Source organism: Haliotis rufescens, unplaced genomic scaffold, assembly GCF_023055435.1.
Source record: "Haliotis rufescens isolate VD_foot unplaced genomic scaffold, xgHalRufe1.0.p SCAF_10, whole genome shotgun sequence".
Taxonomy (NCBI): domain Eukaryota; kingdom Metazoa; phylum Mollusca; class Gastropoda; order Lepetellida; family Haliotidae; genus Haliotis; species Haliotis rufescens.
In genome coordinates this window covers 20,461,766-20,571,057 of record NW_025963780.1, presented here as the reverse complement: position 1 = coordinate 20,571,057, position 109,292 = coordinate 20,461,766, and the positions used below count along the sequence as shown (strand labels likewise).

General features: G+C 39.2%; 1 protein-coding gene and 1 long non-coding RNA gene across 3 annotated transcripts; both read right to left on the bottom strand.

Annotated features, from left to right (window-relative positions):
• Positions 1–20,799: 20,799 nt before the first annotated feature.
• On the bottom strand, positions 20,800–29,415 carry LOC124143116. Of its 2 annotated transcripts, none has more exons than XR_007219075.1 (2): positions 22,455–29,415; positions 20,800–22,409 (listed from the first exon to the last, which is right to left on the bottom strand). It is a non-coding gene; the product is annotated as an uncharacterized LOC124143116 (long non-coding RNA). The 2 variants fall into 2 exon arrangements; XR_006862249.2 differs by having other exon boundaries at positions 22,514–29,415.
• Positions 29,416–32,070: 2,655 nt separating this feature from the next.
• Positions 32,071–102,210, bottom strand: LOC124143112 (serine/threonine-protein kinase 17B-like). The gene is made up of 7 exons (XM_048387967.1): positions 101,715–102,210; positions 57,556–57,768; positions 42,811–42,949; positions 37,279–37,405; positions 36,271–36,319; positions 35,502–35,681; positions 32,071–33,158 (listed from the first exon to the last, which is right to left on the bottom strand). The coding sequence occupies exons 1-7, from the start codon at positions 101,816–101,818 to the stop codon at positions 32,591–32,593; spliced, it is 1,380 nt and encodes a 459-aa protein (XP_048243924.1). The 5' UTR covers positions 101,819–102,210; the 3' UTR covers positions 32,071–32,590.
• Positions 102,211–109,292: the final 7,082 nt, after the last annotated feature.

The following is a 109,292-nucleotide window of genomic DNA, read 5'->3' as shown; positions in this document are numbered from 1 at the left end:
GAAAATTTACTGTCATTGAGCTTATATCAATTGTCTATTAATGCAGAGAAACAATTCATGATTTGTATTGTTTATCATAAACAGCTTTAGTCTGGAATTCTTTTTCCACCACACACCTGATTTCTAGGGATGCAGATCTGTTAACAAAGTAACAAGAAATGTCTAGGTAAACACTGAAGGGAGGGGATGATTGTTGCTTGCTTGAACTGTGTAATATGTTAACAATATTATATACAGAACGTCTTTAAGAGGCATATCCTTTGCATGGCCAAGATGTATTGAAACATAATGATTTTTCGAGTTTCTAAACTCTTCTATGTTTTTGGTGGGGACGACCAATCCAAGATTAAACAAATAATAAAACATTAGTTCTCAGAACGGTAGACTCTTTTCCCCCTCGGAGTACTGGACATTTATGACCATTTAGTCACGTGTCTGGGTTAATATCTTCAAAAACTATATATGTAAAAAAGGCAGAACTGTCATTGTATGAGGGAAAGCTGTATTGTATAGATTACAGCCTTACAGTGTGTTGTCCGAAATGTACAGTGCTGGATGTTTATGATGGGGTGATAGGGAGGTCATAACAAAAAATATGAACTGGTGAAAAATAGTGTGAAAATTTGTAATGTTTAATTCCGTATTGGTTGCCCTCTTGAGAAAAAAGACATACATGTACTACCGTTTTGGAAACCAAGTTTTCATTTGTGGTTAAATATGACAGAGACCATATGCCGGTATGTGGTCTCGAAATATGATCTGGTTATGCTCCAAAACATGCTGCCATTGTTAAGGATATTAGATCATGAAGATTGCTGTGAAATGTTATAGGAAGTCGAAACACATGAAAATTTGGACATTTGAAAATACTCCTTAGGTATCAAGAGTATATATATACCTGGCTCCAGATATGTTGTAATAATTTCTTTACTCTATTTATTTAATCACTTCACATTTGGGAATTTCTTTGGGCATTCAGTATATTTATGGGTCCATTTGTAAGGTATTTTCAAACCAGTGACCTTTTTCTAAGATTATAAACCTATTCATTGGGATCTCTATTAAGTAAGAGAGTTCTTACTATAGGCATTAAAACCTATTGTGAGGTTTTACTTTGAAAGTAAAACCTATTAAGAGGTTTTACTTTCAAAGTAAAGCCTATTGTGAGGTTTCACTTTCAAAGTAAAACCTATTATGAGGTTTTAATTTCGTTCGGGAGGTTTTACTTTGAATGTACAATAGATAATTATGCAAAGTGTTGTTAAGCTATTGTTTTTTATTGAAATATTCCATGTGCATTTGTACGCGAGCAACTCAATCCTATTGGTGTAACGGTTTATGTTGCATATTTTACGCAAATACGCAGATTATCTGGAGCCCTGTATATAGCATTGCATGTTTGATGATACTTGGTACGTTGTATTAAGATTTTGAAAACCATTGCTACATAAGGAAGTCAACCTTCTTGCAAACACACTATCAATATCACTATATGTATTAGCAATCTTACAATGGTAACCAAGGTAACCAGAGCATGAAATATTATTTCAGTCTGTATAGGTTGTGAATTTTTCTTTATGACAAGTTCAATTGTTTACAATGAAGCTCAATATGGCCATGTTAGGAAGGATATGGTGGATAAGCAAATTGAACTGGAGCTCTGAGAGTTGGTTGCTGCATCTCCTAAACCGTTACTGCTCACTCCCCTTGAATATGTCATACATACATTGTCAATAAATGTGTACATAATACTGTATATATATATCACAGGGGTGAATGTCATGTTCATGTCACAGTTCAGATGTAAATAATATGGTTACTTGTCTTGCGTGAAGAATGGACGACTAAGTGACGACGTTTAACAAATTTACAATGGATATTATGTGTTTGATCATCTTTACATTAAATATTTCTCAATTAGGTCTGGTAGTTGTTTGTTGCAACTGCATACAGTGTACACATTGTCGATGTTGTCAGCACCTGTTAATGACGTGATTACTTTGTTGAACGCAATGCTGAAAGATTTGCAAGTTTTTATCTTGTACACACAATTACGCTATAAACCATTTGTTCAACAAGATTCTTGTTCATTACAATGAATAGCATTGGGATCGTGTTACCATGGTTACTAGTATGTTTACATTATTCTTTACTGTTGTTATTTAACGAATATTATTGAAATAGTTGTAGACAGTTTGTGAGTTCAAGCATGGTCGTGAACGCATCTTTGAAACCAGTACTATTTTATCCACTAACTCTAGTCCAGTTGTGTATATGTTTACATGTGTTGTGTTATCACATTCGGTTTCCATATGTCGCATTACTCCCTCTGTAATCATCTTATGCTGCCATGCCTGTAAGATCTGCCAGTTATTCAGCATTTTGTATATACCTGCATAATACGAGGCACAATTAACCACAAGTATTGTTCGTACTCTCTGGTGTAGTGCGCCAGATCCTAGAGCTGTGGATGTTTAATATTGTAATTACAAATGACTGTACAGCTCCCGGAGGGATTTCTCCCTATTGTACAAATGATTCTGATTACGCCTGTTGCTATGGTGATGATTGAGATGTATATTTTTGTATACTTATGCAAGCTGTATGAGAGACGTGTGTCCTTTGTCTTCTGTGCCTACCGCCAGCTTTCATTACCAGAGAACTACACTGCGCAAGGAGCATGCTGTTGTACGTAGAATTGGTTCAAGGGATGTGGTATGATAAGGGCCTTTTATTATGTTAATGCCCTCTAGAATTGCATAATCTCAGAAATAAGCAAAGCTTTTAGAAATCGTTAGGAATTATGTTGTTCATATGAGTGAGTGAGTATGGTTTTACGCCGCTTTTAGCAATATTTTAGCAATATCACGGCGGGGAACACCAGAAATGGGCCTCACACATTGTACCAATTTGGGGAGCGAACGCTTTAACCTCTAGGCTACCCGACCGCCCCTTTTGTTCATATGAAAAGACTTTGTTAATTTTAATGCTTGTATATTAAAACAACACAAAACATATACATAAGGCTAATTGTTGTCAGTCTCCAAGATGCTAGAGAATAAATTAAAATAGGAATCCAACTCAAGTTAATGATTTGGCATGTCTTGGTTGTCTCGGGTTAAATTAAGCATTGTTCTGGGCTTCATTTGAATTTGAATTTTTATTTTGTGGATATATATTTTTAGATGAAATATCTTAATTTCTTGGACTTATTGTTATTGTAAGTTAAATGTATCTAGAGGGCTGATTCAGAGGTTTTCAGTTACTGTGTTCTGATGTCTAAACATGTGGAAGTCTCTGATCCCAGGAAATGTATGTAAGTACAGTACAAACATATGGTAAAAAATATATCCTTGGTCCCAGATTTGCTCATAGTTAAATTTTCTCTTCATTTTTGTAAAAAAAAAATTCGCAAAGTAAAAGGTATATTGAGATTTGTGTATTCAGATGTTAAGTTTATATGAAACATGAAACACTGTTGTGAAGTTTTGTCAGTGGAAAGCATTGTTGTGCATTGATGACTGATGTCTCGGTTCTTCTTGCAAGACTTATTACACCAGTATCATTCATATGAGGGCATAATGAATACCAACTAATTCAAATTTTTTATGTGAATTTCAAAATGTTTTCGGGGGCACGGGTGGCCCAGTCGTCTAAGCCGCCGCGATTCGCTGTGCAGAGTTGCGTCCCTTGGGCACGCCAGAAACCTATGATTGTGGGTTCGAATCCCGGTTCGCCCCGATTATGTTTCTAGGTTTGTCAGCACCATACCCGTGCTCGTGGGTTTCACCGAAGTGGTAAACGTCTGAGACCTGCATCACTTCGGGCTTTCCTCCCACAGTAAGCTGACACGCCGTGATATAACTGGAATACTGTTAAAAGCGGCGTTAAACCCAACTCACTCACTCACTCAAAATGTTTTCTTTTCGTAGATTATGCAGATCTAGTTGGCAAAAAGGCCCTTTTCATTCCTTGTCCTTTGTCAGATCCAAACCCATTTAGTTCATGATATCAGCTTGAAATATTTTCCTGTAACTTCAATGACAGTTTGGATCTCTCAGATTGAAGTAGAATAATAGAATAACTGAATAACCACAAGCCTGATTGCCCGCGTAGTCTTTTTCCTGCAGATCTTAACCCAAAGTTTTAAAAGCCTTGTTCATTTCATAGATTTGTCCAAAATAAATTAATTAATTGTCATCAAACTTAAAAAAATATGTCAGACGGGAGGCATTACAAAAAATTTTAAACATTGTGTAACAAAGAATGGTACGAATATTCCGTATTATTTTCCTCTGTAATCCTAAATGATTTGAGGCCAGTCTTTGGTATTGAAACAAGATAACATTTTAATTTCTATAGTACAGCCATATACAGATACTGGGCCCAAATTGACCCTTATAATACCTCGTCCTTAGATGTGTTTACGTGCTCGCATGCTCCTTGCCATCTCTTGCCTTGTCACTTGCTACTGCTGCTGGTACTTCCATCGCGATGGACGCAGGGCAGCGTGTCATAGTCCGATCAGTGTTTTCCATAACTAAGCAATCCCATCTTAGTGGGTGTAGATATTGCTAAACGTCACCGTGTATCTAAACAAATGAAAGCGTGGATTCCGAAGTCAATAACAAGAATGGTACAACAGTTTACACCAGTCATTATGTTTCCTGTTCATGTTGCCTTCATTGTTTCCCACTTGTTTGTTAGTGACTTCAATTAAATGTCGGATTCCTTGAAGGAGTAAATGAAGTCTTTGATATTGGTAGAAATGCTAAATCAAATTTTGTTTGTTAGTGATAGAAATCTGTAGCTTATACAATCTATATATCACATATATGACTTGCTGAGTTGAACTGCTAATGGATGATGTGGCAGTGATTGGTTCTACTGTCGTGTAGAATGTACAAGAGCTTCAACACACACTTGGTAATGGCAGCATTGGGATTTGGAAGATGTGTTTTCAAGGTCCCAGTTTTGTTTTAACGTACTGGACATGTGTTACAAAGTAAGGTCAGATTTTGAGATGCTTTAGTGTTAAGAATTTGAGAAGTGACAAAATAGTAATCATAATTAATTATGATTTGTATTGATATGTTTTTTAAGGGTCTACTCTTACAGTGTATGGCTAGGATACATTTGTTTCATGGATGTAGTGTTAAGCACATAAAAATAAAAGAAAGCAGTACAAAGTTCAACATCTGATATAAAAATTGTAATCCCTTAAGTGTGCTGGGTTAAGTGGTCTGCAAGTTTTCGATCAAACGAATAAAAAAATTAATTACTGTATTTGACATAATAAGCGCCCAGAGCGCTCTCAAAATAGGGGGCTCTTATTAGAATATGATTTTGGTGAAAAGCAACAGAGTTGAAAGATCGTAAATTTCGTGGTTTATGCTGACAGCCTTAAATGTTTATATACATCAGATATATTTTTCCTGAATTTAATTTTCCATAATTAAGGATGCATATAACACACGTATTATACACAAATAAATAAGTCTTGTGTACATTGATCAATCGGAAGGGGTACTAATTGGGATTGTTCACTACCCAATATATGAGCAAATATCGCCGTGGGCACTTATTACGTCAAATACAGTAACAGCTTTTTGCTGTAGTTGTCCTATTTTGACTCTGTTTGGTATGATCATCTTAGGTAAGAAAACAAATTGACTATAACAGCAGACACCTTGACATTCTCAAAAGCTCTGCCACACCATTAGCTATATAAATCATTATGAAATAGGATTCACTTTATGTATGCTGTTAGGAGTCGGTAATACATCCGAGGCAGGGCCTGGAGAATGTCAGCTTTTTCACAATTAAGATTTTCGGGGGATGAGGACTTCAAGGTGGGTTTACGTCTCAAAAGTCAATCCCACACTAAACTTTTAAACTGTCTCTTGAGAGGATAAGTAGTTGGAGGAATCCTAATGTGATGTGACAAGTCCAGGGTTCCCATCCACAAAGTGTTTTTAGCTTTACAAAAGTCCAAGGTCTACGTTATAGTTTAGAGTTATCACAGTCGACGTTGAACTATAGTGTTACAACAGTTGCAGGTCTACTTTAGACTATACAGTTGTGACAGTTACAGGACTACATTAAGCTATATTTACAGTCATGGGTCTAAAGTAAACTATCGTTTTGACAGTCATGGGTCTACATTAAACCATACAGTTACGCCACTCATGGGTCTGCGTGAAACTATAGTTACGACAGACGTAGGTCTACATTAAACTATACAGTTACGCCACTCATAGGTCTGCGTGAAACTATAGTTACGACAGACGTAGGTCTACATTAAACTATATAGTTACTCCAGTCATGGGTCTACATGAAACTATAGTTACGACAGACGTAGGTCTACAATAAACTAAACAGTTACGCCAGTCATGGGTCTGCGTGAAACCATAGTTATGACAGACGTACGTCTACATTAAACTATACAGTTACGCCACTCATGGGTCTGCGTGAAACTATAGTTACGACAGTCATAGGTCTACATTAAACTATACAGTTACGCCAGTCATGGGTCTACATGAAACTATAGTTACGACAAACGTAAGTCTACATTAAACTATACAGTTACGCCAGTCATGGGTCTACATGAAACTATAGTTACGACAGACGTAGGTCCTCATTAAACTATACTGTTACGCCAGTCATTGGTGTGCGTGAAACTTTAGTTACGACAGACGTACGTCTACATTAAACTATATAGTTACGCCAGTCATGGGTCTACATGAAACTATAGTTACGACAGACGTAAGTCTACATTTAACTATACAGTTACGCCAGTCATTGGTGTGCGTGAAACTTTAGTTACGACAGACGTACGTCTACATTAAACTATACAGTTACGCCAGTCGTAGTGCTGTTAATGCTTCGTAGATCGAAGTCCAGGAGTATTACTAATTTTCCTGACTGCTTTATTGAGTCTTCCATTAAGCAGTGCTTTATAGACCAAATGTATTTTATATACAAACCACAGTTGTGTGTTATATTATGAAGATAATCAAAGTTGAACATTATCAAGATATGTGTAAAAATGCAAATGGTTGTTGTTCACATTAATCACAGATATGCTGTTTGCTCACTGTCACATTTCTCTTGTGTTTCTTTTTTGTGTTGCAAGATCATAACTTCATTTTCGCCAATGAACAATAAGGGCACAGACAAAAAAAAGATTGTGAGAAATGTAGCCACTATGCTACACACATTGATGGAATAGCTGGAATATTGCTGAGTGCGGCGTTAAACAACAAACAAACAAACACAGTGATGGACGGAATGCATTTAACATGGTCACTCAAGGTATGGAAAACTCAATATCTTTAGAAATGAAACATGGCATTTTACAGGAGCTCACAATTCTTTTAAGAACCTTTTTGCGAACAACTTTCTTCCTTGATTGTTTTGGGTTGTGGTTAACTTCACTGTGACTTAAGATTAATTGACTGTCCAAATTTGATTCCTGTTCATTTCATTCAAAACCCACTTGTAGGCTACTTCAGTTGCCATGATTTACAGAGAAACCTTGTTAGTCTAGACCCTGTTAACCCAGAAACATCTCCTAAGTCCCGTTCCACAAAGCGATCTTAGCGCTAAGAGTATCGTTACTCCCATACTTTAACATGCTCTTACCACAATCACAGCGCTATAGGTTGCTTTGTGTAACAGGGCCCTAGATGTATACTGCTGGAACACATGTATAAAGAGATGTCACTTTTAATCCAGAAAAATGTTTTAAACTTGATGATTTCATTGGGACTGCTACTGTCCAGATTGAAATGATTTCACTGAATATTAATCAAGCAATCATTGATTAGCCCAATTACACAGAAACTATGTCTCCCAATTGGCACTATACACAGTGTTCCAACTTCCGCATGAAAGTCCCTAATGTTCAATATTTATGGATCTGTTCATTCAAATACCATAGCACCCATCAAGGACCAAGGATTAGAGATTGGCAGTCTGTGGCAAAGACTTATCAGTCCACTAGCCCAAACTTGGCTCTTCGTATCATTTTCAGTACATTTTAATCTTCTCATATTGAGTTTTAATAGCTGATCTTACTAGACCTAATAGAGTTATGTTTGACTCAGGCTTCAGAATAGTGGCTAAAGTCGCAGACTGGATTGGCAGTCTGGGGCATGGTCCCCCTTCAATCTGATTTATCAATATTCATTCTCAAATCACAAGTGCAGCAGTTGCCTATACGGCATTTTTCATATTTACTGACGACCATAGATATATGTCAACAACCTTTATCATCTTGATACAGGGATCTTTTACACAGGCAAATGTTAATGGCAGTGTGTTCAAGTCATTTTTATACAGGGTGAAAATGTTTTTGTTCTCTTAACTGACATTACCCAGTTTGCTATCCCATCCATTAGTTTAATTGTATTGTACTCACCAAAATCAAGAAACACATACACAAATATACATGACCGGTTCTTGCCCAAAACCCACTTTTCACTTGAAGGTATTTTAGTTTGCACTGCACCCTCGATTATCTGGTGTATTATGTGTCCATTCAGACCAATTCTCTACCATAGGTTTGTTTTGATTCCGATTTATATTGCAGTGCGGTAAAAATTGCTGTCTCATCGAATTACCGATTATTGGTTTCAATAACAATGCATAGGGCTGATAACTCTTGCTTCACAGGATCAGTGAGTGTAGATTTATTTAGAATTGTGATTTTGATTTCAATCTCATGTGTGAGATCCCGAGACATTCCGTTGGAAGGTAGCAATACGAAATGGATTCGGGGTTAGGAGAGGTCTCCAGTAACCTATGCTGGTCGTAAGAGGCGATCAAATACTGACATTAAGACCCACTCCACAATGTGATCTTGGCACTAAGATGATTGTAACTTTAACAGGCTTACGATGGTCGTAGCGCTAAGATTGCTTTGTGGAATGGGGCCATGGTTGATTGCATGTCATTGCACCTCAACAGTGTGGGGGGCGGTCAGGTAGCCTGGTGGTTAAAGCGTTCGCTCGTCCGGGTTCGATTCCCGACATGGGTACAATGTGTGAAGCCCATTTCTGGTGTCCCCCGCCGTGATATTGCTGGAATATTGCTAAAAGCAGCATAAAACCATACTCACTCGGTCAACAGTGTGGATTGTTGTCCACGATGTCATTTGTAGGTTGTTGTTTTGTAGCTGGAATATTGCGGAGTGAGGTGTTAAATAACAAACAGCGAATGGGTCCGGGGTATTTATGATGATAGAACGGAGATATGATACACTGGACAATCGAGGACAACTGATCTGAAGCAAATGGCGTGTCTACCCAGAAGCTAAAGGCTAAATGAGCTTTAGTTTCAAAAATATATTGTTATAGGTATTCTACCAGCAGTGTGCATATAGATGTAGTTTATAATCACAGTCTAGTAATGCAATAAGAAGTCACAAGGACTCTAAATTGTTTTACCTGTACTGAGAATATGTCTCCAATACTCATTTTATTGTGTGCCAGATTATATCCTAGGTCAAATGTTAACTCAGTTCCCATTGTCAAGCTCAAGTTAATTAGTCATTCCATTGTTTTACATACTTTATTTTTTCTTTTTCTTATTCAAGTTTTCCCCAAGTGGCAGTTATGATCAAATATGGAAGTTGCAAATTTGATGATTTGAAAACTTGTTGTCGATGATTTAAAATGATGACTTTTCAGTATTCATGTTAACATTATTTCTTTGTTAAGCTGATTGTTTTTATATCAGGTGACAAGATTAACAGATTGTGGGGATGTTTTATCGCCATTCTCTTCAAGTTCAGGGGATGGTTTTGTTCACAATTGTGTTTTCAGTCCCTGATGGACTTGAGGACATGCATCTCAAAACTGACCCACAGTACCTGATTTCAGTGGTATTATCGGTATGCCACAACAATCATTGACATCCCTTGCATTGTCAAGTCAAAACGCATCTAGACACTAATCTGCTTTTCTTCAATGTCTTCAACACGAGACATGAAGATGAGTGTTACCTCCCCTGATTGAGTACTTGAGTCCTTGTAGGCGTTGAGTCTATCTATACCTGACCTGTTCGAGTACCCATCAAAGCCCTATTGTGTTGGTATTTAAGCTATGAAATATCCTTCTCCTAGACAAGTCTCTGTACTCTTCTAGCCACATGCTTGCCGTAAGAGGCGACTTAGCTTGTCGCGACAAACAGGATCGGGTCGTCAGACTCGCTGACTTGGTTGATGCATGTCATCGTATCTTAATTTGAGTGGATTGATGCTCATGATGTCAATCACTGGATTGTCTGGTCCAGACTCGATTATTGACAGACCGCCTCATACAGCTGGGCTATTGCTGAGTGCGGCGTTAAACAACAAACAAACAAACATTCAAGTATTTCTGTCTCATTGTGTTGTTCTCAGGTCAATTGTTTTCATGCATTGCTATAGAGACTTCAAATGCTATTGTACACCTATGTGCAAGGGACAGAACTATTTTGGTCATTTATTCAATGTACACCATTAGACAAATATACATTTTATGTGAAATATATTTATGCTAAATAATATTCAATTTCTGCTGAATGTTATTGTGAGACAAGACAACAATAGTTTCACATATATCTTTCATTTAGGCATTGGGGACATGTCAGCAATTGGCTGTGCTGAGTTGCATCCCTTAGTTGTTCCAGGATCTGGTGATTGGGGGTTTAAATCATGCCACAATATAACTTAATACTGATGTGGCATTAAGGCCAGTTCACCCGTGTGAGTACTTGAAGACAGTTTATTTAGATTATTTTCCACCAAAATGCAAAAATTAGGTGAACCATATTTGTAATATGTTAACTAAGAGTGGAGACACTGACTCAATGCATGGGATTTTTTCCTTCATGTTATTTTATTTTGTGATGAATGTAACTAACAGCCTGCATGTGTACAGCTAGGAGTATGTGCAATAGATCAGCACCGCACATCAACTTGAAGTGAAGAAAATAGTCCTTTACAATGAATTCTTGTATGTTTGTGTCATTTGATGTATAAATGATGAAGTTGACCAGAATATGTTAAGGAAGTCAATACTTTATTTGACAAACAGATAATCAGGACTGACAACACAATACCTACATGTTTATACATATGCTGGATCTATAGATTGCGAGAATTAATCCGTCAACAATCAACAATCAGTTTGCTGCCATGTCAAATCTATTTTTGTCTGTTAAAAAATTTGGGTTACTGTAAGTAAGATTAATATTGAGATTGTTCTGATTAAAATCCAGAGTTTTTTCTCATAACAAGAGTTATTCCTCTATGGTAACTACTCAGTTTTCTGCCTACTTTGAAAAAAAGATGGTGACAACCTCTTATGGGAAACATGTATATTTCATTGCCTAACCAACATAAAGCTTGAGATTGTTGTGTATGTTTATAAACAAAATTGCCACATGTTCATCAGCAGGCAATCCTTATATAAAGAGGGTATTGCTCGTACGCAGTGGGAGATAATCCTTGGTTCCATCTTGTCATATCAGTGAATTGAGAACCAGGGGTTATTTCTGTGTCATTTTTAAGTATTTTGTGTGAGGAAGTGAAATGATTTACTTTAGTTATTGTTCAGCTCTGAATATCCACATGGATATTCCGAATAAAAACCAGAACTGGTTTCTTATGTAAGTGTTATGTTTTTAGGTTTCTCAGCACCATAATCGTGCTTGTGGGTTTCACTAAAGTGATAACCGTCAAGGACTTTCATCACTTACCTCCCACATCAAGCTGACACGCCATGATATAACTGAAATATTGTTCAAAGAGGCATCAAACCCAACTCAGAAAGTTTCTTGTAAGTCAATGGAAAAGTTCACTGAGCATTATTATTATTATTCACACACACAGAGCACACACACACACATACACACGCACACACATACACACGCACACGCACACAGCATCATAATGATATGTTATCAAGTCAGAGGCCAAGAAGAAGCAATGCTGTCAATGTTACCGTCACTTGTACACCTAATATTACATATTCCTGTGAGACTAACAGTGCCTAGTACATCTAGCATTCAGTTGCTCGATTCTTTTATAGTGATATATATATATATGTCATATATATATATATATATATAGACTGCGCATGTATCTGTTGAGAACTAGCTAGGTATTAATCATTACTGTTATGATCAATGTGTTACTGATAATCATTTTTTTTACCATTTCCACTGTCTGATTATCCATGAACTGTATGTATAAATTTGTGATTTTGTATGGTTTTACATGATTCTGTTAATGTGTCGTATGTATTATTTGAAAATAGTTGTCCAACCACATGTTTATTTATTTATTTTGTAAATATTCCCCATTTTGCTACCCGTCTAGTGAGCGAGTGAGAGAAGCTATTTCACCTCGCCTGCGACTCTTATTGCCAGAAAATGCAAATAATAAATATGCAAAACTTGACAGTTGTCTGTTTTATTCATGTAGTGCCTTGACCCTAAGGGATTCCGGATAAGAAAAGGTCCCCAGGAAATATGATGGTCGCAAGAGAACAACTTAATAGATTTGGTGGTCAGACTTACTTGGTATTGACTAAGTTGATTGCATGTCATCATACATGGATGGCTTGGATCATTGCTCACAATAGTGATCACTATTGTGTGGTTGAAACATGGATAATTGGGGTAAGTAGGTCTTCAGCAACCCATGCTTGCCATAAAAGGTGACGATGCTTGTCTTAAGAGGCGACTATGGAGATCGGGTGGTCAGATTCGCTGGCTTGGTTGATGGATGTCATCATATCAATTGCGCAGATCGATGCTCATGATCTCAATCTACTGGATTGTCTGGTTAAGACTTGGTTATAGACCCCCGTTATACAGCTGGAATATTGCTGAGTGCGTCGTTTAACAACATACAAACAAATAAACAACAAACTTCACACATTATACCCATATAAAGAATCGAACCAGGCCTTCGGAGTCTTGGCTAACCTAACTCTTTAAGTTAGCCCTGTTGTAGATTGTATACATAAACAATGTCAGGTCAGATTTGAAGGGTTGTATATTTCGTCAGCATCGTAACCGTGACGTCATGGTCTAGAGTTGAACCAATCGGATCTCACTTAGCACCTTAATTCCAGAGGCAGAAGTGGCGTGGTTTCAAGAAATGGCATAGATCTAATGCATGTCAAGTTAATTCAACAAGTGGTGAGAATACATTTAAAACCGAGAAGCACATGGGCGTAGACATTATTGATGATGTTTCTCTACTATTTACGCGCTACAGTGAACGTCCATTTGAACCGTTCGCGTTGTGACGTGCAGATTGAAAGCCATCAATGAGGACACATTATATTCGGCGTGATTTTGTTGGAACATTGTAAATGTCGACGAGGTAAGTGCAGGCACACTTGTTTGTGTCCATATGATGAGTACCCTATTCACTACCATTACTTTCCGTTACTTAGTAGCCCCAACTGACCGTGTTTACCTCAGTTACCACTTCCTGTATCCAGAGTTGCCTCCCTTTGACAGTAATCGCTTATTGTCACTAACAACTAGCACTACAAACAGCCATAAAACCAATCCTTCAGTAAGTCCCAACAACCATTTTACAAGATTGCCCACAACCAGTTCTACAAGTCCCTCAAGTCTTACAACTAGCCCTGCTATTAATCACACAACCAGTCCTACAACCAAATGCGTATGTGCATATGTTGAACCAGAATATATTCAATAATAATAATAATAATAGTAGTAGTAGTCGTAGTCAATTTACTTGGTGGAGGTGTTATTTCACCATTTTCACTTGTGGAAGGTCAGACCTATTCGTACTTAGGGATGCAGGTTAGAAACAAAATCCAGAACGCCCATATCAAAGACAAACGTCTGGCAGAATACAAATGTGGACAGAAGAAAATTGGAGTCAAGAGCTAAACGTTCGTAATAAAGTCAAAGCCACACCTCGTTTTGTTGTATCCGTCCTTTCGTATTCTTTTGGTGTTGTTTTGATGACACCAAAAATTCAAGGTATTGACACCCTCACGAAGAATCATGTCAGACAATAGGTCCCACCACCCTTGCTCTTCCCTCAATCGCTTATATTTACTAATTATAATGTGAGGTCGTGATTTGATTAACGTGAAAGCTCTCATATGATCTCACTTTGTTGTGAACTTTGCACGCATTTTGGCTGATGGTCTTCTTGTGAAGCATATCAAGACTCCACAGTTTTCTTAAATGAACTGAGGATGTAGGATCATCTCAGTGTCAACGAGAAGGCTTTCTGTTTGCTGCTCAAAATGTAGATAATGCAGTGAATATAATGAAACTGTCCAACACATAGCCAGTGTATGACAAGCTTTGATACAAACACGGTATCTTAAGCGACATGATGGCGTGGCTTGATCATTTTATTACCATCTTCGCCATGCTTGTGGTTTTGACTCAGACGTCCATCCATGGTACGACCCAAATTATGTAGAACGGGTCATGGAAATGATAAATATAAAATTCATTGGAATAGGTCGGTATGCAGCCTCTGACCTATCCAGTCCATTAAACCTGACCTTGTCCTTTAAGATAAAGCCAATCCTAAAATTTTAACATTTTGACCCGTTATCATTGTGGGCCCTTATTGTGTATTTAAACAGTAATGGCCACGTATTGTCTTCAGATAACACCCGTTTTTGTGCAGGTGAATCGATCAAAATCATGTGCACAGCACTATAGTGGCAAAAGTGTTTTTTCACGTGCAACTGGTCACGTGGCCATAGTACCGCACGTGTTTTCAGCCATACTTGTAAGCAGTCATTAACAAAAAAAAGAAAAACACAAGAAAACAAAAGTCTTTAGGGCCATTTGTTATGCCACGCCTTTCAAATGTGCAACGTGAACGTGTCATCGGCATGTTGCAGACGGGAACGTCCGTAGCTGAAGTCGCAAGGACGATGGGTTGTAGTCGACGGACTGTTAATGATTTACAGACGCGTCTGATCGCCCTCGGCCAGGTCGACCACGTGTGACGTCACATGCAGAGGATCGTCAGATTGCCTTACGTCACCTCCGTAACCGATTTTTGACGGCTACATCAACCAGAAATGAACTGTTTAGGGGTAGACTGAGTGCGCAAACTGTTCGAAACCGTCTGAGAACTGCTCACCTTCAAGCACGACGCCCATACTGCGGGCCGATTTTGACTCAATTACACAGACGTCAACGTCAATTGTGGGCACAGCGACACTTACGATGGACTCAGAGGAATTGGAATCAAGTCGTCTTCAGTGATGAATCCCGATTTAATCTTCGATTTGCTGATGGTAGGGCGAGGGTGTGGAGGCGCCGTCATGAACGTTACGCCCAGTGTTGTGAACAGGAAGTTGACAGATTTCGAGGCGGAAGAGTCATGGCGTTGGGTGCTTTCTGTGGCAATGCACGTTCCAGGCTTTTTTCATCCGTGGCAACCTCAAGGCTGCTGCTTACCGCGACCAGGTACTGGCACCAGAACGTCTGCCTTTTATGGCAGCACATGGACCTGGTTTGATCTTCCAACACGACAATGACAGACCCCACACAGCAATTTTGACAAGGAATTTCCTTCAGAATGCGGGAGTCAACGTCATGGACTGGCCGTCAAGGTCTCCCGACCTCAATCCCATCGAACACGTCTGGGATGCTCTTGGCAGAAGTCTGCGCACTCTCCAGAACCAACCCCAGAATTTGCAAGATCTTGGCACCATTTTGCAGCAACAATGGCGTCGTCTTCCCAATCATGTGTTCACAAGCATCACAAGGTCCATGCGGAGGCGTTGTGTGGCAGTTGTCAACGCACATGGTGGCCATACACGCTACTGAACTTGTGTGCCATCAGATCCTCGTGCTTGGGACTTATGATTTAAACTGTTGATGTTATTACCGAATACCGTAGGTGCTTGGAGCAAATTATGGTTACCACCGTTAATTAAAATCCTTCTTTGGACATTAATGATTAAAAATTAACTTCTCTGATACATTTGTCCGTTGTATATCATATATGGGATTACTTTTAAAAATGTGAAGTTTTTAATTTGACTCAGTATATAATTGTCCCCTTTGATGTGATTGACAAAATTCACGAAGAACATGGCAAATACGTGGACCCCGTTTTCAAATGTCATGCTTGCATCCGAAGTACCAATCCAGTGATTGACACCGTGAGCATCGATCCACGCAATTGGGATTGATGACATTCATTAACCAAGTCAGCGAGCCTGACCACCTGATCCCGTTAGTCGCCTTTTACGACAAGCATAGTCATCTTTTACGGCAAGCATGGGACCTGGATCTTCACGGTCCCGAATCTATAGGATCTAGGATACGAATCTACCATGAACACAACGTTTCACGGAGTATACGTGCATATTTAGGCTACTGAGTGTAATGATTTTATATTATCCATATATATATTTATTCAAAACATGCATATGACTTGACTTTGAATTGATTTGTGATTCTGCTGTGTTCATTCCCTGGAATACAGATAAATATAGATAACACTCATGCAACTGTTGTTAGAATCACCGGTCGGACACGCCTTGATATGACTGAAATACTGTTCAAAACGGCGTTTAACTAAACTCACTCACTCTTATATAAGGGGGCACGGGTGGCCAAGTCGTCCAAGGCGCCGCGATTCGCTGTGCAGAATTGCATCCCTTGGGCATGCCAGAAATCTATGATTGTGTGTTCGAATCCCAGTTCGCCCCGATTATGTTTCTAGGTTTGTCAGCACCATGCCCGTGCTCGTGGGTTTCACCGAAGTGGTAAACGTCCGAGACCTGAATCACTTCGGGCTTTCCTCCCACACTAAGCTGACACGCCGCGATATACTAGTAACTGGAATACTGTTAAAAGCGGCGTTAAACCCAACTCACTCACTCACTCACTCCTATATAATACACTGTAGGGTAAGCGTGATATACCCTTACCGGTTTGTGCCGTCTGAATTGTCCATAGACGCGAGACACATGCTTCCACACTCCGGTTTGTTGGTACACACTGGTGGTCTTGTTAGTACAGTGTCGGAAGTGCTTCTTACACAGCGTGTCTGTACGTACTGTCATTCTGGACCTCAGTCCCGGGGATAGTGGGAAGCACCCCACAGACGTGGAAGGCTGGAAACAAAGTCACATTGCACATTCCACATCTATAGCCTATGCTGTACTCGCAAACAGCTCTCGTTGTAGCTCTCCGCCATGGTTACATTCAATACAGATAGTGAATGAGTGAGTATGGTTTTACGACGCTTTTAACAATATTCCAGAAATATCACGGCGGTGGGACACCAGAAATGGGCTTCACACATTGCACCCATGTCAGGAATCGAACCCGGGGCGTGACGAGCGAAGGCTTGAACCAGTAGGCTGAACACAGAACATGAAAGACAAGATGTATTTGTATGTGCGAACAATCATGTGCGTAAGTGCGTATGTGACGTTAACCCGTAGGTTGTAAGGCAATCAGAAATGTTTTAACTGTTTTTTTACACTTTACCTAGTGAGTCATCCGATTTAGTTTATCAGAAGCATGTGCTTACCGTGAGATACATTTTGAAGACCTGTCATATCCAACTAAAAACGACCTCCATGGTTGTGTAATCATTTATGTTTGACAGACAGAAATTATCCACAAGTATCAGCCAGTATAGATCGGGCATCAATAGAAATGTTTCTAATTGTGTCGACCAACATTTCAAGTCTGAGATCATCAACCCATTCTTTGCATGACAGAAAGGATGTTAGAGTAAATATACCATCAGTTTTGTAGTTGTTCCCACTGACAAGGCCTCAAACAACATATGCAATTATATACTGAACCGCAAAAGAAACGTCCCCATGGATAGAAATATGAGAAACCTTATTTGTCCAAACACTGTAAACATACTTTGAGACGTATTAAAAAGACGTATTAGCAAAACTGATCATCAAGGTTGAAATTAAAGAGACTAATGTTCTCAAAGGGAAACACAACACTGGTCTCTGAGAAATTGGCATCACAAGTCAGTATCTCGTGTGCCCGCCATGTGCATTGATGACTGCCGTGCAACGTCGATACATGGAATGGATGAGGCGGTTGATGAACGCCATAGGCACTCGAGCCCACACTCTGAGGAACGGCCTTGATCGGACGTCATTCAGCCGTCTTTGAATCTCGTCCCAGGTGCTCAACGGGATTTAAATCGGGACTGAGGGCAGGCCACTGAATGGTTCTGATGCCATTCTGCTGGAGGAAGTCTCTTGTCGCTCTCGTAGTGTGGGCACGGGCGTTATTATTCTGAAATTTGTGGTTGCGGCGATGTGACAAATGAGGTATGGCGTGTGGCCTCAAGACTTGATCAATGTACCGAGCTGCCGTGACACCATTGCCTCTCCCTGGACCGAAATTCTGGAAGACCACAGGGCCGACCCTCTGTGCAAGACCAATTCCACCCCACACCATGATGCTCGGACCACCCCACGAGTCTGTCTCAACACAAGCATCCGAATAACGTTCCCCACGGCGACGTCAGACTCTCTCTCTCTGCCATCTGCTGTTGAGATACAGTAACGGCTCTCGTCTGAGAAGAGGACTCTTCTCCACTGCTGGTGGCGCCAATGCTGGTGCTGTGTTGCCCACTGAAGACGGTCCCAGCGATGACATGGTGTCAGAATGCCTCCTCGGTGTGACGGTGGAGGTGTCTTCTCGTCAATCGTCGACGCACGGTGTCTGCACTAATGTGTTGTGGCTGTGTCACCGTGGTCTGTCTAGCAGTTTCCGCAGCAGTAACCTTGGTCTTCCACTACGTGGTCGGTTATCTGTTGTGTTGGTGTTCTGGTACCGTTGCTGGAGCCTGTATATGGTCCTACATTGGTTACTTGCCGGGCGGGGGCGGTCGGGTAGCCTAGTGACGTTAAAGCGTTCGCTCGTCACGCCGAAGACCCGGGTTCGATTCCAGACATGGGTACAATGTGTGAAGCCCATTTCTGGTGTCCCCCGCCGTGATATTGCTGGAATATTGCTAAAAGCGGCGTAGAACCATACTCACTTGCCAGGCGGTTTGTCCATCTTGTAATCGTCCAAGGGCTTGGTGTCGCTGATTTCTTGTCAATCTTGGCATATGGTAGCAATTCAATAACGAATGAATGCTACCTCATCTGGGTGGATTTATATAGGACCAAAGATGGGGGAACGCATGTGCATTTCAGTTTGCAGTGAACTCACATGCATCGGGTAACCATGGCTGTTGCCGTGATGCGTTTGGGCGATCGGTTTTATTGTCATCTGCTTTGTTTTTTTATTATCAAATTTCATTTTTACGGACAAGGTAATGTTAAATTTTAGAAACCCAGATATTTTTAAATAACAACTTTTCATGCAATGTTACTTGGGGTGACGTTTCTTTTGCGGTTCAGTCTATGTAAGCATCACTACATTATTAGTTTGATCAAAGAACTTGGTACAAGTGGCATATCAATAATGCCACTTATAATACTAGTATGTTAACTGAGACGAAGAAATCTGCCAAAACCATGCATCAGTGCTATCAACTTTTGACGTGATTCTATCCCTCCTTTGTATTGGTTTTCAAAGCTCCAAAGAGAAATATATTGCTGGTTGCAGCAAATGTATCACCAAATCCCTGTCTCAAAGTTTAACCACAATCATTAATACTATCAAGGAAGTACTTTTGTAATATTCGCAGAAAGCATTTGAAACAGGTGGAATTTATATCATGTGGAATCGCAATATAAGTTCAAGTATGTCAAATCATTTGATTTTTTAATTTTGTACACCACTGTCGCACCTGTCAAATAAAGGAAAAACAAATTTCCTTGATTTGTCACAAAACGTGATAAAATCTTCAAAGGTTCGGGGTTTGTTTTGCAGGGTAACTAGTACATTCTTTTAATGTCTTTTGGTATGGTGCGACCGGGGATCGAACCCCCCGACATTCTGCCCTCAGTGCGGACACTCTCCCACTAGACCAAGGTGGGGGTCAACAATCAAGGAAGGACTTCCTTCTTTATGTTCACACAAAGTATCTGAGAAAAGTGGAATTAATATCATTTGGATTCTCAAAAATTAAAGGGATTTGCTTGAATTTTTACGAACTCAGAAAAGAACCAAGTTCAATTATTTCGAAACATTTGATTTTTCTACTTGTACACCCCACCTCACCCACACGACAAATTAAGGGAAAACTTCATTCCTTGGCCCATTGGGGCATTTGTTACTGAATGTAGTGACCGTATTACATCTCTATCGTCAGAGATTCAGGACGAATTGTCCAAATGAAAGCGAATGTCATATGAAGATTACTGAGAAAACAATATGTGAAATGCCAGACTTCCTGATTGATAACATCTATGTGAAATTTAAAATGTGAAAGTCATTTGAGTAAGCATGAGGCATCACGATAGGCATCAATTGTAAGTTTGATTTAGTTCAAAATATTAATTAAAAGGACTTGACTAAATCATGCTTCATGTGCTCGGGTGAAATTACATATTTTACTGTCAAGCGAGAAAAGGGTACCAACTTCCGGTTTGACATGGACAGCGCTGACCTTGTGTGATTGGAATTATGAGCATCGATCCATGCCGACAGCCACCGTAACAAACAATTGCCAACGTAACAAACAATTAACCAAGTCACCGAGCTGGACGACCTGATCCATTTGGTTTCCTCTTACGACCAGCATTGGTTGTTGGGGACCAACTCCAGCCTGGAATCTCGATGAGTGAAATCCCAAAGTGAGGGTTTTGGTAACCACTTTGGGAACAAGAATAAACACAATTCAAGTTTCTAGTGCTTTATTATATAGTTGTGACACATGTTATCTTCAAGCTCTACAGTCAACATGGGATATATATACAGAACAGAGGAGGCTGACACGAGGACATATTGCACAACGCCACCAACTGGCCACTCTCCACAGACAATACTGCTGGGGCACCTCCCATACAGCTCACTCAGGCCACACTGGTGGAAACACAGTCAATACTGCTGGGTAACCTCTCATACAGCTCACTCAGGCCACACTGGTGGAAACACAGTCAATACTGCTGGGGCACCTCTCATACAGCTCACTCGATGCACTGGTGGATACCCCAGGACCTCCCACACAGCTCACACTAGTGGAAACACAGACAATACTGCTGGGGCACCTCCCATACAACTCACTGAGGTCACACTGGTGGAAACACAGACAATACTGCTGGGGCACCTCCCATACAGCTCACTCAGGTCACACTGGTGGAAACACAGACAATACTGCTGGGGCACCTCCCATACAGCTCACTCAGGCCACACTGGTGGAAACACAGACAATACTGCTGGGGCACCTCCCACACAGCTCACTCAGGCCACACTGGTGGAAACACAGACAATACTGCTGGGGCACCTCCCACACAGCTCACTCGGGCCACACTGGTGGAAACACAGACAATACTGCTGGGGCACCTCCCACACAGCTCACTCGGGCCGCACTGGTGGAAACACAGACAATACTGCTGGGGCGCCTCCCATATAGCTCACTCAGGCCGCACTGGTGGAAACACAGACAATACTGCTGGGTCACCTCCCATACAGCTCACTCAGGTCACACTGGTGGAAACACAGCCAATACTGCTGGGGCACCTCCCACACAGCTCACTCGGGCCACACTGGTGGAAACACAGACAATACTGCTGGGGCACCTCCCACACAGCTCACTTAGGCCACACTGGTGGAAACACAGACAATACTGCTGGGGCACCTCCCATACAGCTCACTCAGGCCACACTGGTGGAAACACAGACAATACTGCTGGGGCACCTCCCATACAGCTCACTCAGGCCACACTGGTGGAAACATAGACAATACTGCTGGGGCACCTCCCACACAGCTCACTCGGGCCACACTGGTGGAAACACAGACAATACTGCTGGGGCACCTCCCACACAGCTCACTCAGGCCACACTGGTGGAAACACAGACAATACTGCTGGGGCACCTCCCATACAGCTCACTCAGGTCACACTGGTGGAAACACAGACAATACTGCTGGGGCACCTCCCACACAGCTCACTCAGGTCACACTGGTGGAAACACAGACAATACTGCTGGGGCACCTCCCACACAGCTCACTCAGGTCACACTGGTGGAAACACAGACAATACTGCTGGGGCACCTCCCACACAGCTCACTCAGGTCACACTGGTGGAAACACAGACAATACTGCTGGGTCACCTCCCACACAGCTCACTCAGGTCACACTGGTGGAAACACAGACAATACTGCTGGGGCACCTCCCACACAGCTCACTCGGGCCACACTGGTGGAAACACAGACAATACTGCTGGGGCACCTCCCACACAGCTCACTTAGGCCACACTGGTGGAAACACAGACAATACTGCTGGGGCACCTCCCACACAGCTCACTCGGGCCGCACTGGTGGATACCCCAGGACCTCCCACACAGCTCACTCGGGCCACACTGGTGGAAACACAGACAATACTGCTGGGGCACCTCCCATACAGCTTGCAATGGTGGATTGCGGCATGACACCATATTGGAAGCAACATCATCAAAAAACCTGTCGAATGGCATAATTTACAAACAACAGTGAAGTGCTTACAGTTGGACATTAAAACCTTGGAGTGAGTGAGTGACTGACTGACTGAAATGGGTCTCAATGCCACTATTAACAGTATTCCAGTTATATCCTGGCTTAATGTGGAAGGAAGTAAAGCAGGTCTCAGACGTACAACACTGGATGACTGTATGGTAGGTCTTAACATATTCTCAAAATACCCTCGTGTATTTTCCTAAACCTTTACCATGTTCAGTAAGTAAGGTTATTCCAATTTATAAAATTGAAACTTCATTACAACCAAGACATGGAGGATGTAGAAAAACATTTTAAAAAGTCTCCAAGAAAATGTTTTCAGTCACAATCAGTATACTTGGGCAGGTGACTCTTAGATTTGAACACTTGAAGAAAATGTTACTGTGATATTCACAAAATTCTATACACAAAATACATCAAACATAACATTGAAATTTCAAGTCTCTCTTAGAGTCTGAAAAGCTTGAATTTCTAAGACAATCAGTTCTAGGCTATGCTGGCATATAAAACTGCCATTTTCAATTCAACGATTCAGCTGATTTGTCTTGAAACAGAAATTTGAGCTTTTCGTTTGAGAATACTGTTGTCTAATACTTTCAACAAAGTCAGCCATTTCTTGCCAGACAGTCTGTAGACCAACAAAGAGTCTGGGAAATGGGCCAGTTCCAGAAAGCAATGTTAGTGCTAAGATAGTGGTAATTAAAGTCCACGTTAAAAATGAGAGTTAAGATTGTCATAGCTCTGAGACCGCTTCTTGGAACTGAACCCATGTCTTTTAAGCACGATCTGATGGTAGCAAATACAGAACTAATAGATTTATTTTTCTAGAAGCATAAATTTTTGGTTTACCAAAACCTTCACACACTTTAAAGAAGCATCAATTTGTCAATAAAAAGAAATTCACACATTCATGACCAGTTTTGGACATCGAGCATCGATGAAAGAAAGAAAAAGGCATCTTTTTAACATCTGGAGCAGATGTAACAATGAGCAAGTCCATAATACACGCAGAAATTTCCCACCAAATTTCTTTGTACCTATATCTCTTGTAAGAGTTGAAATGACAAAAAGTTAGTTATCTCAGTCAAATGAACATGTATGGTCACATGCCTGACTCTTTAAAAAGATTTCCATCATTTCATAAATGTGGCAGTTCAAGTGGGCAAACATGGGCCATCATTATCTCCAGGCCTCTTGAAGGAAAATAAAAATGACAATTGTTTTAATCCATGTTAAATATGACAAAATTGTGTGTGAAGGATATTGCTCAACAAAATGTCAAATTTTATGGCTTCATTAGATTACTGAGGACATCCCATCAGTTCTGTTTTTGCCAGAAACATCATGACACGGAAAGAGTTTACGCCTTGAGATGTGTCCATAATTATCTACATACAACAGAGACAAGAGAAACTAGCTCAATAACTGGAAACAAAAGCCTTGGAGTTACTTGCACTTTGTGATCAGCTGGGTTTTTTAAATATCACCAGCTAATTTTGTTCCTATACGTGACAGACAAACTGTTATGTTATCTAGACTTACAGTAACTGGAATAACAAGGGTTTTGCCTTAGTACAGCCTTGGAGCAAGGTTGTGATATTGACTGAGTTAGGGAGTCAGGTTAAACAATGTTTGTTCCGTATTCCAGTTATATCATGGTGTGTCAGCTTAATGTGGGAATAGAGCCTGAAGTGATGCAGGCCTCACATGGTTATCACTTTGGTGAAACTCCTGATCCCGGTGTCATGCTGACGAACTAGGGATCAAAAGCAGGGTAAATCTGGGATTCGAACCCGTATCGTAGGTTTAGGTCTCTGGCATGCCTAAAGGAACACACCCATTCCTGTTACTGTGGTGCTAAGTCATCATAGTAAGGTTGTCAGGTATGAAATAAACCAAGACAATATGTCCTACTGTACTTAGTTTTGGAATGGTAAATATCTTAAAATGTGCGACCTGAAATGAATTTAGCATGCAATTGTTTCTTAGAACCCTTAGGATTGGGTAACAACAAATTCTCTTATGTGGTGTTAGAGTATCATTTTATATCAAGACATGACAATAATACGCACTTATCCTGGCACACCAGATTGTAATGACTTGACACCAGTGGTACCATGACAGCCAGAACCTTTCAGACTGACTTCAACTGGGTAGACAAACTTTAACATTTAATGAAGTTAAAGTTTCAACATAAGTTCCAATTTTACAGAAATTATTGCAAATTTGTCTTCAAGCAAATTACTGCCATCTTACAAATTATCAAAGGCAGGTAACGAGACAGGTAACGAGGCAGGTAACACACACTTACTTTGATTGTGCTAATGCTGGTTGAGCTAGATTCCCTTTACAAAGCATAAGGTTTTCAGTCATAAACACAATTCTATAGCCACGGAACAAAAGGAAGCTGACAAATGCTTGCTGTATGAATACAATGGTAATGCTGGAGACATAATACTCTAAAAATAAAACATACAATCTGGGTTGGATTCATTCAGAATTATTTTATCCGCTAATCAAGCTCTATGGACAAAATAATCTCAATGTATGTCATGGAGTTATTTCCTCCTCCTGAAGATTTGATTCTTGTAATGCTTGAATCACGTAAGATTCGCAAAAAAATTATTGTTAAAAGATTTTGAATCATAATGCTTTAAAATACGAATGAGTATTTAGTCATTGAATGCAGAAGAATTACTGAAAGAAACCCAGATTTTTGAAACTGACAACTCAGCACCTATAACATATCAAGATGAACACTCACACTTTGCAGCTTATATAGTCCAGAATCACATATAATTTCTAGCTAATAATATGATAAATAAATGTTTCAGAATTTACAGATTGGAAACATCTTTCCTTAAATTAAAAAAACACATTACATGCTGTAATTTGTGTCCTATATGAAACACTATTTCATTAAAAGTCAAAATGTAAAATCCTACACTGTACAAAGTAAACTAATGAAGTCAACTGTGCACAATATCGTCATGACAACACATACACATGGGAATAAAGGAGAAATATTTTGCAGGATACAACTGTTTCAGCTGTAACCAAGGTGACAGTGCTTGGGTCTCTTGGATAGAGAATAAAAACCAGTTTTACCTATCTTTTATTTACCATGTAAAAAGCTGGTTAAAGGAATACCTGGAATAATAGCCTACGATTTTGCAGCAACAATATTTTGTCTGTCAATGATAACACATGCAAGGAGCAACACACTGGTGAATGGATTTTACAACATACACATATGCAACAACATATTTGATATGTTCAATATTGGTTCCCTGTAACGAGGCAACCATTTGCCATTGAATACCTGTCATCTTGGTGATAAAAAGTGCTTAAACTGCTCAAAACACCTCACCAAATATGGTCAAGGCGAAGGCACTTGACTGAATAAATTAGGGAGAGAATGAACTTGGGTTGAGATCATAACGCTGAAAAAAAGGGCCAGTAAAATGGTCTAGTATCAGAGCCATGGTTTACAGGAACAAACTGTAGTGACCTTGACCTTAAGTTGACCCACATGTACAACACAATTTAGAGGTCACGCTTTGCTTACATCCTCAACACAACACTGTATCACAAGGAACATTATCATCGCCTTGTTCAAGTGGACTACTGAACGTTTGACCTATGACCTCAACTGCATGATCAAATTCCTGGCCTAAAAGATAACAAAAACTTTCTTTACTTTCTTAGACTATTCAGTGAGGTTATTATCATAACTTCCCCTGTTCATCTCTCCCAGATAAAATTGTGCAATGTTTGTGGAAAGGATGGAACCAGTTGTAATAGAAACAGCATCAACAATTCAAATATATTATTTTCATGCAACAACTAAACAATGTAGAAATATTAACCTGATTAACAACAATCTAATGTTAACATGACCTTGGGCTGTCTCACGTGTTGGAGTTTTCTGATAATTGGATTAGTTCACAAAATACAAAAATTATATATTTAAAAGCTACTTCTCAAAAGAACGGTTATACATCTGAAAAATTTCTTAATTTTTTCATTACTGAAATTATTTGACTTGGCGTGAAGAAAAAGAAAATTATCAAAAGAATAATTTCTCAACAACTTGTTCAATTTTAAGCCATTAAAAAAAGATATAGACAATAAATTATTATTTGTTATTGCAAGAAAAATAATCAAACAAATACTGTTGAACAAATTAAGTAAATTAATTTGATCATGAAACCTTTTCCAAGCACATGAGACACTCAACAAGATTTAAATCTAACGACTTCATCCGTGAAAAAATAATAAGGCATTAACAGTTGTAGATAATTTATACAGTAAACATATTGCTTGAATAACACATTACTGAAAATGGAACTTAGTTTTTTGTTTTGCATAAAGATTAGAAGCAACTTTAACCCGCAAAAAGGGCGTTATTTACAAGCAACTTGCATGATAAAGGGTCCATCACTAAAAAAAACTTTCGCTTGACTGCATAATGATTCAATCCTCACAACAAAGTAAACAAACATGAAGCTAATGTTGCATAATTAGAAACTAATTGTACTTTGTAACCCGGAAGCTAAGTCATGCAAGGTCAGATTATTATTAATAACCAAGGCATTACAACATTTGAGAAATTGATGGACAGTAGTCCGATTCAGTAATATCTAACATAAATAATAACAGAGTATGAAATTGATGATTTTTAAATTGGGTCGTGCAAAAAACGCACATTAATCGGAATGCTTAGTACTTATATCCCCTCAGAAAGTAGAATGTATTTTCCTTCAAATAAACTGAGTATTGACAAAGCCTTAATGCCAACATATAAAATCATGAAAGATTTTTATGTGTTAGTCTTAAACCTTAACGTAAACCTTGCTTTGTGGGACCATATTAATGCTGATTCATCGGTCACCCAATCACACCATCATAAAGGGAGCAGTTGCAGCATTGCATTCCAAGCAAGAAATACACAAAAAGTGTCATAATTCAGTGACCCAATTTTATCATTAAACAGCTCATTGTAACGGCCAAATCACTAAGACCAAGTAGTTTCTTAACAAGATTATTATTGGATCTACTTTTTCAAAAACTTCTAAACAAGAATTGCATCCTTGGGTTCTAACAGAGCGAGGGGTTGCGACCGCAACAGGGTAGTAAGATGAAGGAGTGAGTGGTCAACTCTTGATGCTTAGAAATGATATATTCTATGATTTAAAACAAAATGAAAACTGATGTTTATGTAAGTGAAATATAAATTTGGAGATCATTATGTAAATTGTTTGGAATGGTGACTGTACTAGCAAAACAACTTCGACATGCTTTTCCTTTTGCTGCTATCAAATCTAACCTGATTCCTGCATATACCAAACTAAGTTTTTGTATGTGCACAGAATAGTGACTTTCTGTTGCAACAAATAAATACATTATTAAATTAATTCATTTCTCATAATTTTTCTCTCAAACCATCATGGTTAGAATTAAATATTATAAGAATGATAGGTTGAAACAAATCTATACACATTTTAAAAAAGCTCAGGACAAGATTGGTAAAAGATTACCAGTCCGAGGAATCGATCATGAACATCGTTTCACAGATTTCAAGCCTATTCAAATATTCAGCATAGACATGAGAACAGCCAGAAGCATGTGTATATATGGTCATGAAGAATTCAATGGCGGCTTATTTTGGTCCTATCCTCAAATGGTCAATGAAAGTGGTCTCTTGACGGAGATATGTTTTGTGAAAATAATGTATGATCATATTTAAGTCTTTGAATGGCATTTAGAAGTGACACACATAATGTATTATATCTTTATTATGAGGAGCAAGATACATTCTAACTTGTGGCAGTATCACTCGCGGTACATGTGGTTTTATGTGTTCCGCGAGAGGGATAAAACCTAAGAAGGGACACACAAACCACATGTACCCCTGGTGATACTGCTACAACAAGTGTATCTAACCGACACATCTAGAAAGATACATTCTAACTTGTGGCAGTATCACTTGCGGTACATGCGGTTTTATGTGTTCCGCGAGTGGGCTAAAACCTAAGAGGGGACACAAACCACATGTACCCCTTTTGATACTGCTACAACAAGTGTTTCTAACCGACACGTTTCAATCTGCCATTGTAAAGAATTAAAAAAAAATGAAAATTGATAGAAAATAGCGGTTTGATTGAGCTGAGGTTAACTTGTGCTGTGTCACGTGACTTTCATTGACTCGGAAATAAAGAAGTTGACATCCATATATTCTCTTCCTTTTGATCATATTTAATTCTTGACAAAATATCTCATAAATCCAGGGGCCATCCAATAGGGGGTGAGGGCTTGGGGAGTAACGATTCACCGGGCTGATGCTTTCTGTCACTATTTCATAGTTCTATCCTGAGGTCAACAATACTGTACAGGCGAGTGTAGTCATGTAGTCTTGCTTATGTAGTATGCTTTTGGACAGTATTCCAGTTATATCACGGTGTGTCACCTTGATGTGGGAGGAAATTCCAAAGTGATGCAGGTCTTAAACATTTACCACTTTGGCTGAACCCACATGCACGGTCATGGATCTGACAAACCTAGGAACATACTGTAAATCGTGAAATTAATGCTTCTCCAAGAGAATGTGAACGCTGGTCCCGAACCAAAAATGCGACTCAAATGATTGCGACACCCACCTCCTCTCGAGCATCTAAAGAAAACGCCCTCTGTCAGGTTTACAGGAGAATCCTCACCTTAAACCAATCACACACCACGTACACACCGAATAGCACTGCTTATTAGCGCTGAGTAGAGTACTTCCACTAAAACAACACATGCGCGCTGGCTCGTGGTGACCTTTGATGCAGTCACAAAGAACAAAGACACCGTGTTGTGTGGGTGGCGTCTGTCTGGACTTGCAGGTGTGATCAATGATGACATAAGTGAGTAGAACTCTTGTCTTGACCCAAGCAGTGACATTCACAGGATGTAATTAGTGTTTGAATGACATTGTTTATATACTTGTTACAAGTTCTGCTCAATAAACAGTGATGTGGAGTACATAGTTGTTTGTTTTCAGCGTATGTCTAAGTTGGTATTTCTGCTTTAAAAAATGTCTTATTGTTGATATAAATGCGATGTTTAATAATGCAAGCAGGGACCACTCGCATTTAATTCACGCTCGCGTTAATTTCAAGATTTACAGTACTCAGGGCAAACCGGGATTCACACCAACAATGATTGGCTTGTGATGCACCTAAGGGACATAATTCTGCACAGCAATTTGCAACACTTTAGACCCAATAGACAGGGACCCAGGTGATTAAAGTATATTGAATACCCAAAAAACTTTCATTACTCAATGTGTAACTTGTGAGTAAAATACTCAATGGATGGCAAAATTATCTGGAACTCTGTGTCGTCTTCACGGGACAAGTGTCCAATCATATCATGATAAAGTGTCGTACCGTGACATCGTAACAACCCAAGTGTGAGCAATGTTTATTTCACCCCAGTATTGCTACAAAGGCACCAAGAAGGGGGTCCACATACTGCTACCATGTGTGGAATCAAACCTGAGTCTGTGACTTGATAGGCTAACACTCCAACCACATGGCCACTACACCAATACCTAAATGTCTCCGATTGACCGTGTCTACTTTGACTGGCTTTCAAGAAGTTGAAATGAACAGTATGAATAACTCTAATATATGTACTTCCTGTCCTCACAGCTTATATTGACAACTCATATCTTCTGGGCTTGGTCCATATTAATCTGATGCATAATGAAGATTCTCATCCTAGAAACTCAATTATCATAAGGCTGAGAAAATACAAATAAGATTTCATCGGATGGGTCACAATCCTATTTTCTGTGTGGTTTCTGAAAAGGTAGAAAGCTTATTACTAAAGGGCATAGTTTCAAAGAGAGATAACTCTCATGCTGTTAAAATCCGGACAATACTGACATCCTTCAAAATTGGATTTTTTACCAGACCAAACCAAAATTTGAGCCGATATTTTTGTAAAACATGGCATATTGAAGAGAAAACTATTAAAAATCTTTTCCCGGCCTAAAAGTAACAGATGTTTTCCCCCCCTTGTGGACTGATGAATGAAGACGACTGCAGTGGAGTTTCTGTGATTTCTCCATGTTTGAGGTACTGAGGGAATAAGGGCTGAGGTAATCGGACAAAAACTCCACAAATAGACATGGCAAGTCAATGACAAGTCACAAATGAAATGATCACGATGATGAACACTTAAAAGACTTCTCGGATTGCAAATTTCAAAAAAATAATATCGGGAAAATACTAAATGATTACAGATTCTGTTAACATAAATACTATTTAAAAGTAACACAAGGACGTCCTATGTGTAGAGATTTGTTCGTTGTTACATCTACAATTCAGCTGAAGTCAATAAATTTATCCAGACAAATTGTCAAAACATATTTTACAAGTGCTTCAAGGAGCTTGACGGTAGGTTACCTTCTGAATACCATTGATACAATGAAATTCACCCATTTTATGGCAAATATTTCAAAACAACGTTTTTGTCTCTTTACAAATGATCAATTATTTGACAGAATACATATCTGTCCTAAACTACATTCAAAGTTAGTTGTTTTTAAAGGAGAGGAAAATAATGAAAACAATGCCCCCATTCCAACACAAAAAGGTTAATGGTCAGAATAACACACACTCAAACCTTGGATACTTCACATTACATAAAATATACCATTCAGGATCATTACTAAGTTTGTCGTGACCACCAAGACATACCATATTCGCCGTAATGAGTGCCCTGGGTACTTAGATAAAGGACAAAAGGGGCACTTATTAAAACCATGCATGTCGAGTTGAATTTGTATTCAGAGATGGTGGTAGTGAACAAACTCAGATAAAAAAGTTCTGTGCAGATGTTTTCTGTTAAAAGAGTGCAATATATGACAGGAACTATGGATGGCCCTATTGGTCTAATAAGGCTAGAACTTACAGACTGGTCTAGAATTTGGCTAGGACGGTTATTGCAGCAGGGTGCCTAACAAGGCGAATATGGTACATTTTTAGTCGAGGCAGGCGGTTAAATGACCCATCAGACCATAACACTTCATTGTCCTATGAGGTGTTAATAAGTTTAAAAGATAAGTACATGTTTCCCTATAGCTTTGCAATAGTAGGGTATCTGGGCCTTTTTGTCTTCCATTCATTTATACATGTATTAATCTAATGTGTTGTTTGTATACTTAAACTTGTGTCACACTACATACACGGCATTAATCAGAGATGGATCAATATATTTAGATTACCGTATTCGACGTAATAAGCGCCCACGGCGATATCTGCTAATATATTGGTTAGTGAACGATCCCAATTAGCACCCTTCCGATTAATAGTGTGTTATATGCACCCTTAATTATGGGCAATTAAATTCTGGAAAAATATATCTGTCGTGTATAATATGCACAGACTTTTCTTTTCAGGTTGTCAGCATAAACCACAAAATTTACCATCTTTCAACTCTTTCACCAAAGTTATATTCCAATAAGAGCCCCCTATTTCTAATTTTGAGAGCGCCCTGGGCGCTTATTACGTCGAATACGGTAAGCACAAAATATTTTAGCAATCATAATTTTACTTCGCTACTTAGAGACCATCCCAAATTAAAAAATGAATCTCATTGAATCATTAATTTGTCACAATCACAATGGTCACTTAAATTTGTTTTTCACCTTCAGATCATGATTTTGTTCGTGAGCTTTTGTGAAACTTTACTCACATAACAATGCTACAACGATATGTGTTTAACAGTTTTCCGGTTTTCCAATCCAATGTTCAATTCTGCAATATACACAGGCTTTTTTCTACATATCTACAATAGTGAAACAGGATCAATCTGTGGGGGGCACTGCCTCAAGTACGACATCAACCCACCACCCTTGTGTAAGTGAGTATTAGGCATGTGACCTCTCATTTACATGACACACGTAAGTTATCTAAACCAAACTAGCATTAATCCGGGCTCGACTTGATGCATATATCTTGCTCCACCGGTGACACTTGCAATATATTACTGTCTATTTCCTTGTCAGTGCTTCTTGACGTCATGTCCGTTCTCTGGTTCTCACTACATACTAAATCCACTTCCTTTTGAACATTGTAAGTTCTTGTGCTCTCGAACATATTCACACTGTCTTTGACAGCCTTGGCCGATATTTCACACATGACGTTGTGTGGCTGCTCACCGTTATCGTCACTACGTAATTTTTTCAATGGTATTTCCATAGACCGCCTTTTGTCGACACTAGACATGGAACTCTTCTGATGGTTAAGGCAAGAATTAGCATCTTTTTCTTTCAGTTCCATCAACATGCTGGTTGACGCGGCTTTCAACTGTTTGCCGTTTATGAAGTTTTCCTGGTTTTCCCGAGACTTGGAGTGGTAGTTGACTGTAGATCCGAGGTCCTGAGACAGGCCAAAAGCTGCATCCGACGGGGACGGCAGTAACGGCACCACAGTGTTATCCACAGAGGTTTTGAGCCATGGGTGGTCTAGACACTGACGAGCTGTCAATCGTTTTCTGAAAAGGGAAAGTGGTTTCATTATGTGGTCAAAATGTCCTAATACCAGAGTTACTGCATCAACATTGTCTTCAGTTACATGTTTGGTCAATAATCAGTACAATATTATAAACATGATGCTCCTAGAGCTCCAGATAAGCTGCGTATCTGCGTAAAATACGCATCAGAAATGCAGAAATACGCAGTAAAATAAAATCAAAGCGTATCACATACGCAACGAACATTACAGATACGCTACAAAAATAAAACTTGTGCGTATCATCAAAATATTGTGAAGTAACCCTGCGTATTCGATTAGCAAATCAGCAACTTATTTTGAAATTATAAACGGGCATTCCGTCAACCTTGCCAAACTCCAGGATGACAGTTACCAAACTGATCATTTGCCATCACACTTTCTTGTGGAAATATCGTGGTATTTTTTAGTATAAAGCTCTCGAACCCACACAACACCAGTTTGCAGGGACTAGATGTATAGTGGTTTTAAATATTTAACTTAAATACCCACGTGTAAAAACTAGTGGGTAACAGAAATTTGAATACCCAGATAGAATTACTGATACCCAATGATTTTAAAATGCATGGGTAAAATACCCACAACACCAAAAGCTTATCTGGAGCTCTGTGCTACTGTTACATGTCATTTCATTCTAACAATACCATCATGTACACAATTTCACCTTGACCAAATATGAGTGCATCATGATTGAGGGGCTGGATAGACACCACCTTATAATATATTTCCCAACGTCGAGCCCCTTAACAATAAGTGACCATGCACTTCATGACGAATCTAAATATAGACGTTCCAAAGGCATCAAAGTGTTCGCCATTTGCTGCTGAATTCATATGGGAACTAAGCTACATGAAGTAAATTATTCATTAGCAATGAAAACATACCTCAAAACTGACTTTTTCACAATGTACATTTTAATCAAACTTGATCTGATGATAATTTTTCATCAGAACAATGATATGCACTGATGATGTATCAGCTGCTGTTTGTAAACTTCCTGTCTCTAAAGTCATATGGCCGATCATGTTGTGCACCTATTTGTAACTTGATTCTAACAGATGGGCTTGAAAGATGGCGCCTGATCGACTCAATGCTCAACGAGGCATTATCACTATAGAATTAACAAGACATGGTCATTTGACCATCCAAGTGTTTACAGAAATAAATGTTCTCAAAGGTAAGACTTAATGTTAGCATAATGGCATTGTTATTAGACACGTAATCAGAAATACTTCTTTGGAGCTCTAAAATTCTTAACACAAGGATACTAAAACACAATGAAAACGCATCATCAACTTAAACTCGAAATCAGAAAAGATGTGTATATTGCTCTCAAGTCCATCTCTAAACACATAAAAAGAGATTCAATCCTGCATGATGACATTGTGTGTTATTATCTCATGCCTAAATACCCAGAACAGCTTAATTTGATTTTGTGGCCATTTTACCAAAAATCAAATATGTGTTATCACAGCATTTCTGTATAGTAACATCACAGTGTCTTTTCAAGAGGAGAAGAATGCCCAAAGGGATGCAATTTGTAGATATTGGCCTCGTCAGTGACTTCCCCGAGCATGAGAATAGTGCTGACAAACGAAAGCTGAGAATCATAATCAGTATGAATCTTTAATTCCAACCCACAATCATAGGATTCTCGTTGGCCTAAGGGAGACAACTCTACACAGCTAAATCTGCAAACATCGATTACTGGGCCACCCATGCCCCCAAATAGAGAATATTATGAAAATGTTAGTTGAGTTTGGGAATAATAGTTCTGTACTTTTTGACTTTGTGGAAACCAGTCAAAAATTGGACAGAAAACCCAAAACTTCTGTTTGAACAAGTCCAGGATCTCTCCCTGTTATAAGAGGATGTCAAGTAATGGTAATTTCCAGCTCCCGTGTACATCTGGTACAAGTGTTCAACTTCTGGTCCTTTTGTCCCTCACCTTGGGTCCTTGACCCCCATAGGTTACTGGAGACCTATTCTAACCTGGAAATCCCTACAAGGTTGTACAACCAGTAGTTCTATCATCCCCTTCACCTTGGGTTCTTGACCCCCATAGGTTACTGGAGACCTATTCTAACCTGGAAATCCCTACAAGGTTCTTCAACCAGTGGTTCTATCATCCCCTTCCCCTACGGTTCTTGACCCCCATAGGTTACTGGAGACCTATTCTAACCTGGAATCCCTATGAGGTTCTTCAACCAGTGGTTCTACCACCCCCCCTCACCTTGGTTTCTTGACCCCCATAGGTTACTGGAGACCTATTCTAACCTGGAATCCCTACAAGGTTGTACAACCAGTGGTTCTATAGCCCCCTCACCTTGGGTTCTTGACCAGCAGACAGGAGATGAAGTCCTGGGCGAGGTCGCTGATCTCCCCGAACAGCTCGGCCGGGAAGTCCAGTTTCACCTGGGAGATGTTGCAGAAGGTCTCCTGGTTGTTCTCCCCGGCAAACGGAGCACACGCCGTCAACATGACGTAAGCCAGAACACCCATACTCCTGCAACACACAAGCAGATAACGGGGCCATTAATGTGTTCTTTTGACGTGAGTGAGTGTTGCTTGACAAATTCTAGCTGTTTCTTAAATCAATCCAGTCACCTGCATGAATCTATATCATCCTGCTCAAAAGTAGTCTGGACAGATTCCTAATTTAAAAAAACCCCTATTCCCTGCAGTGTTAGAAATAAGCGCCTGCCTGTAGGCCCGTGGCAGGTAGATCTTGTGTCAGGGCCATAGTTTCAAATTTGTATTTGTCTTTATGACCTGCAGCATATTTACGTGTGGATTTATTTGTCAGCATAAGCTGCAGTTTTATAAATGAGGGGCTGAAGAGTTTAGTCAGGACCTGCAGGTTCAAAAGTTTGTGGGTCCTGATGGCAGGCAGACAATTTTATTTATTGTAAACACCTCTTCGCTGAATCTTATCTGATGAATATCAGAAGGGAATTAACTCATTTCATATTTTTAGACCTTACATAAATCTCCCTGCTGTTGTGCTATGAACAGTTTAGTGCAAAGGTATGAATACACCAACAAACTGCATGTGCAAATGGTTGGTGCATGTTGTGTATTTGTCATAGTCTTACCACATGTCTGTCATTGTGTTGAGTGGTTCATAGTCCAGAACCTCCGGAGCTGAAACAACAGAATGGAGTGAATGAGTGAGTGAGTGGCCAACCAATGGTTGATATCATGAGCAACAATCAACACTGTCCAGGAATGGCACACAATCAGCTAGGCCATTTCACTTGGATGTGCTGTTACAACACAATTCAAGCACTTAAAGGCTTTCACATCTTCGCCCAGGTAACTTAAAACAGGCAAGCAATGAATTTTGATCGCTGAAAAGTCTTTTTTTGACATAGGTTCTAAGAATTTACATGGAAGAGTTGTCTTCTCTTTTTTTTTGCCTTAACGATGCCACCAGGGTTGAAAAGGTTCTTGCCTTGTCAGGAGAGCCTGGTGACCCCCGCATTATGGAAATAGGCTTCTGATGAGAAAAGGATTTTTCATCTCCTTTCTGTCCTTAGATTTTGAAGAGATTGAAACACTTAACCACACTGATGAGAATTAAGAGAGTACATGGTTTTACATCGCTTTTCGCAGAAGGACACAAGAAAATGGATTGGACCCATGTGTGAATCGAACCTGGGTTATCGCTGTCATGAATGAAGGTTTTAACCATTAGGCTACTCCCCCACCCCCATTATTACCTTGAAATATTTCTGTAACTGTTCATGGCCTAACCTACCATATACCACAATAAGGTGCACTAACTCAAGCCTTGTAATTTCAAGGATTCAAATAATCAGTGAACACTGAAGCCTTGCAAGTTCAATAACTCAAATAATCAGTGAATACTGAAGTTTTGTAAGTTCAAGCACTTAAATATCAGTGAGCTTTGAAGCCTTGCAAGTTCAAACACTCAAATATTTAGTGAATACTGAAGCTTTGTAAGTTCAAGCACTTAAATTATCAGTGACCTGTGAAGCCTTGTAACTTCAAGCATTTAAATAAGCAGTGAACAATGAAGCCTTGTAACTTCAAGCACTGTATAAGGCTGTGAGAACCCCCAGTACAGACCACCATCTTACCAACATAATCCGGTGTCCCGATGATGTCCCGGATGTCTTCTCCAGTATTGACGAGACAGGCGAAGCCGAGATCACATATCTTGATGTCCCCTTCAGGGTATGGTCTTGTAAAGAGAATATTCTGAGGCTGCAATTAGAAATGACATGTCCTATTAGTCAATCACATTGTCAAAAGCCATATACATTCAGTGCCAACTTTCAAGTCCACTTGGGCTGGTATTGGCTGAGCTAACTAGAACAATATGCATCCCACATTAGGTTTTACACCACGGTCCTTGTGCTATATGATCTAACCAGGGGTGCATAAAAACACATGTCCCCCGAGTGATACTGCTACAATGAATTTATCCAACTGACATGTTTTAATCTGCCACTGTAAGAAATAAAACAAATTGAAAATTGACAGAAAACAGCTGTTTGATAGAGCAGAGGTTAACTTGTGCTATGTCACGTGACTTTCACTGACTCACAAAAAGTGTGTAGCTTTTAAATTTGCTGTGAAACAGGGTATAAGGGATTTATTCTCCCATTCAGAAATTCACTTCCCTCCCAGGCGGGATATATAGAATTTTATCAAGATCACATGAACCATGGACTGAATGATGTCACTGATTTCATATTGTCCACAGTTTTGTGTGTTTAATATGATGATTTAATACTCAGCCAGTGAAAATATTATTAACTTATTTAACTTATTTATATATAAGAATTGACTTTAATATCTTCTTGACTAATGAAGGTATACGTGTAAAAACTAGTGTGCACAGTTTGTTGAATTGGCTAAAATCTGTTTTTCCACCGTGTTTCAGCTTGATGTGGGAAGAATTCCGGAAGTGATGCAGGTCTTAGATGGTTACTCATAACTTTGATGAAACCCAACTGTAATGGGCATGGTTCTGACAAACTTAAAAACAATCAGGGTGAATATGGGATTCGAACCCACAACTTTCATGTTTCTGACATGCCTAAGACATTCATCTCTCTCTAAAGAATGCAATGCTTTTGACGACTGGGACGCCCAAGCCCACTTTCGATGTCCTTGTGACTAGTCAACCCAGATGACGGAGAGCAATCTGAGGCAGTAAGTAAGTTTTATATTCATACTCTCCTTGCTGCATCATGCAGAACACCTGCATGATAGATGTGGGAGCTACAAGGCATTAGCCAAGGAGATTTCACATCCAAAACTGTAAGTGTATTGGCTTATACTTACACCCATCTTGGGTACACACGTATCTACCCTTTCCATGTAATGTTACATGACGTATCACAGCAAAGGAAAGTAACTGACATGGAAATATTCACAATTTCCTTGAAACAAAAATAGTCTCCCACTGCTTCTTCCACTGAGAGACGGCATGGGTGATCCAGTCGTCTAATCTTCCGCAATTTGTTGTGCAGAGTTGTGTCCCCTGAGCACGCCAGGATTCAAGGGTTTGAATCCCGGTTCACACTGATTAGGTTTCTAAGTTTGTCAGTACCATATCCATGCTTGTGGGTTTCACCAAAGTCATAAACATTCTAAGACATGCATCACTTTGGGCTTTCCTCCCAAATCAGGTTGACATGCCGTGGTATAACTGAATTACTGTTCAAAGCGGCGTTAAGCCCAATTCACTCACACTCTCATTCTCCTCCACTGACTCTAACAGCTTGACAAACAGATGGTTCGGAATTCATATCCCAGGTGGGAAAAATGTTAAGAAATCAATTTAAGAAAATACCTGGGCGAGGCAACATGTGTCGGTGTATTATGCACCCACACTTTAAGCAAAGAGGTGAGGAGTGTCGACTAATACACCTACAACCCATGGCTCTGAGAATGGTTGTGGAGAATAACAAAGCCTACTCAGACTTGTGATGCTGAGAGCAGAGACTTATACAACCTCAAGAAAGGGTTATTTGAAATGCAAGTTGAGTCCCACATGTGGAGATGTGGTTGCTACCCTCAGAACACGCAACAACCGTCTACAACCAGTCTTTCATGAAGGACAAAAATCAATACAAATTAAAATAGCTGCTACTTCTGCCTTGTCAGCAATTTTCTTCTCATGGAGATTTCTGGAAAAGGAATTCTTTTGGCTGAAGCCCTTTCCTTAAGAAAACAGTTTAAACACTTGTTTAAATTATTGAATTCAAGGCTTGGTTTGTGAATTTAAGCACTATAGTTATTCTCACATGATTACTCATAATGTGAATGAGAACTGACAATAACTAGAGAGGATCAGTGATGTTTTTATCAGACAGCTCAACAACTACTGGGTAGGTCATCTCTGGTTAAGACCTGTAAAGATCCGGGAAGAGAATAGGTCTTCAGCAAACCATGCTTGCCGTAAGAGGTGACTATGTTTGTCGTAAGAGGCGAAGAACATGATCTGGTGGTCAGGCTCACTGACTTAGTTGATGTATGTCAAGGAATCCAAAATAGTAGATTGATGCTCATGATGCCAATCACTGGATTGTCTGGTCCAGACTTGATTATTTACAGATCCACGTCATATAGCTGAAATATTGCTGAGTGTGGCGTTGAACAACAACCAAACAAACATCTCTGGCTAAGCTCCTGCTGTGATGGTACTTTCAAGTCCTAACAGCAGTGATATAACTAGACTGAAATGAGACACCAACAAACAAGAAACAACTCACCGTATTCGACGTAATAAGCGCCCTGCTCTAATAAGCGATATTTGCTAATATATTGGCAAGTGAACAATCCCAATTAGCACCCCTTCCGATTGATCAATGTACACAAGACTTATTTATTCGCATATAATACACACTCGTGTGTTATATGCACTGTTAATTATGGGGAATTATGGGGGAAAATATATCTGTTGTACATAAACATTTCAGGCTGTCAGCATAAACCACAAAATTTATCTTTCAACTCTGTTTTTTTCACCAAAATAATATTCTAATAAGAGCCTCCTATTTCTAATTTTGAGAGCGCCCTGGGTGCTTATTACGTTGAATACGGTAGTCTGTATACTTTGCACCTGTATTGTTTACATCTGTGTCAACCGTACGATGATGACAGGTTCAGTAACATGCAGGTATACACTTCTTAAACTAGGCTCCATACCTGCACTACTGCACACCACTGTTACGGGGGTGGTTGGGTAGCTTAGTGGTTAAAGCGTTGTTCGTCATGCCGAAGACCCGGGTTCGATTCCAGACATGGGTACAATGTGTGAAGACCATTTCTGGTGTCCCCCGCTGTGATATTGCTGGAATATTGCTAAAAGCGGCATAAAACCATATTCACTCACTCACTCACAACTGTTACGTCTTTATCACAGTACTGTTCCAGAAGTGTACCCTGGCACTTCTGTAAAACATTTGCAGAACTACCAGAATATACCTGCGGAATAAATTATTGAAGTTTGTTGAACTTACACAGCAGGCTTGCAGAATTACACTCTCGTTACACTCTCGCTAACATCGCTGCCACCAGTGTGGGCTCGGCCATTACAAGAATCTTGAAATTTGCCCTCTAACCTCATAACGGTCTTTCATTGCAAGTTCAACTCCAAGCATGGTTGGGGCCACCTATCACAGTGGGGAGTTTTGACTTGTGGCAGCGATAGTATAGAGAGCTCCGCGAACGGAATATCGCTGTTAGGAGCTTAGGTAGCTCGGCAATACGTAGATGTGAAGCCCTCGAAAACTTTGTCAGTATGTCATTTACGTGTTGCATATCACATACGTCTGAATGTTACATTACATCATTTATGGAAAACACTTCAAAATAAACAGATAATACTGCTTCTTGCCATTATAGTAGCCACTTTGTATTTTCAACCCAAACGCACGCAGATATCTGACACCCTCTAAAACATCACCGGTAGTCTATTTGTTTATGTACATACTATGGCCCTTCAAAGTCCACATTGGATTAAAACACTTTAATCACCATAGTGTATAAATCCTTCTATAGGAGAGCATAGAGGCGTGTGGTACACTGTCACACACGACACGGGTACCGTTGCTGCTGCCAAGCGCCCTCGCCATGGCTCAACTATTTACACTACACAGGATTGTTGTGTTACTTTGATATTAAGTAGTAGGTGATCTCCTCAGAGATTTGTGTTGCCTAGAGTTACCTTAAGCCACAAGAAATTAACTATTTTATTTTCCTCAAAAATAAATTGAAAATGTTTGGGAGGCACATTTTTTTTTTTATGACATGATTTTGAAAAATTGCATTTGTGTACACATATTGTCATCAGATGTGATTCACATGAGCATTTCATAGGTTTGTTTGCTTGTTTGTTGTTTAACACGGCGCTCAGCAATATTCCAGATATATGAGGGCAGGTCTGTAAATAATCCAGTGATCGATATCATGAGCATCATTCTGAACAAATGGGGTAAAGATGACATGCATCAACCAAGTCAGTGAGCTGACCACCCAATCCTGTTAGTCGCCTCTTACAACAAGCATGGTCACGTCTTACAACAAGCATGAGTTTGCTGAAGACCTATTCTCACCAAGATCTTTGCGGGCTTAAAGTCCAGCGAGTATGATATGGGACTGGGTCATTCTCCGCCCACAAACATCCAACTATAAAGTCTGTATCTCATTTGTTAATTACCAGGACAACCAACGACAAATAATGTCCCTGTTTAGCCTGGTTGTGTCTAGCAGTCCCAACAGAGAGCATGTTGAACTTGACCAGAACTAGCTGCTTTCCTTGCATGTGTTCCTGCTGTCTGGGTGGGAGTCAGCAGACAATACAGACAGCAGCAGACAATACAGACAGCAGCAGACAATACAGACAGCAGCAGAAAGCAGCAGACAGGGTCAGTCTATCATATTACAGATCTGTTGATGGCTGCATGTGCATGTTCTAACCAGACGTGAAAAAGTTTTCTTAATTTTTTCTTCATGAGTGTCCATTTCAATGCAAACATTGGCTGTACACTTGTTTATCATCAGCATTACTTTTGACAATAACCAAATTCGAAACAAAAAAATTTAAGAATTGACTGCAATATTTTTTTCGGTTATTTGAGGTATAAATGAAGGAGCTGTGTAACCTGGAGTATTGGATTTACGCAAAATGTGCACACCGATTTTTACATTCATGACTCTGTAAATGCAAGGGGCGGTGGGTTAGCCTCTAAGTTGTTGAAGCATTTGCCCATGATGCCAAAGGCCCAGGTTCGATTCCCCAGACGGGTAGAATGTGTGAAGCCCATTTCTGGTATTGCTGGACTATTGTTAAAACTATAAAAAACAGAGTAAAACCATACTAGCTCACTCACTGTAATTGCAAATACATTTTGAAGTCACTACAGTAAGCTACTGTTATAACAAACTGAAAGGGACCACTAACTTTAGTTTGTTATAACCGTAGTTCGTTTTAAGCATATATAAAGCATATATACAACAAATGGCCGGGACTAAAACAAACTAGTTTGTTATATCGGTCAGTTCGTTATAAGCGTGTTCGTTATATATGCTCATGTAATCGTTAACACACAAAACAAGGTAAATACAGTACAAAATGGGTGACAGTGTTTACCAACCTTCAGGTCTAGATGCACTATGTTGCGTTCATGTAGATATGTGAGCCCCTCGAGGATCTGGATGATGAGGCGCACCACATCAGCCTCCTTGAACGACTCTTCTATAACACACTCATGGAACAGCTCCCCACCTGCACAACTGAAACAGACAAGTTAACATCAGACACTGAAACAGACACGTTAACATCAGACACTGAAACAGACACATGTTAACATCAGAAACTGATACATAGACACGTTAACATTAGACACAGAAACAGACACCTTAACATCAGACACTAAAACAGACACCTTAACATCAGACACTGAAACAGACACGTTAACATCAGACACTGAAACAGACACCTTAACATCTGACACTGAAACAGACACGCTAACATCTTACACTGAAACATACACCTTAACATCAGACACTGAAACAGACACCTTAACATTAGACACTGAAGCATACACATGTTAACATCAGACACTGAAACATACAAATGTTAAGATCACACACTGAAAAATAGACACGTTAACATTCAACGCTGAAACATACAAGTTAACATAAGACACTGAAACATACACGTTAACATCAGACACTGAAACATACACGTTAACATCAGACACTGAAACATACAAATGTTAAGATCAGACACTGAAAAATAGACACGTTTACATTCGACACAGAAACATACACTTTAACATCAGACACAGAAACATACATGTTAACATCAAGCACAGAAACATACACGTTAACATCAGACACAGAAACATACACATTAACATCAGACACTGAAACAGACATGTTAACATCAGACACTGAAACACAGACCCAGTCAGCAGTACTCCAGCTATAGGACAGCCTGTAAATGATTAAATCTGGACCAGATAAGCCAGTGGTTGATAGTATGAGCAATGATCCACACTTTCATTGACGAAAACACCCAATCCTCATTCCACGACAGTTACCACAAGCATAGGGCACTGGGGACTGAATCCCACCTGGTGTTTGCCTTAGACACTGCACATTGATATCACACAGGGGGTACCGGGGTCCTTGGCGCTTGCTGTTATAGTATTTAGGGTTATGACAAGGACCCCTTGATTTTCATTCCTTAGACCTTGAACACTTATACATATCATATCAATACACAAACGTGGCTAATGAATGTCATATCAATCGTGGTGAAGCAATAATGTTTAGATCCTAAGCTAAAAAAACCTTTCGCTTCTACAGAAGACACATAAAATTTAATTTTAATTTTAATATATAACATAATTCTATAAAATCCAAAGGATTCACCTGGCTCCTTCAAGCCAATTTACTACATTGTCAGTAAAGTTGAAATATGTTTCCGTGTCACAGAAGTACCAATTACCGGAGCTCTTCTCCACACCAGGAAGATCCAGTAATAAACAAATAACCTCAATCCCAACCAATCAAACAGTTGCAGCAGCACAATAGACACATCATCATTACAGAACACTTAGAAATAAGTGCACCACATCCAACTGTCAGCTCACCATCAATGTCTTGTCACTATATACTAACTACATCCACAGGAGGTACAACTCACAGGTAACAGAAGAATGGACTTGGCCATTCTGTGAAAATAATAGGTGAGGTGAAAAGGGGTTTAACGTCGCGTCCAAGATTATTGTACTTATATAGCGACGTGCATGCATGTGCATGTGTGTGTGTGTGGCGGCTTGTACTAGTCCGGACTGATACCGATTTATAGTGCTAGCCCACTGAGATACCATGCTGCAGTTTAACATGAATACCCCACTCAGAAACGGTATACTGACTCCGAGCCGACCAGTCCTTGTTTTAGCCCCTTAATGCCAAGTTCCAGACAGGGTAAAAACAAGTAACATCTATTTATGTCTTTTGGTATGACGTGGCCGGGGATCGAACCCAAGACCTTCAGCTCTCAGGGCGGACGCTCTATCACTAGACCACGAGGGCGGTCGTGGAAATAATAATTACTTAAAGGAAGTCTTGAATTATTTTATGTATTTATTAAAGTATTGGAATTATAATAGTCATGGAACTGGTCACTTATTCAGGGAGCACAGCAGCTCCAACAAATTTGTTTCAAGTTGTCATTTTGTTGAAATGTTAACTCAAATTTGAGAAAGTAGATCCGTATCGCAGTTCATGAATACCTTCAATACAGAGGCCAGAGTCTCAGTTTCACATATCAAGACCTAGGATGGAACTATAGGCACCACACCTGGAGCATGGACTTTCTTGAACCCGTCACAATGTGTACTGTGAGTGAGTGAGTGAGTGAGTGAGTGAGTACTTAGAATGAGGGCCATAGATTTTATTAATGGTATAGTTTGTACTTGAATGTTTCTTCATCTCAATACATGTCTGACATGGCCAAACTGCAACATGGCATATTTAGGAGACAACTATAAATGGTTGTCTACTGGAGGTGGATTGATAAAATGTTCACACATCTACAAGCAAATGTAAGAAGAAAGCCCAAACTAAATCAGGTTGGTGAACTTCAGCACCATATCCATGGAGCTGAACATAATCAGGGTTAAGTGAACCTTTGTTCTGCTGCAGATCCTGGCATGGCCAAGACACGTAACTCTGCAATGAGAAGTGATGTGTGCCAGACCACTACATAAACAGCTGGATGGAACCTAATGATGTACACAGTTGCTGAGATACCACGGTTGCTATATAACACATCAATCAATGCCTGCTTATCCTATTCAGCGTCTTACAGTAAATGTCAGGGTCATCTCAATCATCTGCAATGTACCTCAGTACACGCCCAACACATTCACTTGGATGATGAGCATATATGACGCACCCCAGACACACGATCCATATTTATTTACTATTTCATTCTTACTTAATAACCTTAATTAGCTATCTCAATTTGAACTCATGTCTTTTGTCAAAGTTCATAATCATCACTTTTTTATTAGATTTTTATTTCTAAAGATTTCCAACATTTTAAAAAGTCTGACTGAGACTTTAATGGTTGTTTACCATGATTAAGTGTTAATTTTTGTTTAATCAATGGCAAGGTATTTTATCACAAGCAATGTTTCAGGCTACAAAAAGAGGGCATGCTAATCATATTGTCATCAACAAATTAATTAAATCATTCTTTACTAAGTTTTCGAATTGAAATCATTGAAGATTTATGCAACAAATTAATCATCTTAATATAAGTGATAGAAAACATAATCTATTGCCAGTTATAAAATCACAATTCTAAAACTTTTTTTCCTTTTGTCTGCTCATTCATTGGGAAAAACCAAGATTTAAACTTGCTGCTTCAATCTGTATTCAAGACCATATCCACACACACAATTATTTGAAAGAGTTCAAACACAACAAATGCTATCCATAATGTATACTCAGAAATGTCAGAGAATCATTTCATCTGGGAGCTGAATCAATGAATCACACAATATTACAGAGAACTGATTGTTACCAAACAAGACAATGTTGCTCTTGGTTCCCTTTCAACCGAGGGGAGTGGCACACATTATCCGATGACATTTGGAAGAAGCAGACGGCAACTGGCAGCCATCTTGTCCCTATCACTGCACCTTGGATTGATGGATGGATGCAGGCCAATCGTGGCCACTTATGTGGTAATGGCTTCGGATGACATTTTATAAATGCAGTATAAAAATGTTTGCCATCTCTGCTGTGACAGCCAAAGGTTTCAAAGTTTGCCAAGTCAGGAAAATGTTCCATTTAGCTTGTTATCAACCTAGAACAATTAGTGAACAACCTTTGTGTCAACGACATGGAAATATTTGAATTGCACTTATTTCAAAACGAGTGATAATGGTCATTATGTTGTTCTAACTACGTTAAATGAATCATTACATGGAAATGTATTTATAAATTCATAATTAATACAAACCTATCCACTGAATTGCAAATGAGGAGCATTTAAATGGAGTTATATTTCAATCATAATCTTTGATACCAATGACAAGGTATGTAGGGTAGCCTAGTGGTTAAGGTGTTTGCAAAGCACACCTAAGACCTGGGTTTGATTCTTAATTTGGTTTCCCTGCCATATTGCTTACAAAATTGTTAAAAGCATCAAATCCTAGCCACCCACTCACTAACTGACACTGTCATATTAACATTTATGATTATTATTACTTTTGAAATCAAACAAATACTTGAACTCATATACAGATAATGCTATGAAGTAGGCGTTCTAGTTAACACTACGTACAGGAGAACATGGTTATGGCGAACCTGGACATAACATGCTAATGGTTATGATAAACAATTTCCAAAGTCCTGATTGCTTAACTATACCTTTTTTCACATAAACATCACCTCAGTAACAAATTCATGACTCATAGCTGAATATGACAAGCTAATATTATTTGACGTCAGTAACAAACTTGTCAAACTCACAGTGTCAGCTACCATCAGCAGTAAATCAAACAAATTCTGTTACCCGAGTGAAACCAGAAAAATATATAAAAAGTAGGAAAATAAAACATGGTAAACCATCTCTTGCCTCACCCTCGCACCCCCCCCCCCCCCCCTACTAAAGCACCACGATTTGCTGTGCAGAGTTGCATCCCTTGGGCACCCCAGAAACCTGTGATAGTGGGTTCGTTTCTTAAGGTTTGTCAGCACCATAGCCATGCTCGTTGGTTTGACTGAAGTAATAAACGTCTTAGACCCGCATCACTTCGGGCTTTCCTCCCACATTAAGCTGACAAGCCGTGATATAACTGGAATACTGTTAAAAGCGGCGTTAAACCCAACTCACTCACTCACTTAGCAGTAATGCTAATCCGCCTCTGACCAATACATCCATCAAGATGCTCTATTTTCTGAACAAGTATTTTCAAGATTATTTATACTTTGTAAAATATGAAAAAATCTGGTGTTCTTCAAAGTCTATATAATACACACTTCCCTTTGAAACTTTCTCACAGCAAAGTACATTTTCTGTTAGCATTCACAACTCTGAAATCTATCTTCAACAGGATTGTCACATGCACTCCACATGCATCTAATACTCCTATCACAACCAATTAATTCACATACACGAAATGTCCAAATGAATTTCACGGGCTGCACTGAGAACTTGTGAAGTAATTTTAGACCATCTAAATACTCTAGCAGTGATATCATCACCAAACATAATTAATTCTGGGCATTCCAACCCTCCCATGCATGACACCAACATCAGAGAGTTTAATCACTGACAATGTGAGAATGAGAGAAATGACGTGTTTCGGATCAGACTGTTGCATTGTAATAAGATCCCTGGGTATTGTTAGCATGAATCATCACTTGTACCTGTCTCCTGTTGGCATATTGCATATTGATTAACAAGTCAGACATTAAACACTGTGTTGATCAAGTGTACAATGATGACCGGTACCTACAAAATCAGCTATACAAACACCGTGGGTATTGACAAGGTGATGTACATTATTAGGGATATATCTGGGATTTTTAACTTAAAAAGTGCTCATGGCAGGCTAATTGGGGGAAAGAGAATTATTTTGTGTAAAATTTTAATTTTTAATAAAAAAAATTTCTGAAAATCAGAGTGGGAGGAAAGTGTTTCAGGTCTAGTGAGTGAGTGAGTGAGTGAGTGAGTGAGTGAGTGAGTGAGTGAGTGAGTGAGTGAGTGAGTGAAAAATATTGCATCTGATACACATATGAAAAAAAAATGGACACATTTTTAAGTTGCGAGATCTGTGAGATGCCAAATATATAAGCTGTTTGCCTCATTTATCAAGCTGTAGATTTCATTTTACATATAACTGACATTTTGATGATGGCAATGGGTGTTTTTCTTCAGTTTAACTTAAATTCCCTATCTATAATAAAACAGGCTCAGGCAAACATGTTGCAGTGTAATTTTGAATATTGTTTGAAATCAAGTGAAAATGTTAAAGCATGGCACATGCTGCCAGTTTGGGATCCCTTGTTCATGTACTGCATCCCAAAATTGATTAAACTTGAAAGCGTAACTTCTTGCATTCTCTCTGAGGTAATCAAATCTACTGGCATCATTTCCATTTACAAAAATCCTCCAAAAAAAGTCAGAGAATCAATTTACAAATTAAAAAAAAAAAGTGCCATGATTTAATAAATATTATTTTTGTGCCTTTCTGATAATATGACTTTATTATAAATAATGAATTTCCCCCATACAATATTGTGTTTGGTCTGTTTGAAGTCCATTGACATTCCCTGATGCTAATGGTATAAAAGAGGCAGTAACTAGATATATCAACAACATCAACAACAGCAACAGCTGCAGCCATCTGTATCACATGACCTCAGATGTGGGAGGCAGACAGATAGAGTTCAGACCTGCATCCATCACAAGAAGCATTGACTAAGTATTACAGATGCTAGTGCGCGTTCAGTGGTCGAAATAAAGTCAAAATTAGTATCATAATGCACTAGTACTAGTATTAGTAGTAAACTTCTCAGTGTACAAAAATTTTGTGTTCTAAAACTCCTTGGACGTATTTAGAACTGTATTCTGTGTCTGAAATTAAGCATGAAAATCATAAATTTTGTGGTTTATGCTTACAGCCTGAAATGTTTACATATGACAGATATATTTTTCCAGAATTTAATTGCCCATAATTAAGGGTGATGCAACACAAGAGTGCGTATTATGCACACAAAAATAAGTCTTGTGTACATTGATCAATTTGAAGGGGTGCTGATTGGGATTGTCCACTAGCCAATATATTAGCAAATATCGCCTTGGGCGCTTATTACGTCGAATACGGTAATATTAAGGGGATCCCTAGATGCCAGATACGTTGAGAGAACATCAAGATCCTAAAGGGACCCCGCCTTAACTTCATGATCGTGAATAACCCCCGGAACCTCTTCAATTTTGATCCCAGTGTATTTAGATCAGGGACCCAATTGAAGTTCTGACTTCATTGATGCTCATAGCCTTCATGACCATATTTGCAAAATTTCCCAAACTACAATTAGTAGTTTGTTACGATCTCCTGGCCGAGACACCCAAGTCTGATGATATGACCTGGCCACTGTACGATACAGACATGTCATTCCGAAACTCTGTCCACAATTTTATTGCTTAGTTTCTTTTTCGACCACAGCAACATCGATAATACGAGGGTAGTGTCTCGAGACGATTAAACAGATGCAACACTATAAATAGACTTCATATCAGTCGACAAACATGACGTGTTTGTAGCAGATGGTGTAAGGAAAAATAATGACCATCTCTTTACTGGTGTTGATGTATATTTAGGTCTTGTGATATTTTTGTCATTGCTTGACATATTATTCGCATGAATTCAGAAGAAATCATATTTGCTCATTTTATTTGCAAATTCCACATTTGCACCTATGCATGTCCAGCAGCAGCTTTCAGTTCCATGTAAAAAATAATACCCGGCAATAGCGATCAGCTGCTTCGCTTAGGGTTATTATTATTTTAAATATGTTTAGTAAAAGATGCATCTAAATTAACAAGATATTGGAATATATTATTCCTGATAAAAAAAATAGTTTCAGATACAATTTTTGCCGATCCTTGCATTAAAATCCTGTAAAGTTATATCATTGGGTGTGTCTTGACCGAATCACCGGTAGATTCCGAGAAAACGTGTGTACAGATGATTCCTGAGTCCGGCTTAGTTTATGAGAAAATACACATGGTAATCTTAATCCCTGGATGTAAAACAATGCCTAGCAGAACAAAAAATACAATTTAAACGGTAAATCAACATGTCTGGTGATTTTTGTATCTCAAATTCGAATTTGTACTGACCAAGTTTCTCATCACCCGTTTGTTTGCCGGACTTTGCTAAAGGGGTAGATTCTACGGTGTATTTTTTTTTCTGCGCTTTGTATTCGATTTTTTTTCCCTAAAAAATACTGAATCCGCTAGAGGGGGGGTTGCATTATACATGGATGCGCACTATACTCAAGAAAATACGGTATGTAACATGTGTTCTGCACTGAAGATTTGCCCCTGTACATTTACTGTAATTCAAAAGCTTGTTTTGTTTGTTTGTTGTTCATTGCTGCACTCAAGTCATGCATCATGAACATCGACCTAATCCATTGGGATACCATGACATGCATTAACCATGTCAGCGAGTCTGATCCTCTGATCCCATTATATAACAAGCATAGTCGCCTCTTTCGACAAGCATGGTTGCTGAAGACCAATTCTGACCCGGATCTTCCTGGTTGTCGAAGCTTGTGTAGACAATGCGCCATATCACTTAAAATACTAGCTCTTTGTCTTCCAAAACATGGTTGAAATATACTTCACCCATCCAAATAAAAATATTATCTACTCACCTACATAGTTTTACATACAAAGCGATAAAGTCAACAAATAATGTTTTTTTAAAGGATGGACCCATGAACAAAAGCCACCATAGAGCAACATGACAGCATCACCAATATCACTTAGTGCAAGTGGGACAATAATGACACACTTTGGACCCACCCATCCCATTAATGCGGCATTTAAGACGCTTTGAATAAGTATTACAAATGCCAGTGCACTTAGCAACAAGTGATTGAGTGCGATTGCACTTGCGCATGAAGTGTTTTCAAAATTTAGCATGCAAGTCACATTTTCCTTGTTCATAACCCTAATGTTAAGAGTAAAGATTAAGGGGGTCCCAGATTCAAAGAAGAAGAAGAAGAAGAAGAAATTAATACATTAGTGCATGCGCTATCATATATCTGGAATATTGATGGGTGTGGCATAAAACAGCAGTGATGAATGCTCAATTATTACTACACAATTATCACCAAACTGAGATCTCAGTGTTCATTTTGCATTCTCAGCTTCCTATAGGAGCATATACATAAAGCAACACAGCCTCCCCTTCCTTGTGAACACTGGCAGGTGTGCAGATCCAGCCTTGCCCATCAAACAGTTCAGCTCCCTGACAGTGCAGATCCAGCCTTGCCCATCAAACAGTTCAGCTACCTGACAGTGCAGATCCAGCCTTGCCCATCAAACAGTTCAGCTACCTGACAGTGCAGATCCAGCCTTGCCCATCAAACAGTTTAGCTACCTGACAGTGCAGATCCAGCCTTGCCCATCAAACAGTTCAGCTACCTGACAGTGCAGATCCAGCCTTGCCCATCAAACAGTTCAGCTCGAATCAACAGCCTGATCTTACAAAAACAACCTTTGAGTACATAGACCAATGCTTCTCCAGGTTTTAGAGCATTGCAATCAATTAGCTGTGACAGTCTACAGGCAAAGGACCCTTTTCCCCCTTGCTTCACACACAAGGGTGTCTCAAATATTCTTCAGCCTTTGGCTCCTTTGATGGGAGCAGAAGAAAAGGATACAATCTAAACCCAGCTGTACCGAGAACATAACCAAAAACATGGACCTCATCTTAAAAAACAGAAACAGCTCAAAATCAGTCAACCAGATGGGTCTTGGTGCCTTTTTGATTGGTGAGAAAATAACATTTGTTAAAGAAACCTGCCTCCAAGTGTTAGCCAGTTGATTAATGTAGAACACTGCCAAGAAACTGATGCCTGTCCTATTTGTTTTAAGCAATGGTTGACCATGTTTTCTTCCTACCATTCACACATCATAAACTATCAGGTTGTGAAAAGGCTTGGAAATAAGAAAATGTTTCTTTTAATCCTTGTCACTTGAAATATTCCCTGTACTTTATTTCTCAAGGCAATCAATTGTTTGTGGTATTGATCAGTATAATATGCACCGGGTTTTTGTGAATGTACAGGTTGTCAGGATTTTTAAAACGGTACAGTTCTCTTTCCTTGTCACCATAACACTTATAATGGTTACTGAAGAGCTTAATCATTTTTCTGTCAAGAACAAAAATTTAAAAATAATATAAAAATCAAAGAGAAAGCTCCTGGTATCCTGGTTATATAGCAAATGAACTTTGCAGAAAAGCACTTTTTCAAGGATGGTATATTGAATATTGAGTGAGTATGGTTTTACGCCGCTTTTAGCAATATTCCATTAATATCACGTCGGGGGACACCAGAAATTGGCTTCACACATTGTACCCAAGTCGGGAATCGAACCCGGGTCTTCGGCGTGATGAGCGAACGCTTTAACCACTAGGCTACTCGACCGCCCCTATATTGAATATTGCAACTACAACAGGTGTAAAATAATCCTGGGTCTACTCCTGTCCGTGTGCATAGCTGGCCTGGGCAGAGACTTACAAAGCTGCCTGCCATGACTACCTCCGTCACCTGCAAGCTATTTGATGGTGTGTATTGAAGAGTAGGATGGAGCATCTGCTGAATGTTTCCTGCTTCAGATGTGGGCTGAATGTTCAGACACACACGCCCTAACTGCAAGAATCACTCACAATCTCAGACTGATTCTGTATGGAGACCTACAAGAGCTGTGAAGATAGGACAACTTTTCCTGCAATAATTGCCAGGGATGCAAAGAAACTGAGGTTTTTTATTTATGTTATCACAATATGACAAATAAGGAACCAACAATTTGATATTTTGGTGAGAGGGGCATGGGCTTTTTTAAAAAAATATAATTGTTCCAGAAAACACAGGGCAAAAGTAATTTGCCTCAGGTATCACAACCCAAAATAATTGTTGATTGTTCCTTAAGGTCATCCTAAGTTTCTTTTGGCTATTAGTAACTTCCCCTTGCCTCTTCCACACCCCAACACACAGGTGTGCCTGAAGCCACAAAGACTCCATCACATATCACCCCCACCCACACCCACACCCACACCCCCACCCCAACAAACAGGTATGCCTGAAGCCATAAAGCCTCCATCACATATCACCCCCAGCCCCACCCGAACACACAGGTATCCCAAGTCATGAAGCTTCCATCACCCCACACCCTTCCCTGCACCCGACACACAGGTATGCCTGAAGCCGCAAAGCCTCCATCACATGTATCACCCCCAACTCAAACACACAGGTATCCAAAGTCACGAAGTTTCCATCACATATCAGCCCCCTCCCACAAACCCCACCCCAAGAAACAGGTTTCCCAAGTCATGAAGCCTCCATCACATATCACCCCCCTCCCACACACCCACCCCCACCCCACCCCAAGTAATAGGTTTCCCAAGCCATGAAGCCTCCATCGCATATCACACACACAGCCCTTCCCAACACACAGGTATCTTGACCCACGAAGCCTCCATCATACTTCACACTAACCCCTCCCCCTTGCCTCTTCCCCCCACATCAACATACAGGTATCCCAAGCCACGAAGCCTCCCTGACCGCCCGCCTACACCTATCACACAGGCATTCCAAGCCACAAAGTCTCCATCTTTTATCACATTCCTGACAACTATTTCTATACAGACATACACCTCCTTTAATTTCCCGGTAAGATCAATAGTATTGGGTAGACATGTTTGCAGGTGTGGGACATTGAAGCAGTAGAACGGGATACTACAATGACTGGACTGATGACTAGTGGGATTCTACTGTTCCAGATAACGGGGAATATATCACAAACTGTATCAGGCTTGCGGAAGCCGACGTGACAGCCTTAACGATGCCATTTTTCAATCTGACTCTGATAAAGCTGTTAGTTGATACAACAATGATGGCAAGATCTGACATCCCCGAAAACCAGCACATTAGACAAGATAAAAGAATAGAATGTTCTGATTCTCAACTCTTTGGTTTCTTCCCATGAAGATTCCCGAGCAGAACAGGTAGCTGGTTATGGTTAGAGCTGACTAACAAACGAACGAATAAATGAGTGAGTGAGTGAATATGGTTTTACGCCGCTTTAGCAATAAATCCAGCAATATCATGGCAGGGGGAGACCAGAAATGGGCTTCACACATTGTACCCATGTCGGAAATTGAACCCAGGTCTTCAGCGTGACGAGCAAACCTTTAACCAGTAGGCTACCCGACCGCCCTTCGAATAAACGAACAAGCCAGAGAGTGCGTGAGTGATTAAAGGATTGACAGTGTTTCAATTCTATCCCTGTTTCAGCTTAACCTCTTCATGTTGGCAGTGAGATGAGGTGTAATGGGGTTTAACGTCGCGTTCAAGATTGCTGCACTTATATATATATATAAAGACGTGAATGCACGTGTGCGTGACTGCTTGTACTAGTCCGGACAAAGGCTGAATTTATAGTCCTAACCCACTGAGATACCATGCCGCAGTTTAACATGAATACCTCACTCAGAAAAAGTATACTGACTCCGAGCCGACCAATCCTTTGTTTTAGCCCTTTAATACCAAGAGCCAGGCAGGGTAACAACAAGTACCATTATTTATCGTATTTTGGTATGACACGGCCAGGGATCAAACCCGACCTTCCGCTCTCCGGGCGGACACTCTGTAACCACAAGACCACGGAGGTGTTCTTTTGTTGGAAGCCATGCAGGTCTTACACGTTCACCACTAGGGTTAAAACTACAAGCATGGTGCTGACAAACCAAGGATCAAAATCAGGGCAAATCTTGGATTCGAACCCACAACCTATGGATCCTGACACGTCTAAGGTACATAACTCTGAACAGTGAATGGCAGTGCTAAATGACAAAGATGATAATGTGTTATTTTATCAAAATGGTGTGTATAGTTGCTCATGCTATCAACCACTAGACTTACTAGTATGTCTGTCCAGGCTTAATTGGTTACAGGCAAATAGAATATGTCTAACTTAGGCATATAACAAACTTCACTCTCACGCTGTCTCCTGTTTGAGGTGCAATATGGTAGCTCCATTGTTGATGTGTTTGCGGATATCAGAAGAAGGTTCAGTTCTGCATATTCCAATGAATGAAAACTGATCATTTGAAACTTCATCATAAATCAACTTGGATGTTTCATAGAATATCCATAAAAGCCATCATGTAGAGATACCACGATATAAAAGAAACATGTCTCAGAATACGGTTTTCCATTTTCAAATCTTTGAAAAATCAATCAATCATCAATAACAATGTTACCATGGTAACAAGTTGGATCCAAAAGATAACAGATGGCCTCAACTGAATGTCACCTCTCCATCTTCTGGAAACAGTTGATCTGATAATGAATGTCAACGTCAGCACAGAACATGAACTTGCATCCTACCCTAACTCTTCAAACCGACAGAATTTGGAATTTATGAAAGTAAAGTTGATACAGATTGATCTGAAATGGACTTCATCAACCAAGAAAGCCATTTCCCTGAAACCACAAGGAGTGTCTCAGATGGTCACTCAATATATGGTTAATGAGACAAAACCTGTCAGGTTTCCACATTCCCAGGCACAGCCTGACTACAACAGTCAACATAAACTGCTTGAAATACAGGTTCATCTTTAAACAACATCACATTTACTTCCTCCTTGATTAATGTCAGAAGATTCATTATAACAGATTATTTCTTCTAGGAGAAAAGAAAAAACTGATGTCACAGTACACAAATCGAAGACATGAAAATAGCACCTTCATAATCCTAAATATCAATTTTCCAAATTATTTTGATAAATGTTGACATTAAGTTCATTTCTTGATTCCCATGAAACGCTGTCCATCCACCTTCTAAGGAGTCTTTTAGAACAAGTCATATTAGAAGTGGAAGCAATGCCCAAACTATTTTCTAGCATGATCGAAACCCATGGCCAGAAAGGAAATACCATTGTAGACTTCCTGAAGTCCTACAGGACGTCCTTTGAGGACATATCAATTAGTTGTAACGATTAGTGGACACATAGAAATTAGTTTCTAACAAGCCAGCACCCACACCATCTGCATCCAGAGAATGTCCCAATTCATTGATTTCCCAAGAACACGGCAACAGCAATGCTTATAATCAGAACTTAATCAATTAATTGCACAGGCGCATCGTTAATGGCCTTGTAATTTACCATTCTACCTGAAGAAGGTAGTTTTGTAATGGCTGAAATCTTGCTGTAGCCATGGGCTTCAAGGTGAACTTGGCTACATGCTACATTGCTACAGTGTGCTGTTGATTTAGGATATTGATCTGGTTGAATTAAGCAGCTTGTAGCTGTGAGTTGTTGTGTATTAAGGAAGTAGGCAGTGGAATGATCGATGATTCTGGTCATGGGAGACTGCCACTAGGGTCTGTTGGGTGTAGGTGGATCTATTCACCTGACAAGTGGTGGAGTTCTCACAGGATAACGGTATAGATTGGAGGGTGTTTTATATCTATTTTAGATCTCCCATTTTTAAGCAAAAAGAAATAAGAGGCTTTCAGGAGTAAAACTCCAAAACCATTTTCAGGTTTTCAGATTCAATAATTAAGGGGATTTTCGGGTATCTAGTCACATTGTGATAAAGGAACACGTCAAGGTGATGTGATGTGTATACAGCTTGAAGAGACTGAATGGTGTGTCAACACATCGAGGAGATGGGATGGTGTCCGAACACCTTGATAAGACAAGATGATGTCTGAACACCTTGAGGAGATCTGAAGATGTCTTCAACATCTCGATGAGATCTGAAGGTATCTCCAAAACCTTGAGGAGATCTGAAGGTATCTCCAACACCCCGAGGAGATCTGATGGTATCTTCAACATCAAGGATATCTGAAGGTATCTCCAACACCCCGAGGAGATCTGAAGGTATCTTCAACACCTCAAGGATATCTGAAGGTATCTCCAACACCTTGAGGAGATCTGAAGGTTTCTTCAACATCTCGAGGATATCTGGTGGTTTCTGCAACACCTCAAGGAGATCTGAAGGTATCTTCAACACCTTGAGATTGACTTAACACAGATGAGCACTGATCTGCATGTACTTACTATTCTGTGACCAAGATGAGTTCTGACGGTGTTTCATACACCTCGAGGAGATCCACTAATCGGGGATGAGCTAGGGCAAGTTCAAGCATCACCACCTCACGTAATATTTCTTCTCGACAGCTCTTGCCCTTCCGCCGTTTTCGGATAAACTTGGCAGCCACAGTATCCCCAGTTTCGTTGTTCACACATTTTTTCACCACAGCAAATTTTCCTCTGAAATTAGAGACAAAATATGATAATGGCTACATGTAAATATGTACAGTATTGGAGATAATAACTTAAATCAAACTCAAACGTACACATACTTTGTGAAGATCTGTGTCTCAAGGCCAAGGATAATGTACCTTTTTATCAGCTAAAATGGACACGGTGCAGTGTGTGAAATAAAAAAACTGCCATCACGACCCACAGATTTTAGAAGCTGCAGTCCTTGACTAAACTCTTCAGGCCCTCATTTATAAAACAGTAGCATATTTTGACAAATAACTCCACTCGAAAATCTGCTACATGCCTTAAGGACCCATACAAATTTGAAACTATGGGCCCCACACGATTTCTACCTGCCACGGGCCTGTGGTCAGGCGCTAATTTTGAGCACTGACTTGGTGGGGATTTTTTTAAACTAATATTTCTTTTTGCAATATTTAAATTTATGTTAGTTGCAATATTGATTAAAATTGTAGGTCAAAATAGCTACAGCAACATCTGTAAATTAGGTTAGGCACACCCTTCAGATCAAATACCCTATCACATCCCTTAGGGTCAGAAAGCCCTTGCCAGTTAAACTGCCCTTTTTGATACTTAGGGTTAGGTGCCCCTATCCGATCCTTAGGGTTAGTTAAGTTGAAGCAAGGGTTAGCTGTCTTGCCTCAGGTCTAATCAATCATCAGCCTAGACATTACACTGGAGGTGACAAAACATGTTGGGAATCAAACCCAGGCCTTAGCGCGATGATCGAGCACAAGGCTACCCCTAGGCTATATTATATGGTATGAAACAAATTGAAAGATAATCATTTTTGACAGCATGTTGACAAGTTCTCAAGCCTTTTCATCACTTCAAGCTTTTGCTTTGTGGTTAGCCTTGGACATTTGTCTTTTTGAGGACTTGTGTTTCGCCAGTCCTCAATGTTTGTAGATAGTCCTGCTTCAACAAACCAAAATCTTTACAATGAACATATTTTCTGTCAGTTATATTCAGTTCCAATTTGAGTGAGTGAGTGAGTGAGTGAGTGAGTGAGTGAGTGAGTGAGTGAGTGAGTGAGTGAGTGAGTGAGTGAGTGAGTGAGTGAGTGAGTGAGTGGGGGGACACCAGAAATGGGCTTCACACATTGTAGTTCCAAGTCATTCAGAATTATAGCCCTCAAATGCTACTAGTCAATGACAGCTACCTCTACCAATCTATGTTTAAGAAGGATGTTTATAGTAATCATGACGAGGTGTACCCCAGCAGCCCTGCCAGCATATGAACTGAGGAAAAATGTCCATATCAACAATAATCACAACAATAATCATATTACATCCTTAAACCCATATCTAAAAAAAAACCACCATTAAAAGGGTGGTAGAGTAGCCCAGGGGTTAAAGCGTTTGATCGTAATGGCTAAATGCTAAAGGCTCGGGTTTGAATCCCCACATGGGTACAATATGTAAAACCCATTTCTGCTGTGATATTGCTGGAATATTGTTGAAAGCAGAATAAAACCACATTCCGTAACACAAAACCATTGTATCAAAGCATAACATCAAGCGATGTATTTAGTTCCAAATTCTAATAAATAATAACCAAGTGACCACAGCTTATTCCGACATCGTATCCTGATAACACAGCTATCACATAACATGTACAAAATCATAATGGATGTTTATATTTAGATGAATACGAGGCTATTATTACATCAGGCATACAGAGGTATACTGGTTCATGCCCTAGACACAATGTTAGAGTTACACTCCTCGAGTCGTCCTCCACACAGACCCATCGGGAGGATGTGTTACACAGTGACTCACTCATGGCAAAGGTTGCATGTAACCTGCGGGCTAGACATATTTTGTGACCTATATTTACTGCTATCTGGTTAAAAAATACATCAATACTTTTTATCTCTGTATGATTATAATCATTACCAGCAGGCATTAACTACAACAAAAGCTGTCTTGATAGAGAGTATAAGTGGAGTTCCCTTATATTTGACACTCAGGGACTTTAATACATATGCTATTGCTAATTATTCCCTCTAAATTTTGTATGTTCACAATATTTTGACACTGCTGTGTAAAAAGAATTGTATTCAGGGTTTGAAATCAAGGGTGAAAGTCAAATAATTATAAATATTAGACTAAAATTACTGAGTCTTTGAAAGGGATTTAGAAGTGATACACACAAGGAAGAGAATTTATGGATGTCAACTTCTTTATTATGAGGAAAAAATCGTTTCGGAGTATGAACTTACTCCTTCATCAGATGAATAAATGCTTTCTGCCTTAGATTTAAATACTAAAGCCAATGGTCCACAAGGACCCTCCCCATAATTTATTACACTGGTTTTTCCAACACTCAAATTTCCATTTTTACCGTTCATTTCAACACTTTCAGTTTTAGCAGCTGAAATATTGGTGAATAAGCGATATTTGGTAATTCATTCTCAAACGCACATACCGTGTTCGACGTAATAAGTGCCCAGGGCGCTCTCAAAATTAGAAATAGGGGGCTCTTATTAGAATATTATTTTGGTGAAAAAAAACTATTAGAATATTATTTTGGTGAAAAAAAACAGAGTTAAAAGATAAAGTTCGTGGTGTATGCTGACGGCCTGAAATGTTTATATACGACAGATATATTTTTGCAGAATTTATTTGCCCATAAAGGGTGCATATAACACACAAGTGCGTATTATACGCGAATAAATAAGTCTTGTGTACATTGATCAATCGGAAGGGGTGCTAATTGGGTTTGTTCACTAGCCAACATATTAGCAAATATCGCCGTGGGCGCTTATTAGAGAGGGGCACTTATTACGTCGAATACGGTATATTCCAACTGCAACTTATTCTTTCATTAAACTCAAGGACATTGTACGCTACCTTCTGACCTGGATCATATTTAATATTGTTTACAACATTTCCAAGGCCTGATCAAGGTGGATAAATCATACACAGACTTGTACAGCTGTGTGCTGTAGGCTATTTCCATACATCATTATGTATCAATAATCCCTGACAGGCTTAAAGCCAGGTGTTTAACTATTCACCTCAACACATGCTAAACCTGTTGACCATCGTGCCGTTGTACCATACAATCTTAGCACTACGACTGTCGTGAGTCTCTGTTAAGGTTTGTTGTTTGTTGTTTGTTGTTTAACGCCAAACTCAGCAATATTCCAGCTCTGTGACAGCAGTCTGTAAGTAATCGAGTCTGGACCAGACAATCCAGTGATTGATATCCTGACCATCGATCCACGCAATTGGGACCGATGACATGCATCAACCAAGTCTGAGAACCTGACCACCCGATTCCGCAAGTCGCCTTTTACGACAAGCATAGTCGCCTTTTACGGCAAGCATCAGGGTTGCTGAAGACCTATTCTTCCCCGGATCTTCACGGGTTCTCTGTTAAGGTATGGGAGTTACGATCACCCTAGCGATCTGTTAAGGTATGGGAGTTACAATCACCCTAGTGCTTAGTTAAGATCGCTTTGTACAGCGGCACCAGGCCGTACACCAGACCAGCAATACAAACTAACAGTTTTAGTCCACTAGTCCTTATAATGATAACATATAACAAGCCCCTTAAAAAGGGCAAATTTCTGCTAGTCCTCAGGATACCTTAACTATTGGTCAGTTTGGCAAGGACTTATTACAAGTGCCAATTTCTAACACTGCCAGTCTGTTGTAGAAGTATGCATATTACCACCAGCTATACAGAACAAGTTTCAACAAGCTGATGATGGAAGACCTGACAAGGAGCAATCGATCAAAGATGACGGAGACATTATGATGCAGTGTTTGGCAATGACAAGAGACACTAAACTCACGAATCAGCCATTTATCCTGCTTTATTCGAAGCGTGCACACATGAAGATTTATCCAACCATATGAGAGATAAGAAAGGTTGCCTTTACTGGATTGTTTTCTGCAGCTTTGTCTACTTGTTCATGTATTCCTCAAGAAATAAAAATAGCTTCTTGTATATATTTGACATGATTATTGATTTGAGAGTAAATTACTTTTCCATTTTTTTATGACCACCTTCCAAAGTATTTTTTTAACCTTTCTAACCATCGATGTTTTGGATGTGTTTATACATGTTGTTTTATGACATTCAGCAATAGTCAAGCCTTACATCTGTCATGTCTGTAAGCGTGGTAAATAATATGGTCTGTACCAGGAAAACCAGTGGTTGATAACATGAGCATCTATCCACAGGATCTTCATTAGTCAGTTGTCCCAATTTACGTAGATCAAAACACGTGAAGATACGGGTTAGAATTGATCTTCAGCAACCCAAGCTTGTCATAAGAGGCAACTGACAGGATTGGGTGGTCAGGCGCGGTGACCTGATGTATGTCATAGTATCCCAATTGCGTAGATTGATGCTCGTGATGTCAATCACTGGATTGTCTGGTCAAGACTAGATTATTTACAGATCACTGTCATATAGCTGGAATATTGCTAGGTGCAACAAACAAAAAACAAAACGTAGATTGATGTTCATGATGTCAATCACTGCACTGTCTGGTCCAGACAATGATTATGATAGGAATAGAGCATTGAGGATCGAACTCCCCTGTCAACAGGACTGTACACTTTACTACAGACATGGTTGCTCAATGGAGTTATTGCTGGGGCCCAATCAATGATCAGACCATGGCATTACATCAGAGATCACCCAAACAAAATCACCTGATCAAATCAACGATTCAAGATGCAGTTTCCACACTGCTTGTTTATTTTTATAAATTAAGGCTGTCATTGGGTTTTATTTCACCTCTCCAGCTTTAACTGTCAGAGGAATCCATGTTGCATCATGAGGCCCAGCTATGTCCAGTCTCAACTCAACACTAACATTTGAAACTTTTAATAGACGGTGTACGGATATCCTCTATGACTAAGCTTCCTGTATGCCGGTCTCGATACAAGCATCCCCTGACACTGTACTGCACGTAATGCCAGGAGGTCGATCTCCCCACACGTCACTGACTGACCTAATCTCCAGACAGATGTACTACAACATCACACAACACACAGGTCCATCCTTAAACCCTGGATCGTGGGTACTGACACCAACAGCAGTGACTGACCTGATTACCAGACAGATGCACTACAACATGACACAACACACAGGTCCATCCTTAAACCCTGGATCGTGGGTACTGACACCAACAGCAGTGCTTGAAATGAAACATGAAAGAAAAGAGGTCCTTGTCACAACCCTAATTGTCAAAATATGTTTTCTTTGTTTGCTGCACTCAGCAATATTCCAGCTATATGACGGCAGGCTGTAAATAATCAAGTCTGGGCCAGACAATCCAGTGATTGACATCATGAGCATCAATCCATGCAATTGGGATACAATGACATGCATAAACCCAGTCAGCTAGCCTGACCACCCAATCCCATCGGTACAACAAGCACAGTCACCTTTTACTGCAATCATGGGTTGCTGAAGACCTATTCTACCCCGGATCTTGTCAAAAGCATGAATGTATAAGTGGTCCCTAGATGCAAATACAGTGATATTGGTTGAGACAAATGGCATTAAGACATTTCAATGATTTTATGACAACCTTATAGGACCAACTTCTATCTTTCTTTATCAAAAAATCTTTTGGACATTTTGGATAACCTCAGTCAAAGTCCCAGAAGACGAACCCTGTAGTACTACAGCAACAAACATTAGGAACCCAAAGACAGCCTTAACTACAGTTCATACAGTTTCAGCATTGAGCATAGCTCCCGTATGAGCTACGGTCATTCTACTAAATAAAGTACGAGAGCTTCACCATGACCCAGTGAGCAGATCATCAACAACATGACATCCTCACCTTCACCTTGTCAACCAGAGTCCTGCTGACAGCAGAGAACATGACATCATTCACATGACTCACAGCATTTCTTATTCTGTGCTTTATGACTCAGTGTATCAGGTTGTACGGTAGCTGCAAAGTCCGGTACAAACAAGGAGAAAAGACGTGCCGGATTGGTGTCATCATATTGCCCTCAGAAACCTCTAATCTACGTCCATCAAATCCCCCAACGCTTTTGAAACCCACTGCGCAAGTTGTCCCTCTAAACACCTTCCAATGTTCATGGACATGAGAGTTACCAGTCATAGAGTATCAGTGGGTTACGTAGGGCTGTTACGATTCACTCGCGTATTCGATTAATCTAACCGTATATTTCATGAACTGAATTCATTATTCGTGGCCACTAGAATCAAATATTTATGAATATGCAGTCATGTGCATTTACATACCCTGCAGCTAAAAAATCCTTAAGAACATATTATATGCATAGATTTCTTCAAAAACAACACTTTTATAATATTTAATTTGACAGTATTGTGGTCACTGGTCATTGTTGCATTTGAGCAGATACTAGTACCTGGATAAGTGCAGTATATAAATGTATAACATATCAATTATTAACAAACGATGTCAAACAATTTATGTTGTTATTGTTTCACTGAATATGACAAATAATACATCAACTGCTGACTTGTTATTGTATTTGTGAATTAATATTTGTATTTGTTACCCTATTTCATAATACAAATCGTATTGGCCTCAAAGTGTATTCGTTGCAGCCCTAGTGTGTAGCAGCAGAAATCTGGCTTGACTATTTAACCTTGCTGGGAATTCAGGACAGAAACGGTCCCTTAGTACCCCTGCTCATCACAAGCCGATGCAGGTGGTTACAAGGTTTGACTTTCCTGACAGTGTGTCCATGTTGAGAGTTGCTCTTACAGTCAACCCCGGGTCCAGATGTTATTTAAGGCCACTGTGATATTTTTGGGAAAACTGACAGTGGCATACAACACACTCACTTCCATCACAAGGAACATGGTGCTATTGTCCTCACCACTGGAAATAGAATCACGAAATATCGCGATGATTAATAGACAACGATCGCTGCGTGTGCTAATAATTACAAAGTGAAAACGAGCCATACCGCTGGTAAAGAATATTCATTAAAGTAACGACAAAAATTGCAAAAAGCGCTCTTAAAAAAATATCTATTTTGCTAGTGATAAACATGATCATTGAGTTTTGACCACGTGATTAGTATCCAGGTAACCTTTGACCATCAGATGACTATATTTAGCGTGTACAGCACACCTACATTACCAGCATGAACTGAAAGAAAAAAAACGTGGGGATGTAGTATCTTGCAGATGTAGCGTCATTGACCAAGTTCTCTGCTATATAAAAAGCTTGCAGTCACCAGACTGACGATTCTTACACGAATTGTAACTACGTGATCATAACTCAATGATGATATTTATCTCTATCAAATAGACATTTCTTGAAAAGCGCACTTTGCAATTTTTGTCATATATAAGCAAGTAATATTTCTCACTGGCGGAATGACTTGTTTTCACATTAATAGTATTAGAACACATGCCGCTATATATGTTAATTAATCATCACAGTATTTCATGATTCTATTTCAAGTGGTGCCTAAGAGCTATACAAAATGAAGACACTCCATAGTTTTGAACATGTTGTTAACATGCCAGAACATCCGCTCTCTTTAATCATGAACCCTTTAAAATACATAAAAGTTGAGAAACTGCATTTGACTCAAATAAGTAACACCGCTCCTTGAGGACATTTACGTAAGAACCGACGTTCCCAGAGCATGACGTAACCCGAAGATTGTCATTCAAGCAAGTGTCGTGTCAACTGTAGAAGAAATGGACAGACGTGACATCTGCACGACTGTCTACATGCTTAAGAACTGGTGAATCTCTCAAAATTAAAGTTCTGCAAGGTGTGAAAGAATATGAACTTAAAAAACTCAAACATAATATTCTCCTTTATTTTATTACACATCAAGTTTCAAGCCACTCTATCATAATGGGACCACTTTCTTTTGAAGCATATGGCCGCAGTCATTATATTTGACTTTCTGCTGATGGAATCTTTTAAAGCAGCATCATCATCATGTGACTTTCAGGCACACATCCACCTGTCTCCTTAAGGTATTTTCCTGGTAATCAAAGCAATGTTTGAAATCAAAACAATTTTACAATTCAAAATAAGCCATTTTAAAAAACGTATAACATTCATTCAGCCTCGCTTGTTGGAAGAGACCGAGTCAAGAAACAAGTAAGGGGAAAGCCTTTTAAAAAAAGGAATGTTTTAACTGTCTCTTATAGGATGATAAGTTTGGGGATGGTTTTATTTCCAATAGCAGATCATTCTGTAATGAAGCTAATAACACAATCTTTGAAATATGATGCTAAGGCTAGCAGGCCTAGTAGACTTAGCAGCGGTAGAAACTAAAATTTCTAGTCCACTGGTCCTTACAATGATAACATATAGCAAAACCCTTAAAATGGCAAATTTCTACTAGTCCTTATGATACCTGTACTATTGGGCAGTTAGGCCAGAACTACAGGACCAGTGCCAATTTCTAACACTGCTTAAAAGTTCTTGACACAGGCTGATTCTTGTGAACTAATATATTATCAACTAGTCGAATCATGAACTTATGAATTCATGTTATAATAACTCAACCCATACAATGTCTCTATAGCCCTTAAAGTATTCCTACCACGTTTGTAACAATGAAAGACAAACTAGAATTTCATTTGGAAAAATCTGTAAATTTAAAACATATTTTTGGGCTTCACAATTAATCTGTTGCCATCTGACCATTATGAATAATAATCACACATGACGGTTTCAAAATGAAGGCCACATTCTAACTATGTCTGCTCACTGTAAGTATTTCACTGCATTTGTGATTGGCTGTGGCAGAAACTTCAATAATCCCAAATGGAAGTACTGCTGTGATGTCACCACTTTTAATGTACTAACTGTCAGCCGGGAACTATTTTAAGATTCAGGGTTTCTCAACCTCTAGGGACCCATGAAGATCAGGGGTAGAATAGGTCTATACTTGTCGTAAAAGGCGACTAACGGGATCGGGTGGTCAGGCTTGTTGACTTGGTTGATGCATGTCATCGATCCCAATTATGTGGACTGATGCTCATGTTGTCAATAATTGGATTGTCTGGTCCACTCGATTATTTACTTACCGCTGTCATATAGCCGGAATATTGCTGAGTACCGCATTAAACAACAAACAAACAAACAAATCAACCTCTAGGAGGAAGTGTTCTTTGTTTTAGAAACTAGATTTAATTTGTTCACAAAACCTTGAATCAATGTATATTTAAATATGTATGTCGCTTAAATTCAGTAGGGATTGTATTGTAAAGACCTTAAGTACTGGAGCTGCAACATATTTATAAACCTACTGCCTTTTGCCTATTGTATCGTAGGTATCTTTCCATCTCATAGCAACCTTGTGAGAAGTACTACTTTCAAGTGAGTCCAGTTCAGAGGTTTTACATTGTAAAACTTGTTTGGGGCTTTTACAATTGAATTATGTGACCTAGGTTCATTTTTGACAGGTTAAAAAAGATTTACATGAAAATTCCATGACGTGAATCAAACCAGCAGTCTCACATATGGTGTTTAGTTTTGTAACCTACTGTTTTACCACTGAGCCACCGGGGCAAATGATGTAAGGGTGTTCAGTCTCACATGCCATGGCTACAGTTGTCTGCATGCTGCACATCATCTTTCTCTTGTCCACTGTCATCGAATTTGTTTTATACTGCAACTACTGTACTGTTTCAGTATAGGTTTCCCGATGGTTATTTTAAAAAGAAATTCTGGTATTTCTTGAATTTAAACAGTTTATAGGTTAGTTAAAACTCTCCTCCTCAATATTGGTTGAAAATGTAAAACCTTGAGCTTGCAGTTTTAGATTTTCAACCAAAACCTTTAGAGTTTTAACTATAATTTTTAAACTAGTGCACATTCATGACTGTCTCAGGTTTTGTACAGTGGTAGAACTAACCGCTAGTCCTCTAGACTGTGCCTAGCAGAAATAGCAGGGGGCCTGTGTTGTCGTAAGTGTACAGTATCACACATTCTCGTATTTGGTAGTTGGCAAGTGAGATTTGACAGTCCATTTCTTCAAATTGCTAGCTGGCTATTAGATTGTGTTTTCACTTATCCCAACATACATATCTTACACTGACCCCTATATAATATCTCACATATACCTCTATATACATGTCATACACCTAACCCTTCATAAATATCTTACACCTCCCCAATATAAATATCTCAAATACACCCCTATATAAACCTCTAACAAAAATGCCTATGTAAATATCTTACATCTAGTACCATATGAGCTTCTTTCACCTACCCCTATATAATACATATCTCCCACCCACCCATATATAACTATATCAATAAAACACCAATGCCATTCAATGACAGTGGCAACAATTTCCTTCTGACAAACAACCTTTGTACGAAAGTCATTAATAAACACCTTTGGCTCAACTTGGCAAAACCAGCTGAAGCACAACAGACAAGAATGTTGTCCTGTACCATACAGGCAATCAATAATGGCCCAGCCTTGTGTGTCTGCATCCATGAACACAGGCATCGAGTCAGATCATTGGCAAGACCCAGATACCCATACATGGCACACTTCATGTCTTTGCTGGATCGTCCATTGGCATGGCCACAAACACAATGAATCACGAACAAGCTAGAGTTCTAATAAATATCACCATCCTATCCTCAAGGTTTATAAGACATGGCCTCTGGTGTATGTTGTGCAGCTTCTAATAAAAAAATATTCCAAAGACAAAATGAAGCTAACATATTTTTCATGCTGCCTTCTAGGGCTGGGACGGGTAACTCGGGTACTCAGGTCGGGTGGGTCCTGAGTAGGACGCAGGTACCCACAGGACTACCCTGACCCGTAGTTAGTCACGTGATATATTGTTTAATGACAAAAAGTATCTCAAACTCTTTGTTTAAACTACAAGTCACTAATGTTTGCAGTTCTTACTGACTACTACGCCCATTCCTTCTGACTTTTATATGTTCGAAATAAAAATATAACTTCAGTCAATTTCAGTGTATACACCAGATTGTTTCATACATGTATCTAAACACATTATGCCAGAGCTACGGTCAAACTTTTCCCAATTGGACAGTTTGTACCTACCTCTTGAGACCTACAGCGGAGGGTACCCGGGTAGTAAATTTGGACTCGTCCCAGCCCTACTTCCTTCCTAATATCAGGAAAAAAATATTCATAAAAACTGTTTAACTACCCGCCTGCCAGACAGTCCGAGTCGGTCTTATGAGTTTGCTGAAGGATGGTCAGTTTTTAAAAGTTGCTCGCCGGATGGTCAGGCTATTATTGTATTCCTAAAATTACCTAAGCATCCTAGTTTTAGTTCAATTTGAGAGGTAAATTAACTGTAAACGTTAAACACATTATTGATGATGAATAAAATTTCAATGAGTTAAAGTTACTAAGGTGACAATCAACCAGTTCATTGTTATTTCTGAAAATTAACATTAAACCCAATCAAAAATATTAAATCAACTGGAAAAGATCTTACTGACAGATATGAACAAAAAGTCAGTTTACTAGTGACTGATAGTGTAAAACGAATAATACATACATATATGTAGATAGTATTTCATGACTACTCAGTGTCCTATACTAAGTCCTAGGGTCCTTCAAGGTCATCAAGTATTCGGATCGACATGAATTAGGGACCCCTTAAATTTTTAACTCGTAGCATTAACACTATGAGAAGCACTTCTTAACTTCCATGCTTAGTTTCAAACATAATACTGTGACATAAATCTTGCATAAATCATATCCAGATGGCCACATTAATATTCATAACACCACACACCAAACAATGGTAACTTAAAGCTACCACTTTCCTAAATGGGGAAAGATTCATTACGATTTAAACATTTTCACAATCCTTCAAACAAAATACTCAAAACATAATCATTAGTTTCAGTGAACTCCAAGTCCCCCCCAAACAAACTTTATCTTGTGTCTCCACCTCTGTCCTCTGTTGACAAAATCTTCCCCACGGCAGGAGAAAAATATTTGTGTCACATGTTGAATATCAAATACACGTTCTCCCACTGTGGAAGCTTAATTCAAACTGTTAATTGTTGCTAACAGTCCAGTGTTGATCGTAGGTGGGTTAACAAAACCAGGAATGTTGTCCATCAAACTGCTATGGTCAATTGTCCCGATGACCGAGATATCACAGCAATGGGTACAAACTCACTTGTTTATGTCGTTGCCTGGCCAAAGTTAGTCATTTCTAGTCATATGATACTATAACTGCTTTAACTAAGTCAAGGGTTCCCTGTCATATGACTAATGTTAAAGATTTCATAATATTAATAACAAGGCCATTTATATTGCATAATATGTTCACACCACACAGAGGCATGCACACAGAGGCATGCTCAAAGAGCTTCGTTATTTTTACCCCCATCCATGGATCCCTTTGTGTTCTCGATTTCAATTCTCATCTCCCTGGGGGAGTATACAACCCATCGTTTGTTAATTATTAATATATCATACATTTATACACTGCACTAATCCAGGTACTAGTATCTGCTCAAATGCAACAATGACCAGTGACCACAATACTGTCGAATCAAATATTATAAGAGTGTTGTTTTTGAAGAAATCTATGTACCGGTATATAACATGTTCTTATGGATATTTTTAGCTACAGGGTATGTACATGCACATGATTGCAATGATATTCATAAATATTCGATTCTAGTGGCCACGAATAACAAGTTCAATTCATGAATGGATACAGTTCGATTCACCGAATATGCGAGTGAATCGTGACAGCCCCACTTGTAACACTGCCAAACCGTTGAGTATTTTGGTTCTTACTGCAGTTACCAAGGCTGTAATCTTTACTTCACATTCCTACCTAATATTGCCGATAATGTTTTTAGCAGGTCGTAAAAACATGTTGATAGCTTTAAAAATTATATGTGTGCACCACGTCCATGCCATCAACACATTACAAAAATAAACATCAAAACATGTTCAAACGATCAACACTTCCTAAATTCAATTAGCTAATGAGCATTTAATTTTTGGAAATACACCATCTAGCATCCTTTTAACATTAACTTAAGCATATAAACCATACGCTTGCCTTATCGTAGTTCACAGCCTCGATTATTTATAAACTGTGGCATGGTTGGACTATTGAAGTATGCCAGAAACACCCTCACCTGTCCCTCACAAACCCCGAACATCAAAAGGAAAATGCAAACTTGAAATACTTTGGGAAAACAAAATTTCTGTAGATTTGCTTATATACTCACCGCCAAAAGAAACGTGAACTATGGAAACATAAAGAGAGGGGGCACGGGTGGCTCAGTCGTCTAAGGCGTCGCAATTTGCTGTGCAGAGTTGCGTCCCTTGGGCATGCTGAGTGCAGCGTTAAGCAACAAACCAAACCAAACCAAACCAAAGACTTCACAGGTACATGAGCCCCAAAGCCACACTGGGTTATGACAAACAGTGATGTTTTACTATTAATTGCTTGAAAAATTTGCATGCATATTGGTACGCAATCAACTCAAAATGAATTTTGCAATGGTGAATGTATTGTCTTTTTTCTGCACTTATCCAGACCAGCTGGAGCTGTGACAGATTTAGCCTGAACATTGCTGCACTGTTTACCCATGACATCAACTGTTACTACAGCCAACTGTCAACAAGATAAACACCTCATGACACTAGCATGCCGTGTGTCAGCGCCAACTCTACACACATCGCTGGCTTGTCACAACAGCCAGTCACTCATTATACACAACTACAAAACCTCATCTGTTACACTGTCTCACAGTCCCTCAACCATAGGATTTCCCCTTCCGCCCAGCCCTGACTGTAACGCTATAGCCCGAAATGAAGTAAGTCTAGATTTTTCCAAAGGTTATGAATCTCCTATCTCACTGGGGCTCCTTTTCAATTAAGTGTAGTTCAACTGTTGCTTGTTTCTATCACAATTATATATTTTCAGAAGCTAAGCGTTAGTTTACTCATTGTGTCCTTGTAGATGCTAATCAAAGCTGTATTTCACACACGCCATTTGCTAGAAGCGGCCATTTTGGGTTGCATTTGGTTGGTTTGTTTGTTTGTTGTTTAACGCTGCACTCAGCAATATTCCAGCTTTATGACGGCGGTCTGTAAATAGCCTGGACAAGACAATCCAGTGATTAATATCATGAGCATCTATCCACGCAATTGGGATTGATGACATGTATCAACCAAGTCAGCGAGCCTGACCACCCGATCCCGTTAGTCGCCTTTTACGGCAAGTAAAGTCACCTTACGGCAAGTTTGGGTTGCTGGAGACCTACTCTACCCCGGAATCTTCACGAGTCTAGAAATTATGAATAACAGATATATAACTTGGGCATGCCTTCATAAAAACATTTCAAATCGAATGGACTAACAGGATCAGGAGGTCAGGCTCGCCGACTTGGTTGATGCATGTCATTGTATCTCAGTTGCGTAGATAGATGCTCATGATGTCAATCACAGGATTTTCTGGACCGGACTTGATTATTTAAAGACCGTCGTCATATAGCTGGAATATTGCTGAGTGTGGCAAACAACAAACAAACATTTTTAAAACTCATCATTGGAAACCAGTATTATGACCTAGAATCCCCACAATGAGACGAGCAGGGTTCTGCGGACCTACTCGGGGCGGTCGGGTAGCCTATAGTGGTTAAAGCATTCGCTCGTCACGGCAAAGACCCGGGTTCGATTCCCGACATGGGTACAATGTGTGAAGCCCATTTCTGGTGTCCCCCGCCGTGCTATTGCTGGAATATTGGTAAAAGCGGCGTAAAACCATACTCACTTACTCACTCACTGTGGACCTACTCTGACCTGGAACAGAATAATACATCAAACACCTTCTCAGGAGAAGGGCTTCATCTCTGGGTTGACAAAGTGTCAAAGAGGCCCTTGTTGCATCAAAGCTACTCGAGTAGGAAAGTGCATATCCCCATTTGAATTTCATTTGGAATGTGCATATATTTTTACAAGTGGACAAAATATTTGTTTAGTCATGATAAACGTCACATTTAGGGCATTTCCTCCATGTGTACATATGTAATCTTTTGATGTAATAGCATCTAAGTATGTGGAATAACAAGTGTTGCTCGTTTACATTGACAGAGAAAGGTGATCTTGAATCAACAAACATGCCGAAGTTATGCTAACAATGCAACCCCTTCATGTCACGCAGTGTCTGAAAATATTGACATTCAACGAAAAAACATACATTGCCAGTCTAAATAGTAAAGAAAACATATTTTACTCTGCCTTATCACATGTCATCAGTAGGGTTGAATTTATGATATTAATGTTAGAAACACGGCAAACGATATCTGAGAGCCTTGATTTACTGACACATAACACAACATTATTATCTATCAATAACATTGAATCAAACGCTCTGAAAACAATATGAAATTCATATCCTCTTAATTTCTGCCAAAAAACAAAACACACAAAATTCAGATCTATTTTTATACTAGCCTGAGAAAGCGTTGACAAACATTGACAATTTAAAAAAAAATATCAACACCTTAAAGAACAATACTAAATCATACTTAATATGACTAATGATAATACTTAAGAATACTTGTATCTATCTGACCGAAATGCATCACAGAAATAAGCTAATAGGAAAAAAAGAAAATATCTCAAAACATTTGGAGATGCGTTATTTGCTAACTATAAACCAGTCAGAGAGTCAAACCTCTTCTAAATCCTTGGAAGTGTGTAGTGATGTTTACACAGCTAAGATGTTTGAAGCTACTTACATCATGTGATTAATGGCGAGAGGAGACAGGTTCAACTGTTTATTATATTTACGCAATCATATCAACAGTCGGACCAGGAAGATTTGCTCAAGATGGCCTTCACAACAAACAATGCCCTGACAATATTTTTTGGTTCAGAGGCATGACTGAAAATGGGGATATTGGTCATCAGCAACATTAGATGGCCATCCCTGGCGGTCAGGTCTAAAGGACTGGTCATTCTCAACAGCTCTGGGACCAACCGAGGTGATTCCAGGACAGAACAGGACCCCAACACCAGCTGTTTGTTGTATGAGGCAACTAAATGTATAAGGTGGTCAGGTTGGTTGACGGTGTATCGTCGCACACAACCATGAGGAACGTTGCTCATGATATCAAACACTGGTTCGTCTGGTCCAGACTCGCAGCGATTGAAACTAACAGTTTTAGTCCACTGTTCCTAATAGCGATACCAGAATAGCAAGAACAGAAAAACTAGTCCTTTTGATACCTTAACTATTGGGCAGTTTGGCAAGGACTATAGGACTAGTATACATGATTTTGTTATGTCAGCATAGAACTGCAGAAACAACATTGTCCAGGCGAAACTTGATATTCCCTTCCAACAAAACACGTTTTATTTCACGTATCCTGTAGTACATACTTTGTAGTCTGCCTTCCATGTTTATTTGTGTTGAATAATTAAAACATCTTATGATGTTGAAACTTAACCTGACAAACAAGCGCGTTCTACATACTCCACCAAGCCTATCCTGCAGTGGATGAATTATACAGCAGATCTTCATTGTGATGGTTCTGTAGCAAAGGTTACACACAAATACTCAAACACAACAGTCATCATGTTCTTATGTATCCTGCTTTGTGAATAGAAGTCAAACCTATTGTCCCTTTCTTTGAAGAATTAAAGTATTCTGGTTTTTAATTGGGTTGAAGAAGGACCACATTTTCTTTCTTAAGATTTCAATGACAAACAAATAATAAAATTGAAACAAATTCAAATTTGTCACAGGGAAATATAAGGTGCGACTTCATGAAAGAATTGTTCAATTTCATTCCCAAATGAGTTATTTTTAACTCATTTTTTAAAATTTATAATATTTCCTTATTCTATTGCCATTTATTGATGAAAGTATGCCATTAACAGGAAACTTCATTCACGACCCAAAGACGTGAAAGTGAAACCGAATATTGTTATGCTGTTGAATATAAACAAGACAACATTTAACCTAGAAAGTATAAGAATAGAATAGATGATTGAAATGCAAAATAATGTTGATATCGGGAAAAAAAGGTGAACTTGTTTCTAAATGTGGCAGGAAAACAATACCGAATCAGATGATTTCAAGGATACTAGCAGGAAACGAAGAATTCTTCAGAAAAGCTCTGGTAATATAAGTCCTACAATACTAAATAAATGTCAAATAATAAATGAATTAAGTGAGTGAAAATGGTTTTTTTACTCCTTTCTGCAATATTCCACAGTGGGTGCAAAGAATGGACTTCAAAGGGAATAAGGGAATTTAAAAAAGATAATGCTGATGAAGTGAAATGAGTTATTTTTCAAATTCCTTGATGAGATAGTTACTTGATTAATGACGTATCTGTATTGTCAGTGTACCTGTACATATGTGTCACCTATAGATGTATTCAAATCCTGTCTTACAGAGATCAATTAAACCGAGAAAGCCCTAACATCTTACCTTTACAGCCATATAAGACTTTTCCACAAAGACTGACAGTACAACATACATACATCAATATTACCATGTCACCTATGCATGGTCAGAAGTGATTATTTGTCACTATCACAACATACTATCAACAATGTAATTTCAATCCCGGCTTCGCGGACCTCCGATGTTAATCTCCGGGCAACATTCCTATGGCACCTTCATTAATCCCCCATACATCAACTAGACAAATTAATCACTGGTTTCACAGACAATGAATGGCCTCAGACACACAGCTGAAGGTCTGGCCAAACATCTGAATGTCAAGGTCAATATCTATCATCAATTGGCTGCAATGTCAGAAGTGGTTTAACTGGCAGAATGCATGAAATACCTTTACCCAAAACAACTCTACTGATTCGTGAGTATGGCTAAATTGGAAATGGAGCAACTACTTCACGCTATCTAAAATTGCAATTACTCTGGATAAATATAACATTTAAGGCGATAATTTGGTTCTCTTTCTCTCTCTCTCACAGACACGCACACACACACACACACACACACACACACACACACAAAAGCATCATTGTGTTGACAATCTAAGTGAGTGAGTGAGTCTGGTTTAACGCTGCTCATCATAACTAGCATGTTTTAGTGCCTTAGAACACTTTTACACCTCAAATCACTGCAAAGAACAATAACCTGGGCAAATCTTGAACCCAACACAAGGAGATCCTGGCAGCCAAGGGAAGTAACTTTGCATAAAGTAGCACACAAAGATCTTCGAGTTTCCTAAGAAACTTGACCACCTCCACCAAACGCACTGAATTCAACAGTAACAGAATTAAAACAGCACTACTTCAGGTCTTGCAGTCCTTAGGATGTCATGATACATTTACACCTTAATGAGAGGATAAATGTGATAGAAGAGGTCCCCTTAACTGCCACAGTGTAAGACTAGCTGATAAATACTTGATGATATAACTGGAAACAGATAATGATACAGACACCACATTCCTAAAGATATGGGAGAAGTGATTGCCTATCTGTAGCTGCCTATCTGTAGCTGCCTAACTGTGGAACAACTGGTCCGATAGCTGTAGATTGGACCCACTGAAGATTGGGCCTGACAAAAGTGAGTGTTTGATAGGCCATGAGTGCTGACTGTCTGTCTGGACAGGTGCTTGCTGACTGAAAGGTGGAGAGTTCTCGGAGGACTTTCATTAAAACTCTGATGGAACCGGAGCACTCTCATTTTAACAGCTGTGGTCCAAACTTCACTCAAGATTTACGACTCATAAAAACAGGACACCTTGCCGGGTTTGAAGCATCTTCCCGAGGCAAGTGAGTTAACTGACTTTATAAGTCCAGTTTCTACCCTTGCCGAACTAGGCTGGAATTCCTGGGCTTGATCTTAGCGCCACCAGTGGTTATTACGAGTTATGGCCCTTCTAAACTTCACCTATGGACCAATTAGATTCCACCTACCGTATCACTTGCATTTGTTACAAACAAAATGGCGGCGCTCAGTGAGGACAATCTGTTCGATAATCAAGATCTATATTGTGATAAAACGGGTCTTACATCGCGAAGTGCATCAAATCATGTGAGCACCTTGATCAAAAACATGAAAAACTTGGAAAATATCTGTTGACAACGAGTTGGCGGTGCACATGCTTTGCAAATTCTGCGATCAACCGAAATCTGCATGACAGTTTCGATTACGTTTCACGATTTTGATTAGACTATGCATAGACTTATTAGTCCAGCCAAAATGTAACTCCATAATACCAACCTAGTTCGGCAAGTGTGGAAACTGGACTTTTATAGTCAGTTAACTCTCTTGCCTCGGGAAGATGGGTTTGACGTCACTTTTTCAGCACTAGCCCAACTGATTAGTCATCCTTCGAATATGGTATCAGTCTTCCTCATTCTTGGCTGATTGTGTGTTGTACCCTATTGACTAGATTGTTGCTCATGTCTTCAGTCTCTGGTTTCTCTGGCCTGACTCAAGTCTTTACAGGCCATCATGACATAGTTAACTATGGCTGCCTGGGATATGAAACAAACCTTCACTAACTCACTCCTCACAATTGCATTTTTATTTGAGACCAACTTCGAGTTTCAGTTTCATACTATATGCAGACTGACATGCATTTTTTAGTCATTGCGACACGTCTGTGCTTTATACATTTAATACAGGACACACACATTTCAATGAACCCTAGTGATGGGACGATACACTGATGCATCGGTGGATCGCGATTTTTTACTTCTCAATACAAGAATCGATCACAGTCGCACACTAAGTAAAAGGTATCCATTCTTACTTTAAATGTTTTCTTGAATAAGTGTTTACACTAAACACTAATTACTAGTGAAAATGAGTAGTTAAAACGTAAATATTTTCATCCATTGTGCCAGACCTGACACTGCCAACTGTAAATTGCGTGGTTGAGTGAGTGAGTATGGGTGGAGAGAGACACCAGTAATGGGCTTCACACATTCTACCCATGTCAGGAATTGAACCCAGGGTCTTTGTCGTGACGAGCGTACGCCCCTCCAACTGTTAATCATTAGTGTGCCAGGTATATGCAGCGTTAGAAACTAACAGTTTTAGACCACTAGTCCTTATAATGATAACATATAGCAAAACCATTACAAAGGGCAAATTGCTACTAGTCCTTATGATACCTTAACTATTGGGCAGTTTGGCAAGGACTATAGGACTAGTGCCAATTTCTAACACTGTATATGGCAATTCTGTCTATGAAAAAGGTGGCTTACGCACCACAGATAAGTGCACATGCACGTATCATGATACGTGTCGTATCGTGAGCAAGGTATCGGGATACGTATCAGATCGCACAGTTGGTATATTAGTCCCAGCCCAAATGAACCCCAAGAAATTAAATTCATCACAGAGAACTGCACCTAAAAATTATGATGTTCAGTACCATCTGATTGTCTGCTGGTACTGACCAACATTTTGACATAAAAAATTGATTTCTGAAACACACAGCTTTGTTTTCCCCAGGTCTTTCCCAAAAAGAATTCTACTGACATAACATAATGGTGTATGAGAACACATCAGCATGATAAATATCAAATAGTATCAGTATATCATTATCACTTTATATATAACAAAAAAGGTTAAGGATCAGGAATATTAGGCTTAGAAAAATAAATTAATTGGTTCCCAGGCAATTGCTTTTGAAAATATAGTGCGGGCGGTGTTTTTGGTGGGTTTTTTCTTAGTTGTTCAAACTAGTATATATAAGCAAATAAACAGTTGTGTAACCAAATACAATCAACCTGGAAAAAGGGCCTCGCTACATAAATGTATTCCTTGATGAGTAAAATACTTGAATACAGTATTTGACTGCCATTGGACATGGAATATTTAAGGATTTTATTGTTGTTTTTTTAAATGGAAATAAAACCGAAACGTGCAGTGAACTTAAAGATGATGCAGGTGGTGCCTGAGAACCAAGACTATTCTTTTTTGGGCCTTATTGGGAATATTATTTTTTGCAGTGAACACATCACCTAACTTTTCGTGTTCATTAAAGTCTTCTGCCATAGGCATTTCTGAGAGAAAGAAATTGACAAAATTAATGCAAATCTTATTCCATTAAATATATAAATATTTCAAAAGACTACAACTATCTATTAGCTTGTAAACAGTCACCATCAGAGCCAAACTGAATGATGTTCCCCAAAACAGGCATCAAAGGTTCCAGGAGTCTATTGATCTTCCAACATTCATAAACGGACAATTCGAGCGCCAGTGAAACAAGTCTACAGCCCCCAAGTACATGAGGATTCCATTGAGTCGCATGTACCTATGTCTGAGGCAGTAAATCTCCCAGGAGAGACACAGTCAGGTTGACAACAGTGTCCACATATCACAGATCAAAGACAGTATTGGACTCTCATAGTCATAATAGTGCTTTATCATCCATTCAAATCAACAAACTAGACTGGTATTGTGTTGGGGACTATATCAACAATATAGAAAGACAGTCTCTGACATTAGCCACTCATCCACAGCCTGAGTATCGTAAAATTCTGTTCGGTCCAGTAATCTCAGCAAATAACAGTCCATATAGTAACACTAAAATCTACTGAAAATGATGCTAAGAGCCAAGTTCAGGCTAGTAAACTCAAAAGTTTTTGGCACAGACCAATCATATGATGGGACGGGTTTTTGAATTTTTTACCCAAATAATCTGTTCTTGTTAAGTTGTGAAAAAAGCCCCAAAATGGCCTCATGTTCTGCAAAAATTTTAAAATAAATTGTTCACTGGATATGCTGAATGTTCTGAAAACATAATGTGTTTGGCTAAAAAACACTTGTTTGGCCCTTCCTTTCAAAGAAACAGATGGCGTAGCCTTGCAGCGCTGACTGAAAAAATAATCCTATCTCAAACAAACTGGTCCAATCAATTGATCAATTGATATTAGAAAACAACGATCCTTGCCGCCAGGGTATGATGACACTAGGGCTCGGGTCGGGTGAGTACTTTGTAGGACCCGGGTATCCACAGGACTACCCGGACCCGAGGTTAGTGATATATTGTTTAATGACAAAAATTATCTAGAACTCTATGGTTACACTACAAGTCACTAATGTTCGCATTTCTTTCTGACTGTGCAGCCATTCCTTCTGATTTTTCATATAGTTGAATAAAGATATAACTTATTCAACTTCAGTGTTTGAAAGACAAGATTGTTTAATACATGTATCTAAATATGTTTTGCCAGGGCTATGCTAAAAATGTTCCCAATCGGACATTTTGAGACATCTGAGACCTACAGTGGGTACCCGGGTAGGGTTGGGTAATAGGGGGGGTAGTAAATTTGGACTCATCCCAGCCCTAGATGATACATTATCAACCAAGTCACCGAAGCTGACCATCTGATCCATCTGGTTGCCTCTTATGTGCTCGGGGGATTTTGGGAGTATCCATATGTTTTACTGTATCTTAATGTGTTATCACTATTTGGGCTTGAAATCATTCCAGATCATTACTATTGCAGTGCTGCATCTGAAGATATGGACTGAAACTTCAGAATTAAACATTACTTGAAGGAGTGATGTTCGGTGGGATATTGATGGATCCCCAGTCGGAGCCACTGGCCCAAAATCAATGTAATTTTGATGGGACACAAATTGTGCCTTCTAATTATATTCAACACGTTGTACCAAGATCAAAGGGATCACATTCTTCTATTTGAATTCAACCGTATCAAACTAACATCCAACAAAGACATTCTATGCATTCTCCAACAACTTCCAGGTGTAACCCAACCCCAACCACAATTACCTCTTTTGATTCACCGTCAATACGTTTGATGACCTTCAATGCCAGACCCTCCAGGAAACAATTGTCATGCATAACATCCTCAACAAGGGAAAATAGGAAGTGAACTTTTGACATGCCCCCCAGCGACTTGGATGCCCCCAAGACTCTCCTTGCCATGCTAATATATTGCTCAAGTCAATCTGCAACTGTCAATTGCTTGATCTCGTGTCCTCTTGTCTTGGGTTATAGGAGTTCGCAATCAGTTGATGGTATTGCTTTATTGCAGCGTGAACAAGTAACAAGCAATTGCTTAGATGGGTCAAAAGTTGACAGTCTTGGAATACCTTATGATGATGAAAAGGACACCAAATGCAGCCGTTGTACTGTGGTAGAAACTAACAGTCTTACTCCACTAGTCCTTATAATGTCATAACATGTGAGTGAGTGAGTTGGGTTTAACGCCGCTTTTAACATTATTCCAGTTATATCACGGTGTGTCAGCTTAATGTGGGAGGAAAGCCCGAAGTGATGCAGGCCTCAGACGTTTACCACTTCGGTGAAACCCACGAGCACGGGTATGGTGCTGACAAACCTAGAAACATAATTGGGGCGAACCGGGATTCGAACCCACAATCATAGGTTTCTGGCGTGCCCAAGAGACGCAACTCTGCACAGCGAATCGCGGCGCCTTAGACGACTGGGCCACCCGTGCCCCCGTCATAACATGTAGCAAAACACCTGTAAAAATGGCAAATTTCTACTAGTCCTTATGATACCTTAACTATTGGGCAGTTTGGCAAAGGACTACAGGACTAGTGCCAATTTCTAACACTGTTGTATTATTGCTTACCAAATAGTGCATGTCTGTATGCTTACATTAGTGATTGCCAATTCACTTCAATAAACTGTTCACTAAAGTTTATTATTAAAATTCCTACCACAAGTCAAACAGGTCCATTAGACAATAACATTCATGAAAACTAAGCTTAAAGTTTGCAGAATTGTGTGCAGAAGTATCAAATTTAGTAGCAGAATTAACAAAACTTGACAGCAGAATTTTTAGTTTTGGTGAGCCGCAAAATACAGCAGGGTCTAATCATTTGGACAGTTTACAACAGATACAAATATAACAGTAAGGTGTTTGAAAAGCTAGTTGTTCAGTAAAAGATCCCATTTGGAGGAGGATACATGGAATAGACAGACCAACTCAGACTAAGTCCAATTGAGATGAGTGAGTTCATACTAAGGTCAGAGAAGGTATCCCTGGCCCACCCCTCCTCACCTGTGTCTGCCTGTACCTACCCAGTCTACCACAAGACTCCAGGTGGGGTGGCCTGAATACACTCAGTCACACATGGATACCTTTATCACAAAACAAAATCATTTAAGATTTGATAATTGGATCAAATTGTGAATTTGGCCTCAGATGTTCATGAGTCGTGATTGAGTAGAGTTTCTGCCTTATTGAATCCCAGAATGTCAGCGTAACGGGGAGGAAAGCCAAAAGTGTTGCAGATTGTGTAGACCCATGGCATGGTGGTGACATACCATTAACAAAAGATCATCTTTAAGACCACGGGTTCCAACCACAATATCAGCAGATCCTGGCATAGGAAAGGGATGCAACTCCACATGAATAACTTGCAGAGCCTTACGCCAATGGGCTACCATCGCTGGCAGTCAGTAAACAATACCTCAAAGCTAAAATAAAACATGTTTCTTTCATTTTCAGAATAGGTTGGGTATTTTTGTACATAGAGATTATTTTTTTGTAATTTGGTTTCAAAATGTGTAGATGCACCTGAAGCATGGTTTACACTGGAGAAGAGCGAACATGCAATCACCATACTGACGTAGTCCCACAAGATTTCTATACACGTGCAGCCAGTGTTTGAAATTAAAAAAACTTCAAGACTGCCATCAGGACCATATACTTTAAAGGCTGCAGGCCTTGACTAAACTCTTAAGGTCCTTGTTTTAAAAGAACTGCAGCTTATTGTGACAAATAAATAAATAAATAAATTACTGCAAGCCATAAGAATCCATACAAATTTAAAACTACAGACGCGACACATAATCTACTTGCCACGGGCCTTCGGGCAGTCGCTTTTTTCGAACACTGTTTGCAACCAGTTGTTAGAAAATCAATCATTTATTGAGCTTACTGTAAACAAGGTAATATTCAAGGTTTTAAGAAGTTTCATGTTTTTCAAAAACCTGTCATCTGATACATATAATACAAATAAAACTATATCCTTGTTTACATACGGGAATAAAACAAGATTAGTCGTACATGGAGAGATAGTATCCTTATTATCCTCCCTCTGTTAGTGACACAAGATATGACCACTCAGGACTGAACAAGACCTTCTTGATTACCGTATATCGCTGTGTATAAGGCGACCCCACGTATAAGACGACCCCCCTGTACACGCCTTAAAAATCAACCCAAAATCCTATACTCCGTGTATAAGGCGACCGGGAATGAAACATATCACAAGTCTGACTGATATAGAAGATTAACGTGCGCTTTCCGACTGTAGCGTATTTCGCACACGGACATCAGAAGTTAGTTAGTTACTTTGGAGATTTAACGTGCGCTTTCCGACTGATGCGTATTTCGCACATATTACAAGTGCGCACACAAACCTTATATATGCAATAAAAATATGTTTATCTTGCGTTGTTTTTTTTCTACAACGATAGGTCGTGTGTGTAACTCCAGCACACGTCGCCATTTTGTGTTTACACGGTACGACACCAAATTGGGGCCCGTAAAATAAAATTCATTTATGAAGTAATAACATATAAGAGACAATGGTGAGTAATTTAATCGCCAATTAACTATGTTGTAACTAACTAGACTTATGTTTGCTTCACATTCAGCGTGTTTATTCCACAATCACTTGTACACACCGTCTCCAACAGTTGTTAATACAACTGTAAAAACAGCGGGAATTGATTTCAGCTTCACCGGTTATCACATGTTAGGTCACATGTGCAATATGCAAATGCTTACCGGTACTTCCGGCTCGACCACTCGCGGATGTTGATTGTTTTACCGTGTCAATCTGCATCGAGGCGAGGGTCATTTCAACTTTATTTGCAGAAATTATTAAACTTTATTCAAGGGAAAGAGATACAAATCATGTTTATGTATGGAAATAGTTATTGGAACAGTTATTGAGGACGAAATGCGAAGTTATATTGTCAAATGCTGGGCTGGCTATCGGACGCCGGTTGACATCGCCAGTGGGAAAAAAATGTTAGATCTTCGACTCCGTGTATAAGACGACCCCCCTTCTTAGCCCCCTTATTTTAGGTACGAAAAACTCGCCTTATACACAGCGATATACGGTACTACCAAGAAGTCAGGAAGCAGGAAAAGACAGACGACCCTGAATTGTTATCTGCCACTAATACCACAGTGACCTCTAAAGGGGCGGTGGAGACAATTATTTGTAGCCTGTTCTGAAAGGGATAGACATGGCCACTAGTCCAAATGTCCGGGGGTCGGGAAGCCTCGTGGTTAAAGCATTCTCTCGTCAAGCCGAAGGTCCGGGTTCAATTCCCGACACTGGTACAATGTGTGAAGCCCATTTCTGGTGTCACTCGCCATGATAATGCTGGAATATTGCTAAAAGCGGTATAAAACCATACTCACTCACTCACTCACCATCTCATATCTCCAGGACTGACAATCTGTGCGCAACACACCTAACTTGACCTATTAAGTTCTTGATCTCCAGCCTAGGAAATTTTTTTTTTTTTCAAGACTAGTCCAGGGAACTAAGTGGTAACAGTATTTCACTAGTATTCTTAGTGAGAAATGTAGCTAAACCTGCTTGAACGAGGCAAAAATATCTATGTTTAAATTTTCTGTCAGTTATATTCAGATCCAGTTTGTTTTAACATTGAAACATTGAATACTAGTTCAGAAATATGACCCTCAAATACTACTCAAATGAGGACTACCATCATTGCATTTTTACTTGTCCTCCGCATAAATTAGTAGACTCAGTAAAGCAGACTAACATGAAATTTGAAGGCTGGATAACATGTCTCAAAAAAGATGTTATTTAACTAAGCATAATGCCATGCATGGAATCGGCAATTCTGTAGTCTGGCAGACGGTCCCGGGCATTGACCTGTGAAAAAGTGAACTTAATGGGTCCCCTGCTGATAGGTCTGAAACCTGGCCGATCTTTTCACCAGGCCACCCATTTCACTCATATAGCCACATCAATCTGAAGGTATGAGAGGTATTAAAGTAAGATTACCAGGTCATCAGAAAAGGATGTGTGTCTACAAAAGTTTTATTTCACACACAGTTAGTAAAATTAACATATATTATTACATTCACACAAATTGTTGCAGTCACACACATTGTTACATTCACTAACAATGTAAGTCACACACATTGTTTCATTCACACACATTGTTACATTCACACGAATTGTTACATTCACTTACAATGTTAGTCACACAAATTGTTACATTCACACATATTGTTACATTCACTAACAATGTTAGTCACACACATTGTTACATTCACATTGTTACACATATGACAGTGCCATTCTAATGTAACAAAAATACTCAAATTTGTCTGAAAAGATTTGATTAAGTTATTTCCCCTCCCAAAACTTAGACTTTCAGAATTATTTCAACATTAGTGGAGTAGCTGATTCCAGTGAAAACAATAGAGGGCGGACTTTTTTTCGATAACGGTGAATCACCAAGACCCCATGGTGAAACAAAGATACTGCTTTGGGGTTTAAAGATAGGAACTCATAAAAACACAGCTGACTTGCCACAACAATGTGCAATAAATCCAGTATCAGTTATGAATACAGTACCGTATTCGACGTAATAACCGCCCTGCTCTAATAAGCGCCGTACTGCGATATTTGCTAATATATTTGCTATTGAACAATCCCATTTAGCACCCCTTCCGATTGATCAATGTACACAAGACTTATTTATTCGCATATAATACGCACTCGTGTGTTATATGCATTCTTAATTATGGGCAATTAAATCCTGGAAAAATGTATCAGTCGCATATAAAGATTTCAGTCTGTCAGCATAAACCACGAAATTTATCTTTTAACTCTGTTTTTTTCCACCAAAATAATATTCCGTGGAATACGGTATGTGAACAATTTCAGCACCAAATGCCAACATTGATCTTCAAGTTGGTCCAGTAAGGTAAAAATACATATCACTTGATGTTGGCAATTTACCACTCCTCCAGTCATGCAAATACAATAAATGGTATTTATTTAGGAATGTCATTAAATATGATGTATTTGTCAATGACTCACAAATGTACTGACTTTAAAAACTCTTGTATCGCTTATCTCTGAAGGTTGTCACTGTAATATGACAATCACTGTACCGTCAACTCGTGTTAATCCGACATGGTTGGTTGCATATGATTATGTCGGATTAACGAGTATGTCGGATTAACAAAATTAAGTATCTACTAAGCAGTACAACTGTCCTGTTTGATCTTTTGATCTTTTGTCCATAACAAGGAAAATCTCATTATTGTTAGCGTAAGGCTTCACAAATATCTCTCATTTTGTTTGTTGATGAAGTAAAGCGACCACCTGGGACTCCAATTGTCATTACCGAAACTCCCAGATTAGGACTCAAATAAGCAAGCATACAGATACTTGGGTTGGTTGGTTGGTTGGTTGGTTGTTTAGTAATATTCAGTAATATTCCAGCTATATGTCGGTCTGTAAGTAATCTAGTCTGGACCAGAAAACCCAGTGATTGACATCATGAGCATCGATCCACGCAATTGGGATCGATGACATGCATCAACCAAGTCAGCAACCACCCGATCCCGTTAGTCACCTCTTATGACAAACGGTCGCCTTTTACGGCAAGCATGGGTTGCTGAAAACCTACAGATACTTGGTAATAAAGTGCCACATCAGAGTCGCTTTCCTTCCAACTTTTTCATTCACAAACCACAAAACTGCACAATTAGATTAACAAGTACTCTGTGAAGTCATTTAGTACAAAATACATCTCTCTCCTCCAGAAAGCATTTTTATCTGATGCTGACTTCATGTGGAATAGATGGCAAGACTTGCGTATTTATACTCTAGACTGGTTTTTATAAGTTTTCATACAATACATATACTACTCAAAAGAAGTAAAGGAAACCTGATTCTTTCAAATTACTACAGATAATCGGTCATGGCACAGCAGAAGTTGGGTGTTCTAAAAGTTCTTTTAAGTAGCATATATTCCACAGGCATGGTCCAGGACTAAACACAAAGCACTGGGGCAGTATCTACCTTCAAAAGTATTCATCAAGTTCGTAAGTCACAGCAAATATCCTATCGTTCTAGCCACAGTGAACAAATGTGAACCAACACAAGAATTGTCCCAAATCAGCCGACACTCAACACAAACATATCTACACAGCATACTAAGGTTTACTAACAGATTATTATCACCTTCAACTACAGAGAATGAAAGGCCTACAGTCAGGTTGAGTCAGTCAGCCCGGAGAGAAAGGACAAACACCCCCTGCCGAGAGATGGGTTGATTAAGTCCACCAAGATGACTGGAGATGTTTGTCTAAAATACTCAATAAATATTACCCCAAGTGAATGCTTGTCAAGAAGGATTTGGAGATATGAGTAGTCCATGATAGACACCTTAAGCTGAAGTACCATACTTCATCTAATAGAGTGAGCGAGTGAGTTGGGTTTAACAGTATTCCAGTTATATTACAGCGTGTCAACTTAATGTGGGAGGAAAGCCTGAAGAGTTGCAGGTCTCAGAAATTTACCACTTCGGTGAAACCCACGAGCACGGGTATGGTGCTGACAAACCTAGAAACATAATCGGGGCGAACAGGGATTCGAATCCACAATTACAGGTTTCTGGCGTGCCCAAGGGACGCAACTCTGCACAGCGAATCATGGCGCCTTAGACGACTGAGCCACCTGTGCCCCCCAATACATGATAGAGGAAATATGGTAGCTGGCCTCAGCAGGACCTGAGCATAGGGACTTACACATGAAAGGGTATAGGAGCTATATGCCACAATTATATCAACAATCAATGTTTGAGGACACACTCATATACTGAATATTGGATCACACATGGGTGTATATACATAGTGGTATAAATTTGGTTCAATAAAAGCATGACATGTCTGCTATTACCTACATATCTGAACATACTAAATATCGAAGAAATTTCAGAGCAAATATTTAAATATTTTCAGGAACTATGACTCCCTTAAGGTGCCTCATCATCTAATTAGTGACACGTATGAAGGATTAACAAGATTCCCACTGTCCCCATCACTTTTTGAAATGACAAATGACAGTTCAGTTTGATTTCCTAACATCAACATGTTATAATGGAGGTCATATCAGCAACAAGAGCTGTCATGCATCGACCACCTCATCATTAATGGTATTATAATTTTCTTAAATACATCTTCTCCACCATAGTGCCTCAAGACCTGGACTCATATTCACTCCCAACTTCCTGCAATGAAGCACAACACTGCTAATGTTAAATGCACTGCTGACAAAACAGCCTTGAACTCAGTTGTTCATCAATTTGTAGGGTCACTGTGACCCTCAGACCACATCAATATTCACATGTCCTTTTCAACCTGGGCAATCGCATCCTAATGAAGCATTAGTGAGGCAGCCCCACTGGCTCCCGACTGTCCTGTCCCGATCTAGGGTGAAGGTTGAGAAGGGCAAATTACCTACTAGGATCAATGCCTATTGCTATGATGCAACTTCACAGACAAAAGCTGATGTTCGACAACAATAAGAGAAAATTACTGGGTGCAAGTCTGAAAAACTTCAAAACATTATCTTGAATTCATATTAATTACCGTCACTGAAGCATAAACCAGCTGCAACACATGACTGCAATTATCCTTAATTTCAAGGTATTCCTCGATAACATTGGAGTTGGGCGATTAGTCCAAATCTCCAGAGTCCATTAGCAGTGAAGCAGAACACTGCAGGATCAACTAAGGGCTGTGTTGAAGGTAAACAGTCTGCTCGGTCTGGTTTCAAGGAGCTAAACCTTCACAGTCTATACTGCTTCAGCTTTCAGGAGGCCTTAGTGAGAGAAAGAACTACTTTGGTATTATACAAAATCACAGTCCTATAAGGTCACACAAGCATTTATCCAGGATTCCAAACTTAGTGCCCTTGGCAGGCAAATTGGGAACAAAATTGTGATTTTTTTTCAAAATGGGATTTTTTTAATGTTCTTATTTCATAAATTATGAGAAAATAGCTAATTTTAAATTCAAATTGGGAATTTCTAGTGTTAATTGCTACATACTTGGGGCTGAATATCTCTGAATATACCTTTTAGATAAACTGACTTGGTATAGCCAAATTCTATCCCTTACATCAATCCTGTAATAATTGGTTAGCCAACTTACACCGAGATAATATCTCAGTGTGACATGTCAGCACTTATTGCAACACCTATACAGGGTTAAAATGGGCACCATGGTAAATAGCATAGTCAGAAGGGATGGAATCTTCAACATGCTTTAAATGTAAATTTTAAAGCACAATTATGTAAATGTACTTTGACGGTTGATTATTACTATATTCCCTTTGATTAAAAACAGAACTCTTTTCTGTATGACTATGACTTACTGAGATCTGTTGACACATGTAATGTTACAAAACTTAACCATAAACACCCACTGGCCATATATACTAAAACCTATACTAAAACAGACATTAATACTTGTCCAAGGTTCAGTGCAACAACACTGACCTCTAGGCATAACAAGTCAGTTGAAAAGGGACAACCTTGCCTGTACCACTATAAGGAATTATCTTCCAATATTTGACCTTAATTTACTTTCCTAACAATAATAAGTCAGGTGTAAAGGGAATACCTTGCCTGACCCCTAGATCTAGATAAACCGCTTCTGTACCAAAACGTTAAGAAGTCATCTACAGATATCCGACCTTAATCTACCTTCCAAAGCATAACAAGTCAGGTGTGAAAGGACAACCTTGTGTTACCCCTAGCTAAACCTTTACTGTAGCGATCTGTTAGGAGTTATCTACAGACATCTGACCTTACTCTACTTTCCCTGGGAGTAACAACTCTGAAGTAATCCAACATTCAGAGCCAGGTCAGTCAAACACAAACTGTATGTACAAACCTGACTTGTGCCCCTAATTAGTTTGTGCAGAGTCAAACCCAGGGTATCAGGCAGGCTGTGACGCTGACATTTCACCTTCAACATTTCTCTCGGATTCCGACTCACGCGTTGCAGCTTAGTCATAAGAGTGTTATTCCACTGCTTCAGCAGCTGACATTCTAACCCCTAAACTCAGGACTACATTCACGAATTAGACAACAATTCTGGACTGACAAATAATATACTTTTTAAAAGTGCCAAATGTTTTTCATAACATAATGTACTGCCATAAACACACATTTCAGTGTTTGAAATTAAGCATTAAAGTAAAGGTGTGCGTGTCGTATCCCTCTCAGTGTTTGAAATTAAGATTGAATGTCGCTGGGTTTTTGTTATAGGTGGTCCTGAGATAAAAATACCACAGCAGGACAACTTAAGACCCGATGACCAACCAAAATATTAACACTGGGTTGGTTCCACACAACACTGTTGTTACCATGGTTACCAAAGACAAGGATCCTTGTATGATTTTAAAACAGGAATTTCAGAGGGATCATTATCTTACAGGTCAAGCTATTTATGTGTTTGTTGTTTAACACAGCAGTGGCCTGTAATAATCAAATCAGAACCAATCAAACAATTCATAGTGTGAAGAACAATACACACTACTAAGCCTTGCTCCAAGGCTGTACTGAATGATAAGTCCATGGGGGTTAGTAATTCTATCCTCATAAAGGGCAAGTCTAGATAAAGCGGACAGACAGTAAGGGCACCTGTCTCTTTTGGGACAACTTATTCTTATTATTTATATAACCTAGGAAATATGATATGATATTTATTGCCTTAGAGACTTGTGCAAGTCTATATTCAATCTTAACACAAGAATATAGTAGTGAGTGAGTGAGTGAGATTTTACGCCGCTTTTAACAATATTCCAGCAATATCACGGCGGGCTTCACAAACTGTACCCATGTCATGGAATCGAACCCGGGTCTTCGGCGTGATGAGCGAACACTTTAACCACTGGGCTACCCGACTGCCCCCAAGGATATAGTAACAGATAATACGAAGTATGAAGTGACTGTAATCTTGATGCATTTGCAAATGTCCTCCTTTCCTTCCCTACAACATCACACACATATATCACATGTGTTGTGACATTTACATTTCTCCCGGAGCTAGGGCAACACCTGAACAACAATAAACAATACCCAATCAGTGTGATCAATGAGTTAATTGAATCTACAGCCTACAGGTAAACTGGAGACCCTGTCTGTGTCAAGACACATGAATCCTATCATGGCACACACCTTGATGATTATCTGTCATACCTATCGTTGTTTATGACCATCCTTCAAAGCCGTCACCAGGGAGAGTTCAGACAATCACGTCTATCAGCCATGCAGATATAGGCAGGCACTAGTCAGAGACTTATAAATATAAGTGGAATCTAATTTATTTGTTGTTTTCTCCCCAAATCTAGCTATTGTACCATGACTTACTCACGAAAGTTTAATGTCAATGGTAACAGAGTCTCATGTCATTTAGAGTCTTAATTACAAGTGTTCAGCTCCTATGTGGTAAGTGAGTATGGTTTTATGCCGCTTTTAGCAATATTCCAGCAATATCCCGGCAGGGGACACCAAAATGGGCTTCACACATTGTAACCTCAGCACAAAAGAAGGCGAAATGATAGCTTTGTTTGCTTGTTATATTCAGCAATATTCCAGCTCCATTACGGCGGTCTGCAAATAATCTAGTCTGGACCACGCAATCCAGTGATTGACATAATGAGCATTGATCTACACAATTGGGATATGATGACATGCATCAACCAAGTCAGCGAGCCTGACCATCTGATTCTGTTAGTCACCCCTAACGACACGCATGGGTTGCTGACGACCAATTATAACCCGTAATATCAGGGGAGGCTAAATGATAGTAAATCTTTGATTTTTTAACATGAGAGTAATGACAAAGACAATGATTGCCATTCCTGATTAGTTTTCACTGTATCATTTACTTAATGTATTTGTACTAACTAGTGAGTGAGTTGGGTTTAATGGCGCTTTTAACAGTATTCCAGTTATCGCAGCGTGTCAGCTTGATGTGGGAGGAAAGCCCGAAGTGATGCAGGTCTTACATGTTTACCACTTCAGTGAAACCCACGAGCATGGGTATGGTGCTGACAAACCTCAAAGCATAATAGGGGCGAACCAGGATTCAAACCCACAATCATAGGTTTCAGGGACGCAACTCTGCACAGCGAATCGCAGCGCCTTAGACGACTGGGCCATCCGTGCCCCCTACTAACTAGATAGGTAGATCACATTTTTTATTATCTTGAAATATCAAGAAAAAAATGCAAATGGTCCCAACAGGCTTCCACACTCGACAGGTTGATGCATGTCATTGTGGATCTTCATGTCTGCGAACCTACGCAAGTTTTCCAGTATCACATCATGAGGAGGTTGTTGAATAATGCATGTCTTCTTGCTAGATTCACAGGAAGTTAATAGAGCCAGGCCTCGGGCTATTTGATAATGACACACTTTTCCCATAACAGCAAACCAATCCTCAAAGCATTTACCATCCAAGGGATACTGACCTCAGCAATGCTCACTCACACCCCAAACTAAACTAAACACCCGTCCAGACCGCCTCAGTGGTATAGTGGTAGAGCATCCACCCAGAGAGCGAAAGGTTGGGGGTTCGATCCCCTGCCGCGTTATACCAAAAGAGGTTAAAGGATGATACTTATTACCCTGCCTGGCTTGGACATAAGGACTGGAGTCAGTATACTGTGACTGAGTGGGGTATTCATGTTAAATTGCGGCATGGTATCTCAGTGGGCTAGCACAATAAAATCGGGATTAGTCCAGACTAGTACAAACAACCACACAGTGCACACACACACGTGCATGCTTGTTGCTTTGTAAGTGCAATAATCTTGGACTCGACATTAAGCCAATTTCACCTCACCTAAACACCCATCCATTTCACCACCCATCCTATTACTTGACATCATTTTACTCACCCATCCAACTTACCAATACAAGTAACCCATCACCTCACTTACCATCCACTAAAAGTGACGCGTAAACCCACTCACTCATTCGCCAGAGCTTCAAGACATAATCCACTCACGGATCTAATTTATTTAGGCCCATGGTTCACGATTGGAAGAATGAAGTGAGACTCGGGATGTAATAAGATATCCCAATATTTATGTACCAATACAAATGTATTAATATTCATACTAAATTGATAATTCACTACCACAAACATTTACATTTGTTGAGACAACCATGGTTAAGATGGACAAAAAGAAAGCCGAACATTCAATTTTAACCATTTAATGGCTCGGCCTAGTTTATATTAAAGCAAACAGTCGCATAATTGCAGGTGTACATTGGACTTTGTTATCCATACACATACAGACTAACAAATAAATAACTATTGAGCAATATATCTATTTATTACCCATAGGATTAGTCATAACCCTGTTCATAAAATTTGTATGTGCACTAGCGCAAATATCACTTCTCGTGCAACAGTGTACAGTTTCGGACTGTATTGTCAGCGTAATTCGAATCTTATTGACATAAAGTGGTAATGGCGCCACACTAGAAATGACGTCATAGCTGAAAATCACTGACGTCATTCGACAAATTGTCTTTTTTAAGACAGCGGTGATGATCAGTGCTTTTTTCTACAGGGGAGCTCAAAAGGATTATGAAACAACGGGTAATAATGAAATTATTACACACACACACATGTGTCATACTGATTTTACTAAACTCGGGTAAGAATTCATGTATTACCCTCACTTTCGCTCAGGAAATACAAGAATTGTGACACTCATTTCGTAAAATCAGTATGACACACACGCTCCTAAAATAATCTATGCTTTTGAGTTGATATATTGATACTAAACTTTCCAATCAATGACATCCCCAAGAGAGACATATTTTCAAATATGGCCGTGTGTTGGTTATCCTGGGCTCAGTATATGACTGTCTGTCACATCTTGGTGACTACCTTCCTACTTCAGCTGACAATCAAGTCCTTCACAGGGATTATCTCCTGAGGAATTCAAACAATTTCCAACATCCTCCAGGACAACAGTCACTAGAGCTGATTAGCTGCCATTTCATATGTCAAGTTGTTAACCAGGTGAACACAGGGTAGACACAGACCGATTAATGACAATTTCATGATCATAACTGAAGTGTTATACTCAAACTGTCAATAGAACAATTACAACATAGCAATGTTACCAAGAGATTAGGGCAGCGAAGGTCCCAAGTAGTAGTAGTAGTAGTAGTAGTAGTAGTAGTAGTAGTAGTAGTAGTAGCAGCAGCACTAGCAGTAGTCCGTGCTTCTCACCCCCCAGAAGATCTGGGTTAGTCTTTAGCAACCCATAACCCATACTTGTTATAAGAAACAACTAACAGGATCAAGGAGGGGTGGTGGGGGGAGGGGGGAGTGGGAGTGGAAGAAGGGGAGAGTGCAGGTGGTGTTAGCTTGGTTGGTTCCCAGTTGAGCAGATCGATGCTCATGATGTCAATCACTGGACTGTCTGATCCAGACTTCATTATATACAGACTGCCATAACAGCTAGAGTAGCGCTGAATAACGCGTCAAACAAGGTATGAACAAACATATGACCAGTCTCACTAATATAGCTCAGGCGGATAAACTGTAAGATCAGTGTGCTCTAACTGCTCTTTGTCTACAGGTGTTCATTAGATGTACATTTCACTGCTTACACGGGTGTTCATTACGATGTACAGTTCATTGCTTGGCCAGTTGTACATTACGATGTACAGTTCATTGCTTAGACAGTTGTTCATTACAATGTTCATTGCTTGCTGAATTGAAATGTGTTAAGTTGAATTTTCGAATTTTCTTCTTATAATGTACAATAACTTTCCATCACTCATTTTACATTTACTGTCTACAGAACAAATAATGCATTTCTTGAGTCTTCAGAACAATACAGTCTTGTTAAGCTCCTGCAACAAATACTGTGCTCTTTGCTTTGGACTATATCTAGTACAGAACAAATGCTGCATCGTTACATTCGTTATGCTCCCCCATCCACAAAACAATTACTGCATCGTTACATTTGTTATGCTCCTATGTATGGAAAACAAATACGGTGTCGTTAGACTTATTTCATTCCTACTCCACGCAACAAATACTGCATCACTGCATTAATTGTGCTTCCATGTCTAAAGAACACATATGGTGTAGATACATTTGTCACCCTCCTATGTCCAAAGAGCACATACAACATCGTTACAGTCGTTACGCTCCTATGACCAAAGAACAAACACTGTAGTATTATTCTCCTACTCTACACTGCATTGTCGCACTGTTATTTGTTTCTCTTCACAGAACACAACTGACCCACGGCCAAGTAACTGTTATGAGACAACCCCCACTTCAGCTAAAAGATTGCCAGCTCCTTAGAGGGATTATCTCAGCAGGAATTCCGGCAATTAGGACCCCACAGGGCACCTTGTGGCGACAGACACATGAAGGTCAGAAGGATTCAACTTAGTCCTATTGATCAAACAAGGATCTGCTTCGATAGGATCCACATCACTCAGGTGACCCACACATAACCATGTATTCTCAAACAGGAAGACACTTACACTGCAGCTCTTCAGTTCAAAAGGAGGATTATTCACATCTGAGTTGTCTTTTGTGAAGACAGTATTTTCACATATGTAAAACAATACAAAGTATGTTTGAGGAAGACAATCCGAGATGGTGAGAATAAAACAGGGACCTCTAATTCCAGCGTGTGGTATTAATAAAACAACCAATTTCTTCAACCAATATTGTTTTATGACACTATTGACAGTCTTCCAAGGTTCCAATACTTCATGTCCATTTTTCTTTTTCTGATCACATGGTAATGGTATTTTGAGCTGATATATACTACTCAACATGTTCTAAGGACTTTGATGACTATTTTGATCCTTACAAAGTATTGAGTAGTATATTTAGTTGTTATACAACCAACATTAGTGTTTGTATTTCTTGCATTAAAGACAACTCGTAGTTTAAACCAATGAAATGACTCAAAAGCATAACAAATTGTACACAGTCATATGAAACAGTTACATCAAACAATATATGTTTTCTTTTAAATACATGAGAAGGCAAACAAATAAAATGTATTGAACATGTTGAATAAGTTATTAGAAAAACTACTTGAAGTTCTGAGACACTAGTCTCAGGTCAAAGTGTAGTCCTTTTGGCAGTCATAGTCTGTCTCATAGTCCCTTAACCATATTACTTTCCCTTCCGCCCAGCCCTTACAGTAACGCAGAAACCCTAAATGAAGCAAGTCTAGATTTCCCTCAGGTTCAGAATCTCCAATCTCACTGGTGCTCCTTTTCAATTTAAAAGAAGTTATTTATTTCTATAGATCAATATTAAATATTTTCAGAGACAAAGCATTAGTCTATGGCAGTCACTGCATTATAGGAACAGATACATCTAATTCTTAAGGCCTGGAGGAATATAATTCGAAGGAGATTCTTTAAGGGATGAAAATAAAGTGTCCAAAATAAAGGCTGTTTGCATTATCTGATGTCTTGCAGTAGAAGATATCTTGCAATAAACCCACCTAGTCCACATTCAGACAAGTGGGTTATGTAAGCAAAGTAGATTCTGATAGAAAACAACAGTCCTTCCAGATTTTCAACAAGTATAGGGACTAGTTGACTAGAAGCAGTGTCTAAATCTGTTGTCTTAGTATAAAGTTCAAACTGATAAATAGCTGACAATTAATCAACCATAAATGTAGAGAGATATTTTTCGAAAGTCACTGAAATGAAATTAGAATGGAGAAGAGTTGGGAAAAGAAAGAAATTATTGGATCAAAATTCTCCACTTCTTTCCTTGAAAGAAAATATTTGAAAAATATACCAAATTTCATTTTTAATAATCAGGTATTCACTCAACATCTTTCGTAGACTATTTCTTTTGAATTCAAACAAGCAGTCATCAAACAGTATCTTTGATGTTGTCATCCTCTGAACTTATACCATCCAGCATAATCTGTAATGTCAACACACGGCACATTCCTCAGCCAATTGCATGACATGCATTTTAAATGACAATGCCTAAAACTTAAACTAAAATTCCACAACTTATACAGACATTATACCTCATGCACAGCTAAACTCACAATAGCTTATTACCAACGCACAAAACCCCACTATGAATGAAAAACATTAACACACTGATATCCGATGACAAGAGACATAAATATAACGTAATGGCAAACCAGTTAAAGTTCATACAGAATCAGCAATGACGAAAGGAATATTTTCAGGTTTATTCATAAGCTATTCTATGATGACAATGACACAAAACTGCCACCCCAGCAGCCAACAAAGCTGGTCCTTTGTGCTGTGGTCGGCTGGCTACTTGACACAGACATTCCGGAGATGAAGCGATGTGTAAAATTGCCCCATGGTTTGAGTTGAGTTCACTCCTATTTCACTGTAGTGGGTCAATGGGAGTGTGTTGGTTTATTGAAGTCTTAAGACTCTATTGTGTTGAAGATTCAGCAGATAGATGGTAGTCCACTTTTGTGTTTCCGAGACAACTTTCTGACATACCCGGAGCCGAGATGACTTTTTGAGCATACCCTGTTGAATGGCTAGATGTGATAGTTTTGTGGAGTTGATGCTGGTGATCGCTACAAGTATAATTAAAGTATCATTGTACTGGGTGGTTCCTTTGTCTTGACAGAAAGCTAAATCCACCCCTGTATTAAAACCAGCTCAGAAGAAAATAGTAATAATTCAGAAATGAGATAATGATATAGTGAATCATGTTGCAAATACATCAGCCTTGTCTACACGCAGAGGAGTACCTCCCATAACATAAAGTACAAATAAACGAGCAGCCATCCAACACTTAATTTTCAAAATTAACGTTTGGGACCATAAAAAATTATTGATCATGATTATGAGGCGCCTAGATGAAAATCAAGTAATGATGAAGCTTAATTGTTCCAAATAAACTTGACATTTCATCCTTTGGTTCTCAAACAATGCAACAGCAATGTTCAAAACTAAGCATGAAGGTCTAAGTAGGTTTCCTTGACATAGTCCTGATGTGAAAACGTCAAGATGTAGAAACTGACCACATTAAATACTTAACGTTAAGGATCCCCCTATTCAAACACAACAATAGGGTAAAACAATGATAAAATACAACCAGACGATGGCTCATTTCAGACTTAGTGTTAACTCAGTCCATATGTGAAATGACCTGAACTTTTTCAGAAAAGCAGTTAGTCCTTTCAGAATTTGACTTGTTTCAGTATGAGTAGACACATGGCAGTGTTAATGAAACCTGTTATAAGACATTTCGTCACAAATGATATTGTAAAGAATCTTTGTCATGTAACCCATTATGATCAATACAAAAAGTATTTTTAGAAATACCGATTGACAAATTGACCTTCGAGACGTACCAGTGAAACCTTTAACTAGTTTATTTAGGAAATCACTGTCTAAAACAGCAAAGGTTCTCATCATTTAATTTATGGCAGACTAGTATATGTTCAAGAAACCCCAACTGACAAAGCATTAAGAACTACCACAATAGTGTGACAAAACTTATCCTATAAGGTTTTAGCAATCTGAACAAAAGAAAGCAATTGACAAAACACAAAGATCTACCAAACACTTTGATAAACTTTTCAATCAGTTATTATTCAAATGAAAGACATGTGTTTGTTCAAGGACTTGCAACTAAGAAGGCACCAAGAACTACAACACTTTTCACTTACACAGCGATAGAAACTAACAGTTTTAGTCCACTAGTCTGAATAATGATAACATATAGCAAAACCCTTAAATGTCAAATTTCCACTAGTCCTTATGATACATTACTATTGGGCAGTTTGGCAAGGACTACAGGACTAGTGCCAAGTTCAAACACTGATACATTGTTTGAAGCCCCACACCATTCATCAAGGTTTAATGTACCAAAGTCAAAGCGTCATTGAGTTCAAATTTATTCAGAATGTCCTATTTAAACTATTTTTGTGACATATATTTTTTAAGGCAATCTCTCAGGGTTCATAGCATTACCTATGCTTCCTTGTTCAAACATCTTGACGGTTGACATCTCCCAGTCAAACAGGGGGTATATACCGATAAGTACAAGCAATTCATTCTCTCTGTCAGTCTCCATCCTATAATCACATAGGGCCACCATTCATTCCCAGCCAACTGGAACACATGGCCCATTCAGTGGCATAATACACTGCAAGCAAACATGGAGCAATCTTTGTAAAACTGCCATCAAAGACGCACTCTATACATCTTAACTGCAGAACAGGTTTAAAAATTCGCCTGCAGGATAACTGCCATCAAATTCAAAACATTAAACCTCATGGTCAAATAGCTTTTACAATATCTTTTTCCAGTCTGCATTAAAAGTACCAAGTAACCATATTTTTTTTATTGTGTCTACATAATAAATTTATACCAGGACAGTAGGGCTGGGACGAGTCCAAATTTCCTACCCGGGTACCCAACCCCCTATTACCCAACCCTACCCGGGTACCCACTGTAGGTCTCAAGAGTTGGGAACACAATGTCTAACTGGGAATAGTTTAACTGTAGCCCTGGCAAAAACTGTTTAGATACATGTATGAAACAAGAGACCATATAATAGACACATGGTCTCTTATGAAACGATCGAATCATGCATACACTGAAGTTAACTGAAGCTTTATCTTTACTCAAACACATACAAGTCAAAAGGAATGTGTGCATCATCATAAAGAAATGGAAACATTAGCGACTTGTAGTGTAACCACTGAGCAATAGTGAGTTTTTGTCATTAAACAATATGTCACGTGACTAACCACGGGTCCGGGTAGTTCTGTGGGTGCCCGGGTCCTACTCAGGACCCACCCGACCCTAGATACCCCTCCCAGCCCTACAGGACAATGAGTTCACTGAACATACATTTGGTGCAGTTGAACTTATTCAGCATTATACAATGCACTTTATTAATAGTGACTATCATTTTAGGATATAGAAACAATTTGAAGCTTACAGATAAATCACTGTTCAGGTGATAACAAACTTTTTTGCATCATGTAAACTATGTCAATGTAATACTTTGAACACTAAACCATAAGGTGAGTCAAAATGGGGTTTAACATACTTCTTTCTTTCTTTACATACCAATGGGACATATAATTCATCATATCTCGTGAAGAAGTGAACAATGACTTTCCTAATTAATCTCCAATGTTATTGGGATAACATATATGTTCAGATATCAACTGTGAAGAGAGTCTTAGGATTGAGGCTGTAACTTGTTTGACGTCATTGTATCATGTTTATAACTTATGTACTAATTTCAAACCAACTGTTTTATTACTTAAAAGCCTTGATTACAGCTTTAGAGCCTAACACATGTCACTTAGTCCTAAAATTGAAGATGAAGTATCCAATACTTGATGTAAAGAAAGAAAGTCCTTATCATAATATTACAAATTTATGATTTAGGAGGGCCAAATAAGATAGCATCAGTTCTAAAGCACTCCAGGATTAACATGTTAACACTGATTATCGATAGATATTCATAGGCGTCTTTCCCATAAACAAGGCGTCTTTCCCATAAACACATCATGCGGACTGATGACTGCAATGATAGTTCCTACCTAGCAGGATTCAAAATTAACATAAGTCTGTTAGTCTGAGACATTCAGGAAGGAAGGACTAGCGACATGTTATTGTGGACTGCCACATTTTTCCCATTAAGTAGATTGCAACACTAGCATGTCATCTGTTGCAGACAAGTGAAAATATAAATTTCTATCCCTGAACGTCCCCAGTAATGTCTACAAACAATTTTATCATGTTTATTGTTCCCATTACTCAGACTAATCATAATGATATGGGTCATATGGTCCAGTGGATCTTGGAGGTGGGGAGGCAGGAAGTTCACTTGACCAGGATCAACAGTAGGCAACACTCACTGCTTCATACTGGTGCGTGTGACAGCCTAAAGTTCAACATCATTTTTCATTGTACCCTGCTGTCTCCTGGTGAACTATCTGACAGACAGGGAGGTAAATACTGAACATAGTGTCATCCCGGTCAGACATTAGTCTGCCCCGGTTAAATCATGGCACACATACTGGTAATCAAATGGTTTAAAAGGTCAAGCAGATAATCATAATTCACCTTAACAATCAACATGAATTTAGGCCATGTCAGTGAGTAATCAATGGTAATAGGGTTTGGTGATGTATTTGTAAAGTTATGAAAGTAATTTACGGCTTGAATTCAACTAATAACACTGAATGTTCATACAGAATGAGGATTTCTTTTAATTTGGATGGATAGCCAAGGGGTTGTTGTCATAACCCTTATATTAAAAAAATAATATTTTATGAGTCCTTACTTAAACTGTTACAGCTAAACGTCCGTAGTTAATATGTAATGTATAACATTTACACTGAATACATACAATGTTTGGAATATAAATGTCTCAACTTGCAATTGACCAATTCAAGATGAAAATAGTTCACACAAAATGTGAAGAATATCAACTTTGTTATCAGATATCTTGTAGAATATATGTCTTGATATGAAACAAATATAGTCTCATTAACCGTTTCATTCAGGTAAAATAAATATTCCCACCAAATGCCATAAACTAATCAGCAAGATACCTCACCTCACTATGTAGTCTAATTAGCGTTGATTGATTAGCACAGCTGTCATCACACACGCAGCAATTAACGCCAGCATGACCACAATGACATAAGCAAGTGTCAGTGAATCAGCAAATAAGTTCAAGATAAGCGGACAGTACATTTGTACAGTAAATGTAACCTCTCACATGACTATCAACGAAAATCAAATCAAAATGATCATTAGTTCCAAAGGCATTAACTTAATAATATAAATTAGTTGTTTCCTGAAAGGCAAATGACAATAATTATCATAAAAGATCGCATAGATTGACAATAAACATACCGGCCAATGCTGCCTTGAATGGTGTATTTGCTTGTCAGGGGCTCCGTCTTGATCGTACTGTTCGGTACATAGTTGGACACTTTCAGCCCGTTCATACTTAGCATGTTCCGTTTCTACTCCCTCACAAGTGAATTACATTGCACCACATCAGCTCTGATAATCCAATCCTGAACATGTATATTGCCCCGTACCCAGCGATTATGTGTGTAATCAATGCAAATTCACAAAGGAATACACTCGGTGAACGATCGGTAATACACAATCGGACAGTCAGAGGTGCAACAAGCACCTGTCCTCGCTAAACTTTTCAATACTGTAAATGTATATCCCGATCTGACCGGTATGGTTTCTGTTTCTTTCCGGTTTACTCCAAACTTCTTGATCTTCTTGTTTTCAGTGTAAATTTCATTTATTAGTAAGAAAGCCTTTGCGATTCACCCGCTAGGCCTTCGCACTCCGGTCACTGGTGTAATAGCCAGTCTTCCGGTATTGAAAACGAGGCGCGTGTACTGGGTTACTGTCTGCAGTGATTTCAAAGCGGCGAGTAACTACACAGCAGAAACCAGTCGACATGTCGTTAAAAAGACGGATGAGCATGTGAAACGAATGACAATGTGCACGCGAAAACTGACATTAATGCGGAAACGGATTCAGCTGTGACAAGTTGATGCTAATCACACATGACTAAGACAGTTATGTCATTTTAATTTAGAATTATTTATATTACACACTGAAAGATACATGTCAGAATAAAAGGACACAAAATTAGAGCAAAACAAAGGCGGAAGATACAACAATAGGATGTCATTTATCTACAACACAAGAGTTACAAATACTATCTTCTTCAACAGAAACGATGTATACTAAACTATGTAAGACGCTTTCGTTGAAATTGTCAGTAGTTCATTTAGTAAATGCCCACAGAATAACACACTAATTTAAGTGCGAAAAGGCGTTATTTCTCTTGCAAAAAACTGTAAAATGAACTCAAACAAGTTGATTGAAAGATCTGTCATTTATTTGACAAACCGACTAAAACTAATGAAGTTCAAAAGTTTACAATGTACTAATTACCGCAGGATTAGAAGCCAAACAATAAAAGAAAAATACCGACTTTTGTTTTCTTTTAATCCTATCATTTTCAATCACTGGGTGATAAAATCAAACATCAAAATGTTTGCAATTCGTTATCATAATAAAATAAATGGACAGATTTTTCAGTCAATTTGTAAAATGACGGAATTATGTAGGCTTTGTGTAAATTTACTAAGTGAATATTGAAGCCGTTTTACACATTGTATGTATCATATATATTAAACCCTATCGGGTCGACATTCTGGGTACCGTTTTTTGTTTTGTTTTTGTTGGTTTTTTTGGTGTTTTTTTTTTTTTTTTGGGGGGGGGGGGTTGTGTGTGTTTTTCTTTAAGTCACTTATAGTGTTTTCTTTTAATCTATAAATGTTTTACGCATTTTTATTACTTTAGTGTCTCGTAGGTACGGAACCCTTTTAGGGCCATTTGTTTTTCTAATTTTTTCGATACTATCTTGAAATTTCAAGATACTAAGTTGAAATTTCAAGATACTAAGTTGAAATTTCAAGATACTAAGTTGATATTTCAAGATTATTCACTTCAAACGTATTTTTACATCTTAGGATGTTCAAAACTTATTATCTTGAAATTTCAACTTAGTATCTTAAAATTTCAACATAGTATCATGAAATTTCAACTTAGTATCTTGAAATTTCAACTTAGTATCTTGAAATTTCAACTTAATATCTTGAAATTTCAAGATAGTATCTTGAAATTTCAAGATAGTATCTTGAAATTTCAACTTAGTATCTTGAAATTTCAAGATAGTATCGAAATTTAAAAAAAACACCAAATGGCCCTAAAAGGCTTCCGTACGTAGGTCATACAGGCCGGGCATTTTACATATGTACTCGAACTATGTAGCAATTTTTATGCTGTACAAAAGTCGTGACACTTAAATATAAATCTTCTTCCTCTTCTTAAACAAAGATGTGATGTCAGTTGTAAGGCTTCTTCTTCTTCTTCTTCTTCTTCTTCTTCTTCTTCAGGCTTCTTCTTCTTCTTCTTCTTCTTCTTCTTCGTCATAAACAAAGATGTGATGTCAGTTGTAAGGTATTAATTATGCCCGTGAAGATCCGAGGTAGAATTGGTCCTCAGCAACCTGTGCATGCCGTGAAAGGCGACTATGCTTGTCGTAAGAGGCGGCCTGCAAATAATCGAATCTGAACCAGACAATCCAGTGATTGACAGCATGAGCATCGATCCAAACAATTGGGATACGATGACACGCTGTCACTCAATGTTGTTGTTTTCTGGCAAACGCGCGACCGCCGTAGACAGCCGTGATAAAGCCCAAATATTGTTGACAGCAACATTACACAATATTCATTCACTTATTGAGTGAGGGAATTTTTCATTACCGGACATCAGCAATTTTGTAGCTTAAATGTGGTTAGATCCTAAACACATTCCATGTCCCATAATTTTGGCCCTCTTATACCCCCTTAAAATTCACTTTAGGTAATAAAAGTCGCGTCTATGGGTGTTTTTAGCGTTTAATTGGGATTCAAAAGTAAATGAGGGAAGGTGGGGGGTGTCTAAAAATGTCTAATTATCATGGTACTCAGATAAACTATTATTGCCAGCTTCCGTTTCCTGTATGAGAACAACGCTTTCAAAACTCGGCGGGATACGAAACTGCAACCTTTTTATATATAGTCCTTCACTCTGCCACCTGTGCTACGGAGAATGTCGTCACAGATGTCAAATGTCATAGTCCCCATTATCTAATTATAACCTTATTTGTTTGTTGTTTAACGCCGCACTCAGCAATATTCCAGCCATATATTACGGCGGTCTGTAAATATTCGAGTCTGGACCAGACAATCCAGTGATTGACATCTTGAGCATCGATCAACGCAGTTTGGATACGATGACATTCGTCAACCAAGTCAGCGAGTCTGACCACCCGATCCCGTTAGTCGCCTTTTATGGCAAGCATAGGTTGCTGAAGACCCATTCTACCCCGGATTTTCATGGGCCCATTGATATGAATGAAATGTATATATATGCACAACTGTTGATATGACGAAAGCTTCTATTGTTTTTTCTTCTTTTTATATAAATGTTACGTACATAAAATGATCGAAGTGGTAGGCAGGCTTTCTATTGTCTAATAGAAATACGGCCATGTCTAATGTGCCCGGATAAGTCGAACTATTTTTCTGGAACACGTGGCTTCGAGACAACGGAATTCGACTGTATGTGTTCTTTCCCTGCCTGTAGCTCGGCAATAAAAGGATGATTAGGACTCATTAGATCGGAGTCTGTATAATATGCCTGAGGTCTGAGTGGGAGATCCATGTTATATGGTATTTCAGTGGACTGGTATATATATATATACAACCTTGATAAAAACAGGGCCTTCGCTGTGCAGAGTTGCGTCCCATGGGCACGCCAGAAACCTGTGATTGTGTGTTCGAATCCCGGTTCGCCCCGATTACCATTACCGTGCTCGTTGGTTTCACCCAAGTGGTAAACGTCTGAGGCCTGCATCACTTCGGGCTTTCCTCCCACATCAAGCTGACACGCCGCGATATAACCGGAATAATGTTAAAAGCGGCGTGAAACCTAACTCACTCACTCACCCATGAAAACAGTTCGGACAAGTACAAGCAACACTTGCAACCACGTCGCTGTATGAGTGAAATAATTTTGAACGTGACGTTTAACCCCATTTCATCTCACCTCTTCAATTAAACAACACAGTGGGAAATAAGAATATGTTGCTAGAAGACGTAGATCGGTTATGTATCGAACTCATCCATCATCATTAGACGAAACGGGATTTCTCAGCCCATTTAAACACCCGCTACGTATGTACAACTCGACTTGTCATGTTAAAGAAGGAGCACCGAATGTTATTAACCTGTAGGTCAAGCGTTGGGCGATTGTGTCAGCTCCGCGTTAAGCCAGAGACGTGATGTCAACTCACTCTTACTGCCAAGAATTCACACGAAGTAGCCGCAATACGTAACATAACAACCCCCAGCGATGTACCGTACCCATGTTAGCCCAGGATTCCCCCCTCTCCTGCTTCCACTAATGTCACCGCATTTAATACTTACCTGTAATCTGTGACAAGTTGGCAGACATGCACCTGCGGTCTGACTCTACACAGCATCCCTGTATCACGCCACTTCATCCCGTCATGTTTCACGTCACCTACCGCCGCGTCAAGTCGCCTGCCGTATATCTTATTAGTGTGTTCTGTCGCCTTCCTCTGTCTTTAGTTCTGGAGCTTTGTCCCGTCATCGAGGCTTGGAACCACTTGTTATCACCGTGTACCAGGTTCTGTTACCTTGTACCCTTATCGTGTCCATCTTTCACCTTGTCCTGTCGTCTTATCTGTCACCATGTTCTTTCATCTTCTGTCACCATCTTTTGTCATTTTCTGTCACCATGTTTTGTCATCTTATTTGTCACCATGTTCTGTCATCTTATTTGTCACCATGTTCTGTCATCTTCTGTCACCATGTTTTGTCATCTTCTGTCACCATCTTTTGTCATTTTCTGTCACCATGTTCTGTCACCGTGTTCTGTCATCTTCTGTCACCATGTTTTGTCATCTTCTGTCACCATGTTTTGTCATCTTCTGTCACCATGTTTTGTCATCTTCTGTCACCATGTTCTGTCATCTTATTTGTCATCATGTTCTGTCATTTTCTGTCACCATGTTTTGTCATCTTCTGTCACCATCTTTTGTCATTTTCTGTCACCATGTTCTGTCATCTTATTTGTCACCATGTTCTGTCGTCTTATTTGTCACCATGTTCTGTCATCTTCTGTCACCATGTTTTGTCATCTTCTGTCACCATGTTTTGTCATCTTCTGTCACCATGTTTTGTCATCTTCTGTCACCATATTCTGTCATCTTATTTGTCACCATGCTCTGTCATCTTATTTGTCACCATGTTCTGTCATCTTATTTGTCACCATGTTCTGTCATCTTATTTGTCACCATGTTCTGTCATCTTATTTGTCACCATGTTTTGTCATCTTCTGTCACCATGTTTTGTCATCTTCTGTCACCATGTTTTGTCATCTTCTGTCACCATCTTTTGTCATTTTCTGTCACCATGTTCTGTCACCTTGTTCTGTCATCTTCTGTCACCATGTTCTGTCACCATGTTCTGTCACCATGCTCTGTCATCTCATTTGTCACCATGTTCTGTCATCTTATTTATCACCATGTTTTGTCATCTTCTGTCACCATGTTTTGTCATCTTCTGTCACCATCTTTTGTCATTGTGTTCTGTCATCGTATAAGCCATTGTGTTCTGCCACGGTGTTCTGTCATCTTATAGATATAAATAGATTAATAACAACATATTAAAAAAGGAAGATGCCTATTTTATTGCCTACTGTTTTGGGAATCGAATCAACAGACATAGTCTGTGATGCAATGTTGTAAATAAAACGACAATCAGTAATCTCCGACACTTAAATGGAAATTCACTGAATCATTGCTGGTGAATCGGTTATATGCTTCTGACTGTACGTACGCGATACCCGCATGTGTCCCAACTTCCTTCCCTTTCCGTCACTTATAAATTATTTATTTATTCGGTTATTTGCATGCATCTTTTTTCAGATTCAGTTGTTGAGAGGCGACTAACGGGATCGGGTGATCAGGTTCACTGACTTGGTTGATGCATGTCATCTAGACTAACATTTAGTCTCTGAAATGAACATATCTTACTGAAAAAAAACCAATTGTTAAATTATCTTAATTAAAAATATAATAAAAAAGAGTCTAGATACTCTCTCCTGATACTGCAGTAATCTAGACTTGCCAAACATTATAGACTTGCATGGGCTGTATTGGATATATTTGTATGGGGTCTGTATGACAGACTACATGTCATCGTAAACCATTGCGTAGATCGATGCTTATGATGTCAAGCCCTGAATTGTCTGGTCCAGTCTCGATTATTTGCGGACCGGCGTCAAATAGCTGGAATATGAGGTGAAATGAGATTTAACGTAGCGTTAAGATTATTGCACTGATATAGCGACGTGCATGCGACGTCTGGACAAGCACCGATTTTGTAGTGCTGGCCCACCGAGATACCAGGCCGCAGTTTAACAAGAATACCCCACTCAGACACAGCATACTCAAAACCGAGCCGACCAGTCCTTGTTTACCCCTTAATGCCGAGCGCCAGGCAGAGTAACAACAAGTATAATCTTTTACCGTATTTTGGTTTGATGCGGCCGGGCATTGAACCCTGGACCTTCCGCTCTCCGGGCAGACGACCGCCTCCGTGGTCTAATGGTAGAGCGTCCGCCTGGAGAGCGGAAGGTCCGGGGTTCGATCCCCAACCGCGTCACACCAAAAGACATTAAAAGATTGTACTTGTTGTTACCCTGTCTGGCGCTCGGCATTAAGGGGCTAAAACAAGGACTGGTCGGCTCGGAGTCAGTATACTGTGTCTGGGTGGGGTATTTATGTTAAACTGCGGCATGGTATCTCAGTGAGCTAGCACTATAAATCGGCATCAGTCCGGACTAGTACAAGCAGACACACACACATACAAGTGCATGCACGTCGCTATATAAGTGCAATAATCTTGGACGCGACGTTAAACCGCATTTCACCTCACCTCCGGGCAGACGCTCTACCACTATACCACGGAGGCGGTCTACTGTCACCAGACAACCGGGAAACATGTTTAATGGTGTTGTGAAATGAATCTAAGTCTGAAATCTATCCACGTTTAAAAATATATGTACCTTGATGTCTTCATAAAAAAAACGTTTGATAGCTAATTATTCACCATCCTGTAATGTGGATCATTCTCTAGTTTATCGGTTAGTAAAATTTCAGTTACGTACATGTGCATGGAGTTCGATACAGGCTGTTATTTTTCTAGGAAAATGTGTTTCAATATCCTTTACTTTTGACTTCCTTGAAGACTCCGTATCTCAACGCCGGATGCACGCTATTTCTCAAAAGCATAAGTTTTTTTTAAAACTGAGTCACAATAAAATAAAAAATTGTGCCAGGAACGTACGGAAGCCTTTTAGGGCCATTCGTTTTTCTAATTTTTTTTCGATACTCTATTGAAATTTCAAGATACTAAGTTGAAATTTCAAGAAACTAAGTTGAAATTTCAAGATACTAAGTTGAAACTTCAAGATAGTATCTTGAAATTTCAAGATACAAAAGTTGAAATTTCAAGATACAAAAGTTGAAATTTCAAGATATTAAGTTGAAATTTCAAGATACTAAGTTGAAAATTCAAGATTATATGTTAACACCCTAAGATGTAAAAATACGTGAATAAGTGAATAATCTTGAAATATCAAGATCCTACGGAAGACTTTTAGGCCCATTTGCTTTTATATATTTGTGACAAACCTTTAAAACATTCTATTTCCCGTCTCGATTATCTATCGAAAAGGTGTCCCCCCATTACGCAGACGTCCCACCAGTTCGACAGCCTAATTCCCTAACTAATGCTTATATTAAAATGGTTGGGT

What these genes read in the sequence shown, in the direction of transcription:
- LOC124143112 (XM_048387967.1), bottom strand. Translation starts at nt 101,818, where the DNA reads ATGCTAAGTATGAACGGGCTGAAAGTGTCCAACTATGTACCGAACAGT. An exon ending in ATTCAAGGCAGCATTGGCCG is followed by an intron (nt 57,769 to 101,714) that starts GTATGTTTATTG and finishes CTCTAATTTCAG; the next exon opens with AGGAAAATTTGCTGTGGTGA. An exon ending in CTCATCTTGGTCACAGAATA is followed by an intron (nt 42,950 to 57,555) that starts GTAAGTACATGC and finishes TGTCTGTTTCAG; the next exon opens with TTGTGCAGGTGGGGAGCTGT.